Raw genomic sequence first — 122,452 nt, 5'->3', positions numbered from 1 at the left:
TCGAGATCCTTTGTGTAGTTCTTTTAACAAGGACAGTAAAGAAAGCACATGCATTTTTCAAGGCACATCCTCAGTCTGGTATATGAAATACATATCTGGTATATAAAATGGCTCCACCTCCATTTGCTTCTTCAGGTTCTCTAAAAATAAAGCGCAGTGTTAGATTATGTATTTTACCTGAATCAGTTTCTTACTCATTTTTAATTTATAAAGAGCTTTAAATATCAGCTGGCTCTTTGGCAGTTCATTATGACATTAAGTAATGTAATAATCTGAATTATTTTTGGCAATTATTTGGACTCTTTATTCTTTTTTTTATCTTAAAATTCAGTTGTAGGTTCATGTATCAAGGGTTTTACTAATAATTGAATGCAGTTATTTTACCTAGAGTTCATAATCCATTTTCAAATGGCTTAGACATAAGGCAAATTAACTTAGTATAGGTAAAAATACAATATACAATCTTCATTTTTCAATCATATTAATGTCTGTAGTCTAGATGCACTGTATCTTTAGTATCACATTTGACAAGTTCTTTCAAGTTACAACTTAGTTATACAATGCCACATCTCAGATGATCTACACCCTCTGAAAGAACTGATTGTTGAAAATAAGTTAGTATTAACATTTATAAAACCAGAAGCTGGAAATATGGGAGGATGGGTAAACTGAGATGCAGAGAGCAAACTGCGGAATCAGGGACGCTTTTCTGAGAGGGGAACTCTGAGCTAAATACCTCCTTTCACATGTATGCAACCCACATTAATGCCAAATGGCATCATTTTTCAAACATCAGGATTATATTCACGAAAAACAACTGTTAAATAGTATAGCCAAGAAGTCTCTGTAGTTCTTCATACCATTCCTGTGAGGTTTGTTGTGGTTCTTTAATCTTACACTCATGTAGATGGCAAAAATGGGAGAGTAATTGGTTTTTTTAACTCTCTACTAAAAAATTAGTAATCCAGAAAACTACTTGGATCTTCCACGAAAGCTGCTGAAAATATGCAATGGGAATGTCTGTTTTATTATACAGGACTCACTGTGTAGTTATGGCTATCAAAATATCGTTCCTTTCTGTCCACCCCCGTAACACCAGGAGAACAAAAGAACAGTTGTACTGGGACAAACAAAGAGTCTACCTAACCCAGTATTCTGCCCTTGGCAACCAGTATCTAGGGAAGAGGATAAGATTAAAGTACTATATATGATACTATTGCAAAGTATTCTCACAGGCTTCACTAACTTGCAGACCGCAGACTTCCAGAACAAGTGATATTGTCTTTGTATCTACTAATCCATTATGGATTTCTCTATCTAGAGAAACCTAGAAAGTTTGTCCAGTTTCCCATTCCTTCTAGCTTGACTGAATTCTATGCTTGTGCTTTCATCAAGACATATTTTTCATTTTTAACTCATCTCCTCTATTCTTACTCATCATTTTATGATAGTTTATGGAGTTCAAGAGAAAGTTCACTCCTAAGAAATTAATTTTATTGTGGAGAATTCCAGTGTGTCTTAAGAATGTAACTATTGATCTTGATCATCATCCCTATCAAAGAGGTTTTCTATATAACTGTACCTATGCTGCAGGATGCCTTAAAGTTCAGGTCTAAGATTTTGCATTTCGCTCGAATTTTTGTGGAAAGGCATTGTTGAAAACCTCAGGATGGGTTTGATATTTGTGTGATGGTAGATTGCTGCAGCACTGCAGCAGTTGCTTCACATCTTGATGTAGCAGTAGATAAGAGATTACTATATAGCTTTGAAAATGTGGAAGATGGGAACTTTTCTATGAAATGTAGAAGTGAACCCGACTCTCCTTCCATCATAGCATAGTACCTGTCCCTGTGAAAGCTACTTTTCTATCTTCTATGGAATAAAAAACCTTCAGCTCTGATCATGCAGCTTTTATCTCACTGTTTGCCCTGGTGTACATCCTTACAGATAGCAACGCACACTGCAAAAAGTGCTATGTTCATCTCTGTCTTCAGATCATAATGCAGACTGCTTACTTATATCAAGTAAACAGATGCATAAAAGTTTTTCTTAAATTTAGTCCTATAGCATGTTGTTAGTGTTTAGAATACAACTTTAGTAGAAGTACACGTGCTTACTACTATTACCAAAAGAGAGAGTCCAGATCTAACAGTCTTGGGACTTTTAAGAAATTTTGACTACGAAAGGGGTCCAGAAGTTTTCTCTGTCTTAGCTTTGACAACTTAGCAAACTTTGCATATACTGAAAGTTTGGGAGAAACTAGAAAGCAAGGAACTCCTGAACTTACCGTGGAGCTACACAGGAAGTGATAGACTAAAGCTACAGCCTGTTACCAATGACTGTAATACCAGTTCAGAATGATATTGTTCACATCTTCCATGAAAGTACCTTTGGTAAAGGTAGTTGAAATTTTGTGCTGCAGAATGAATCACACTGACTTACATTGATATGAGTAATACAGATTTGGCTGTCTTGTTTGCCCTAACTAGTATGTTTTTGCCTAATGAAATTCTATAGCTCTGTAAACTTCTGAACTACATTTTTCCTAACCGTTTGGCTTTCACGGAAGTCTTTGATCAGCATAAATTTGACGTAAGTTGGTGAATTCATCAGGCTCTTAGGGATGACTTGAATGTTCTGCTCTATGCCTTAACCTAGTATCTTAGAGAATGAAGGCCAAAGGACATCAGAATTAAGGTGGAGGCAGGTGAGATTTTCAAACCAGAACGGATAGAGTTTCCATGAGGGGGAAGGGAGGACCTTGAACACCCAGCATACAGTATCAGCTTCTTACTTTTTGTATCTTGGATAAAGTTTTGCGCTGACAAAACCATAGACAAGGTTTGGATAAAGCGCTTACCACATGTTTGCAAAGGACAACGAGCTGCAGCCCCTCACATCACTGCTTAGACCTGGCCCTCTATTTTTAGTCAATAATAAAAACTTAACTGCTGTCTTCAGCAACAAATCATCTCATTAAGGTAGAACAGGAACTCTTTGGGGTCCCAGAAAGAGCCCAGTGGTGCTGACTCTGCCATGAAGAATATATACTAAGTTAACGATTGGACTTGATGATCTTAAAGGTCTTTTCCAACCTAAACGATTCTATGACTGTATTAAGATACTCCCACTGCAAAGCAGCACGCCAGGTACAGACTGGGCACAGGCAGCACTTGAGTGGCTCTGTGTTCTGGTCCAGCAACCAGCATCACCCCCACTGGCTAATAATCTACATCAAGCAAATGAAGGGTCTGGAAACCCAGCTGTCACTGAAGAAGATGAAGGTTTGAAGTAAACAGTTTCTCCGGACTCTTTGGCTTTCGATGAAGCACATCATTTTTAGGAGCGTGCCACTGGAACCGTAAAATCCTGTGAGAGGAGGCAGTTGGGAGGGTAAGTGATGCTTTATCTGCAAAGTTCCCAGCAGGACTAGTCACCACCTGCTTTGAAGGATCTTGCCCTGCTTGGCTGGAATGACGCGTGGAAGCCACTTCAAACGCCATGAATCTCTTCCCCCTGCCTTGCAGCACTCGCTGTAGCCGTTCCCTAGCGCTTACTGAATACGTTTGAGGGGCTTTTACTCAAGATTTCTGAGTCTGCCCTCCGCAACTGCGGCTCTCCGCCCGGCGGGGTACGAGACAGGCGGGACAGGCCCGCGGCCGAGCCGGCCCGGCTGCGGCTGCGGCGGCGCCGGCTCTCCGCGCATGCCCCTCCAAGCTGGGGGCGGGGGGGGGGGGGGAAACGGGACGGACTACGCGCCTGCGCAGCAGCCGCGGCGGCAGGCGGTGTCTGGGCGCATGCGCGGGGCCGGGGGCGGTGGAGCTGTGTGGAAGGAGGCGGTTGCACCGTAACGGGAAAGGGCGGCGCGCCGCGGCGGCGCCCGTTTCCTCCGTCGCGTCTCGGCGGCTGAGGCGGCCGGGGCCGGGCTCACCGGCGGCCGTGGCGATGATGGCGTACTTCGTGGAGAGCTTCTGGGTAGGGAAGCGCCGCGGGCCGGTTCTGCGGCGCCGCGGGTGGAACGGGCAGGGCAGGGCACGGCACGGTGCAGCCCGGGTCCCCTCCGCGGGAGCAGCCTTTGCTCTTACGCCACCCCCGGGACTGGGCCGGGGCCTTGCCGCGGGGGGCGCGGCGGGGGGATGGTGGCCGCCGGCCCCTCCGCCCCGCGGCCGGCCCCTGCGCCCGCCGCCGCTCGCCTCGGCCGGGCTGGGCCGTGGCGGGTAGCGGGGTACCTGCCTGCGCCGCCGCTGCCCTCGCCCGGGCAGCTCGCGGCGGGGCGAGGGGACCACCGTCCCCTGCCCCCGCCTGGCCTTCCACCTCGCGCGGTTCTCGGGGGTCCGTGGGCGAGAGACGGCGGGGGAGAGGGAGTGCCGGTCGCCGGTGGGCCGCTGGGCCGAGGGATGCGCGGACACGAGCGGGAGAGCCTGTGCTGGGGGGTCTCGCTGTCGCAGGCACCGTGGTGCGTGGATGTGGCTGGGGCTGCAGCCCGATCTCTCTTCGTTAAGCCTCCCAAGCAGTGCAGCTGTTTGGGGAATAGCACCGACTGTAACAACTTAACAGTTGTATCACGCAAACGCAAAGCTGCGCCCCTCGGAGCTTTATGCTTTTGTACCGATAACTTGTGTCTGTCTGCATGTCAGAAGGTACAGCCTGAACGGCAGCCAGCTGGGGAAACAACAGGCTTCCCAGTCTGTTTTAGAAAATACAATTTGATATTCATCTCTGCGCAGATATATATGTTTTTAAGTGAGTAGGTAAATATGGAGGAAAAATTAAAATGTGGATTTGGATTATTAGTGAGCCTTGCATTGAAATGAAACTTGTTTTCATTGTGACCGTAGCTGGTCTGAAACATTAAAGTAAGTGCTCTTGTAATCGTTGGGCTGTTCAGAATGTTGCTACTTCTTTGCTGCATGTTTAATTTTCAATGTGCATCTCTACCAACTAGTAGGGGAAACATATAAATGATTATTTGTTGAGATTGAAACACACACAAAAAAAGAGAAAATATCTTTTAGATGTCTGCTTTTTCTGTGTAAGCACCAGTTACCCTTAATATTTATGGAAAACTAGTTTCATAAATACAATATACTATTCTTGAATATAAAGCATAGCTCGAGCCAGGTTTCATGTTTTGTTTGCAGCATTGTGTTTAATTTTGACTCTCTAAATTTTGCTTTCAACAGAATATTAAAATTCAATGAAACAAGATATTAGATTTGCTCTCTTGGCATACAAATTGCTTAATTTGAAGCCTCACTGTGGGAGATTGGTGTTAAACTAATATGTGGAAATTTTTTATCTTTCAACAAAAATAACATTATCTTATCACAAAAATAACGTTTAAATTAATATAATATGTCACATTTTCATTGAAAAAGTTACTATCTCCTCCTAAGAGTAAAGTAAAATTGAAGCTTTTTTTCCAGCTATCTCAACTGAAATCAAACACTTTTCTATTTAACTATGTTATGTACTATGGTATGTTCATTTAACTGTTCGCCTGATCAGTTGTATTTTATTTTGTTAGTAAGTCAATAATTTTGTTAAATCAGTGAAGGCAGTGGGCCATTCCCATACGTTCTGTTTCCCTGTGTCTTCACAAATGCTAGCAGCAAACATGAAGTAGTAGACATCTACCCGAACTTCCCATTCTCTCTTTCTCCTCTAGAAAGTCTCTGCCTTATAGCTCTGTGGGTCAGCAATGAATGCCAGAAGAAGGAGGTTTTCTTCTTTTGGTGCAGGTTTTTCTCCTATCTCCAAAAATGACACAAAGTAGGACAACAAGTGTATTCTTCTTGTTTGTCTTGCAGTGATGACAAAGACATTAGACAGGGCCTTAAACTTGCAAAACTTGACTGAGAAACCTTTGTAATACCATGGACAGGGTTTTATTTTGTGTAGAAGTAAAATAAAAAGGAACAGGAACTGCTCCTTCTTTGCTGTTGTGGGTAAATATCTTTCAAGATTAACTGTAGTGTCTAAACATGATGGATTTTTAAAGTCAGAAAGTGTTGAGTTTCTATATATCCCAAGAAGCAAGCATAATATAGGTTTGTGCATTTTGAATCATTAGGCTTCTCTGTTTCTACTAACTTTTCAGAATAGGTTATTGTTCAGAATTGTTACTGCAGTGCTTTGCAAGACTTGGGATACAATCTATATACGCTTTGAAATGTGGTCAGAAAGCCAAGTTGGAAATTAGAAGATTGCTGTTAAAATGCACTGAATGCATACTGACTAAAAATAATGAAGAGAAATCCATAAGTAGAAAGAAAGGTGGTATTGTGCAGAACTTTAGAAGAATTGTCTTCTGTTTCTTGCTTTTGCCTTGCCCTTCTAGGTAACACCAGGCAAAATGTTTTTGTCACCTATGGAATGGGATAACTATACTTAAAGCACTGATGTGAAAATGAATCCAAAACATAATTAACATTTAATTATTTGATGTACATGCTGTTATCAATTTGCAGCTGAAATTATGCATTGGAAATGGAAGTCTGGATCTTGAGCTGTAGGATGCTCTCTCCTGATTTGGTTATTTGCTGTAACTGATAGGAAAAGACATCAGAAACTTGAGGGACCTAACTGATTTCTTCAGAAAAGGGGAATAACATATAAGTGAATGTGTATCAATTTCTTACACACAATTTAGGCTGCTGTCTTTTAAGGACTTCCTAAAAGTGCTCATATAAACAAAACAAATCTTAGCTTCTTTATTGTAATAGTCTTGAAGCTTATCATGAGACTTTCATCTTCTACTGCTTTTAAAAGTGTTTGATTAGTTGCAGGGGGTTTTTTTGTTTGGTTGGTTTTTTTAGAGAATGTAAGAAAAATTGATGTTTTATGGGCCTGCCATCTGTTGACTGCTTCTAAGAGGTCATTAAGAGATAAACAAGACTATTTACAGGATGTATAAAGTTGAAGTACAGAGACCTGTGCTGTCACTTGAAAAATTCTACTATCACTTGAAAAATGTAGGGGTCCGCTAATAGAGCGCAGCACTCTAGAGCGGCAGTTTTCAAAGTCAGTAGGTTACAGTTAGTTTTTTGTGGTATCAAAAATTATGAACTAGTAGTATGGGCTATAAATGGCTTTGATTCTTATGACTGAGTTTCAGGCATTCAAGTCACGTGGCCAAACATTGCCAACTCCTAATTAGGACATTGTCATAAAACATAGGGTGCTTGCTGCTATGCATGTGCTACATCAAAACAATGATGTAATTTAAAGGGAACACTTTCATAAGTTATTATACATAGCTATGTTTTGTCACTTTGAGTACACTCATACTGGTACAGTAGAATAAAAAGTATTCGTTACCATTGACTTTCTGTTTTCTTAGCACTGCTTAGGAAGCGTTGCACATAAGCTTTGACATTGTATTTAAACTGACTGGTACAGGTGATACTTTTGTTAATTGTAAGTCTATTAAACTATGTCAAGTCAACAAAAATAAGCCACTTCTAAGTCAGTCAGTGTTTGTTTATTAATTGTTTTAAATTAATTTGATTAAACTGTTGGAAGTTCTATGTGTAGCTGAAACTGGTCTCTGTGTAACGCTGTGCTTGGTAACTCTGGAAGTTCTGGGATATAAAAATGTGTGTTAAAATAAAAGAAATTCGTCAACCCCAATTTAATCTTTTTAATCACTTGTGTTACTGTAGCTTTTGAGAATGGCTGTGAGGAGGATTCCTTTCTTTTCAAGAGCTCTTGTAACATGTAAGGGCTGGCAGTATCCAGGGTTGTTAATCTTAGCTTTGTGAAGAGGCTTGCTCTAGTAATAAGTGTAAGACGCATTGTCTTATGCACTTATGCGATATGAGTGACGCTGAGACTCGTCATGCTTCCATCTGGAGTTCCATTCATATGTTTACGCAGTGCTACTCTTCTGCTTGGCATACAGTTGGATGCTCAGTTTCAGGAGGACTGTTGTGCAATATTTGCTTAGTCTCCTCCCTCTGCGTGTGTACATCTAGCATGAATTGGCAACTTTCCATGTTTTTGTTCAAAAAATATTTTTAATTATCTAGATACAGAGGAAAGTATCTGTCCTTCCTCATAGGCGTAGACCTTCTCTGGAGCTGATCTTTATTTAATTTATTGAAGCTGGAAGAAGGAAATTGAAATTGCTGGGTTGCTTTTGTGTTCAAACTTCTCAGAACTTTCAGAACTGAAGAAGATACGTTGCCTGTGTAAACACCAGGTGACTGCTTTTTTCCATGTTTTGATGCTCTCAATTTTCTGTAGCTCTTTCAGACACAGAAATTAAAATTTACTGATAGATAGCTTTCAAAAATGTAACACCATAATGTTAATCACAGGAGTATTTTCATGTATACAGGGCCCATTAAATTAAATAATTGCCTAGGTGGAAAGGATGAAACACATGTTACTTATTTGAAACTGCAACAAGGAGTAACATTTTAAAGAAAATGACAACAATGTTTTTCAGAGCATCTAAAATGAGTTTACATATGCTGGGGTTAGGAGGGTTTCTATTGCTTTATTTCTTTGAAGTGCTACTCCTTTATGAGTGAATGAAAAGGAGTTGACAGTACAAATGGATAAACCATAATGAGTAGTATATGTTTTTCTAAGTTTGTGGGTAAAGAAAAGATTGGTTTTGATTAATATTTGGAACTTTCATTTTAGAATTACAGGAATGAACACCCAGTCTCTATTGTTCTGTTGCACTAAAATTTGTACATTAATTGTTAAAATAGGATATCTTTTAATCTGCATAAATCAAATCTTGTAGTTGCTGAACAGTTGTACCTAGTTTCAGCAAATACTGAATTTCACCCATATGAGGGAGTCGTGCTCTTCCATCCCCCCATTAATGGATTCTCTACAGTTATTACTTGGCGTATTGCTGCAACTCTGGAATTTTCCTGATACAAAATTTTTTTACCAGAAAGTCTTTGATGCCATTTGATTTATCTGTATTAGCATTCTTGCATGCATAATCTGTTGATCAGGGGTATGGTTTTTCCATACTCATATCTGACAGAGGAGCATGAGCAGTAATTTAAGTGTAAAACTAGCTGTAGGACAGCTTCTCTGGACCTGACCAAAACAAGAGGCAAAGGGTACAAATTTTTCTATTCTTGCCCCCAAAATTGAAGCGATTCTACTTCCCACATTCATTCTTTTCTAGGCTTTTCCTATTTAGCTTTATCTAACAAGGTGGGGGGATGTTGGTCATATTTCATTGATATATCATGTTTGCCAAAGGCAGTTGTAAGGTTTAACTAGGATTTGGAAACTTAATTTGGAGATTATCTAGTTTTCATTTTATGTCAATTTGAAGTAAATTAGGGACCTAAACTTTTTTATGGTTAAAAAGAAATCCTGTAATTAAGTTGGAGTACCACTTCCAAATATTGTCATTTCAATATTTTTCTGCCTGTTTCCTGGAGAATAAGTTGTGGGTTTGGTAGGCTATTTTTAAAAGAGTATTAGGCAGGTTATGACTTAAATAATTTATAATCAAAAGTACAGTTTTCTCAGTCTGTTCCATTTCTTCTTTGTAATATGGTGATGTGGTCATGTTTAAAGGGTTGGAGGGATGATCATGCATGCTTAACCACTGCTAATGCATGTTCTAAAAGCATAGTTTGAAATGACAGTAATTCACTTATTGTCAAATGTTTCTTTACTTGCTGAACTTAGTTAGAAAAAGTCAAACTTTGTCTGAATGTCTCTCATCAAGCTTCTAAAGTTTGACCAAAATCAAAATGTGTTTAAGAACTGCATGTGCCTTTTATTGTCTCATATGCTTAGTTTTGCTGTGAAAACAGTATTTACAGCTGTCCTTTTCTTGCTTCTTACACTAGCTAAACAAGTAGTACATATCTGACCAGTTGTAGGAACTTTAGAATCACCTTAATAATTGAGAAACACTTGTTTATACTGCGTAAAAAGACAGTGCTATGATTATCAAATCATAGAACAGCAGGTTGGAAGGGACCTCAAGGATCATCTGGTCCAACCTTTCTTGGCAAAAGCACGGTCTAGACAAGATGGCCCAGCACCCTGTCCAGCCGAACCTTAAAAGTGCCCAATGTTGGGGAATCCACCACTTCCCTGGGGAGATTATTCCAGTGGCTGATTGTTCTCATTGTGAAAAATTCTCCTCTTGTGTCCAATTGGAATCTCCCCAGAAGTAAGGTATAGCCATTACCCCTCATCTTTTCCACGCGACTCCTTGTAAAAAGGGAGTCTCCATCTTCTTTGTAGCCACCCTTTACATACTGGAACATGGTGATAAGGTCTCCCCTAAGTCTTCTTTTCTCAAGGCAGAACAAACCCAGTTCTCTCAGCCTTTCCTCATATGGCAGGCTTCCCAGTCCTTTGATCACCTTTGTGACCCTTCTCTGGACCCTGGAGCAGCCTGGACACATCTTTTTTGCATAGCGGGGACCAAAACTGAACACAGTATTCCAGGTGTGGCCTGACAGGCACTGAGTGGAGTGGGATAATGAACTTCTTTATCTCTGCTGGTGATGCCCTTGTTGATGCAACCCAGCACCCTGTTGGCTGGCTTTGCCGCAGCAGCACACCGTTCACTCATATTAAGCTTGTTGCCCACCCAGGTCCCTTTCCACAGAGCTGCTCCCCAGCCAGGTAGATCCCAGCCTGTGCTGCACTCCTGGATTATGTTTTCCCAGGTGCAAGACCTTACACTTGTCCTTATTGAGCTTCGTAAGGTTCTTGATAGCCCACTCTTTCAGCCTATCTTCTTGCAGGGTGGCTCTCCCTTCCAAAGTGTCCACTTCCCCACTCAGTTTGGTGTCATCGGCAAACTTCACCAGGGTACACTTGATCCCATCATCCAGATCACTTATGAAGATACTAAACGGCGTTGGGCCCAATATCAATCCCTGGGGGACCCCACTTGTGACAGGCTGCCAGTTTGAAAAGGAGCAATTTACCACCACCCTCTGGGTGCGGCCTGTCAGCCAGTTCCCCACCCACCGCACAGACCACTTGTCTAGACCATAACACATCAGTTTCTCTAGGAGGAGGCTGTGGGAAACGGTATCAAAAGCCTTGGAGAAACCCAGGTAGACAACGTCCACCACTCGCCCCACATCAACTGAGCAGGTTACTTTGTCGTAGAAGGCAATCAAGTTTGTCAAGCATGATTTGCCCTTGGTGAGTCCACGCTGGCTTTTCCCAATCACATGCTTCATTTGACTTGATAGCCCCCAGGAGGATTCGTTCCATAACTTTCCCAGGGACTGAAGTAAGACTGATGGGCCTGTAATTTCCTGGATCCTCCTTTAAGCCCTTCTTGTAGATGGGGGTGACGTTAGCCTTCTTCCAGTCTTCTGGGATGTCCCCCGATCTCCACAACTTCTCAAAGAGTATGGAGAGCAGCCTCGCAACGTTGTCAGCCAGCTCCCTTAACATCCTTGGGTGGATAATGTCAGGGCCCATCGATTTATAGGGGTCACGCTCCTGTAATAGTTCACATACCAACTCTTCCTTCACTGATGGTGGGTCTGTGTTTGCATCAACCTGGATTTTTGCTCCCAAGGCCTGGGGCCCAACAGTGCTGGTAGAGACAGAGGTGAAGGAAGTGTTGAGAACCTCTGCTTTTTCAGCGTTGTTGGTGACTAATTCACCTCTCCTGTTTAACAGTGGGCCAATATTTTCCTTCTGTTTCTACTTGTTGTTTACGTACCTGAAGAACCCTTTCTTGTAGTTTTTGACATCTCTGGCTAATTTCAATTTGAGCAGAGTAATAGAGAGTATTAACTTTGTACACTAATAGACATTAATGTTGAACAGTTTTAGTCCAAAGTAGACAGACTTTGCACTCATACAATTTGATTAGAAATGTAGGAAATAAATACTGCTGCAGATTGCCCAGAAATTTCTGGCTACTTTACCAAATGTAGGTTTTAAATTCAGAATCATCTTTATATGCAACAAGCTAACTTATTCTTAAAAATTTTCAAAGTCTATTAAGAAGTTCAGTAAAACAGAGTTCCTGTAATCTGTTTCCTGTTATGCACAAGTCATGGAAATGCTGAATTCTGACTTCACACTTGCTGACAGGGTTACTTTCATTTCCATGAGAAAATCATTGCAGTTAGTTCTTGATGAAGGGAAATGGAAGGGTTGTCTGCCCTAGCTTTCTGTGACTTAATTTATTTTGTATGCAAAGCTGGTCAGTAGTGCCTCATTGTAGGCTTAATGAGTGAACTGTTTACTTGTATTTGAAGTCTTGTTTCCTCTTATGGCTTGCTGTCAGGAGGTATCTATACTATATACACAAAAGAGCTCTCTTACAGTAGTGTAAAATGGGAAACCTCAACAAGAACACCAGCTTCTGAAGAGAGTTTTGTTAGCTCTAGGGAAGAAGGACAAAAGTGCTAATGAACTTCAAAGTAATTAAATGGAGCCTATATGGAGAGGGGACCACTTTTTTTTTTTTAATTCTCATACACAGTTTTACAGTTGTTTTCTGTTGAGTAATGACGGGATCAGCCTCAACAGATGGTGTTTTACCTGTGAAATGACATTCAGAATGGTCTTTCAAACTGATCTGGAAGTCTATTGCATAGAACCTGATGTTATATGGGACAACAGAGGTTCCTCTTTCTCCAAGATGCAACTTCTAGAAGAATCTACATCTGACTTCACTGTCTGTCATAGCAGTGGATGGTAATTGCTTCTGAAAGGGAGTGGAAGGTCTCATAAGTTCCCTCTGCTATGTGTTGCATTTATTTATTTTTAAGTGGGCCGGTACTGGGCTTTTAGTGATCCCAGCTATTACTGTTGCCACGAGGAAGGAGCAGGTAAAAACACTTAATGAAGAAAAATTGGCTAGACACGCAATTTCCATGTACAGAATTTTATATAATGTGTGTGGGGAGGGGCAGTGTTGAGGAAAAACAACCAAAACACAAACAAACAGTGTTGATGGCATATGTGCATGTAAGAGGATACATACTTTGTCAATTGAACTACTTTTCCTCTTAGCCACAGCATACATCTCTGTCTTTATCCTAAATACCAAGCCTTAACTCTGATATTCATTGTATGAATTATTTGAGCTACTCTTCATGAAAATAACTACTGAATGAAGGAGTTGTGGATAGGCCGTATGGCTTTTCCTAAGCAGAAAAACGTCTGCTCTCTGCACTGAGATACCATGCTTAATTTGACATAGGTACATGTCTCCAAACACGAGTAGAATATAACATAATTTATAGAATTTTCATCAGGTTAATCATCAGAACTCTTGATCATGTGAATTATTGAAAAATTTTGAAGTCTGGATGTTTGTGCTTATAGGTAGAGCCTGGTATTGGTAAGATAGGCTACACTTGGCATTATATTCACAAGTGAAAACATGTCTTTTAGTTGTGCCAAGCTTAAACCACATAGGCCCTCAAATGTGGGAGTCTGCTTTGGACTTGCTGCTTTGTTTAAACCTTTTCACACAGCCTCTTACCCTCTGATAACTCTTGATAATGTATAAAAGATGTGGCTTTCAGGAGGCTTTTAATTGAGGAAAGTATCTGCTCTGTTTCTCTGTTGTGCTTTCTGCTATTCAGTGTGAAGTCAGGAACAAGAGTAGGACTGATTAGAAAACTTCATTTAAGTGGAAAACTGAGTTCCTTTGCAGTAACCTTCAGTAACAGTTAGGGAACAAGATGGTGATGGGATTTGGTTGCTCTGGCTCATTCCATTCTCTAAAGGTTTGCAAAGTTACATTTCTGATAGATTATCACCCATCAGGAAGGCTGCAGCCAGGGGCTGGGTCATGGCTATGCTAGCCTTCCTGTATTTCTAAAGTGGCAGGAAATTTATGGAGCTCCAGTATAGAAAAGTCCCCGTTAAAGCTCCCATTATGAAAAGTTGCTTTTAAAAGTTCAGAAGCAGTCTGTGTTCCGCACATTTTGATCAATGTGTTGGTCTAGCTGGAAGAAACACCTTAAGGCAAAGGCAAAGAACATTTCATAAAGGAGAATTTTGTTAGTTTTTCTGGAAGAAATGCCTAACGCTTATTTGTTAAATGTTTATCTCCGAATTTGGGTACAGTAACAACTTTGGAGTAGTTAAATAAGAATTTTATTTTGTATTCTAATTGAAAATGTCGATGAGGTCTTAAACACCAGAATAACTCTATAATTATGTAATGCGGTGGCATTCAGGGTTTATATTGAGTAAACACAGAAAGCTAACAAGCTACCTATTAGTGCACCAGTAGTCAAAATTATTGTGGGCTTCAAACTACAAGGAAAAATGGCTAGATAGGAGTGAAAGGGGAGTGAAACTGTTTAGACTGGTACTTGAAAGAGTAAGACAACATTTAATTAAAAAAAAAAAAAATCACATTTCCTACTAATTGGTGTTCTTATCCTTCTCTTATTTTTCAAACTTATAAAAGCCTTGCTCTGTAGATAGTCCTTTTAGCGTTTGCTGTATTTTCATGTATCCAGTTTAGTTCTGCTTGTACTTTTTACAGACCTTTCTGTAATTGCACTTAGCTAAACTGATCTGCGTTTTGATGAATTTTTTCAGGTTACAACTTAGTGCAACTTTAGGAACTGTGATTTTATAGGTGTGTTTTCTTTTCATTTGTTTGGTTTTGTTTTCCCCAATGCTTGGAAGAAATAAAGCAAATAATCCTGGCTAGTAATCTGAATCAACTTGCCTTCAGTTGTTTGTTATTTGTAAATTTATGTGTCTGCGTGGTGTCCTTTAAGGCAACTTGCTATATTATTGATAAGACTGATGTATTATCTAGTGCAGTTAACACTTCACAGAAGTGGGCCTACTACCATGGCTGCTGCAAAGTTCTTCCATCCACCTGTGGCTGCTTCCATTTAAGCTGGCAGATCCCTGCCTGCCTTCTCCTCCTTGCTCCCACCTCTTCTGCTGAGCAATGCAGCTGTTTGTGTCCTCATAGTGATCTGGATCACTGATCTTTATTTTTATTTGCTGGTTTTATTTTTCAGCTGTATAATTTCCCCAATCAGGTGCGCCTTATGGCTGCACAAACAAATTTTTCCAGAACAAAAAGGACGGAAATGTTTGGAGGGGTGTATGACCAAATCCTCAGGCTCCTCTCACTGGAGATGTAGAGGTGCCATTGTGAAAAGTCCAGGATTCTGTTTCCCATCCTTCTTTCCCTTCCATTCTGAACACGCATGCAGTTTTCCTGAGGGCGTGCTTCTGTGTCTTTTGTAGCAGCAGCGTTATAGATCTGAAGCTTTTGGAAGGGAGGAGGGGAATGGATAGTTTGACAGGAAAACTTTTATAGTAGCAGCGCTATTATGCCGTGCCTTGCCTCCCCTTCCTTTCATTTCTATTGTTGCTTTCTGCTGCCCGGGGGAAGTTCACCATAGTGCCAGAGGTGATAAGCTGGCTGAGTTTATTAATCAGTGTTTAGGGCATTGTCTCAGTTTTAATGATGAGGTATGCCTTACTCACTGGAAAATGTTTTAAGTTTTAAAACTAAACTTAAGAATAGACAAAGGGAAGTTACCTGTGAGAAGGAAGAGATTAGTGATTTTTTTTCTTTTTTTTTACCAATTTTACAAAAAGCAGAGGAAGATACATGAAGTGTGAAGAACTGGGGAGGCAGGATATCCAGTGATCCCAAAGTGTGAATTTTAGTTCATGGAAAATAACAAAAGATATGAGAGAATGAAGAGAGAGTACAATATTAAGTATGTGTTTAATAAGATGGAAAGTGAAAGAATACAAGACCTGTAGAAATCTAGAGAAGAAATGGCTTTGAATATAACCTAGAAATATGCAATAGAAGAGTTGTCATTCGAAGGGTAGTAGGTGCTGAGGTGATTTTAGTTTGTTTTACATATAGGGGATTGAAGGGAACTAGCAGCAATTGGTAAAAAGCTGAACCATTAGAAATCATTCACTTCACGGAACTTCATCAGTTATTAAAATGCATTGGTTCTCTACTTTGTTCTGTAGTTGCTTTAGTGTGTTGTGTTTCATACTTCTACTTTCCTTTTAATAATATTCAGGGGGAAAGAAACAATGGCTTTGACGTCCTCTATCACAACATGAAACACGGACATTTGTCAACAAAAGACTTAGCAGACTTTATAAGAGAAAGGTAAGTATTCATCCTTGGTAATCCTGGCTCTTTAATATACTGTTTGTGGTTTTTATTTAAGGTTATTATTATGTTTAACAGTAACATGCAAAATATGTAAAAATCAACAAGCATTTAAAAATATCTCTTATATCCTACAAGAATATCTAGGTTTACTCCATTCACTTAGAACTGAATAGTGACTCTTAAGCATCAATAACAAGCTTCTAATTTTTCAAGTTTGAATTAAAAAATGAGTAAAAAGCTGGAAGTGTCACATTAGGTGTTCAGCAATTTATTTAAATTAATCCAAATTTTTCATCATGTTTGGAAGAAAGGCAATAATTTAAACTAGCAGAAATTATCAGTCTCACAAAGTTTTTCACCGTAGATGTACAATTAGGGTATTAGCAACTGCTAGTATATTAAAAAAATTATACTTTCAGATTAAGATGTTGAGAAACTAGGTTTGTTAAAGAAAAGGGAGTGATATGTACGGACAAGAAAATAATATGCAGAAAGTAACACAGGTTCTTTTCTATGGGATGGAAGGGACAGAACTGAAATCTGCAGATGTGACAACTTCCGAAACAGATGACCTAGTACTGTTTTTAGTTCTTCTTTGTGACAGAAGACTGCTGCTGCTATGTTGAACATAAGAATTTCCATTCTGGACAAAATGAATTATATGTCTGCTTTGGAATTTTGTTTTAATTCAGTTACTGACACCAGATGACGCACGGAAAAAACTTGCAAGAGACTTACTGAGGACCTGTTTCAGTGAAGGTTTCTTGCAGTAAAAGCTGTCCAAAAAACCAGCCTTTGTTTTCTGGAATTTTTCATCAAAATTTCAGTTTTGGCCTCAAATAGATCTCAACACAGAAATTTTTTTTTTTTAAATTTCCACAAAATGTAACCACCACAAATCCAGCAGGTACTCAGTTGCAGTGACGTTTGCATAGTTTCAAAGTGAATTGGAGAAAATGACAAAAGTCTTTCCACTAAGTAGAAACGGGTGAGTTCCAGAGTCCATGTGTGATAGGCAGTCTGGAAGGACTACAGAAACCAAGGCATCCTGTGTTTCAAGAATCCCTGATTCCAGAGAACACATTATGAAGCCAGGCAGGGTTCCAGTGAAATCCTGCTTTGGATTGAGTGGAGGGATATCACACTGTTCATGTTTAGCATGAAATGCTTAGGGCTTCACAAGCTTGCATTTTTAATATTGACCATTATAAATGCCTTGTATTATCTTTGTGAGTGCCTGGATCTTTCCTTTGAAACCTGCTTTAATTCTTGGAATCAGTCAGGTTTTATAGCAGTAAGTCATAGACCTAAGCTGGACACATTTAATTTTATTAGCTTTACATCAGCTGCATTTTGATTTACCTCCATGCTTAGATCAGAAGTTCTCTAGATCAGAAGCTCTCTCTCTCACTCTGCTTCTTACCTCCTTTATGTTGTATTCTTTGGGCATGCTCCATTTTATTCATCCTGGTCCTAAGGTGAAAGGTCTTATGCAAATGGGTAGAAATAACTTGATGCTATATCTGGCTTGGATTCTTTACTTTATTATAGTGACATAAATAAAACTTGACAGTTCATTCTACACAAAATTCCTAGTAAAAATAATGTGACATTCTAGGTTTTTTCACTCTATCACCGCCTTCAGATTAAACTTTAAATGACATGTGCCTTTGCAATCAATAAATGAAATATTTGGACATTTCTCCACATCTTAAAAATGTTTCAGCTGAAGTTTCTGCTAATTAATTCTAGTGATTTGTCAAGAAGGAGTCAATTATTTTTTTTCTCAGATAAGCAAGTTTAAATAACATTTAAGACTAAAGATTAATGACCATGTAGGAATACATGAGGATCCACATGGGCGCTTTATCTTCAATGAGAGATCAAGAAATGTATTTTCTCTTCTTATGCATGGATCTGGATGTGTCAAAGAGATATGAAGCTATCTTACAGCATTTTTGGTAAAATATGCGAAAAATTTCAGTTCTCATTAGCACACCGAGATTCACTAGAATCTTAGTGCTACGTTTTAATTTATTTGACAAGGCTTCAATATAGTTCATTGAGAGCAACTTGCCCTGGGATTGGCAAACATCTGTCAGTGATGCAGACCAGCAGCAGTAAGTTCAGTCCTTTCCAGTGACATTCTCCCATCACGATATTAAAGCTGGTATCCTATCTGTTCCATTGTGTTTTCTTCAGCTCTGCTTTATTGATGCACCTCAGTATGCCAGGCTGCCATTAAAAAAGGCAGTGGAATGCCCAAATAGGTGGTACTTTTTAAGTGAGGGGTGCATCACTGATCAATCTCAGTCTAAGCTAGCAGTAGTTTGTGGCATATAGTTTGTAGTTTCAAGGAAATAGATGGACCTTAAATATTTTGTGTCCTCACTTTAGTGAAAATGTTTACGAGTGTTCATATCTAGGCAGTGAAGCCCTTCACTACTGTTGTGAAGTTACTGTGGGATGTCAATCAATTTGCCAGGACATAAATATGGTTCAGTAGCACACATGTTATTCACATGGGTCAAATTCTTGATCTCAAAAGAAATTGGATTGGGCAGTACTTCAACAGTATTTTACAACAGTCCAATTGTCTTGACCATGTTCTATTCTGCATTTTTCTTTATTGCAAAGAAGAGATGTTGCACACAATTATCTGTTCCCCTCCTTCCTCCACAGAGTATAGTCTGAATATTGTTTTGCAGTACTGTTTTCTGCTAGAAATATGTGAGTGGATGAACATTTATTAGGAGCCTCCTAGATCTAGTGGTTTTATGCCCTGACTTTTATGTACCTGATTTTCTGAACTGTTCCCTATGAAAACTAAACTTACATACATCTGAACTTTATTCACGTCTGTCCTTCCATTCCTTTAGAACATATTGGCAGTTTTTTCAGAAGTGGAGACATAGGCGTGTGAAAACTGAAAACTGCTGGATAGATAGAGGAGACAGAACTGAGTTGGTGGTAATGCTTTTAACAAGTTAGAGGACTTAACCTTTATATGTGCTGTTTGACTGTAGTCACCTGGTCAGTCAGGAGTGCTGGAGTCTCCAGACGAGCTAGAAAATTTGATTTTTTTATGGAGTGATCTAAAAGAGAGAGGAAAGGTGGTTGAGTGTATTTGGATGTACACACTACTTAGGGCACAAAGGACACATGTTTGTATGAAGCCAGTCTCTGCTACTTGCACTGTTCAGAATAGTGTTTTGGTTGTGTGCAGCCTAATTGGGGAAGAGTCTATTGTTCCCTTTTCTCCAGCCTTAGAAATAGTAATGAAAAAAAGAAAAATTGTATAGGATGTGGGAAAATGGGGGGGGGGGGGGGTATTATAGTCAGCTTAAGGATTTTTTTTTAAGATTTTTCTTTCAAAACTTCTCTAGGAACCTTCTGAAATTACAAAGTTGTTTCCTCTGAAAAAAAAAAATGTTTGAAATGTGTTCATTTGTAATGATGATTTATTTCTATACTGTATCTGCTGTTCCAACTGGATATACCTAGAAGGAGCAGAAGGTTTCCTCCTTGGCTGTGTTCAGTTAGTCAATACCAATTCAATTTTCAACAGTGTTGTTTCACTTTTTCATTTTTGTTTTTGAGTATTTGTTAATGGTCAAGTACTAGAAGAACTGAGACAGAGTTGGATCTGTAGTTCAGAAATATGTCATCTGAAAGAGTAAATTTTGTGGCAGGCAATCTGCTCAGTGTTGGTAAATCTTGTGTGGGGCAGGTTAAAAGATAGATGTCTTTGTGCTGTTCTTGATAAAGCATGTAGAAATTTTGTTTTTAAAGAAGTGAAAACATAAGAAGGTTGGGCTGCCCCTGCAGTTTTTTTTCTTTAAGTACTGGGAAGATTTTGTAGGTAAACTGTCTTATGTTTGTGTGTATTTAATACCTAAACTGTTTACATGTAAGAAACCACTGTGCTCCCCTAGGAACTGAATAGGTATTGTGTTGGCTTTTCTCCGGAAAGATTGCTAAAGTAAAAAGTCCTCTGTTTTGAACCTTTAGAATGCATATTCATCTGTGTTCAAATATCTTCAGAATTTCGATTATGCTTTTGATGGCTTTCTTTGACAGGGCTACAATAGAGGAGGCCTATTCAAGGTCAATGACAAAACTAGCCAAATCAGCGAGCAATTATACACAACTTGGGTAAGTAAGTGTATGTAAGAGAGAAATAATTAACTACATACATGTTAAGAATCAAGTTTGATTCTGAATATTTTATTGATGATGTTGAAAGTAGCATAACTTTTCCTCCTTTAAAAATGATTGTTAGTTCTTCAACAACCATGCAAAATATCATGCAGCTATAACAAAAACAAAAGACAGTACAGTTCTTTATTCACGGTTTAAAAAAAAAACAAAACCCAAACACAGAGGAACTCTCTGTTCCTCTGTGTTTAAGGTTAAGTTCTTTTCAGACATAATAAAGAATGTGACTTTATTCTGTGCTCCCAAGCCTATGGTAATTATTCTGAAAAGAAAACATATGGTCAACAAATGTGGCAGTAAATTTATTTATTTCTATTATTTCAGCTTTCTGGAGTGTTATCTCTGTCCTCAGAGATGTTAAGAATGAGACTTTTCAATAGATTTATTCCGTAGTTTAATTAAAATTTTATACACGGGGTATGTTTTTAAAAATTTGAATGATTGATGGATGTTTTTTCATTAGAAAGATTATGCCAACAACTCAGGCTTCTTAGATGAGTCTAGATTTTTTCATTTGTAGTAATCACAGCTAGAAATGTGGGTAGCTTTCATCAGTGGATAATTTGATACCAGTTGTTCCTGCTCTTCAAAGGTTCTGTATCTGCATGTTAGTTTGGACATCAGTGCTTTCAAGGCTATGTATAGTATTGATTTTTTCAGCAGCATTAACCAGGAGATTGAGGTAGGAATGTTTCTTTAGAATAGCTGGAGAAGTCCATTCAGTATAGAAATCTGAATCTGAGGAATGACCTGTCCCTCACCTTCCTTTGCCATACAGTTAATCTCTGTTAATCAGTAAATCCCTTTTAGTGGCAGACCGTCTTTGCCAATATTTTTTCCTGCATCTTGTGGCTGTAATGATGTAAGACGACTAGAAGCTTAACTAACCAAGTAATTTCTGATTTGTTTGCGCTATTCAAGTATACACATAAAAATACTTCTACATGTTAAATTATTTTGAGCTGCTCTTGCATCATCTTTAGGAATATCACTTGTCATTATTGTGTGCTGATGGTAGAGAAGATTGTGAACTTTGCTGTGTTTTACTCGTTAGAGTCAATACAGGTAAAACATAAAACATGGAAAAATTAGTAGATAGGATTCCAAGTACATTTGAAACGTTTAACAAGAATTTATAGCAGTTGTTGGGGTTTTTGTTTATTTCAGTTTTAGGAACAGAACTGAACTTCTGTAAACTTATCAATTATACTTTAGCACTATTAAAAAGATATTATAGCCAACTAAAAGGAAAAAATCCAGATGAACGTTACATATTATTTTCCTCAATCTAGGACATTTGCTCCAGTTTGGGATGTTTTCAGAACCTCAACAGAAAAGCTAGCAAGCTGTCACTTGGATCTTGTGCGGAGATTACAAGAGCTAATAAAAGAAGTTCACAAGTATGGAGATGAACAAATCAAAGCTTACAAAAAGGTTATTAATTTTTTTCTTACGCATGTTCAATGACTTGTTAACATTAAAATTAAAATGGTTTGGTTTTGACAACTATGTGATATTTGGCAGACTAAAGAAGACGTTTCAGGAACATTGGAAGCAGTGCAAAATATTCAAAGTATCACTCAGGCCTTACAGAAATCAAAGGAAAACTACAATGCAAAGTGTGTCGAACAAGAACGTTTGAAAAAGGAAGGAGCAACACAGAGAGAAGTTGATAAGGTAGTTCTGTGACATCTTCCTTTAATTCATTGTGTTGTCAATCAGTAACACATTTGCCTTGTGTTAGTATTAGCTCAGAAAAGGCTAAAAGTAATTAAAAGTAGTAGTTGTGGCTATTTCATATTGTGCACGATATTTTTAATAACTAGTTATGTTTTGTTTACACTTACTTCCTTATCTGTTCTAACTGCACTGCAGTTCTAATTCTTTATTTTGTAAATACCTGCATCATATGATAATTTTGTTTACTGGCTTTTACAGAAATTGTGTGTAATTGTTTCAGCATCTACTATATTTTTGGATAAATTTCCTTAGGTAAATACGCAAACACTCAATGCCCTTGTTATTAAATTAAGGAGTAGGAGGTTTTGTGTTGTCCCTTCAATGAGACAAAGTAACCAATTACACGAGTATTTGAAGTCTGTTCCATTGAGAAGAAAAATATTACTTTCAGTGCTAATTTAAAAGGTCCAATTTCATGGACCAAAAACCCAAGGGATGAGTATCTTGATGTTGTATTTAGTACTGTCCTCGGGTCTTGGGGGAGTTTGATCCATTCATAGAATCACAAAATGGCTGAGGTTGGAAGGGACCTCTGGAGGTCATCCTGTCCAACCCTGTTGCTCAAGCAGGGCCACCTCAAGCCAGTTGCCCAGGACCATGTCCAGACAGCTTTTGAGTATCTCCAAGGATGGAGACTCCAAAAACTCTGGGCAACCTGTTCCATTGCTCAGCCACCCTCTCAGGAAAAAAGTGTTTCCTGATGTTGACAGGGAACCTCCTGTGTTTCTGTTCATGCCCATTGCCTCTGGTCCTGTCACTGGGCACCACTGGAAGGTGCCTGGCTCTGTCTTCTATGTACCCTCCCTTCAGGTATTTATATCTATTGATAAGATCCTCCCTGAGCCTTCTCCAAGCTGAACAGTACCAGCTCTCTCAGCCTTTCCTCATGGGAGAGATGCTGCAGTCCCTTCATCATCTTTGTGGCCCTTTACTGGACTCTCTCCAGTATGTCCATGCCTCTCTTGCAATGGACAACCCAGAACTGGACACTATTCCACGTGTGGCCTCACCAGTGCTGAGGAGAGGAGAAGGATCACCTCCCTTGACCTGCTGGCATCGCTTTAACTTTTTCCTGTTTTCAGGAAACTAAGTAGTAGAGGAAAGAGGTCATGTTTCCCTGACTCTAACTGTCACTTTCTAAATTTTGATACCTCTGCCTATTTCCATTTCAATTATCTGATCTGTGTAGGGGTCTGTTCTTGTTAGAATGGTCTTAGTGCCTTTTGTACTGCTGTCTTGATGGAGTAGATAGAGCTGGTTGTTGTCTTTTCACTGATGAAAGAACGTGGTCAACAGGATCACTTTGATTGTTTTATCTTTGATATAAAGCTAGCTTTTTTTTTATCATCTGTCTCAAGTGGCAGTCAGTGTTGGATTCTAGACATGAATCAGAATTATATGGGTTGACAGATGTTTTCCTGCCAGTCTATTCAAAGTATAATTTTTCTCAATTCTTGTAAATAGATTGAAACTTTTCAGTAGGAAAAGTTGACTTGATGGAAGGCTTGTTTTTAAGATGTTACGTTATCCTTGTTCAGTTGGAAACAAAAAAATATTGTCTGACTGATGTCTACATGAGAAGGGAGAAAGAGGAAGCACTATAGTATGAAGGCCATTTTTTACTGTTTTATGCATCTTCCCTAGATACTTCTGTTTGAACAATTAGGCCATAGCTGAATGTTCAGCAAGTACTTAAAAAATGTTTCCAGTGGGAGCAGGTGACCGTCACATCTCTTCAGTTATGTCTCTATTCAAATTTACACTTGTAATTCCAGAAACATGGTGACAAAGATTGTATTCATTTATTTTTCCTTTGGCAGAGAATAGGTTTATTACTTTTAGCACAACATGAAAAATGTTTTCTATCAAAATCACAGAGTAACTACTTTATCATAAAGTAGGGGATCTGCACCAATATGCTAAGAGCTTATCACAAAGCCAAATACTTGGAGAAATACTTTATTGAAGAATCTGAGGAGGTATCCGAGACCTTGCAATTTTCATTGCAGCTGAAATTTAGTGTTAACTTGTGTAATAATTTCCTGTTGTTCTCTGACATGTGAACTTCTCTATTTATAGTGACTTGACAAAAAATTCTTGACTGATCCTTATTCTTTGACTTACTGTAAATCTAGCAATTGCTGCACCTGAGAATAGACACATCCTGTTTTCAGAAGAGATTACTAGTTAATTATACAATGTTCATGTGTTTTGTCATTTTGTCTGTCCTGCTGAGTAGTTGAGTTTTGTAGATGCTCTTCAGCACATAACACTCAGATTCTCCTCATTGTTAAACATGATAACAAGAGACAGAGAATGTTTTGGGTTTGCCAAAATCCCATGCATATGGGGTTCAATTACATAATGCTTTACGAAAAAACTTATTTTTGAAGTCTTTTAACTTGGCATTTTCTTCCTTTTCAATGGTTAAGTTTGGAATCATCTTATTGCAAAGCAGTCTTAAATATTTTTAAAACCAAGTGTTCACAGAGCACCTTGTACTTTCAGCATAGTAAATGGCATTTGGGAAACAAGATAGGACTGTTTTCTTCTTGGTAATTCCCCTGTGTGAACGTGCAAGAATGAGAATCATGAAGTAAAATTCAGGACAAGTAAGTGATGGGTTTGATACAACCTGTCATGCTGTCCTTTTAACGCCTGAAGGATCCATATTCTTCATACCGTGAAGTATTTTGTTATGCTGGGTTTAGAAGACTACGTGACTAAGATCTGCTTAAGCTTTCTTTGTAACTGGAAAAATGGAACTGTAGCTTTGGTTCCTCTTCCTTTGAAGTCCTGATCGATGTTTCCCCAGGTGAATAAGTTCTAACACTATACTGTTACTCATGATTTTCAGTTATTTTTCTCTTGGAGACTGCAGAATATAACTCTCTCTTTCCAGAGGGCATCTTTGTATTAATTCATTTGAAAGTTATAGATAGTGGTCAGCTTTACAAGTCATTGCAAGTGAGAAATAGTTTCTGTTTTTACTGTGGGACAGATGAAACTAATTTGAAAGAGGGGAGGAGAGCTATTCATAACTAGAAAAAATAGTAAATACACAGCTGTCTTTACTGATGTCATTAACAATTCAGGAATATTTTTGAGTTACAACTGATGGGAAATTTCAATGAGAGAAAGTAGGCATGTTGAACAAAGAAGCTAGAAAAAAAGCTGGTGTTAAAGGCAATTTTTATTTTCATGGGCTTTTAACTTGGAAGTAGCAAGAATATCAAAGGTTTGAAAAACTGCATCTCGTGTGTCATGCTGTAAACTTTGAAAATAACTTTTTCTCTACCACAAACAGTCATTCAGTTTTGTTCTCCATGTAATATTGGGATTCTCCTGTATTTTGTTTTGTCTTTTTAAGAATATTAAACTCCCAGAAAGATGAGTTTGGTTTATTAGCAAGAAATAGTGAAAAACAAGAATCAATAAATTATAAAGCCAAAAAGGACTATTATAAACAACACTGAGCTGCATAAATCTGGCCATCAGTATGTTCTGCATTAACTTCACTTTCAAATATCTCTTAATCTTAAAAATTTCCATTGGTGTAACGCCTGTACTTTTGAATTTCTTCTTTCATTTCTAACACAGAACTGCACCTTCTTGGGTTTTTTTACCATTCACTCTTTCAAAATTGCACAAATAACTGTTTGCTTTGTATTCCAACCCTGCTTTCTTCCTGTTTTTCTGTTGCAGATCTAAATATTTGACAAGAGCTAATTAGTTAACTTCGGCAATACAAATTTGATTTCAAAATAAGTATATTATAAATTAGTCATTGCTGATAAGGGGAAGGGATTTAAATGAGGTAATTGCTGTGTTACCTTTTTGTGTGGTTTATGTATAGCTTTAAACAGAAATCTCTAATGGCTTGTATCTGAGTTATTTGGTGGTGAAATTTTGTTATGACACTTCACTATTTTGATATGCCCCAAATATATTTTTTTTTTAATAGATCACCCTAGGCTTTCTTTTAATAGTGACTTTAAAAACCTTGGATCAGGTTGTATGTTTGACATTTGACACTTTTTTGTATTGATCTACAGGCAGCAGTTAAATCAAAAAAAGCTACAGATACCTATAAACTATACGTGGAGAAATACGCTGCATTTAAAACTGATTTTGAACAGAAAATGACAGAAACTGCACAGGTAAGTGTTATATTAAAGGAGTTACCTTTAAAATAGATTAATATGTGCTATTCCATCTCTGAAGACATCTGAAATCAAAGCTTTTGAATAATTGGTTCAAGATAGAATGATCTCCTTTGGAAATTGATGTGAACAATGATGTCAGAAGTAGTATGTGTGAAGGGCAAACACTGACCACATAAGTTGTGATGGCACTGTCCTTGAATGACACAGTTGACATTTCTAGTACTCTAGAAAGACATTTCAAAGAAATTTTTAGGAAGGAAACAAAATGAACTTCTGGAAGTATTGTAGATGCATTGTGATGACGTGGGAAATCCTGTGAATTGCTGAACACCCAGAACTCATTCATAGGAGTTTTAATACTGGGTTCTATCATGGATTTTTCATTATCATTCTGGCAAAACACTTTAGTTACAGCTTGTTAAAGTGTCTTCCCAGGGTTTACTTGAGGTTGTGAAAAGCCCTTATATCTGTTTAAGTTTTTGGTTTTTTTTTAAAGACTTTTAATCTGTATTCCAGAGGATATCAAGTTCTCTGTATGATTGCATATGCTGCTTCTTGTTACGTTTTAAAGTTTCTTTTTCAAATCTGTTGACAGCAGACTTTTTTCCACTGCCCCAGATTTCAAAAAGCAAACTTCATCATTTCTGCTTTTAGTAGTAATAGTTAGTTGAGGACTGGTTGGCATATGTATTTGTATATGTTTCTTGGTTTGGTAAAGCTTTTACAAGATAAGAATTTTCTTTTTGGTTGAAAACTCTTTGCTCTTTTCATTAGTTTCAGAGATTAATTTTTAGGCATAGATGGAATTATTAGGGAGATTCAGTCATACTTGTATTTTTAACGCGTAAGTGGGAAAGTGTTAGGGTTTCCCTTAATTCCTTGGAAATTAAGATTTCACAGCAAGGGAATTGTGTAGGCTGACATGTAAAAAGCTGTCCTGTCCTAAACTGTAAACTGCTTTCCTACTTTGAGAAGTTCATTAGAATTTGATCTAGTTCGTCTCTGAATAGATACTCAACACAGCTGTTAGAGAAAGGATACCACATATATCACATACCAGAACTCTTCCCTCCCACCCCCCAGTTCACGCATTTGCAACAGTGCTCAGGCATGCTACTGCAAAATCCTGCTTTAACACAACTGTCACATTAGAAGTCTTGACAACCTTTCCTTGAAGAGTTTGCAGAAGGCATCTTTTTGTGCAGTATCCTGACTCGGTTCTGGTTGAAGGAGCTGTACTCCTTATGCTTTTCTTTTCAGTTTGAGTGAAATTAGGTTACGTACATTATTTTTCTCCCCTTTTAAAAAAATCTGTGACTTTTAAATGCTTTTTTTTTATTGTGGCGTGTAAAACAGTGATGATTGCAGTTACTCAGTGGTATAAAAAGGCTTTATTAAAAATAAAAGATCAACAAGAAAATTCACGGGTGCTGTGGTTTAGGCCATAAGGCCTGTTGTACTCATGTCTTATCTCCGATGTGTGACGCTGTGTTTTCAATGTTTTAAGCTAGTATTGCTGTCAAAAGTAGCAGTTGTTCTATTTCCATGCTTCTTCCTTTGTCAAGTATTTATGCAAGGAACTACCTTGTAGAACTAATCCAGCTAAAACTAATGAAGGAAGGTTGGCTTTAACCCAGAAGAGACCTGCAGTCTGCTTCATTAAGAGATCACACAAACATTTGTCCTGGCACAAAGGCAGAGGCAATGTGGTACCAAGGGTAGAGAATTGCATCTTTAAGCTGGTTTAACGTGTGACACAGGCCTGGACTCACTTGCATATGTGTCCACCTTACTTACACATTTACATCTGTTTCCTTAGCAGTGTGTTTCTCTCACTGTAACTTAAAGTATTTGCATATCAGTTATGCCTAGGCAATTTGACTGGGGTTAGGATTGGAATTGGCATGTGTGATTACAATCACTTGAGAATTTTGGGACTAGGCAACCGTTTTAAACTTAACTAATATGTATCTTAAAACAATTCTTGGAAACAAGTATAATATAATAGCAACAAAAGAGTCATTGAAGTGTATCGTTCCTCCTGGAGAGTTTCCAGAAATAAGAGTAGGTGGAATCAAACTGACGTGTGAACACATACTGCTGCTACCCAAAATGGTAACTTTTTTGTAGTGTTTCTGTTAATGTAACTATTGTATTTGCTCAGTAAGCATTCCAGTAACTCCATCATTGTGTGGTTTGTATAAAGTGTAGTGCAGCCTGACTTTTGCTGCAGACCCTGCCTTTTGCTACAAAGAAATCAAGTAATACCAGAAAAAATACTGAACTGTTCCATTTATTTGTCTCAAGTCATATACAAGTGTGGCTCTTCTGAATCAAGAAGTTCCTGCTCTGTTTGTTATTCACCTTGCTCTGGAAGTTACTGAACCCCCACTGAAATAGATCCTGTGAATGCTTCTGATCCACTGCAGAGCATGTTCAATCAGGTTGCTTTAAACCTTTATTTAGTGTCATAAAAGCTGTCTGCTGTCTATTCCTTACCTTACAAAAAAGAGACTGTGTTTATAGCAGTTGACTTACTGCTCTCTGAAACAATAAGAAAAAAATTAATAAATATAACTTTAATAAGCTGGCCTTGCTAAATTGCGTTACAAACTTGTCTCCAGTGAGCAAGAAAGCTGTGAGTAATGAAAAGGAGTTCTTGTCTGGTACTGACAGAAGATAAACATGAAGAGTATTTGAAATGGATTTTATTGTCGGTGAATTAGTGAAGGAAAATGTAGGGCCTTTCAGCAAGCAAACTAGCTGGGCTTTTCATTATGTACTAAAAAAAAAAAAATCTATTTGAACAATCCACTACAACAAAAGAATGAGAAAAGTAACAGCTTATTTTGTATCTAGAGACAGAATATGAAGGTGCTCTTTGTTCAGCTTTCTTATTTGTGTTATTAGGTAGGTATTACATATTTAAACCAGGCTGAGATGTAGAGAGAGAAAAAAAATCTTTTTACTATATCGGATATTATAGCTGGGAAAACCTGACCATGCTTTTGGGCTGCTTTGTTTTTGGTAGTTTGTTGGGTTTGGGGGGGGCTTTTTGAGGGGGGAGGGGGGAGCGGGCAGGGAGAGACAGGATCTTTTTGGTTCGGGTTGGGTTTTTTTCCAATAGAAAAATGGTACCAAGTTACCTCTTACTACAAACCACACTCATCTAAATGTCCTTAGTTCCTTAACTGCAACAACCCTTTCACTTAAAATTTAAATTTTCACTTAGCGTGATAATGGCCACCTGGAAACTTTCCACACCTGTCCACACTGGAAATGAAAATTGCCATTCTGCCAGTATAAGTCCTATCTGCGGAATTTGTTTTAAGTATAATGGTGTAGCTGCATCTACAGTTTGGTTGCAGGAGGACTACTTTAAAGATGATGCGATAGGAAAAATAACAACACCCATGAATATGTGGAAGCCCACTTCTATATGAAACACGCCCTAAATTATCTTAATTTAGAGTACATTTCACTTGAAATATACTAGTTCTGAAAACAAAATCAACAAGGAGTGTGAGCATTCTCAGCTATTTTAGTGCAAAATCAGTTGGCTTAGCTTAAATCTGTCTTATACAGTTCACATACTATTTTTCTGAGGACAAACGTCTTGAATTGCTGTGGCGTTGTTCTAGGTAATCGTGTAGTGATGTTCTCACTTAACTGTCCTCTTAAGATAAACTCCACTGATCTTGTTGCATAAATTTTACATATTTTTCCTTTTTTGTTATTTACTATCTTACTTGCAGTTATCAAAGTGAAGTGACTCGTAATATGTCATTTTGAGAGGTTGAATTTTGAAACATACGATCTTCCTAATCTTGAATTGCAAGTTATATTTTTTTCTGTGATTAAACATGGAAGGTTTTATTGTGACTAAAGAAGTAGGGAAATATAGTTCTCTGTTGTTTAGAAATTGGATTTGACAGAAATTCCTCATGTTGAAAGATTTTTCTGAGTAAAGCTATAGTTGTATTCTGCAATTGCTATGCAGTTGCTAAGAAAACATGATGTCCTATTTGCCAGGTTTTCTACCTTGCTAGAAGCTTTTTTTAAAATCACATAGCACAGCCAATTATTGGAAAGGATCAAATAGCTGAAAGTGCTAAATTATTCTTTAAAAGTCTTCTGTCTTATCTAGAACTGAGTAGAGTTGAGTTTGGATGATTTTGCTGTTGAGCAGTCTGCATATAAATAAAGTTCAAGAATGAGTAATAATTCATTTTTAAAAAACATCGTAAAACTTACAGGAAAACATACAGGTTTATAACAAGGAATAATGCTTACTTAAATTGTGTACACTGAGTTGGACAGCTAAAGATCCTGTTGATGATGATTTTTCATTTGTATTGTAGCTTAAAACACTGAGAAGTGGCTTGCATTTGTTGGATCATTAACATTACAGATTCATTTCAGTACATCTTTTTAAAATGGACTGATCTTTCAAAAGTGAAAGTAAACAATTTGGTTAATGATTATATCTGTGATATGAATGGTGTGGTTGTATTATGGTACCTAGCTTTATTCTTTGGTCAGAACCTCTTTGTATTATGTACTGTACAGGGCCAAGATGGCTCTACTTCAAAGACTTTAAGCCTTAAGTATAAAACAATAAACAAGAAATAAGGAAACAGTTGGGGGAGGGGGATGCTTTCCACTGACATAAGAGACAAAAAATTTCTGAATGGCCAACTGTTTTGATACGCATTATAGAGAAGAGTTTAAAGGAGACTGGTACCTCTGTTTTGCAGAGTCTTATGGGGAGCTCAAACCAAACATGAAGGAAGCATCATTGGCGTAATCTCAAAAGTTGACTTTGTGTTTAGGTTAAAATTAGGTAGTGGAAACAGGCACACATTGGAAGGACACATTGTGTACATGTGTTGACACCCTGATAATAACTGAGAGCAGATATTATAGAGGTGGACCATAGATAGTTCTGAAAGCAAAATAATATAGTTTATATAATAAGGCAATCAGTAAAAGAAGTAACACCATAGAGTAGGCTACACAGAATGACCATATCCTCTGTAATTAAGAGGAAGGCTGCTGGAGAAAAAAAATAATTTTAATCTGCTTGATTGACGGCTAGAGAGATACATAAGTATGGCAAAAGAAAGATTGAGAGTTTAGGAGTTACAGATATTTGACTTGTCTGTATGGAGTTGTGTTTGTGAATCAGAGTAGCAGGAGGTGTGACATGCAGAGAGATGGTCTTCAGAGAACCCTGTACAAATTGGAGAGAGGATTAAGTGGTACTCCAAAGTTTGGACACACTTGAAAGGGCAGTTACAGAAATAGGAAGAGAACTAGGCCAGAGCAGGAGTAAACAAAGATTTCAAGACAATTATGGTTGACTGTTGGGGAGGATGAGGACATTTTTAGTTCTGATCTTGGGCTAGGAAGGGGTCATTGAAAACATTGGAAATGATTTTAAAATGGCTGTCAGCTGGAAGTCTGGGTAAAATGGAATTAACTGCAAAGATTATATACGGTGAGTTTAAAGATCAAACAAATGAATTGTATTTGAAGAGGCAAAGGATATAGATTTAACTAGAAAAAGGGAAAGCATGTGTATATTGTGAGCAGGAGGAGAAGGGCGCTAAGAAGGAAGTGTAAAACAGATCCAGAAATAAGATTTCTGGGTTTAGAAGAAAACAAGACTCTTCAGTAATGGAGAAAATAGATTTTTTTTTTTTTTTTTAAAACACTCTCTAACCCTATTTTCTTTTGGTAGAAATAGGTCAGATTTTTTGGAGGGGAAAAAAAAAAAAGATAGATGGAAGTTTAAAGAGTAAGTAAAAAAATTGGATAATGGTTCTAAAAGGGTATATCATATTTTAAAGTACATTATTTCATAACTATGAATTCTGCACCTTCCTTTCTTAAACATTGTAATTACCATGATCAAGATCTAAAAAAAATTATTTTTTTTTTCATTTACTGTAATTATTAAAATTTAAGGTATAGTATTTCAAGAAATATTTTCATTATGATTAATTGCTTGTATTGGTTTACAGAAATTTCAAGACATTGAAGAAACACACCTTCTTCGTATGAAAGAGATTATAGAATCATTGTCAAATACCATAAAAGAAATTCATTTACAAATAGGAGAGGTAATTTTTATATTATCATTTGTTTGTTTGGATTATGCTGCGTATTTTTCTTAACTATTAAATGGAACTTTTCTTACCATGTTTGTGGTAATTACAAGATGACATCTTTCAAATGATGGTAAATTCAACAAAAGCTCAAATTTTTGTGGCTTCCTGTTGCATTTATAAGTTCAGTATCACAGATTTTACAGAATAAGTGAATAGATTTTGTCTTAACAGAAAACAAAATGTTTTGAAAATTTGAAGAATTTTTAGTGTATTTCAAAGTTCTGTTCCCTAGATTTTAAATTTGCACTCATTTCACACGTAATCGGGATACTTGTGCTTTTCTTTGACTAAAACTCTGAAAAGTTTCCAAATTTTTTATACACTTTGGGTTTTATGAGCAAATGATCTTCAGTAACAGAAGCTTTTATAGTATCTTTTCTTTAGATGTAAGTTGGTTTAATTAATAATCTTTATACTTAGTCCTTGATTTTTAGAAGTTTTGAAGTGTAGTTTTATTTGTATACACTTGAGTTGCTGTTTTCCTAAGTTTTGAGGTTTTCTGCTAATGAATGATGATCACAAAGGTTATGCTATTTATTTCTAAAGCATATACATACTGCCTTGTTGGAAAAACTTACTAACAACATGTGGTTGTTCCTTTGTCAGACCAAAAACATTACAACAGTAATGCTTTTACTCAAGCAGGTGGGAGCTGTGATAATACAGTATAATACAGATAATACAGTTCACACCCTTAACTGGTGCTGGCTTAAGAGCCTGCTTGTCTTCCTGACATTGTAGTGAGACATGTTGCTGACAAATTCAGAAAATTATATATACAGAAGTCGTTTAGATGGAAGAAATGGAAGTAAATCCTAGACCTGTCATCAAGCTGTATTCTTTCATTCCTAATTTGTATGTGTATTGTACACATACTTGCTACTACTAAAGCAAAGAAGGGATTTCCTTGATAAAATGCCTGTTGAATTCTGGAAGCCCTGTAATATATTTTAAAGGGAAGTATTTTGAACCTTAACTTTAGAGAAAGCCACTTTAAAAAGTTAATTACATTCTTTCAATTACTGGTTTTTAAATTCCTTTTGTGTGGTGTGTTTTTTTTGAAGGTGCACGAAGAGTTTATTAATAACATGACAAATACTACAGTTGAGAGTTTAATACAGAAATTTGCTGAGTCAAAAGGAACTGGCAAGGAAAGACCTGGTAAGAGATTAAAAATAAGAGTAGGAAATGTTAACTTTAAAACTGTAGATTTCCACTCCTAATAAAAGGTCAAACCCCTGTTTGTTAATGTGTTATATTTTTAATGTACTTTCAATTTCAAATTCTCAGAATTCATTAGCTTTGATGTTAAATGATTCATAGAAATTGATTAACACACAATTTATTATGTACATGTGGTATTTGTGTTTATAAAGCATGGCAATTTATAGCTCTGAGTCCCTCTATGTAGACCGTCAAGGAAGCTTTTAAACTATACTGTTCCTTGGTACATTAGTGAAATTTGTCAAGAAACTGAAGTTCCTTGCGCAAACTGTGTTGTCTGCTGTGTGTTTCTGCATAAATTATATTTTAAAACTTTATTTAATATAAATTTATGGATATATTCAGAACAGATGCTTATGGAACTGTTGGAACAGTTGCATCAGTTTATTTGGTTAGCTTATAGAATTATGCATTTTAATACATTGTATGTAAATTGTTCTTTACTAAGCAGCAAATTGAATAGTACTTTCTGAAAGTACTGCTTGTTGGGTGGGGTATATAAGACTTTCCTGGGCTGGCATAAAAAGACAGTCTCACAGTACTGTGTATCTAGCATTATAGGAAAAATAAAGAGTTCACTTTAATATTTGGGCATGAATGCACAGTCACTAGGTGTGTGAGTACAGGAATTCAGTAGTACTGTTTTCTATTTTCTTCAGCATTGGGAGTCCTGACTAGCATCTCTGTCCTCTAGTGTAGAAGCACAAAGGTTTTTTTCAGAGCAAAGATGTACGTAACAGAGTAGATCTTGAGAATTTATATTAAATTGTTAAATGTTTACTAGGTATCTTACAATGCCTCTGTGAGGTGTGTTTAACATTGTTTCATATTCTTTCTGTGATCCTCTAATGCTGATATCCAAGTGGGCTGAGGTAACATTGTATATGGTACAATTTTCAAATGTTTCCTGTGTATTTTGCAATTTTTCAGGAAAGATTAAGAAAAGAAGAAGTATGAACTCCAGGGGTTCAAGTTCAGTTGATCTGAAATCAGGACAGACACGTGAATATTCAGTTTGCAGACCTCTTTGACTAGCTATTGCCGAGATGTCATGGCTAGGGATCTCCATCTTGCATTTAGGATTCTGACTCCCTGGGTTACAAAGACCCTTGCTAATGTATCCTAGAGCACTGTGCACTTCAAGTCATCCATGTTATTAGTGTGGGTTTTTGCTAGACAAGATAGTAAGTGTAAGAAAGGTAACACTTCACTCTTTAATTTAGTGGGAGAAGTTATGCACACTCTGTACTTACTTGCTGCTTTACAGAGTTCTTCAGATCCCATTTGTATTCTCTGTGGCCAAATAAAAGCTTTTGCCATAGCAAATTTCATTTCTTCAACTCTTTTAATAGCAAAGTATTCTACGGAAAGATAATGTGTTTAGTGTGGAAATGTATGCACCCTGAATTTTCTTTTACAGTGTTAAATTATTTTATTGATACTAACTTTGTAGAGCAGTCATGTTGCAGAGGGAAAGAAAGCACAGGCAAATTCAGCAGTAAAAGAATACAAATTCACAAGAAGTTGTGAAGTGTCAAATATAGGAGACTAGAAACACAGACCGCCAGTGATGTTGGTTATGGTTGCTGCTTCTATTATATTCATTTCATTAACTTAGAAGCATATAGCTTTGACAATTACAAAGTTTTGGAAAGCAAAGTAAGGTATCAGCCTTCTAGGAATGAAATGGAAACATCCAGTGTGGTAAGGACTGCTTTTTCTTCATTAAAAAAGTACTTCCCTGCATTTGAGAACTGTGCTTAATAGAAGGGTATTTTAACGCATGGAGCAAATGTTGGAAGTCTTTTTCTGTATGATGTATTTATTAATTAGGCTGGAGAAGGAGTTGTCTCCTCAGATAAATCTAAATATTCAATGTAAAAATGATACTGACTTGGCGTACAAAACAGATGTAGAGAAAATGTCTTATGGCTGTCACTGTTGCTTAAGATTCCAGTCCTAAATCTGTTTGAAGGAAATACTTTCAAATCCCCCAGGACTATGTAGGCCTTCTCCCTTCCATATTATTTGTGGGCTAGTATACTAAGTTAGATAGTGGGACGCTTTCTGAAATACTGAATTTTGAAAACAAAATGAACTAAAAAGGTAATGCATAACAAAGTATTTTAGTTTATTTCAGTATATTCTAACTAAAGTTATAGTTCTTTATAGCAGAGTTCACTTGCTTTTATTTATATCTGTAAAATTAAGAATCTGAAATGAAGTACTGAGGAGGGCTGTTTTATTGCATGGGCTATAAGCAATTTACAGTGACGTTTTCTAGATATAGGCAATTATTTTCTTAAACTCTCATCTGCATATCTGAAATTTCTCTTTGTACAGTGATGTCCTTTGTACGAGATTATATAGGCTCCCCCTGGTGGCTAATTTCTGTCACCTGATGTAATAATATACAGGGGCTTCTAGAGTTTTAACACTTTTTCTAGTACAAATAACGTTTCTTTCAAGCAGTAGTGCTTTGTGAGTTTTCTTAATTTTATTTCTGGACTTCTTTACAATGGCTCTTTTTTTAACTGCTACCTAAATTACTTATCTAGTCAGGTTTATCACCTACTTCTTACTGAATTTACTATAAATATTTTTTTTTTATTTTAGTTTAGTTTTTTAGTTTACAATTTTTAGTAATACAGTATTTGAAGAAGTTGTATTCATTATTTGTTTTCTTACTTCCATTCAGTGTAAAAAAAAAAAAAAAAAAAGTTGCCACATACATCCAGTTGCACATCTTTTAATTTTAGCTGAAAAAAAAAAAATCACTTAAATGTAAAACATGGACAAACAGAAAGAGAGCTGGCAGGGCCTGCAATAAGCAGTAAGGCTTCAGGTCAGAATTTAATGTGTTCTCGGAACTGTTTCTAACATCCAGAGGGACCTGAACAAGCTCAAGAAGTGAGCCCGTGCGAACCTCACGAGGTTCAACAAGGCCAAGTGCAAGGTCCTGCACCTGGGTCGGGGCAACCCCTGTTATCAATACAGGCTGGGGGATGAAGGGATTGAGAAGCAGCCCTGTGGAGAAGGACTTGAGGGTACCGGTGGATGAAAAGCTGGATGTGAGCCAGCAATGTGCGCTCGCAGCCCAGGCGGCCAACCGTGTCCTGGGCTGCATCAAAAGAAGTGTGGCCAGCAGGGCAAGGGAGGGGATTCTGCCCCTCTCCTCTGCTCTGGTGAGACCCCACCTGCAGTACTGCGTCCAGCTCTGGAGCCCTCAGCATAAGAAAGACACGGACCTGTTGGAGCGGGTCCAGAGGAGGGCCACAAAAATGATCAGGGGGATGGAACACCTCTCCTACGAAGAAAGGCTGAGAGAGTTGGGGTTGTTCAGCCTAGAGGAGAGAAGGCTTTGGGGAGACCTTATTGCAGCCTATCAGTACTTAAAGGGGGCTTATAAAAAAGATAGCGGCAAACTTTTTAGCAGGGCCTGTTGCGACAGGACAAGGGGGAATGGCTTTAAACTAAAGGGGGGTAGATTTAGACTAGATATAAGGAAGAAATTTTTTATGCTGCGGGTGGTGAAACACTGGCACAGGTTGCCCAGAGAGGTGGTGGATGCCCCATCCCTGGACACATTCAAGGTCAGGTTGGACGGGGCTCTGAGCAACCTGATCTAGTTGAAGATGTCCCTGCCCACGGCAGGGGGTTGGACTAGATGACAGTTGAATGTCCTTTCCAACCCAAACTATTCTATGATATGTTCCTGCTGTTGGGTCTAATAGCAGGTTTGATACCATTGGTTGGAAGATGCTTTTGTCACTCACATGGTCCTGCAGCGTTCATCAAAACTTGTTGGCCACTTCTGATGAATCAGTTTTCTGTTTGTGATAGGCTGTTGCTCCATGTTCCTTGGAAAATTCATTTATTGCATGGCAGAAAATGTCTGCTTTTCTTCCACCCAAAGTATACGTGAAATCAGTAACAGAGATGATGTCTGTTCCAGATTAATGACATATCAATGAGTTCTAGCTTTATTTACTTAATCTTCTAATAATCTATTAAAAAATTGGTTTGTTCCAGTATGAAAAGTTGATGCCGTGTGAAATAGAAATTGCTAGGAAGTACAAGCTCATGTTCTTCCTAGATCTTATGTCTGAAATTCGCAGGATAATATCTAATGTGTTTGAAGAGATTAGTGAATGCCTATATAGCTGTAGTTAGTCATGAATGATTTTTAATATTTAGCTACTGAATTACTGTGCCCTCTTCTCATATGTGGGGAACTAACCGTGTGTGTTTGTCCCTGTATTAGTTTTTGCCCACAGCACAGTTTACCCAGCAGGTACCTTGAAGGCCAAATGAGAAGACTCAGCTGTGCTGCGTTGTCCAAAAAAACAGGAACAAAAGCCAAATCTAGATGATTTGTTTTCATTAATTTGTTCTGGTAATGTTGTTAGTGGCTGTTGGTGATCTATGAAGTTGTTCCTCTTATTTTTGCATTTTTTTCTTTAAAAAAGAGGAAACCAAAATTTTTATTGTAATACAGACAAAAATGGAAAGCCAAAATCCTTTCTGGCTCCTTAGGGATTAAAGATGCATCTTTCACAATCTGAATAAGCCAGAACATGATTTGCAACTGCAACACACAAGTAGGCAGAGAAGATCTGGCAAAGAGGAATAGTCACATGCAAGCGTACCAGTAAAAGCATCTAGAATTTGGGCTGTGGAAAACACAAGCCCATAAAAATACCTCTTGTCTCCTTTCATCATCCATCCAATAAATTTGAACTTTATGGAGGGGCTAGAAGTTTGCATTTTTAAAACATTGTAAAATTAGTGCCTGCAATCCATCAGTGCTTTGGATTAAATGGTAACAAAAGTACTTTACAGTGTTTTTTATCCATGATTGCTGTTGATCAGCTATCACTGGCTCTTGCACATATAGTAAAGCATTTGACTTTTGTCACCCTTGTCCTTTTAGATATTAGGATTAATAGTGTAAGTCCTTTTAATCAAATGGTGCTTCCACAGATAACAAGATTGAGAAGAGGACAGATGTAAAATATCTACTCCATTTCCTCCCTCCACCAAATCTAGAAATTGGCAGTTTGGTCAGAAATTGTTCAGTAATGCTGGTTAAAAAAAATGTTTGGTCTGTTGCTTTTTGGAGCTGCTGAAATCTATTTTGCTTTATTTGCCCATGCAGAAAAAAATGTCTCAAGGCTCCTGGTAATTCTATGGGAAAGTTTAAGATCGTGGATGTCAAATGGAGACATTAATTCAGGATTATTTTTTTTGTTACCGTTTTGAAATTCTTTCTGGGAAGGCTATCAAGTAGTCTAGAGTTGAGAAATTTAGCAGTGACTTAGGACAGCTATAATGTCAAAATCTCCACTGCCTCACAAGGTAGTGCATATCAGAAAAAATATCCTGGCATCCTTGTCAATGTGCTGGTGATCCTTGTCTATTCTGAGGGAACGCATTTGAGAGCTCTGTTTCTGGAGAGCTAACACATTTTGTATTTTGAAGTCTTAAAAAATAATGGCTTATTTAGGTTGGCATTCCTGCTGAAAGCAATGTGGACTTTTCACAGGCTGCAAAACTGTTGATAAACCAAAATGTTTACTATTTGGATGGCAAGCAAAGCAGTTTAATCTGGATTCCTTACAAGTTCATTAATGCTTCCAGCATTGCCTGTTACCAGAATCATAAAGCATTAAAGCTTCAATTTAGTAAACATTTAAAAACCAAATTTTACCTAGGCTTTAATTCAACTGATTCTGATTCAGTGAATTCAACTGAATTATTGATCATTTGAATAGAATAATGTTTTATGTGGCTGGCTGGTGGGGGGGGGGGGGGGGGGGTAGTGCAAAGTTTGGTGTGAATTTATGATGTGCTATCAGGTCTCTTCTAATTGCTTATGTGGACATTTTAGTCCTAAATGCCTATGGAGCATACTCCTTATGTGTTCTTTCCAAAGTGAATGCAAGAGCTTTAAAGTGAGCTGCAGCACAAGTGGGAAGCTAGTGCAAATAGCTAGTGCAAATACTGTAAATGCACAGTTGTGCTCACTCCATGTTAATGTTCCTATTTAGTATGTTGTGTTAAACTACATGTTTTCTATCTAATGAAGAAATGTACGAGATGAACAGGGTAAAGTAGAAAAAAAGGATTAAGAATAACTGTATTACTCCTAAGAAATTTTAGAAACAAGTTAGTCCTTTCCCAGAGATTGAGAGGCAAAACAAGGGCCATGGAGTATTAAAGCTTGTTTTGATTAAAGCTACTAGCTTTTCATGTGCTTGAATAATGAACTCTGCTTTGAGAGAAGGACTTGAAACAGTGCTGGGTGTGGCATTTATTTTTTCCATGGGTTTGTTTGATAACATAATAGTTTATAGCATTTATAAAAATGCTTTTCTAGGACACCAAACAGCAACAAAGTAGATAGAAATAAACACTGAAAATGGTTAATACTAATTTTTGAACAGCTCTGCATGACATCTTTGAGCTTCTTTTCCACAAGGAAGTGTAACAAAGCAAGTATTTATTTTATGTTCTTATAAATTATTTTCTTTATATTTTCTGCAAATACTGTGAATATTTTAATGCTGCCAACACTTGTGTTTAGGTGCATAAATAGCCTGAAGTGTCACAGTTTCTCAAAGCCTGTGCCCACACATAATTCTATACAGAAGACCGACTGAGGAATGAGTTTAATTTATCAACACTGACAGTATCAAAGGGTTTCAGAAAAGTATTCTTTGTAAAGGAAGGCAGGACAACTGCTGTATTTCAGAAGTTAATGGAAGAAATTAAGTGTGGATATCTTTGAGGATTTTTATGAGAAGATGGGCTTGAGGCAGATAAAGACGTATTTAAGGGTCCTGTGCTGTAGAGCTCTGTTTTCGATGAGGAGCTGCAAGCTCAAGAGCTGTACCAACAAATGTGTCTTAATTCTTGTCCTAGATGTCTATTTTATTTTACCTGCAAAAATTGGGTCCCTTCATAAACAACAAACCTGCAAAAGCTGATGTGGACTTTAGGAAGTCTCATCTGCCAGCATAGATTTTTAATAATTACATATATCCAAGTTGCAAACTTGTTTTAGATTGTGATGTATTTATTTTTAATGGTCTGGAGAGTTTTGCTCAAAAAGTCTCTTAATGTAAGTGGAAGACTAGTAGCATTGGTGAAAATACCTTAGACAACATCTGTAGATACAGCAGGGCAAAAGCTGGGGTTTGAATCATCTTGGGACACTCAGTAAGACGAAGCACTATTGGGTCCTCTTCAATTTTCTTGCTACAAACAATAACAGTTGCAGCCTGAGGCAAATAATTTTTCAGGGCTGTGGGAGCAAAGCAATGTGCATTTCAGTAACTTGAGTAGGAAAAAGATAATAATTAGGTGATAGTCATCAGAAAATGCAGTAGTATGCAGGATAGGTTCTACTATGATAATTAAAAAAATATTGAAGAGCTTTTAAACATCTGAGAATAGAAGTAACATACTGAGATGTGTTTTATGCTAATAAAGTAAATAAGACCTGTACCTTAATTACGTGAAGTAGCATTACCTTATATGGAATGAATATTGAGGGAAAAGTTAGGGGGTTTTAATTTATTTATTAGAGGCATATTTTTGTTTTAAGATAGGAAATGTTCTTTGGACAGAATTAACTAGGCCATTAACTAAATGGCCTTTTCAAACATGGAGTTTTCACAGGAAGCATGCTTAACAAAATTAGAATGAAGAAGTGTATTCTTTTCTCTGTTTTTTTTCTATCAGAAGATAAAGCTTACAAGAAATGAAACTTTCTGAAATCTGTAAAGATTTGGAAACCTATTTATAAACATCTGTACATAGTTCATTCTTAGTAGACCACAGCGTTCAAGAAGAGCAATGGCTTGAGTCTTGTAACAAGCTTTTTGAGGAAAAATGTCTTTTTTTAAACTAGGGAAGCAAACACAGGAAGCTAAGGTTGGACTTGAAACCAAACTCAAAACCACCTAACTTGTCTAATAGTCTACCTTTCTAATAAAATTGAAATAAATTCTAAACTCTGCATATAATAGTCTATTTACTATTAGTGGTCACTAAGTTGTGTTGTGCAGGGTCCCACTTCTAATTAACTCATAATTTCATTGACAGTAATACTGCAATGTGGTAGTAAGTTATAGCAGGACAAACTACCACCGGACAATTTCTGCATGGAATTGACTGTCTAGTCAACTAGGTCTGTATGTCACACTCTTTCTTGAACACAAATATTTATTCTGGCATTTGAAAATTAATTCTCACTTGACTTGTATTTGACCTTGTGTGTCCGTAGTGGTTCTCAGGAAGTGCAGGATCTTTTCTGCTTTGTCTTCATTATTTTTTTATTGTTGTCTTAATTGTTACAGAACATCTGGGTGGCCTTCTGTGTCCATAATTCCATTTAAAATGATGGATATTGATTTGTCTGCTTTTTGGCAATGTAAGGTACAGCGGGGTACCCCTTGACCTGTTGCCTGAATAGTATGAGGGTAGGAAAAAGGAAAATGTCTAAACAGTAGCTAATCAAGCTAGCTGTACAGACCTAAGCCCAGGTTTAACCCTAACAATAAAATTTCAAATTCCTATCTTTTATTAATAGTTTTTGTAATTTAAATTCTTTATTTAATGTTGAAATGGATTTGTTTTGAGGAGTTTTCTGTATTGGTTGCTTTTTTCGGGGGAAAGGGGATATCTAGAAAAACAGTGTAAGAAATGCTATTACTATCATTAAACTTCTTCCTAAGCCTTGGGAATTTAGTTTCACAGAGTCCCCCTCTGTTTTACTGTCATAGCTGATACAGCCCTTCAGAGGATTGTGTAGTTCTGTATCAATTTTATAGCCTGGTTCAGGAAGAACAGACAGGAGTGGAAAATCGGGGTCTTGTCACATGCATTCATCCTCTTTGCAACCACTGACTTGGATATTATTATGGGTAATATTGCATAATAGTATGCATATTTTGTGTCTTTAAATGCTGAGACATATTTCAAGGTCAAACCTATACTGTCTTGGGCTCCAAGTAGCTCTTTGGGCATAAATGTGGGGAAGGGACATTTTGTGGTGTTCCTTAATAACATGTCTCTCAATGTTATTCCTGTGGTTTCAACTTTGTCCCCCCACAAAGAAGTGTCTCATACTCACCATAAGCTGCAGAAAAAGCACACCAGGAAGAATTTCACATTGACTTTCTTTGCTTATTGATGGCACACGTGTGGAAACTGCCATATGCTAATTAATACTTCCCATTTTACAGTTTGGGTGGAAAGGTGGTTAAGCATGTATACTTTTCTTCCTTCCCCCACAAAATGAATCTTCTATACAGGTAAATAAGAAAACACCTTCAGAGCACTACAAAGCAGGAAAGTGTTCCCATGGAGAGGATTTTGTCTAACTGAAAAAGGATTTTTCTGTCTGAAAAATTCTGGGTACTATAAAGTGTGTTATCTTCTTTTTTCTCTTTAGGAAACAGGTCCCATTAAATGTCTTAACCTCTGACAATTTCATGGGTTTAAGTTCAGAACTTCAGTAAGAAACCATACCCCTCTTGGTTTACAGGGACAATGTGTGGCTGTTACAAAGACATGATTCTTTGAAACAGACTTTAAAGATAAGGGCTGTAATTTAGCATATTTACAATGTCTAGTGTTCCAAAATCTTAGCTGACTCTTCTATAAGAAGAAAACTGCTTGAATGTGTCTGTACATTTCTTTCATCACTGCATACTTGCATGGTCTGCCTTCAACAGGTGAATCATGCACCATGCAGTCAGGCAGAACCATTTGGTACAGATGCTTATATTTATAGACTAGGCTTATGCAGTTCTGCTGCTTCTTAGTATTTTTCCCCACACACCCATATAGCTTTCACAAGACTTTGCTACTTTCAACCCAATTTGATGGAAAAGTAGGGGTTTCAAAGACTTTATAAAAATGAGGAGTCTGGTAGAGAAGAAGGACCCAAACTAGTCGTGCCATGTAAGGGAAAGGCAGTTATAATGATCTAAGTTACTCATTTGGAGAGTCAGCAGACAGCTGAGTGTGTGCTTGTATGTATGTGTGTATGGTGGCCAGCCACTTAGCCTGTGGATAGTTCAAAACCAGCCACATCTCACATCCTGTTGTTTATGCAGCCAGAAAGGAAATATGGGTGAAGTTGAAGTATAAAGCAGGAGAAGAGTAGAAAAGGATGGGAAAAGGGGCTTGGAGTGGTGTGGAGGACAGGACTCGGGGAATGTAGCATTCTGTGGATTGGTCTCTTAGCTGACGTTAATTTTGCTGCTCATAGACCTCATGCTTTCATAAATTGCAGCTGAAACTTCCGGTGTTTGTTGTCATATTCAGGTGTTGCAGGCTAGTTGGATCTCTAACTTGAACCATTGCCTTGGGTATGTGTTTAATGTCTCTTGTTGAAAATTCTTGTGTTATCTGAGCAATAAAAAATATTTTCTTTGTAACTGGAGATGTTTGCCACCTTTTTAGTTTAGAGGGAAAAAACCCGTCTCTCTCCTTGCTGCTGTTAAATATCTTAATTGATAATAATTATTTTAAAGCTACTCAGATTATGATCCTTTTCTGCTTTGTTTTTGCTCTGTAAGCCGCATCGAAATACTGCCCCTTGAGGGTAGTGTGCTTGCTGTATTCACAGAGCTTGTACCCACAGTACCCGAAGAGCCTAAGATGAATAATGTTTCCTTTGATCCGGTGAACTGAGTGTAGGGCTGGAAGCCTAGTAACAGAATCAGGGTTAGAATTGATTGCTCGTTTAGTAGATGCTCTCCTTGTATGATCATTTCTTCATCTAAAAAAAGACTTTCCTTGCAGTGCTACATATGTTGCTCCTGATAATTGTAGTTATTTATGCTGCCACTATCACCTCAATCTTTTCTTTTTCAAAAGGAGTACTATTACCATGCTATAGTTCTCTTTTTTCAACAGGAATTTTAAAAAAAAGGAGGATTCAGTCAAGTCTTAAGCATCTCTGGAGGCTATATATCAGCTAGGCTGATATATAATCCTGAGGAAGTAACAAAAAGTAGTCAGAAATTCAGTGATTATTGTGGTGGAACTGTGTATTTGTAGAATTAGATTAAAGGATACAGTTTTACCAGTATTATTTCAATATTTCCCCCCAGACTGGCCTGTTAACAGGCCAGTTGTATTTTCTGTCCCCTGTCCTCTTCTTGGCAAAGTAGAGCTGACTGAATCCACAAACTAATGTTTGCTTGTGGCAGTCTGGTACTAGCACGATAAATATATCACAAATATGTTATTTACCTCAAAGATGGTAACAACCACTCATCTTTAGTCTGCATGCCTACAAATAAGCTATGCTTGAATTTGGTTTTGTTTCTTCTTTTTTTAAATCTAGAATAAGAAGTCCTTTTCCAGGGAAAAATAAAATTCTCCTTATTTTTTTATAAAATCATTTCTCTTTTTTGGACAGGCAGTAAAAATGAGAAGTTAGTGTTAGAAACAGTAATGTTGAGAAAATATATTTTCACTTCCTGGCTTCTAAATTTGAAAGCTTGACATTTCTTGATAAACATGTCACAGGATCAGATGATAGCAAGAAAAAGATTGCTTATATGTTTGTGTACATACAAAATTGACCTTTGTGATGCAGCTTAACATCTAAACGCTAAAAGCAGTCATTTGTTTTGACAGCAGAATTAATTGAGGCTAAAACAGTTGAAATTCCACTTGTATCAAGCTGTTCATTAGGAATTGCTGTCTGGCTTTAGTGCTGTCAGAAAAATAACCTGTTCTGTTGTGATTAAATAGCAGAATGATGGTCGGTCCACTGAATTTGAGAGAGAGGTTGAATAAACTTTCTACTGCGGAAACAATTCAGAAGTGACACGCTGCAAGGGGGGTCAGAATGTGCATTGATATCCAGCTGAGCTGTCAACTGGCACTGAGCCAGGCACGCAAAGCTTTGCCATTTGAAGCAGCATGTGAAGCATATGCAGTTTAAAAAAAAAAAAAGTCCTCCTTTCATGCATGATTTACACTCAAAGAGACAAACTTTTGTTTTTATTGAAAACAAGAATATGGTTTGTTATCATATTTGTAACTACAGGTACAGATTTATGAGTTTTTTTAAAAGCTTTTGCTTGAAACAGATATGTTAATGTTTGTATGTGTGCATGCGTGTGTGTAAACTGATTCCTCAGGATGGGGGGAAGGGAAGATTTTTTCTTTTGACTGTCTGAGTGTTTCCAGTTATTGAAAATTAAATGTAGATAATATAATCTTGGGTAAGATAACATTTCCTTCTGTCATGCATACCCCCCTTAAACTAGAAAGGAGACAGTTTCCAAAAGCAGAGGCAAATGTAAAGCAGTTTTTAGTTGATTTGTTGACTTCTTGATTTGTTTATCTTTTTAGCTCCGCAGGATTTTCCAGTTCATCGATGTATTTACTGGGGGCTCTTTTTCAGGGTATAACATAATGTTATGTTTTCATTCCTAGTAATAGTAGTTGGTTTTTGTATTTGTCTCGTTTGTTTAAGAATCCAAACAGTAAAACTTTTTTCCCCCCTCTATTGAGGAAAATGCAAATTATTTTATTGTTTTGACCTTAGCAAAACATTCTCCCAGTGTCTCCCTCACAGAGGTTTTGTGTAAGAGGTATACATGTAGGTTAGAAAACCTGTCTCTATGGTTTTGTGGAGATAGGTTTTGTAACTCTTTTCAAGGTGGTTCACAGCAAATATGACTGTCTTCAAGATAATTAGTGTCACTTTGTAGATAAATTAAGTAGCAGGTGTAAGGTTGTTATTTATAAACTCTCTTCTGTAGTTGCCTTGTGTATACTCTGCAAATACTGTTCCCATAGATGTGGGCTAAATATGTAGTAGATACTGTAATATAATTTACAGTGCAATTACATTTTCTTCATTCACCTTTGAATAAGATCAGTATCTCCTTACTGCTAGCCATCCACTTTGCCTCTTAGTGTCATAAAAGCGGACATAGTCACATGCATCTTATTACAAGAAAAACAGTACATGTATTTTCTGAGCAGTCTAGGGGATGCATCCCAAGCTGCAGACTCACTGGTGCTTAATTTATGCCAGTGTCACTTATTGTAAGTCATTAGATTAATTAAAATAGAAATTTTTTATTTATTCAAATTACCTTTTGACTTTTCTGTTCTAGCAAACCAAAGCTTCCTCCTTTTCAAGAGCCTGAGAACTGACCCACTCCTGATTTATTTGCTTCAGTCTCTTGTCAAATAGCAGCCGTCTGCTTCCATGCGTCTGTAAAACAGTCATCCATTTGCCTTTTCTTCATGTCCATATCTGCCCCGGCTGGTAGAAAACTGTGAGCTGCAGCAGCTTGCCTTGGAAAATGCTTTAGGATGATGCTTTGTGGGAATGTTTACGTACAATTAGAGGAGCTTACTGATTTTTGACACCTGCTCCCTTTGTAGAATACTAAATTCTCATTATCATCCTGATAGCTAGGTATGTATCCTTAAGTGACTGAAATCCCACTAGATACTCATATCTTTCTGTTACAAAGGCTAACCTTCATTTATGCACTGTATTATTTTTTTTCCTGTTCTGTGTGTGTACAGGAACAAATACTTTCCAGTCTATGTACAAGTATTTGAGATGCTTAAGCCATAGTTACCATTCTGTGGATCAATGCAACAACAGGCAGACCAGACTGTAAAAAAGTTATCTTGAGCCTGAAACTATCCATGCTTAACCCAACAGAACACTAATTCAGAGACTTTTGCAAGGGTCAGACTAGATCTCAGCTATAGCTTTTTACTTACTCTGATAAGTGTCTAAAAATGTGTTTTTGATGTTTACAGTGCTGCTGTAGTTCTAGTATATGCTCTTATTTTGTGTTCATATGAATGCTTGTGAATAGGCTTCCTTCTCAATTCACATTGTTGTCTTGTTATGAGAAAAAGAACAAAGGAAATCTCAATGCTTTGACTGTAGTACTGCAGAATATCATTATCATCATTGTTGCTATCATTGTTGCTGCATCATTATTGCAGTATTGACAACATCTAGATGGTCCTTTTCAGTGCTTTGGGCTACCATGTGGCAGGGACTTTAAAGCCTGCTTCAGGGAATGACTTCAGTCCCCAGCAGCAGCAGTACTTCTTAAATGTGGAACAACTGCTTTTCTTTCTTTGGATGTTGCAACGGACAGTGAATCTGTGTACTTGCTTCAGAAATTTTGGCCATTATTATCTTCCAGATTTTGAGCTGAAATCCTTGTTGGTGTTAAGCCTTTGTCTACACTTCAATCATTGGGCACAAGTCTGTTAAGAAAACTTCTGCCTCATAGAGAAGAGGTAGTGCATCCACCTTAAAATCTTTGTGTAGCTGTTACAAAAGTTATTGTGATACCAGCACATGAGTTTGCGTGCTTTGACTTGCATCTGTGTATTATGTGTGTCTGGCAGTCTCCATTAACGCCAACCCACTGGGAGTTTTTGACTATACCGTCTAATGATTAAGGAATCAAGAATGAGAAAGATAGGTGTTATGGTGGTTCAGAGAAGAAAGCTTTTTGAGGGTTTTTTTGCAGTGACCATGCAGATGGTTTTGTTTCCATATGCACAAGTACAGTGGACAATGCAAGGGAACTTCTTAAGCAAGCATCCGAATTCCTTATTGACGCTGTGCTCCCATAGCAGTATGCATGCCTAAGGCCTTTTGGCTGTCTAGGAGACTGCAGCTGGTTCTAGCAGGAGACGATGTGGTCACAGTACACGCTTCTGGCTGGGCTACAGTATTACTACCTCTTTGGGCAAAAAGACATCTGCCCACAGGAGACTCCAGCTGTTACGTGGGCTACCAAAAGCTCATCACAGCTATCCTGTTTCCTAAATTGGTTCACCATAGAGCGCCACAGAAAATGTCTATTTCTGTAATGTTATTTTGGTTTAAAAATACTACTCCCCAGGCAAAACATGGTACTCTTTACAGCAGGCATATAGGAAGCAGAACTGTTGGGAGATCTGAAGTTACAGAACAAAACTCTAAGAAAATTAAAAACTGCCACAAATTTCACTCTACTCTGCTCAAAAGGGCAAAATGTATGAATTTGCCTTTGCTGCAAGCAAATAATGCAACATGTGTTATATTGGTGGGGGTGGGTTAAATAAAAATTTTACAAAACCAGAAAACATCTCTGGGCATTGGAGGAAAATGCTGAACTTAATTTTGTAATGTTTGTGGATTCATTAGGGACAGCCACTGGCGTCTTGAACTTCGGAGATTCCAAAGGATGAAGGGCGCTGTAGAAATTTGAGTTAAGTAGGAAAAGTAAGTTAGGATCAAAAGATGCTTTTGAATTGTAACTGATTCACACAATTTGTTGTAAGAAAATGCTGTTTTCATGATTGTTATTTATCTTTCCTGCAGTAAAGCAGCTGGTAGATACAGGGGAAGGAAAGAGAGCACATGTGGGGAGAAGGGACTTCTATAACTGCTGATTTTGGTGAAGCATAAAATAAGCTAAGAAGAAAGTGTATTTAAAATTTCCAAGTTAACTTCATAGACCTTAGTGAAAAGTGGGACCTGCTTACTAAAATTTTTTGTGCAGCTTCCATCTCATTACTATCTCAGGCAATTCTTCTGTAACTGAGATTTTTTCAGATTGCGGTTTATAGTCTTCCCTATGAGATAAGAAAGTTTATCAAGCTGTAAAAAACCCACCTTCAAAAACAAGTTAGGCAAGTGTAATGGACAAAATACAGGAACTTGGATGTTTTGTTGAAGAAAATCTTTGCTTTCTGCTTGTGTTAGAAGTGAAAGTTAAAGATACTGGTCTGAAATAAGGATGCGTTTTACTTGAGCGTTGAATATTTATTTTAATCATTAGTGTAAAAGTCTTAAAAGTCTGGGGATCAGTCTTAGTAGCTGGAAAGGGTAAAGAAAAAAATGATATTCTGAAAAAGCTTGAGTATTGTTTTTCTCTAAAAATATGTTTAAGTCTCTGTTTATGTTTTTTTTTTGTTCTGTTTTTGTTTTGGGGATGAGTGTTTGTGGTTGGTTTGGCTTTTGGGTATTTTTCCTGGCCAAGTGGGAATATGTATAGCAGCAAGAAACAGAAGTAGTTGAATCCTTCGCGAAGTGATGAAAAAATGTATTGTCTGAAGTGTAGCGCTGAAGAAGTAATGGATTTGTTCTTCAGCTTCTATGTTTTATGGTATTTTTCTGAATTTCTTGCTCAATAGATTTTGAACAATAGAGTTTAATTTCCTAAAATAAAATGTTGATGAAATCAGTGTGGGGATGTAGACATCTACAGTTCTCTAAATCTGTTTTTCTGGAATTTTTTTGCTGGTTTTTGTTTTGCAAGATACCCAGATTTGCTGATTTGTGGAGCATGCTGACATTGGTTTACTGTGAATTTAGTGGAGAGCAAAGGAGAAGGGATTGGAAGACCAGCTTAAAATGCTCATGTATTTACAATATTTAGTAGAATGAGCGCGCTGTTAGGAATTTGGATTTTGTCTTGTCATAGTGAATAATTAGCCTTGCATTTGAAATTATTTAATAATTGAAACTTAAAGGGCACTTAAGACTGCCGTTTGAGATTGGTCTTTTGATATTCTGCTCTCCAGAGCTTCATTTGGAGGCCAAACAATTACATTATGATAAATGGGATATTTATGGGTTCTAGTCCCAGATTCTCATCCTGCTGCTAGTTTTACAAGCACACAGATCTTTTTTACTGGCAGGGAAGATTTTGAAGGCTCAGTCTTAATTACAAGAAATACAAGTCATTACTTTGAGCACACCTTTTTTAAAAAAAAATAAAAATCATTAGTCTGCAAAATTTAAAATCTACCATTTTATTTGATCTAGTATTTCTAAAATAATTCAATTTGCTTAACATCGGTGAGTATTGAGTTACATCATCAGCTTCTCAATTGTCTTTCTATTTGTTTGACATAAGCGTAATTTTTTTCCATTTGCAGTTTTGAGAAATGCTATCAAAATGTAGCGTTTATACTGAGTTGAACACAATTTTGCACTGCAAGAGTTAAATATACATACTGGGAGTTACATTACAAATAGAACTATTTGAGGTACTTAACTGCATGAATCAAATACAAATGAATCCCAGTTGTGTGATTTACAATGCTAATTCACAGCTAAATTATTTTTTACTTTCATTGTGGCATCTGCAATTGCAGCACAATTATTTGCTATGGTGTACTATTTAAAATCAAACTGAAGCTTGTAGTCTCCATGTTTCTTGTATTTGAGATCTGTTTATATGAGCTATTTATTTTAAGATGTTCATTTTGAAAAGAGCACAAGTGAAAATCCTGGAAAATGCTTTCAAGTACGCCTTTTATTTTATTTTATGTGAAAACACCCTGACAATTGCACAGCTCTTGGTTTTAGGGTGGATGCTCACAAATAATCATAACTTTGTAATAAAGGTAAATAAATCAGCACACATACTAGCAGGTGTGTTTTGGGGCAGGAGTGGAAGTAGTTTCTGTTTTTGAGGTTTCCACAATCTCTTTGCTTCCAGTTGGTTTTAAATGAAATTTTCAAGATTTTAAACTCTCACTTGAAATAGTTGCGCGGGGGGGGGGGCGGGCGGGCATTTTCGCTCCCTTTGAGTATAGAATTGGGAACGGGTTTTTTTTCCCCTCTATCTTATCTGTAATGTGCCTATATATAAACTTGTGTGCACTCCTTCAAAATTATTACAGAAAGATAAATAACAACCCCTGTGTTACAGTGCTGGCATGCTAAACTTTGTTTTTGCTTCTGTGGATACAATTGCAAGCTACCGTTTCAAACAGGGGACAAAGGGCTCATTCTTAGTATGGCCTGAAAGCAATGGTGCCTGCCTGCGTGTGCTCTCTCTTTTCTTTGCACTTGCACAAGTGCTGGTGTGATTCTGCCATTCCCTGAAAAAGGTCCTATGGAAAATCACTGGGTTTTCTGCACATTTGCTCCCTAAAATGGCTCATAGTGGGGTTAAATAAATTCTAGACCTGGCCAGATTGAAGGAATGAGAGTTAGGACTTCACTTTGCAATGACAATTGACTGTTACTTTGTGTCAACTCTGATGGAAAGCCATAATAATGAACTTACTTAGATACAGCACTTAACTAGTGTTCTCTGCTTTTTTTTTGTCCTGTTTAGTCTTAATGATTTTTTTTAAAGTTTTTTGTTGTCTTTATTGCTATGTTTAAGAAACTGCATGCCGCTTTCAACTGTCTAGGTAATTGACTATGAAGAGGAAACAGAAGAAATAACAATACAGAGTTAGCAAAAGTGTGGATCTCAAAATTAGGGCTATAGCTGTGCTTTTTTCCTTTTTGATTTTTCTTTATATAGCTTTTCTTCATTAAAATAAATTGAAAACTACACTGATACTATATTATAGGTGCAATTTTGAATGAGGACACCAATTAGAGATGTTTCATGTGGTTGTAGTAACATATGCAATTGAATTGTATTTAGTGTGCAGTAGTATTTTAATTTTTCAGTATGAAAGAGTGAAAATATTTAATGATTTGCTGTACATGTATGATTTTGCAATCTGTTTGACCATTGGCAGGGTAATTCTGCTTTTCAGTTACCACCTAAATTTATAATTAGATTATCTAGTATTTTCAGGAAATATTAATAGTCGTTAAAATATCTTAGATTAAATTTGACCCAATGTTTATCTTCATTGTCATTTCTTTAAGGCCTTATTGAATTTGAAGAATGTAACACATCCAGTGCAGTTGAAGGTGAGTTGTTGTAGCGTAGTTATTTACATAAGAATGCTGTGGATAAGGACCTGAAACTGTGGAGTGAAGGGTATTCAGTGTGTGAATCTGTATAACTTTAAAGTACTCCAGTAGACTAAACAGCCGATTTCCTTTTGAGAAACAAATTTCAGTAAAAATAAGACCTATGATACTTTATAAGACTAATGCACAAAGGTCAGAGAATTTTAATGTTTCCTATAAATATACTTTGGCTAAGACCCTGTCCTTGCTGAGGTTTGGATTTGGTTCATTTATGACTGTGTTGTAACTTAATTTACAAGCGTCAAAATATGGCCCAGGCTCTTTCCATTGTTACCATGTTAGTTATACCAAGCCTAATGCAGTGTTGTGGTCGCAAAGCCTTTCTTTGTTGGCGTCGCTTATTTTGCTTAGGGGATTGTTTTAAGTGGTTAAGAACTGCTTTATTTGCATAAGCTATGTATTTACTTTTGGGACAGAGGAGTTGACAGTATAGCTATAGCAGCCGACAAATTTTAAGTTGCCAAGATTGCAGCTGAGACTTAAAATCTTTTTTGACTGAACCATGTTCATGTTCAGAAACTACTCTCATACTCCATTTGTCATTGTTTTGGGCTGCATAAGTCACAGAAAGAAGATAAAGCCCAGACTAGCATTTAAAAATAATTTTGGAGCAAATTCTGTCTCTATTAATATATAAGATATGGCTGAGTTTACAGCTACCTGATTTGAGAAGTTTTGAGATATTTAACCCTGAAAATTTCTAAGAGTGGAGAGATTCCTTATGTGCTGTGTAATGTATTTCTGTAAAGGGGAATATAATGTTTTTTTTTTTTAATGATGTGCTTGAATTGTCAGTTGTTAAATTTTGGAAACCAAATTATTTCCACCATTTTGCTCAAAAGCATGCTGTCAGTAGTATCATACATCAAAACAAAATTGTAGACTAGTTGGATCAGATGCTTGCACTTAGTCATTTTGTTTGGCAGTCTGCTTCAGCAAAAATTGGGAGAGAAGCAGACGTGACAGCAAGTCTGATGAATATTTAAATGTATTTTAATTTTAGTACATTAAATGGGTATGAAAGCAAACTTTTTTCTGTGCTGTAACTATACGTATCCAGTGCTAAAAACAGGGAAGAAACGACAGAGGGGAGGCATGGTTCCAGACTCAGTGAGAGCCAGCCTTAAAGCTGGCTACAGCACTGGGAAATCATGAACTCAGTGTCAGCTGGAAAGCCAGGAGATGTTCTGGTTTTTTTACAGGACCAAGACGCTACTTCTTAGGAGAGGCAGGGGCTTGCAGCTACTGGGAACATGCAGGGAAATAACAGGGTGTTGAACTGCAGTAGCTGGGAGAGGCAGGGTTCAGTTTCTGATCCAAGTGCATTGGCTATTCAGGATTGTCCGGAGCAATAGCTCCTGTTGAGTTTCTGTGAGCAGAGTCCCTTTCCTCAAAACTGGCCATACGCCCATTTTCTATTAAAAAAAGTGACAGTCTGCATACCCAACTTGGAGAGTTGGATGTACAATGCAAATCAGTTTTATAAGGACTTATGTTATTAATGTGTTGAACCATATTTTAATTTAATTTTTTGATTGGCATGTTACTTAATAACAATTTGGAATAATGTTCCCTTAGTTTGGCTCCATACTTATCTCTGCTGTTAGATTTTTGTATCACTTGTGGCAGCATTTAAAATGTATTGGCATTGGTATGCACCTGTGTTTGACATTGATAAATACGTAGTTATCTCTTTGATCTTCAGACGAAAAATGTTTCTTCCATAGGGATAAAACCACGGAAGAGGAAGCCTTTTGGTTTATCAGGAATAATGAAAAAAGAAAAAGATACTGAATCTGTGTAAGTATATTTCCATCTTGAAGCCTTGTCTTGTATGAAAACTAGTAAAAGTATGGGGATAAACATTAGCTGATGTTTAACAAAAAAATGGGTTTATAAGAGAAGTTTAGAGGAATGCTATGAATATGGAAACATCACAGCTATTTAAGATTTTTGTAACTAAGGATTTTAAGGAAATAACATAAATGTATTCGTAGTAGTCTACTCATGTTTCATTCTTTCCTGTGCACAGGTAAGTAGTTCTCCCTTGTTCTACATTTGAACATTGTAGATAATGTGATTCTCATGTGTACTCCTAATGAAATAATAGCTCTGTACGTGGAAAAAGTACTGGATGCTTGTGTTTGCAGAATTGAAGCTTCAGTTATTCTTTCATTAGAAAAACTTTTGTGTACAGTATCAAAGGACAGGAAAATCTTTGAATGTTTTTTCAGTACATCATGTGCACGCTCATTTCTGAAAGACCATCATTCTAATTGATGGCTGATGTCCCAGCTATACCTTTTGCCATATTCATTGCATGTGCTCTGTCTCCAAGGAGTTAAAACTCTCCAGAAAGTGAGTCTGAATAGAAGTTCTTAGGTGGGTTTGGTCACAGTCTACGTATTAGTAGTTATGATCACTATATTCCAACATATTTTATTTTCATAATTTCTAGATGTGTTTTCTCAATAGAAGTATTTGATTTAACAGAAAATACTTACAATTTGACAAACTTAACAATATAGAAATATTCTCAGAGGCAACATCTGCATACATACTTTTTAAAATCACTTTTAAAAAAATATTTTACCAGCCTTAGTTTTTAATATAATGCTGAAAAATTAATGACCTAAGAACTGCAGGTGCTAATTATTTGCACATACAAAGTGCCTTATAGCTATTTTTCTTTTGGTGTTTAATTTTAATAGTGATACACTTCTAAACCATGCTTTTTCTTCTCTCTTTTATGATGCCTTTAGGGCTCCAAGGTTTTTGGTGGTTTTAAGTCATTCCTCTGTATTTCTGTTCTTTCTGTGATTTAGTCTTTCCCTCACACTCTCCCCTGTACTTTACTAAGCTGGTGAAAGAAGTGTTGTATATAGTGTGATTTTGGTCAGCAGTAATCTGAGAATACTATTTTGTTACAAAGAATTATTTTTTCTGATGAAGGTTTAGTTTAAAATAATTAAATTTTTATAAATATGATATTCATGTTTTAAACAGCTTTAGTGCCTGTTTTAAAAGTAATCCATTCTCTCTGGAAAGTTGTTCACTACACTTTTTTTTTTGTGATGCAAAACTGTTGCAGTATCAAATAGCAGCAAAAAAGTATGTTCGATCATTTGCCTTTTGTCTTGCATTTACTTAATTGCAAAGTAGTGATTTTGATAGTATTGAGTACTGTTGTATGTTGAATGCTGTAGCTGTCAGCTTTTCTTGTCCAATAAAATAATTGTTTTGCCACCATGTGGGTTATTACTCAAGCTAATCTCATGTCGTGTATGTTATAAACCTCCTTGCAAACCAGGCATCTCCTTCCCTCCATTCTTTGGCAGATGATGAAATCTAATCTGGCCCCAGCAAAGATTTAGGGCTCTTAACAGTAGTTTTCTGGAGCCACTAAAGGCCTGGAAGCTCCAGATTAACTCCTCTCAGGTATATGACTCAATGTATCCTTACTCAGAGATCATGGTTTTCTTTGACCTGTAGCAGAAAGAAAATTTTCTTAGGCACTGAGGGCTGAAAACGGGCTTCTACACTATGTGAAACACTTACTACAATGGATAAGCATACAAAGGTAGAATCTGAATAGTTTTCTAAAAGCTGTTTTTTCCTGAAGACATTTTATTTAACATTGAATGATAATATTAGTGTCTCTTTCTAGAAAAAAATTTGTTTTTCATGGCACAATGATGTCATCAGAAAATATAAATCGGTTCAGCTACTCTCAACTGGGAAAAGAATTTGCCTCGCTTTCAACAAGTTGGACTGAAATTCGATTTATATTATTTTATTTGTTTCTATTTTTACACACAATACAAAAACGAATAGATTCTGGGGTCAGGAAGAAAGAAGTATGATGGCATGGTATTGACCTCCGATGTTACACATGCCATGGGCTTTTACAGCGATTCTTGCATTAATCCATAACTTCTAAATGAACTAGAACATCACAAATAAACAACAGAGGATTCATTATGTGCTTAAGTAAAATATTCTAATAGTTATTTATGATCTCTTAAAAAAATTTATTGCTAGTCTAAATTTTGTCTGATTTCATCTTCAGCTGATGATCCTGTTGTAGGCTGTACATGATAAAACTCTGTATCATCAGAAACCTCTCTGCACATAGAGGTCAAGTCATTTCTTAATCTCTTGTTAAATTAGGCTGTAAGCTTGTTTAGTTTGTGTAGGGCAGGCTTTCCACATCTAGAAAAAAACTCATGGTTTGTAGGCTTTTCTGTTTATCAATACAGTTTTTAAAGTGTTGACACCTAAACTGGATGTTGTGTCTAGTAATGGTTTTACACAGGGAAATACCATACTATGACATACTGCTATACAGGTTAATCAAGGATTTCACTTCTTTTTCTAACCACTGCTTTGCATGATTTGGTTGGTTTAGTTTTTATCTGCAATCCTTAAATTCCCTTACAGAATCACCATTTCCTGAAATATTACCTTATACTAGAAGCACGACCTAGTTCTTTAATCTTAAAAGAAAGATCATGCATCTAGTGATGTAAAAGCACATCTGTCTGAAACCTGATGTCCTCGTTTACCACTTCACCAACATTTGCGAACTATTGAGTTTTCCTTTGTATCTTGAGAATGGATCCTGGGAGGTGCTATTGGTGCTCCTCTGAATGATACTAGATCTGCCGTTACTTTTTGAGATCTATTAGCTCAGTAATTTTGAAAATCTTCATTATGGGCTGAATTACCTTCATTGTAGTTTGCCTGACATCCTTCACATTTCTTAACTTTTATGAACTTCAGGCTGTCTTGTTTGAGTACAGATACTTTTAAAAACCACATGTGAGAAAATCTGTAGATTTTCTGTAAAGCTTTAGAGAAAAGCTCTAAAATAGCTTTTAAAATAGGTCTTTCTATTGCTATGAATTCAGTTTAGCCAGCAGAGGGAGATAAGATGTAAGTCAATTAGAAACTTGGTCACATATATTTTCTTTTGTGAGGCCTTTCAGAGGAGACGGGATCCTTCATCTCACTGTCAATTCCTTAACAAGCTGTACTGAATTTCATATTAATGCTTCCATGTTAACAAGTTTTTTACCTGTTTTTAAAGACACTCCAGTTTTTACATTTAACACATTTAGCCTTTCAGAGAAGATAACTTAGATTGCAATAAATTTGACTTTTTTTCCTCATTTTTCTGTAAGTGCATGTTTAGGATGTTCAGTTTGATTATATAAAAACACTGTTGTTCAGTTACACTGGCACTTACAGCTTTGTCAGGATGCAAATTAGAGAGGACTTGTATGCCTCTCAAGTATTCCCACATTCTGTAAATGTAATTGCTTCTGCTTTTTGCAGACATCAGAGAGAATCAGTGTCATTCTTTTTTTTTTAAATACTACTGCTTAAATCAAAGTTATAGTGGAAAAATATAACACTTGTGAATAATGTGCTTGCAATCACTGCCTTTCTGCTGACGATTTTTTTTTTTTTTAAGTGCTTGTTAGGAGGGTACTCTGTTATTTTTTCCGGCATCTTCTAGTGCTTGACTGCAACTGTGCTTGACAAACACAAACTAAGAATGAAATTCCAAAAGAGAGAAGCTCTGAATTCCTCTAAGAATAGTCTTAATTTCTTTGGGAACTGGTTATTGTCCAAAATGTTTTGCAATTGCATGTGGACTATTTCATTAGGATTGGTGACTTCTACTTGTTGTGCACATCGACCACAGAGACCTGAGTCTTAAAGTATATTCATCCAGAATATAGTGTGGTACTCCTGGCTTTCCTTGATTTCCTGCCCCCACCCCGTGATGTGAGTTTGCTTTTTCAGCATTTATTTTGAGATTTTCTTCTGCGGTGTTTTGAGCATAAGCTTTCAGCTTTTATTTAAATCTCACTCAGTTGAATGTGGATTATTTATAGTGAAAATTTTAACTGAGTCTGAGAGACAAAAGGGTTAAATGCAATGTTTCAAATTAATTGAAAATATTAAAGGAATTACCAGAGCTGTATGAATAAAATAATTTGTGCAATTTATAACTGTATATTTTCTTTCTTTTTTTAATAGGGAGTGTCCAGATGCAGACTCAGTTGTAAGTAGACTTATTTCCAAAACAAATGCATATGCTAATATTGTCAAGCACTACAATGTGATGAAGCTTAACTTACATACAGTCCCTGCAATGCATTATTTATCTGATAGAGGATTTAGTATTTTGATAACATAGTTGAAGTGTTAATTTTGCTCAGTACATAATCTTTAGCAGTATATACAAATATGTGTCAGTGATACATTTATATTTCCTAACAATTTTAGGTTTTAAACAAGATGTTTTTACTGCAAGTATTTGCTACTTTATTTTTCAAGTTAATAGTTTAAATTGCTTAGCTAATAGATTCGAAGTAAGAAAAAGATTCAGTTTATTGTGAACCCAATTTTGCATCACCATATTCCTCTGCTTACTACTGTTTCCTCTGAGAAAGCCTTCTAATATCAATGGGGTTCTGCTTTATCACTGGCAACGGAGTGTAGGAATATACTTTTTAAAATATGGCTTTAAATGCAATATCTCTAGATGCACTTTATTAATGACCTGTTTTTCATTGCTGTCAGTTTGACCTGTGATACGTCTTACAATTTTATTTATTAAATTTAAATAATATAGTTGCAAATTGAATTGGTATGTTAATGCTTTTTTTTATTTCATTAGTTGAATTTTTTTATTTCATTAATTGAGCCTTTTCTTTTTATCTAAACATGTTTATAGTCTTGAATTATATGTAACAGAGATTGCAGCTCCCTATAGCTATAGTAGGGAATAATTTACAGAATAATTTAAGTGATTTTCTGTAGACGGATTTGTTTTTCTGTTCATTTATTTAGACGTCAATTATATTAAACAATTTAAGTTTCCAAGTTAATCTGTTTTGTGGATTTTCTTTTTTGTGTTTAATATCTGGGAGTTTTAGTACCTAATATTAAAACTTCTTTTGAGAAACTTGGTTTAAAAAATCTAGTAGAACCATTATTCTAAATAAGAAAAAGTAACTTTTGCCACATAATAGAACTATATGTGAAAGAACAGCCTTGTAAGCATCATCAAGACAGTTATTTTATTCTGTGCAAAGTCATCTTGATTTAGAGCAAATTTCTTTTCTTGGGTACATTTAAAGTTACTTTAGAATTATCCCTATAATTATCAGGCTTTCCATGGAAATAATATCTTTTGACACTTCAGGTTGAGTCACTGGGGTGAACCACAACGGGGTTTGACTTGCAATGTTTATTTTCTTCTTTGCTTATTTTGGTCTCTACATTTTTTTAAAATAATTAGTTCAAAATATTAAACTGTAAATGTGTCTGACATTCTTTCTGGCTGCATGAGGCACACCATATGATCATCTAAGTTAATTGTTCTGTCTAGATGCAATTTATATTTGGTTAAAAAAAAAGACCTGACTTTCATAGTGTCTAACAACAAAACTGATATTTTTGTTGCATTCTCTTTTTTTTTTTTTTTAATGCCCAACATTTTATGACTGCAGTGGAATTTAAAATTTGGTCTGTCATTTCTTCTTGCTTTTTACAAGCAACAGTATTTTTCTGAATGGTAGAATACTTTAATAGCAGAAGCCATTGCTGTCACTGTCATGAAAAATGATGCAGCATACCATAGATGAGATTCATTTCACCCCTTACAAACAAGCACCCCAGAGTGTTTTTACATTTTAAGGTTGGTGTCCTCTTCTGGAGGGTCCCATTTCAAATGTTTTTCATTTTTCTTGTCTTTTAACTTAAAGATTTCCATTCTGTTTAATTTTTCAAACTTGATCTAAATAGTTATAGCCATCTATATTGTTATCTCTATTTGGATTTGGTTTGTATGGGTCTTTGCAATAAATTACACATTTCAAGAAATTGAACTTGGAAAAGTATTATTGCAAAAAAAAAAAAAGAATTGAAAGCAATTATCATTTGTGTTTTGATTGCTAGAAAATACTGAGGACCAAGCTCAGAAAATTCAGCTTATTTGAGGTGTCCCAATTATGATTTTGGTCAGCTTTAGTCACTCACAGAAAATCTGTCTGGCTTTTGTATTATTAACATGATCTTTCTTTAAAAGGTGGCTTTTGTTTATTTGTCAAGAATTATAATTGTGTGAAAGGAATGTAAGAGATAATCACTCTATAATTATTTATAACTATAAGCACTGAGGTAAATATATTGAAATTTTAGGAGTTAAGGGTCCAGTAAGAACTGACTTCAATACTTCATCTACCAGTTCTACGTGATATTGTGGATCTTTGAACATACAGTTGTGTAGTCAATACCATTAGGGCCTTCTCTCTAGTCCAAAACGTATAATGCAGTGTGTTAGAACTTGTATTCTGTTTCCAGAAAACAAAACAGTGAGGTGGTCCTAAAAAATGTCTTTTGTACCAAAATGGAAGCTCTGAAATTTATCTGTGGCAAGCCATCTGCTTATGCTCATCCTTTTTGTAGCTGCCAGATTATATATATTGGAAAATGTGGTGCATTTGAATAAATTGTTAATTCCTATCAATAATTTTTTGTAACTGCTATAAGAGGTTTTTATGTGCTCATGAGTAGGAAGGCAGCTGTGAATTGAGAACTGGTATTTGTTAAAAAGGTTGACCACTTCAGTAAGCAGCCTCTGTTTGAATACAGATGTCATGAGATTTAAAATTCCTGTGTTGTTATACGTCAATCTACACATGTAACTGCCATTAGGCTAAGCCTTGATAATTAAGAAAAGTAGGAATTTAACTGTGTGTACGCTAGAAAGAAATAGCAACTGAAGTCTGGCTCTGTATGTATTTATTACCTATAAAGTTTTTCTAAAGGCAGAACTAATTGTCTTGTTTCCCATGGGTTTGCCATGTCTCTAGGGATGGTCTATAGGAAGATATGAGCTCTAGTAGAAACTTTTCTTTTGGGGAAGCATTTACAAGGTTCCACTTGTGTCCAGTAAGATCTGGATTTGGATTGCAACCCTTCCGTTGGTTGGGATACTTGCAGATCTCCTTCTTCTACTTGACTGCCTATTTTCATGAAGACTGTAGTAACGTAATTATCTTTGAGTCCTCTGTTCTGTCTGTCAAATCCATTTGAAATTGTCCAGTAAGTTCAAAAGTAATTAAGAAGGGAGCCACAGATGCACAGAACATAATGCTGAAACTTTTTTTCATAGGAAACTGGAATGCAAACAAATATATCGAGGCATCCAAAACTTTTCATTAACCTCTTTATATTTGAGTGTAGCATAATTAGGGTTGTATAGATTGAATTTGGAACCATCAGACTCTAATTAGTGGAACACAAATGTAACCTTATATTTAGTGAAATTCAAATGTTTTTCTTTATTTGCATTTTGTAATGTTTAGTTCTGGCGTATTTTGAATAGCTGCCATTGATACAGGGTATGAGGCTTTGTAGCCACAGCACAAGACGGGGGCACCTTGAATACCCTGTTTTTCTTTCTTTCTGCATCTCTGGCAATGGAAGAAACTGACTGGCTACTGTCTTCTTCCATGTCTTTTGGGTTAATAGGCACCCTAAGGAGACAAGGCTGATAATATGTAATAACTGTGTCTTAACCTAAGGATATACCTGAGTCAAATTTACATCTCAAATACGTCAAAAGTGGAGAGGCTCTCTTTTCTCTTGTTCCAGGCTATGAGCTTCAGCTACTTACTTTGACTTCGCTGCGGTCCTCATCTGGATTGCAGGAGTCAGTCCAGTTCAGTAAAATGGTAGAAAGTTCATCTGGCAGAAAAAGAAAGAGTGAGCTGTTCAGCTGTGCTGCATCTTGAAGCATACCCGGAGGAAAACTTGATAAGGAGCTCTCATAACCACTGTAGATATCCCAGGAGAAGAGAAAATAGAAATCAAGCTGAAATGTAATGAAGGTTCCTTTGCTTCTTGATCGATGACCGACCTGTAAGCAGTGCTAACGTTGCTGAGGAAGGGCCAAATGAAGTAGCTAGACTGCAACATGCTCCACATGTTCCTCTCTTGTCCTTTGCATGTAGCCCAGAGGAGCTAATGACATGGTAATGGTATGGCATCTTCCATTTGCTTTTGGATGACAGATGGAACAGAGCAAGGAAACTGAGACAAAGTATTCACCAAAACTCAAACAATAAGTTTTGGCAATAGAATGCTTAGTGCTCATGCTTTTTGTATAGGCAGTTTTACTTTGTTATTTATTATGTCCTTATGTTTTATTTCTTTAAAAAATTATTCACCCCAGAAAGTCGTAGAACATACTAACGCAAAGACAGAGTTTTAAGCCCTAAATTTTTAATGTATATTTAAAACTATATAATACCTTAATTAGTAATGTGTTATATTACATCTGCAAACACAGGGAAAACTTTCTGGTTTTTATAGCTATATGTTTAATTGCTTAAGAGAACCTCTGAAAATGTGAAACTTCCTTCCAAGGAAGTCCACCTTTCCAGTTACTTCTGCAGAGTTCAATTCACATCCATATTGAGCCTTTTTTTTACTGCAAAGACTACAAATAACGTGTTTGGGTACGGGGGCTAGACCAGACCTTCATCCCCACCGTATTAATAACTACTTCTTACAGAAACCCAAAGTTTGCAAAGATCATCTTCCTCTGTGTTGAAGTTCAAAAATAACACATTTACATGAAGGTTGTGGTTTTTTCCTCTGATAAGCATGGTAGGCAAATCAGGTCTTGTCTGTATTCTGTGCCTGATACTTAAAAGACGCACTGTTATCCATGACATAACATACAGTTCTGTAACTGTAGGACTGTTGAGAACGGAGTAAGAATCAGTCAAGTAAATGTAAATGCCTTCATTAACATCAGATTCATGAATATGTATCTCTCAAAATGCTGTGTCCTCTACCACTGTTACAAAATTTAGATTAGTAAATAAAATTCTGATGTTTCAGAAAGCAGAACCGTTCAGCTGTTCAAAATATTGAAAACATTTTGAAATTACTACTTAACTTGTAAGATTTTGAGGTACCGTTTTGCTTGTATGTGACACAATTTGTCTTTGTCAATACAAAGATACATTAAGTATCTCTTCCACCCTTTTCTTCTATTGGTTTACACAAAAATATAAATTCAGTACCTCATTGATGAAAGTAGAAGGTGTTTTAAGAATGATCATAAATTGGTACAAGATCAATCTGAATCATTGTATTTCCAGCTTTGTCAAAGTGGATGATTTCTGACTGTATACACTGTGTAAAATCAGATGTTTTAAATTATATGTATTTAAATTTTACAAATAGGGGAAAAAAAGTACAAAGTAAGTGTTCTGCGTGGTGTTAGAAAAAAGTGGTAAAGTAGGCCTGCTGAAAAAGAAGCAAGGAATTTTTCAGTTCCTGTGTTCAGAACTCAAGCTGTAAAGCATCCATCTCTGTTATGTACGCCTTAACTTTGACTTTTTGTCTGAAGTTATGAATACAGACTACATGGTAAAGTGCCATTGCTGAGGAATAGATGATTCAAGTATCTTTGTAAGATCAGAAATAATTAACGTGAAAATATTAAGAAAGAAATTTAATATGCTAAGAACTTTAAGATCTTAGTGCTTTCTAAGGATTTACTTTATCCTAGAGATTATTCAGTAAATTAAAAATAATGCAATGAAAATAACTTCTGAAAACTAAGTTCTTTCACAATTTTATATCAAAACAGTGAGATTTGCTAGGTATTTTGTGCATGTTGTGTGTGCCCAGTAATAATATCCTTTACATATATGACCCAGCTGGAAGAAAAACTAAATGTTGTATATTTAAAGATTTTTGTTCATTTTCAATTCATCTTAACCATGAATGATCCTGATCTATTGAAAATTGCCTAGTATGACAACTAAAATAATTTCAGAATTCAGAAGTTGTAGTATTGTAGGAAAATGTACCTACCCTCTCGCTATATGTTTTTGTTCTGTTTACTTTGATGTCAAGTTTCATTAGTGTTTTTTGGTATATAAACAAGGTCAGCCTGAGGTCAAGCGTAGCTAAGAACCCTGATTTGAGCAAGTAGAGCTAAGGTACTGGACCGTGTGATCCTACTCTTATTACTCTTTTTTGTTCAGTTCTTTTTCTTCCCCCCCCCCTTTTTTTTTTAAACCAAATAGCAGTGAAGTCCAGATGTTACAAGTATTTCAAGAAATTGCATCTATATGTTCCATATTTTAAAGTTTGAGCTTAAAGATTATTTTTTGGCCTTAGTTTGATGCGCTTTTTAATTTGGTACAGTATTACATCTCCTATACAGGATTATATTTCTTACTCTTTTTAGCAGAAAGTTTGATCTATGTTTAAATTCATTCCATTTAATTTAGAAGTGCTAGATTTAGAAAGCTGTACAGAGGAGAATCTTTCTTAGTAAAATATCAGTCATCCCACTTGTGGTATCTGTAAAAGGAATAGAGAGGCAACTACCTTTTTATGTTCATCTTCCTCTGTAATTCAAAAGCTATTCAAAGTGAATATTTCTTTAAATTTGGCTTCAAATTTTAGGTGAAGTCAAGTGGTTCCTTGCTAGTCCACTTGAAGTCTCCACTGTAAGTCATTTTGTTATATCTTGTGACTTATAACAGCAAGGTATATTTTGGCCATACTGTATATATCTCTATTAGTCAAACTGCCTGCCGGTACCTACTTTCTGGTAGAATAAACTGATTGGTACATTAGAATAAATCACTTTTCTATATGAATCTTGTCATTTTTATAAGAAATTTATAACTGGTGAAATCACTACATTTTGAAGGCATTTGGGTTGTGGTTTTTTGTAATAAACTTAGTGAGGTATCTGAGCAGTTCACATCGACTAACTATGCATACAAAGTCATGAGGGGGCTTTTCTGTTCTGAATGGGGAAAGTATCTGTGTATCCAAGTTTACCCCTTTTTATATAATATAAACGAGTGTGGTTTTTTGCACGTTTTTTAAATTTAGATTATTATATTAGAGATTTGTTTCTGCCCCAAAACTTTTTTTATGAAACTAAGTGCTTAGCTAAGTGTTCTAAATGATTTTAACATATTTCTCTTCAATTTATATTTAACTGCCTGCAAGAACTGAAAAATGAAACTAGTCTGAAGTTCCCAGATGCTTTGAAAATCCAGGGTGGTGCTGGAGATGTGTAAAGGAAAACTTTGGAACCCGATTTTGAGAGTTGTATTTGTTTCATCCATGCCTTTTAATTAATGTGGATGTTCTTCACTAAAGCAACAGTACAGGCTTGCTGCCTTTTCAAGGGGGGAGAGGAAGTTGCAACCTGTGTAACCTGGAACGTGTTTACTCACATATTAAAGCATTGACTAGGAAGGGTTTTGCTCCTGCACCATCAGAGCCTCCAGTGACTTAGCTGAGAGAATTAGAAGTAGAAATTGGGAAAATATTTGGGACCAAGAGAATTGTAGGCTTATTTAACACTCAATAGCAAAGCTAAAATGCTTCTGTTGGTTTCTGACCTTTTTGATAGAGTACCAGTGAAAGCAGATGCATCCAAACTTGCCAGTTTTCATAGGAAATTTGGAGGTTGTTTTGTTGTGTTCTGTTCCTGAGGTATCTTGTCACGCTAGTTCTGAACTACAGATCATAACTTGAGATAACTGTAATAATTAATGGTGAATAACAATGACTTTCATGAGCTGTCATAATCAATTTTTAATTTGTCAATGATATAAAATTCAGTCTGATGTAAGAACAACATGGTTTTTTAGTTATTTGTCAATATCGTAATTTTTGTTGTTGTTTTTAGAACATTCCTGATGTAGATGATGAAGGATACAGCATTAAACCAGAAGCAACACAGGATATCCTTTTTACTATTATTGTGCCAAGTTATTTGATGTTATTACAATTCTTTGGAGAGTGGAAGTACTGATTAAAGTAAAGGAAGATGAATGACATTCATGCTTATGTTGCAACCTTGTATTCTTATGTTCATAGCTTTTGCAAAATGTACAAAATTTTGTCTATCTTAGATTTTGTGTGTGTGTGAATGTTAAAGATTAGATCAGATGTCTTGGGAACTTTAAGAGGATGGGTTTTCTCTGACAGTAAAAAACCAACATAAAACAAAAAAAACTGAACAAAAGGTTTAAGGTGACCATGCAGATCTTTCTCCTTGAAAAGCTCTCAGAGAGTTTGTAAAGTAAAGTTTGTAAACTTTTTTAAGCATACGGAGTGGTTATCTGTACTATACCTGCACCCTCCCACTTTTTTATAACACCATTAAAAGGATTGGGAGCTCCAGCAGTCTAGAAATAGAATTTCTGTTGCTTAATGAAGTTATTACACCACATGCTGTTTCTAATTGGTGCTTCTAGCTTTTATTGTCTTTTTTAATAATAGCTTTGCTATACAGAATAGATTTTTGTTATGAGTCATTTTTTATGGAGGCTCGTGATTTTTCTCTGCTCTTCCTTTGAAGGAAAAAATTCTTGTCCTCTTTTTTCCTCCCATCAGAAACAGAAGGAAGCTTTACTTAAGAGCTGGGAATAATTGCTGTAGATCTAAGCAAGCCTACTATGTTAGCAAGATAGCTCATTTTTGGAAATGTGTTCACTGAGTTCTCTGGGTACTGCAGATAAAAGGTAAACTTACGCTTTGCAGTTACCTTAAATTGTGAAAACTTTTAAGCCATTAACAGCACCTTGAAGTGGGCCAGTCCATCATCATAGCTTCTCTGTTTTCATTAACTTTGCAGAATATGCCTCTGTTGCCCCCAGTGAAGATTCCTGTACCGATAAAAGCAGTTCATGTTAGCTCCTATTTACAAAATTGATATAAAAGTGAAAGACTTTAATCCAGTTCTGAGAGGGGCATTATTTCATTATTTGCATATATTTATGAAAGGGAGAGAAAAGTGAAAAACATTCATGCTTTGTAAATGATTCATCTGAGCATCCTTTTCTACATTATCCTTTTCGTTGTGAAACAATAGGGAAGGCCATACATTCAGTGAAAAATCTCTGTGATTTACAATCCCTGTCAGCCAGGTAGTACTTCAGCTTCTGAAAATCTTGACCAGATTCAGGAATTCATCAGTTCCCTTCCTCTTTTCCTCCCTTAGCCTCCAAGAGTGGGTATTTATTCTGTTGAGGGGAACTCTTGAGGTGATTTGTTGGAGGACGTTATTTTACCATAATGTCAGTCAGTCTTAGTAAGTCCACTCTTAAATGTTGGAAAAAACACTACAAGAGCCGCCTGATTCATAGGAAATGAATCTCAAAACTCAGTGATAACTTTCAAGGCGAGATCTTTTGGTGAAATGAAAAATTACTTGTCTTTGAAACTTTCTTTTCTAGATATGATCCGTTTTGGGGGACAGATACGCTGTAAGATGAAGACATGGTGACTTTTTCCTCACCACGACTCAGGGATTCTTGCAGTTGAAATGGATTTGGAATGTCTTTAGGGTTCAGGTTTTAATCTTTGTCAGGGAATAGTTTGAAAAGATTTAATTCAAATGGCTGGCACATTTCCAAGTGAAAATAACAGAAGCAAGGTATAGAATATGTATGCTCCCCCTGGGTGATATGAAACTTTTGTGTTTAAGTAGAGGAAAATTTTCAAATTCTTTCTTGTCAAAACAAATGCATCTTTTAAGACTTAGCATAGGCCTTTCAGAGCTTTTGTTCAGTGCAGCTCCTGTGCTTATAAAGAATGAAGGCTAAATTCATCTGTATATTTTGCTTATTTTGAGGGCTGAGTTGTCGTTGTGGTTCTTTTTTTGCCAAGGATGACGGTGCTTTAAGCAGCTGACATTGTTCACTTTGCTGGGCAGCCTTCTGTGTAACTGGCATCCTTTCTTGCAAAATTTTCAGTGCCACCCTACAAAAGGGGCAAGTAATAGCGGCTGCCGCTGCTGCTGCTTCCTCTACTGTTAATGCTTGGTACAGATACCATGGACATTTCACTGCTAATTAAAAAGGCTAGGGCTTTCCTTCACTTGGTTTAAAAGGATTTCTACATTTTTCATACATGTGTTAGAATCCTTGGTTGAGTCTTACAAATCATAAATTTAACATGCAGAAGTGTTGCTACTGTAGAATCTATAATTTATCCTGATGCCTTCAAATACACAGTTCAGTTATACGACAGATATTGCAGTTGTTATACGTATGTTATATGATATAATGCCCTTCAGAACAGAATACTGTTATGAAGATGAATGGAATATAAAAACTAAATTTTAACTCCCGAGTTGTGAATTTTGGACAATGGATATATTTGAAGTGTCTGTATAAACGCACAAAGAGGTTAGGCAGCATTGTTTATCTGTGGTGTTCACTTAATATGAGCATTTTGTAGACCATAACTATGAATGGATTAAGCAGGTGAATTTGAAGTACTTCCACCTTAACTGAGAAAAACATACCAAAGAGAACCATTTCTATTCATCCAGTGATTCTGACTCTGAAGATGATGAACCCAGGAGGTTCCATGTAGAAATAAAACCTGTCCAGCCAAATAATAGCTCTCAGTATACCATGCCTTCCTTGGATGAATTAAAAGTATCTATAGGGAACATCACTCTTTCTCCAGCAATATCTGTAAGTTATTTTGTTCCTTGTATTTTTAATGCGTAGAAGAGAAAAGTGGTAAAGAATCTGTAGTGTAAACATATATTTTACTGTTCAGAATTTATTCTAGGTTCAAGTTCAAGGATTCTTTTTTTTTTCTTGTGCACTAGGTCATCTTTGGTACACTTTATTGTAGTGTAACATTAAGTAATTCTCCCTTCGCAGATTTTAACTTTTCTTTGAGTCTTGAGAATGCTCAGTCCTTGTCTTTCTGCTGTTGCCACCACAAGACATTTGAATACATTGTGGAGTTAGCTGAGCATGGCTTTTAACATAGTTTACTAATTAGTATTCAATAATATACAAACCTTTAAAACAGGTCATATAATGTGGTTACATGTAACATTTACAGTGCAGCTTTATTGATGTATTCTGCCAATCCACAAAATTATCCTTTATACCATGGGATGGTATTACAAATAAATAGTATTAAAGTATGCTAGGACAACATTCAGATCAGAATAAGAATGGCTCTGATTTTATAGAAAATATTGTGCATAACATATTAAAATAATAATGATGATTGTTCTCTTCCTCTCCCCCCCCCCCCCTTTGAAAGCAGAGACACAGTCCTGTAAGTACAGAATGGCTTTTTATTCAAATTTTTAGATTAAATCCAAGTAAGTGTAGTATGTGAGGGAAGTTATTGGGAATTAGGAATGTTTCTTTTCATATATACCATGTGATATATAAGCTGTTTAATTTTACTGCCCAGCCTGTAAAGGCATTTAGTAATACTGCTCCCTTTGTCAGCTCTACAGTGTTTGTTCCTGCCTTTTCTTACTCGTTCCTGCCTTTTCTTACTGGTGTGGCGGGTGTGCACTGGTTGCTCTGTCCTGGCTCATGTTCTGGTCTTCTGCAAGCTCAGAATGTTTTGTCTATCACTGAAAGCAAAGTATCGCATAGAAAGTTGAGTGGAAATAAGAACACTGGGACTATTAAGCATTTTATTTAACAGTTGGTAAAAGAACTTATTCCTTTTTTTTTTTTTTTTCCCCGTTTCAGGCACAAATGAATCGAAATTCATCCAGTAAGTGTGAATCTTTAACTTTTAGTCTATTCATCTTAGTTGTTTAACATAGCGTGAAAGTAGATTTTTTTTTTCAATTGTTGAAGAAATAAACTTCTTAAGTATCTGTATTTTAAATAGAAACAAATATTTCTTGTGTCAGTTCTAGATACCTCTTCTTTTTCTATATACTCGGCTGTTCCCTATGCTGGGAAACAGATAAGGCTGTCTGTGACAGTAATGAGGAACACATCCAAGAGCCAAAGGGGGGACCCCATGGAAAAGACTCCTGTGCAAGTTCTTAAAACCCTTCCACCCACTCAAGTTTAGTATGATCCACAAACCAAAAAAGCACACTCTTTCTGTTTTATAGCCAAACACATAAAAGGTGGCCATGGAGATAGAGGACAGAGCGTTAATCTCTATCCTGTAGGGTTTTTTTCCAGTGGGAAACCAAGCCAGATTTGCTGAAGAATAATATTGATGTAAACAGTATAATTTAAGGAAGAAATTTCAAGTGAACAACACTTTCTTCCGAAATGCATTGCTCTATGTAGTCCTTTCCTATTAGAAGGTATTTCAGGAGTATCTGAATTTATATTATCAGAAATAATGCATTTTCTCTTTTCCGTTTTAATAACTCATAATTAGTTCTGAACTGCAACTGTTAATATTTACTATATTTTTATAATGAAGCTGCAATTTTTATTTTAGACTGTCACAGCTTTGGTGATAATACTGTGTCTTTTGCTTAGGTGAAGAGTTAACAAAATCAAAGCTTTCTGCTCCAACTAATGAGTAAGTTCAAATTTAAAATTCTGTCAAATGCAGTTTTGTGGGAATTTGGTCTTATTTTGATCTAAAACTCAGAAACTCACTGGAAATACCAGCTGACTGCTATTTTAAGGCAGGCATCTATTGCATCATAAGAGTTAAGGATTACTTATGTAACAATGGAGATTTCATTTGTTTTCCCCTTCTAATGCATTTGCTTCATTGTGATCTGTCTCAATTGATATTTAGAATCATAGAATCATAGAATAGTTTGGGTTGGAAGGGACCTCTAAAGGTCATCTAGTCCAACCCCCTGCCATGGGCAGGGACATCTTCAACCAGATCGGGTTGCTCAGAGCCCCGTCCAACCTGACCTTGAATGTGTCCAGGGATGGGGCATCCACCACCTCTCTGGGCAACCTGTGCCAGTGTTTCACCACTCTCAGCATAAAAAATTTCTTCCATATATCTAGTCTGAATCTACCCTCTTTCAGTTTAAAGCCATTCCCCCTTGTCCTGTCGCAACAGGCCCTGCTAAAAAGTTTGCCGCTATCTTTTTTATAAGCCCCCTTTAAGTACTGATAGGCTGCAATAAGGTCTCCCCAAAGCCTTCTCTTCTCTAGGCTGAACAACCCCAACTCTCTCAGCCTTTCTTCATAGGAGAGGTGTTCCATCCCCCTGATCATTTTCGTGGCCCTCCTCTGGACCCGCTCCAACAGGTCCTTGTCTTTCTTATGCTGAGGGCTCCAGAGCTGGACGCAGTACTGCAGGTGGGGTCCCACCAGAGCAGAGGAGAGGGGCAGAATCACCTCCCTCGACCTGCTGGCCACACTTCTTTTGATGCAGCCCAGGATACGATTGGCCTTCTGGGCTGTGAGCGCACACTGCCGACTCATGTCCAGCTTTTCATACACCAGTACCCCCAAGTCCTTCTCGGCAGGGCTGCTCTCAATCCTTTCACCCCCCAGCCTGTGTTGATATCAGGGGTTGCCCCGACCCAGGTGCAGGACCTTGCACTTGGCCTTGTTGAGCCTCATGATGCTCACACGGGCCCACTTCTCGAGCTTGTCCAGGTCCCTCTGGATGGCATCCCATCCCTCAGGCGTGTCGACCGCACCACTCAGCTTGGTGTCATCTGCAAACTTGCTGAGGGTGCACTCGATCCCACTGTCTATGTCATTGATGAAGATATTAAACAGTACCGGTCCCAATACGGACCCCTGTGGGACGCCACTCATCACCAATCTCCATCTGGACATTGAGCTGTTGACCACTACCCTCTGGATGTGACCATCTAACCAATTCCTCACCCACCGGACAGTCCACCCATCAAATCCATACCTCTCCAGTTTACAGAGAAGGATGTTATGGGGGACTGTGTCAAAGGCCTGACAGAGGTCCAGATAGATGACATTTGTAGCCCTTCCCGTGTCCACTGATGTAGTCACTCCATCATAGAAGGCCACTAGGTTAGTCAGGCAGGACTTGCCCTTGGTGAAGCCATGCTGGCTGTCTCGAATCACCTCCCTGTCCTCCATGTGCCTTAGCATAGCTTCCAGGAGGATCTGTTCCATGACCTTCCCAGGCACAGAGGTGAGACTGACTGGCCTGTAGTTCCCCGGGTCTTCCTTTTTTCCCTTTTTAAAAATGTGGGTTATGTTTCCCCTTTTCCAGTCAGTGGGAACTTCACCGGACTGCCACAACTTCTCAAGTTGTTATTTATTTATTATTTATAATTATTTATAATTACATGATTGCAAAATACTGGTTTTTATTAAAATCTCAGGTTTTACATAAGACAGGTTTAGTTTCTATCCTTTAGTGTTCCATGGTAAAGTGTTTAAGATTACAAGCCCCAACTTTGGGCAGGTCTGTATACATTGCTTGTATATGTATATACTGAAACAAATGGATTTGAAGATGTATGTCTCCTTGAAAATGACAATAAGTTGTAGTTTGATTTTTATGAGTATATACATCTTTCATTTATATTCCAATTGTAACCCTTAATATAGAAAGGGGAACAGTGACCTCCTGGCATGGGATCCACTCTTCAGCAGTTCTCTTGAATCTTCTTCTTCAGCTTCCTTGGCATCCTCATCCTCCTCAGGTAAAATATTTGATAGTAGGAAATGTTTTCTCTATGTACTTCAGGATGTTCTGTTGTTGCTTTTTTAGTTATTGCAAGGGGACATGCTTTGACTGTTGAAATGAAAGAATTTTGTAAAGCAGTGTACTATCTTATAAGTAATACACAACTGAGGGTGCACTATAGGGAGCAAGGGGGAAGAAGGAACACTAAAAACCTTAGGAAAATTCTATCTTGCTTCTGCCTTTTTTTATCACCTTCTCTCACTTTCCAAAAACATGATCACTATCTAGAATATAATCCTATTTTTTCAGCTGGTAGGGCTGCGAGATTAAATGGAGGTTGTTGCATCAACTGTGAGACAAGCTGAGCTTGCACTCTGAATAGGGATGGGTTTGTTCTTTCCAGGAAAGTCCATTGAGCTATGTAGTACAAAGGCACCGTGGAGCTTTGCGGAACTTGTTTACTGTAGGAAACCATGATTCTGTTAGGAGATGTGCGGGCATAATCCAAGGGCAGCCAGATAAAAACAGCAGGACTGAGACTAGAATTAAGGGGGGAGTTCCTGGCACCACCTGAGAGCAGGGGTATTGGGAGGAAAAGGGTGGGCTGAGGAGTATGGGAGGGGGAGGGGGAGGGCAGGTGTTGCACAGGAATTTTGGGGTACAGGTTTCTGGAGGATATTAGTGTGGGCACGACACTGGCAGGCTTTCCTGAAACCTGGTCTTTGGGGAAGAGGGGGAAGAAGTCACAAAAATAATCAATATTGATTGTTACATTGAAAAGGCAATGAAGAGGAGGGAAGCAAAATAGTGTATGAGTGGCTATGTGTGTTGAAGAGGCTGAGAGCAGGAGATGTTGAGAAACTAGTTCAGAAAAAGGAAGGAGAGTCCGAAACAAAAACAGATATTATGGCTATGTTAGGACCTGCTTACTGAAAGTATTTATTTAAATTATTTATGTTGATTATCTCAGATTTAAAGCAGAATCTACTATTTACTAACAGTAGCAGATATGCTGTTTCCGTAGTTCTTTTCAGTCTACCTACTGCGTATCTATTTTCCAACCCCTGCTGTCCTTAATGTACAGACTCTTCTCCCCCCACATGCCTGAGAAAGGAAGCGTTCACTGTTTCTTTTAGCTAGGTATTCATATTCTAAAAATTATAATAGACATCACTTCTTTGTTCCAAGTCATGGCTTTCTAGCTGTTTTCCTCTGTGCTTGATCATACAGATTGAAGAACAGTAAGGGTAGAGTACATGTATCAATAGGGGAATTCTGCACAACTAGTGTAATTCTTCTTGGCCTCACTAATGTCCTTTTAGCAGCAACCAGCATTGCTATGTAACCCTTCGGGTTTTAAGTGGAATTTATTCTTTCACTACAAATTCGTGTTTCTTAAAAGTTACAGTTTTTAACAAATCTAGCTTATGGAAATCATTAGATTGTCTCTTCCTCACTTAGGTAACTAGTCAAGATTATTGGCTAGTGGATCCAATTTTTAACATATTTAAGGATACATTATATATAGATATATATTACTGGAATATGCTAAAAAGAAGTGGTGCTTTCTCAAAATAATCTGTGTTGCTAGATTTGGTCTGGTGTTGGAGTCTGTAGAGGAAGGCAGAGGATACTTAGTTTGTTGTGCTGGTGGTTGTTACCATATCCAGTTGTTTATTGCTCTGTCTGGATGGGAAGTCAAAGCAGGTTGGGAAATGCTCATACAGTCCCTCCTGGCAGCAGAACAGTGGAGAAAGTAGTCTCTGGCTGATAAGTAGTGACAGGTAATTGGGATCCGTAACATCCTCTGTAGCCATATCTGGGGGTGAGTCATCTACCCAAGCCCTCATACCCAAAAGAAGCTTATGCACAGACCCCTATATTTCATTGAAATTGGTGGAATATAGTGTCCTGTGGACATAAGTTGATTTTAGATAGAAGACATCTGTGCCTTGGCAAACTTTGTTTGCTAAATAATTAAAGGATTGTTGTTCTAGGAGTTAACTAAGATATTTACACTTGTGAAATGATCCATGGAGTTAAGTAGAAAGTGAGTGTTCTAAAGTATAACAAATTACTAATACACTTGGAAAAAAAAAATACACTGGATCGATGTGGGCCATATTGTTGTTGAAATCGAGTTCTGATGCTCACTAACCTGCAGCTTAGTTCTAAATACTTTAAAAAATATACAACTTTGATCTGATTGTATTTTCCTTGAAATCAGTGTTTTATCTTCAACTTGAAGGTTAATATAGATAAGCTGATGCTTAAATTTTTTGAAAATCTTAATCCAAAACTTAAATTACATAAATTATTGTTTTGTATACAGCATGTCTGCATATCATGCTGTAGCATGTCCCACAGATCACTTTTTTTTCTTTTTACTGTTAAAACATTTCTTTAGATATTGTGTCGTAACTGTGTTAATCATTGAACACTTAAACTACCATGGTATTTGAGCAGACAGTGGTTTATGCAGCACAGAAGTAAACTTTGGTCATCCATGAATAATCCTGCTTTATTAGAAGTTTAAACTAACTTTGTTATCTTGAACAAACACAACAGACATTTTTTAGCCAGCTATTGATATTGTAAAAATGCTTCTTTTTATTTATCTTCCTCATTTTCATCCATATGTATTTTTAAAATAGTTTTGAACATTTCCACATTGCTTTTTGAATAAGATCTATAGTAGTAGTATTTTAAAGCCTTTGAATGATATTTAAAATATCTGTTAGAAAGGGAAAGCTGTGTTAAAACTCTGTTAATGGGGGCTTAGAGAATGTACTTGTTCATGGCAAAAGGACCACTGTAGAGAGGACCACCTGTACTTTTGATCTGAACTTTTAAACATGTTGCTCTTTTTTGACTCTGTATGTCACTCTGCTGTTGCTCCTAGCTTTGCCAATCTGCAAGATGTTGTGAATTGACTAACCTTGCATTTTCTGCTTCTGTTGTCATCTGCTGCAACAGCCAAGCTCAGGGAATACTTCTGGAAAACTCCTGTTTTCCAGCAGCCTGAAAACTATAGGATGAGAGAGAATGTAAACTGGGGTGGATAATGCCTCGTACATACAGTTACTCACTAGATATGGGTTGATACAGACAGAATAATATCAAACAGGATCTCATGACTGCTTGTCTTCATTCATTCACTGGACAGCCATTCATGTTGGGCCTTCCCATTACAAATGTTAAGGGTAAGAGGATAAAAATGTTTGGAACGAACAGGATAGGATAGTTTTGATTAAATAACTTTGAAAGAAACAAAAAGCAGAAAGCTATGGAGAGGAAACAAAAATTGAGTAGGACACAAGAAGAAAAAGACAAAGATGAGAGGAAGTTAAACCACAACAGGGAGGAAGTTAGAGGAATAAGGAGAGTCATGAGAAGTAGGGCCTTAAGTGGAGAGAAACACAAAAAATTACTTTTTGGCTTACTTAAAAAATGGAAAGTGACATGGTTGGCAGTATGAATGAAGTACATGTGATATGTGGCTGGGTTGTTGGGTTTTTTCATTTGTAAGTGGTGGGATTTTTAGCCTAGTAGAGCAGTTATTTTTCATGCTGGCTAGTAATCCTCATGCAGTGGATATTGAATACTTTTTTGAATATTGAAATTTTTATCTTTTCAGTGTTGGTCCTAGTTTCAATTCTTCCCTTTTCCTTCAGCTACACTAAAAGAGCACAATAGGAGCTCCTCCTCATCTACCACTGATTTGCCTGGGTGTAGAGTATCTCAGTCTTTGCTTGGACACCAGACAGATTCTGGGTCTACAAGCCCATCCTCACCAGACTTTACCATTAGCACTTTGTGCAAATCTGGTGCTACAGCAGCGCCATCAGGGAGTACCAGTACTTTATCCTGTGTTTCACGGTCTCAGAGTCAGTGGATTTCCTTTGCTGATGAACTTCTTACAATTAGACACACAAGTGCAGACAAGAAGGAGCCCCAAAGATTGCATTTTAAAACTGAAAATGCCTGCCTTGCCTCTTCTGCTTTGCTTGGGAATTCTTCCAACAGCTGTGCTTCTGAGGATCAAAGTGACCTTCTCAATAATACTATATGCCATGAACAATTATTCATTGAAGAAACTGTCACTGCTGCTGAAATGTCTTCCGCATCATCTTCAGCACTACTGGACTATAGTTTAGTGTCTTCTTGTGCTCATACAAATAAGGGTATGGCAAGCATGCATTGTGTACTGCTCTTTGCTAATAACTGACCCCAAAAAGCAACACTTGGACTCATTTTTCTTTTTGTTATTATCACTCACCTGATGTTAAAATTAACTCATCTTCTTACTTAGAATGTACTAAACTGCTTGTTAGCACCAACTTCCTTGAAAGTTAGGACAATGAAGTAAATATTCAGTTTGAAATAAGAAGAATAATTCAAATTACTCAATTAAAGGCATTGCTTTCTCTTAACTATGCAGAGTTTTGTTTTTTCTAGAAATAGGAATGTATTTTGTGGAATGTCAGGCTGCAGCAAGATCTCAAAGATTAAGTGATTGAATTTGTAAAAACAATTCCATTCCTAAATGGCTTTGTATAGATATTTTCAGATTAAATAAAGTTAAATAAATTGGATTTAAAACTGTTCCTATTTAACACCCAGTATTTTGAAGCATGGATGATATCACAGTAATGTTACATACTAAAAGGGCAAAGGAAAAGTGGATTTGGGCAAGTGTGCCATGGCTCACTTGAATACCTGTGGTACTGCAGCAGACTACTCAGTGTTTAGCATGCACTGTCGTCTTGGGGCATGATAAGAATTTTAAAGGAATGACTGATATTTTAGAAGTTAATTTATCTGGGAACATTTGAGTTTGCAACTCTTAAGGTGGATGTGGTCAGTATCAGCCTAATTTCTTTCTTCTCACGTCAGTGATGAAACTCCCGTACTTAAACAACAGCAGAATTACGCTGAATGCCTGAGAAAACTCCATACTTAAAAGTTGCATTTTAAATAACATTAACTGATTAAATTAAAAAAGAACCACGCAGAATAATTTGAGGGAGGTAATAGGATGTGCTGCAACAACATAGTCATATATTAGGATTTCAATCTATTTTGAAGTTAATTTTAGATCTGGCGTACTCATTGGATGGCATCTAACATTTATTTTGAAATACAGTTCTATTCGTTCTGTTCAGAAAAGTGACTTTGTAAAAGTGGCATCTTTGTACTGCTGCCACCATCTGTTAATTGTTTCTGTTAGGTTTAGAAGGACACGGGAGCAGTATTTTTTTTTAACTGCTTTTTACTTCTGATAGCTCAGCTAAGCAATAATAAGTAGTGTGTTCTTACAATCAACAGAGTAATTTATCTGTTACATTGGTGTATAGTTATTGAAGTCAATGGAATTTCAGTGGGCAAAATTTGGTCTAAACAGAGTTATGCCATTGTCAGCCAGGACCAAATATGAATTTCCACTGAATTTTCCATTTGTGGTGAGACATGAAAGACTCTCCTATATTCTGAATCCATATAGATTATACACAGAAGGAAACTTGGGTAAAAACATCTTTTTATCTACTAACCTCCAAGAATAGTTGGTATAAAATCATTTGAGAGGAATGAGAAAGCCCATGATGCCATTTTTAGAGTCACTTTTCAGTGTATCACATGGCCCTATTTTAAAAGCATTTATGATTAGTGGTAAATCTTACCAAATGGAGCTTGTAAAATAGGAACTTTTAATAGAAATATAACTTCCAGTTATTTTATTCAAGTGAGTACGTATTTATGTTCAGAGTGACCTTTCTAATATTTATTTCCTTAAATTTGCTTTCTTTCAGCAAGGCCCACAACTCCTCTTTCTGTAGGCACCATTGTACCACCTCCAAGGCCTGCTTCAAGACCAAAGCTGTCTACTGGGAAACTTAGTGGGATTAATGAAATAGTATGTATTGATTTTTTTTTTTTTTAAATTCTCCATTGTAACTTGATTTCAGATATACCATTCATTTACGCTGTTACAGTGGAGTTACTTTCCAGACAATGTTCAAGGAATCACATAAGCAGATTTTCACCATTGCCAGACAGGCATGGAAGTTGTTCATGATAACTATATTACTATAACAAAATAATTCTTCACAGAACTACAAAGGTCCAAAACATAATTTTTGCATCAGCTGAATGTTTTTCCTTGAACAAATCAATTTGATAATTAAAGGATAGCATGTGTATGAAATTGAAGTTTTCAAAACGTGAAATACTAGTGAAGTTATTAACAAAGCTCCATTGATTTAGGGATATCACCAAAGCTTTGGGGAATGAATGGTATTAAGTAGACCTTTGTCAGTCATGTGTTGACACAAGTAGCCCTGCTGTGACTTCTCCCTGCCCTTGGTGCTGGTCGGTGGAGAAGGGAGGTGGCAGATTGCAGCAGCTGCCCATCAGGATAGTGAGAGGTTGCACGCTGCCTGCATCTCTGCTCACTGCCTGCAGTGCAGGTCCACCTGCCGATAAGGAATGTGGCAAAGAATGCAAATACACAGACAACATATCAGACCAAGCCATGCTTAATCTCCTCTGTGAACATTAGGATTCTTTGGGTGTCATTTGACTTACTGACTTGGAAAAATGTTACCATGGTAAGATCCTCTTACTGTCTTTCAAAGTAGCAAGATATTTTCACCATATTCTTGTTATGGACAAAATTCTGGTCTTATGCTTTGACAAAACTGAAACATTTTTGAACTGTTTTGCATTTCTGTAGGGTCAGAATAGGGTTTATTTTGAGATTCTTTTCTCATTCCGATATAAAATTGTAGTAATTGCTCTTAGACCAAGGTATCTGTTATTCATGTCATCATAATTAGAGAGAAGTTAGGTGGTACTGTTCTGCTATAAAGTATGATGCTGCACAAAGCTCCATTCATTTTATACAGTTGTTTTAGAAATTGGCTATTATCTGGGTACAAGTGGAAGATTGTCAATCGTCTTCATTATATATCAACTCCTTTTACGATTCCCATAGTCTGTATAAAAGCCAAATGCCCAACAACAAGTGTGATAGAACCAAAATAAAATAAAATAAAATAAAAAAAGTTACCCACTCAAAATAGATGCTTCAGGGGTTCCAGTACCTTTTAAAGAGGTTAATCCCCAAATTATTAGTTAGTTTGTTACCTTAACAGTGAAGTGAATCATAAAACCATCCAGAGATTTAGGATGGAAGGGACTTTTGAAGATCTCTAGGCCAACCTCCTGTTCAAAGAAGGGCCGACTTCAAAATTGCATCAGGTTGCTCAGGGACGTGCTGAGTTTTGAAAATCTCCAGAGAGGGAGATCTTACAATCTGTTTGGGCAACCTGTCCCAGGGTTTAACCACGAGGTTACAAGAAGGAATGTTTTCCTTAAGTTCAGCTGAAATTTCCTTTGCTGTAGCTCTTCTTGAATCTGTGAGAAGAGCCTGACTTTGCCTTCTTTGTGCCCCCTTTTAGCTAGTAAAAGGCTGCTAGTAGATCCCTCCTTAGGCTTCTGTTCTCCAGTCATTCAGCCTGTCCCTCTCTCTCCTGTACTCCAGTCCCAACTATTTTAGTTGCCCTCTGCTGGACTCACTTCCAGTTTGTTAGTAGCTCTGTAAATCCACATTTGCTGCATACATACACAGGGCTGTAGGCTTAAGTTCTGCTACTGTGTTATAGCACAATTATTGACAGGCTGCTTGCTACATAATCAAATATATTAGACTTAACCACCGAGGCAAAAAATTAATAATGATAATCTATGAAATAATGGAATTGATTCCAATGGAAAATGTGGATTCTCTGTTTTACACTGAAAGCTAGGGTAGATAAAGCATTAAAGGAACTATGTTGAGACACACTGTGAAATTGATTGGGACATGAAGTGAAGAACTCTTCTATTTATGGGGGTTTTTTTTCATCTCTTTGAAACCATGTTGTGTAATACTCTTGTAATCTCTTTTGTTCAGCCTAGGCCATTCAGCCCTCCATTGACCTCTAACTCAAGTCCACCTCCTGCAGCTCCCTTGGCACGTGCAGAGAGCATTTCCTCAATATCCTCATCTGCTTCCCTCAGTGCAGCAAACACACCTACAGTTGGTAAGTTAAAGTAACCTTTTTAACTTATTTTAAAAATAGCATAATTCTGCCACTAGGTTCCACCTGTTAGGAAGACCATTCGTTGGAGTTAGTTGTTCCATATGTGAGTCCAGTCTAGGTACCCCAAGCATCCTTTGCAATACCTGCTTCTAAATGACACTGAGAGACAGGACAGTGGATTTAATTAGGTTAGACCATAGATCCAATTATGGCATGTTCTTTAGGGAAATATTTTTCAAAATTAATATTCCAAGAATTCTTACTTGGTATGCTTGTATATCCATTCATCAAGCACAACATATTATCATCTATTTGTTCAGAAGATGTTACTGTATAGGTGCAGAAATATTTTGGGATACTGATAAATTTGAATGAATATAAATGTTCACAAAATTGAGTTCTTTTATGTCCTTTTTATTTTGTTTGTTATCCTGTAATTGAGTTTCCAAGAAAATTAAATTAATGCATCTTTTTCTTCAAGTTAGTGAAGTATATAAGCTAAACAGAGGTGTTTAGTAAAAGCAAAACAAACAACCAAACAAAAAAGATGAAGACAAAAAGCAAATTAGTCTCCATGTGTTGCCACTAATTTCAGAAGGTTTTTTCATGTTTCTAAAGGACAGTCCTTCCATTTTGATATTTGGTTATAACAAATGAAAAGGAGACTTACTGGGGGGGGGGGGTGTTTGCTTTTTTTTTTAATAGACATTTTAACTTTTCTTTAGCAGAATTGAAGTATTTCATTCCTGAACACTATTACCACTTTAGTCCCAAGTTAAATCAGATTCTTGAGTTAACACTCAGTTAGCTGTGAATGTTACTGATGACAAGGATTCCTCACCCAGGCTCAGCAGCTCAGGAGAGCATCTGCACAGCTTCTAGTGGGAGTTCTGCACTGAAAGCAGTGCAGCTGTTTCCACCCTGTGCAGGACCAAAGCTGGTAAGGTCTTCCCAGCCTTAGCTGCTACAGTTCAGTGTCCACCAGTTTCCCAAATGCTGAGAAGCATCACAAAAAGATAACTGATATTTTGGTTGCCAAAGTCCATCTAGGCTCACATCCTCGGGCCTCAGCACTGGTGCCAAGGAACCAAAAGTTGGTGGCAGCAGCATCAATAGCCCCAGCTCTGAGTGTGTGTGTTGTTGGAGACAGTGACAGAGTGAAATCGTGAGGTGAGGGAGGAGGTAAGGAGGTGTGTGCTGACACCAAGGTTTGACATGGTTATTAACCTGGCCTAGCAAAAATAAACAAGGCCAGTTCCATCTGCACTGACCGTATGAATTAAGTAGTCCTGGAGAGCTGGGAAGGACAGTGCAAATGGCTGAATGGCTTTGGGGCATGAGGATATACTCTGCACTACTGTCTGTATTCTTTTGACTTTTGCACAATCTGGTGTTTCCCTTACCCCATTTGTTTTGATTAATGGAGAGTCGACTCTAATTATCTTTTTCCAAAGAAACTTTAAGGCATGCATAATTGAATGTTTCTTTTATGCTTCAGCCTTATTTTAATTTGCAAACTATTTTTATATATATATTCATTTTTTTAACATCTATTTTTGCTTGAAATATTTTGTTTTCTTGCAATGTTTTGTTTCATTTAAATGTAATAGAGGATGATCTTTTGATTGGAAATCTTCCTACAATTGAAAAGCTTTGTGAGACACCACCAGGTATTGTACTCAAAGCAGATTTACATGTTAACTAATCGTCCTAATACACTACACCTAATAAAATTGTATTTCTTTTTAAATAAGTTTCTCCAGCTATTTCTGATATCTGGCAGATACAAGTAGCTTGAAAGTTCAACTACTTAAGTTATATGTTGCTGAAATCAACAAAACTTGATATAACTGCTTTTATATAACATAACCTTCTGTCTGTCCTCCCCCCACCCCCCCAAACAAGCTGAAACTTGGTCTTGCTTCTTCGGTTTGTCATTACTACTTTCTTCCAAGTAAAGTGAATATGTTTTTACTTCAACAATCCTTATTCTCATAAGACAAGTAGGTAAAAACGTTTCTGTATTTATATATAATATAAATCTTTGAAGATACACATAATAAAAGTAATCTTTTTTTAAATAAATTTTATTTTCATGACAGCTGTTTAGCCAATATTAAAATTGTCTGAATCTTTGTTCCATTTGATCAGGTTTATTTATTTGCACTTTTTAAGACCAGTGATGCAGTCTTTTATTCTGCAGTTTGGCAACCTCCTTGGGTGTGTCAGTGGAACTGTTTGCACGGTTGTGTCACTAGCTCTTGCGTCAGCACAGGTCAGGGGCTGTTAATGGTGGTCGGGGCTGAGGCAGGTGGCAGGGCATCAAAGCCAGCTTTGCTGTCACTGCCGAAGGTGCTGGAACTGGAGCCTTGAGCTGGGCTGCAGCCTGAGATGCGGTGAGGCTGCCTTGGCACAGCTCTGTGAAGTCCCATCCTTCTGAGAGCTCGCAGCAGGCGTAGAAGGCCCTGAAGCTGGATATCACTGCATTGCATTGTATTTTCGGCAGCAAGGCAACAAAATGACGACTTCCAGAGTTAGGTTAAGCAGTTATGTTTATTTCAGTTTCTTGGGTTTTAGTAGAATGCATAGATTTTTATGAATCAAAGGGTGACAAACAGTGGGGGCAGAGCAAATAAGAAAGAGGCTATCTCATCTGTAGTCCCTCAAATCCATCTCAGAAAAAAGTATATACATATATATATTTGCTTTGGTGTTCCCAAAAACCAGTAGAAATAGTGTTGTTATTCGTAATAAATTTCACTCTTCAGTCAAGAAGTGTCTTTTACCATTAGGAATATCGTTTATATATTTGCATTACTTTCCATGATTTTCAAATATCAATATAAAAATATACACAATGCCATTATAAGTTAAAGATTTAAAAGTAATTTATACATCTGTAAATAATCTGGCATAATTAATATAGGGTAATCACCTCCTATCTGCTCTGCAATTGTTTGTTGTTCCTTAGTAAATTGGGGGAAAAAGACAGTAAAACACCCCGGCAACCGTAGTGCCACATCCATTGAGTGCATATTTTCGCTTTGGTGGAGAATACTTCTGGAGTTCAGTATTTCACCAAACAAAATTTCTGGTTGTTGTTAACTCATTATTTTATTGCACATTTGCTTCTTGAAATCATGATTTCTGTGTTCCTGAGACTACTGAAATCACAGCTTTTATTGGTAGTTTTCAGGGAGAGAAAGAAAACTTTGGAAACATGACCCATGTATTGTCCGAAAGAATAAATAAAAACAACCTACTGTTCATATTGAAAAAATAAATAAATCAGTGTTTTGTAGCCAGGATCATAATATTTCATTCATCTAAGAATTTTTGGTTTTGAACACTTGTGACTAGAGTATCACTTTCGATCTAAGGAGGCCTAAATGTTGCACTAAGAATTTTTTTCATGGTGCTGATAATATTCTGAACATCTTACTACCCTACGCAAGAAATCATGATGGAGAGTGAGGTATGAGGTAGCAGAATTAGACCAACTCCTGTCTTTTACTCTCTTGTTGTTACTACTTCTTTCACTTATAGAATCATAGAATAGTTTGGGTTGGAAGGGACCATTAAAGCTCATCTCGTCCAACCCCCCTGCCATGGGCAGGGACATCTTCAACTAGATCAGGTTGCTCAGAGCCCCGTCCAACCTGACCTTGAATGTTTCCAGGGATGGGGCATCCACCACCTCTCTGGGCAACCTGTGCCAGAGTTTCACCACCCGCAGCATAAAAAATTTCTTCCTTACATCTAGTCTAAATCTACCCCCCTTTAGTTTAAAGCCATTCCCCCTTGTCCTGTCGCAACAGGCCCTGCTAAAAAGTTTGCTGCCATCTTTTTTATAAGCCCCCTTTAAGTACTGAGAGGCTGCCATTAGGTCTCCCCGAAGCCTTCTCTTCTCTAGGCTGAACAACCCCAACTCTCTCAGCCTTTCTTCATAGGAGAGGTGTTCCATCCCCTGATCATTTTTGTGACCCTCCTCTGGACCCGCTCCAACAGGTCCGTGTCTTTCTTATGCTGAGGGCTCCAGAGCTGGATGCAGTACTGCAGGTGGGGTCTCCCCAGAGCAGAGGAGAGGGGCAGAATCACCTTCCTCGACCTGCTGGCCACGCTTCTTTTGACGCAGCCCAGGATACGATTGGCCTTCTGGGCTGTGAGCGCACACTGCCGGCTCATGTCCAGCTTTTCATCCACCAGTACCCCCAAGTCCTTCTCGGCAGGGCTGCTCTCAATCCTTTCACCCCCCAGCCTGTGTTGATATCAGGGGTTGCCCCGACCCAGGTACAGGACCTTGCACTTGGCCTTGTTGAGCCTCATGATGCTCACACGGGCCCACTTCTCGAGCTTGTCCAGGTCCCTCTGGATGGCATCCCATCCCTCAGGCGTGTCGACCGCACCACTCAGCTTGGTGTCATCTGCAAACTTGCTGAGGGTGCACTCGATCCCACTGTCTATGTCATTGATGAAGATACTAAACAGTACTGGTCCCAGTACGGACCCCTGTGGGACGCCACTCGTCACCAATCTCCATCTGGACATTGAGCCGTTGACCACTACCCTCTGGATGTGACCATCTAACCAATTCCTCACCCATTTATCTCTGAATTTAATTAATTCTTCTGTGAAGAGCAAGGTCCCAACTTCCTTTTTGCTTCTGAAAGAGGTCAGAAGGCACAGCCACTGTTTTAGAATAATTAGGATTAGTTCGCCATGAGCAATATTATACGGAAGCATTTTGTTTCTACTTTATGATATGAAAGAAAAATTTCTCATTTTGCTCATGAAACGAGAAAGACTGTGCCTCCTTTGTGATAGATAGTAGTATGTGATACAGGCCATTTCATCAGTGATACAAAAAATCAGTAAGATGCTCCCCACTATGCCGCTGCACTAATAAAAAGACAGAACCTCCAGTATTGTCTTTTATATTCAGTACACATATTAAAAATTGGTGAAAAGTAAAATCCCATGACAGCTGGTTTCGTCAATTGTACACATGAATTTCAGAAAGCCTTAGCATGAGGTCTGAGTTGATTTTTACAGCTTTGCATTGGATCTGTGTTGTGTTGGCACAGGCATCTGTGAAGGCTTCTCCAACAATTTCTGCTTGGGAATTGTAGTATTTGTTGGCTGAAATAGTTAAAAGAATGTTCAACAGTTCACTTATGTGGGGTAATATTAATGTATTTACATTTAAGTTCATGCATACTGTAAGTGAATTCTTTGCATTTCCATGACAATTTTATCATACATTTTTTCATACAACAAGCATACAGTAGGGACTTTTTTTTAAAGTATTCTAGTCAATGTCTAATTTCCTTTGGATCTGTTGACTTCATCAGTAGCCATTTTAACGCAGTGTTCCTCTGTCTCATATGTATTTCCTTGTGCCAGTCCATTTACATAATGTCATACTGATAGTCCTGTTTTCTTAGGCTGCTAAGCAGTGTTCTGATGGTGCGATCGTACTGTACTATGTTCATATTTTTCTACACACTTTTCAAGTAATACTTCAGATACTACTGTGACCTTGATTGTGGTAACCTCTTGTGAAAATGACAGATGTAGTCAACCGTTCTGAAATCTATTGCTAAGCTTTTTGAAAATTAAACCTATACACTGTATGTATTCTAGGTGTTTCACGTGGCCCCAGCCCTGTCAGCCTTGGAAACCAGGACACCTTGCCTGTTGCAGTAGCCCTTACTGAATCTGTTAACGCCTACTTTAAAGGAGCAGATCCCACGAAGTTAGTTAAATAGTGAATTGTTTTGAATGTAATAAGTTACAATAAGAAAACACACTGGATTTACTTCTAGTATTTTGGGGAAAAATGTGTATATGTTAGAAGGGGGATTCAAAGGGGTTTTTTTCCCTGGTATAAGTGACGATAGTGGCTTATTGCTCTGTATTGGCCTGCATCCCTCTAGGAGTTCATATATCCCCGCTTTACAAAAATGTGTTCAATGAGAACACTGAAAATGAGAAGGTTTTTTGTCGTAGTCAGGTAGGTGCTACATGTAAATTTGTGCAGCTAAAAGCACCTCATTCCCTCTGTCACATCCCTTGCTATGCTACTTAGGCCTTGCCTAAGCATAGTTGTGCCATGTTTTCAAAGCCTGAAAAATATCCACCAAGACTACTGTATGCTTAACCAGCTAAACGTTTTTCTATACTTATTTCATCTGACTTCCAAGCTGAAAGTGATAGTACATTGTCACAGTGCCACATTACCCTCATTTGAAATTGATTTTCTGTTTTTAATTCAGTTCATCAGATTGTGAAAGTACAGTGATTGCTTTAAAAGTAGTATTAAAACTAGGCAGTTAATGAGTTGCAATGAAACTGATGTTTTCATTCTCTTCTAGATGTATTGTGAAGATTACTGGTGATATGACGGTATCGTTCCCAAGTGGGATTATTAAAGTCTTCACCAGCAACCCATCTCCAGCTGTGCTCTGCTTCAGGGTAAAAAACACAAGCAAACTAGAGCAGATTCTTCCAAATGCACAACTTGTATACAGGTTTTGTATTTTTTTTTAATATAATAGTAAACTACATGATTTGTAAAATGTGAGGAGTTGTATATGTAAATCAGAATTATCTACAGTGTTGTTGATTTTCTTATACATAATTTAATTTCCTGAATTAATCTTGTTCAGGTCAGCTCTCTCCACTGTCACTATTAAAAATCTCAGTGATTACTGGACTTGAAACTTGTGCTGAGTATAACAGGAGCCTATAAAAACAGTTTGTAAATGTAGCTGGTTTTACATGCATTTTATAAATTATTTCTTTATACAGTAGTAACAATGGTAAGATTAAAATGATGAAACAGAAGCCTTAAATGGAAAACAATTAGTAGGAGCTACACCTTATCTCATTTGTCACTTACTAGTGTATTTTTAAGCTGTATCATTTCTACAGTAGATCAGATCCATTACATAACTGTATCTCTCAGGTGTGTAGCAGCATGCTTGGGAGAATTCTTAAGAAAAAAGGCTGCTGATTGAGGAGAATAATTATTGAAATCACAGCACTTGGAGATCTTTAAAAAAAAAACTATAAAAGCTGTAAATATTTAGCAGAGATCTGTTTCAGCTGAGCAGTTTCTATTTCATTTATTGGAGAAATTATTTGAAAACGAGTTAAATGTTTTTAGATGCTACATTTTTTAAATTACTGAAATAAAGAATCAAACCATATGCATCCATTCTTTTGTATTTAATTTCATTTTGATCATTCATACTTAATGTAATTAATGATTCATACAAAATTAAATTTAATCATTTTTTGACATGACAGTTTATAACTGAAATGCTAGCAGAGCTGTGTCTGACAGAGTGAATTATACTGAAAAAGTATATTTTGCAAAAAAAGTGAAAATGTCTAGTATTCTCATCTGAGTGCTGTAACACTTCACCTCTAATTAGAAAGGATGCATGTAATGGATATTTACGAAGTTAAACCTGTATGGTAATAATTTGACTTTTCATCATATACTGCAAAGGGTGTCATTTGCTTGGTATTTATAGAGATTAAAGTTTTTAATGAGAGTGATATTTGTGGTGATGTCAGAATTTCTGATTTGAATTGCACTTGGTTGTGGAGCAGCAGAAAGATTTTATTACTGGTTTCATTTATTTAAATTGTGGAAGGCCTCTGTGGTGATAAGTAAGTGTTTGTTTATATATTTTACTGAAAATGGAAATTTCATGACTCACAACAGTGTATTGAGAACCAAATTCTAAGTAAATTGGACAGACTGCTGGTACGCAAGTCACTGTTCTAGGACATTCAACCCACTGTGGTCATATTTACTGTGTTCCAGGTGCTCATTGTCGACTTTCACTCTGCGGGCACACTCTGCATTCCTCCTCAGGGATGGATGCAGTTCCTCACTGTATCCACAGGCATTAAGTGATTTGAATTTTGTTTTTTAATCACTTTTCTTAGAAGCTTCATCCTTATTCAAAATAAACCTGATGCAACCAGAGCTGAAAATATTCTTGATCTGCAGAACACCATTCTCTAGTAGCTCCCAAACAGAATTTTGCTTCTGCAGTCATATGTGCTCTTACCTACATATAGAAGTGATATAATAAATTGTTACTAAGATTGAATTGCAACTATAAGTATCTGAGAAAATTGTTTATAATAATTTGAAAATCACTTTTAATTGAAAACATTTGAAAGCTTACACTATAAATATATGAAAATACAGTAACACATACAGCACCAATCTTAATTCAGTGCATTAGTGAAGCTGTGTCATAACCAAAGCTAATTATGATTTTAGGATTTATTCCAAATTGGATAACATTCCTTTTCAAATGCCACTTTCATCCCCACCTCCCACACATCCTCACAGCACCTAATTGCCCTAAAATTGTGTTTTATTAAATGTAAAATCCAAATTCAGCATTAACTCCATCTTGTGATGCAGATCATCAGTGGAGGAAACTCACTGCTCCACAACCTAGAAGGAGATTTTTTGCCAGATACAACAAGCAGTTGTTTGTCTTAATATTTAGGAAGGTACAATTATGTGTTATAAAGCATTAGAACAAATTCTTGCTTGAAATAGTGAAGAAGGGGAAAGATCTAATCTTAATTTTTAGACATCCAAAATAATAAAACTCAGTGTTGCCTTCTGACTCCTACCTTTCTTTTTCTTCCTAGTGATCAGTCACAAAGTGACTCCAGTACTAAGGATTTTTGGATGAACATGCAAGCTATAACTGTCTACCTCAAGAAATTATCAGAGCAGAATCCATCTGCATCCTATTACAATGTGGATGTTTTAAAGTATCAGGTAAACACTTCTTTTCCCTTTGGAATTTTTTAAGTAACTCTGGCAGATTGAATATCTACACAGAAATTAAAAGAATTGTTCTTTGCCTGCTAGCATGCAGATGAACTGTCATCCCTCACCTAGACCAGTTTTGGGTATGTCGCTGTTTACAATGCATAGGCTCTGCTCAGGCTTAGTGCACTCCTACTATGCTTCATGTCATTCCCTTGGATTCATGACCTGTTTCAGCTTGCTCACACTTCACTCTAATTCATGTGTGCAAGCTTCAAACACTGCTTCTTTAGGTATTTGATAGCAAAGCCAAATTTTCCTTGAATTTAGGGGGTTTGGTGGGGGTTTGTTTGAGTTTGTAGTTCTACTGTCTTTGATGTTGTAATTGCATAAGTTTGGGATGCTGTAGCTGATAAATAGTGATATATGAGAACGTATGAAGTTCTCACATCTCACAATATAATGGAACATCTCATCCTGGAAACCATTTACAGGCACACAAAGGACAAAGAAGGTCATGAGGAGTAGTCAGCATGGATTTACCAATGGAAAGTCATGCTTGACCAACTTTATAAACTTCTGTGATGAAATGACTGGCCTGGTGGATGGTGGGAGATCTTACCAATGTATACAAATACCTGAAGGGAGAGTATAAAGAGGACAGAGCCAGGCTGTTTCCAGTGGTGCCCAGTGACAGGACCAGAGGCAATGGGCACAAACTGAAACACAGGAGGTTCCCTCTCAACATCAGGAAACACTTTTTTCCTGTGAGCGTGACTGAGTAGTGGAACAGGCTGCCCAGAGAGGTTGTGGAGCCTCCATCCTTGGAGATATTCAAAAGCCATCTGGACATGGTCCTGGGCAGCTGGCTCGAGGTGGCTCTGCTTGAGCAGAGGAGTGGGACCAGACAATCTCCAGAGGTCCCTTCCAACTCAACTATTCTGTGAATCTGTGGAAGATGTTCTGGCTGTCAATAAAAAATCTTCATGAAAATTCAAGACAGACAGACTCACCTCAAAGGGAGAACAGGGATTTGCTAGGCCTGCATTGAAATGGTTGAACATCTGAGACAACTGTCTACATCAAAAAAACAAAAGAACCTGTCAGTCCAGCTATTAATACCATTGTAGTTTCCACATCCTCCCAATATAGTTTAAAATCTTGGCATACTGAATCTGTAAAAAGCATGTTAGGTACACAGATTTCCTGAGAAAGATGGAAGGAACAAAACATCTCTTTGGATTGCAGAAATGAGTACTGTGGAAGAATGATAATCTATTTAAGATCTTTACTGTTGGGGAAAAATGCGGCATAGGCATGCGGAAGCCCTGGCAGATAGAAAAGGTTCTGGGCTGCCAAGGAAAGGCAAGGAGGGCACACCAGGACATAGAAGGTTCCTCAAGTAGACTAGGAAGGTGGTAGAGATGCAGCAGGGCAGTAGCACAAGCTCAGCTACAGAAACAGCAGCATCCAGCCCTCCTGCAGCAGGAAAATAATGCTTTGAATAGGTAGGAACTGTTTTGCTGGCTGCCTGTCCCATAATCACAGGTATTCACTTCATCACTAAGGATGAAGTCATTTTGCCGCAAGCATGCTTCTTGTGTGAGGCAGAACACAAGACTAAAACAAAACTATTTTGACTTACGAAAGCCAGAACAGGAAGAAGCCTTGTGGGCCAGAGAGAGTTTAAAGCTTTTCTTTAATTATTTTAATTTAAAATTAAAAGAACTGAAATTACTTTAGGCTGCAACAGTCTTCAGAATTCTGCGATTAAGGACTCAGAGTTCAGTTGTTCTCTTGATCTTTTGTCAGGATTTATATTCGTTACCATCATTCCCTAATTCTGCCCAAAAGGGGAATATTTTGATTAAGCCACTTTCAATGGTTTATTCATTTACAGGTATCTTCAAATGGCATCCAGTCCACTCCCTTGAATCTTGCAACTTACTGGAAATGTAATGCTAGCACTACTGATGTGAGAGTGGATTATAAGTACAATCCAGAGTCTATGAATGTGCCTAGTATGCTGTCTAATGTCCAGGTTGTGGTACCAGTAGATGGAGGAGTAACAAACATGCAATCGCTTCCACCTGCAAAATGGTAATATTAATGCTTTTCTTTTTATTATTTCAGATTCATGTCAGTGTATTCATTAGTGTCACAGACAGTCTGAAAAATTTCACTGAAAGAAACAGCTATTTTTTTTTTTGTCTTGATAAAATGCATAGTATCAGATGTTTAGGACATTTTCTGGTCTGAAACAGATCATGTGCAGCCAATCCACATAAACTAAAATGAGACAATATGCACCCACTCCAACTGTGTAATAATACAAGCCTTTATGAAATTTCCAATGTTTGCTTTCTTTTGGCCAATAGGCAGGATAGACATTTTTGATACAGTAATGTGAAAACAAAATATCTTAATGGTTAAAAAACATTTTTTGTGTGTGTATAAATATATCCATATATATGGATTATATAGAGAGTAGAAGAAATGCAGTTCTTAAAAAAACTTCTTGATCGTTCTAGCTTAAAAATTAGCTTCTAATTGAAATGGTTTTAAAACAAACCTCAGTAACTGAGGAGCTCTTCATAAGCCAGGTAGCATTGTTTCTCACTTCAAGCATCAAGCAGATTATTATCTGACTAACAGCTACCTGCCACCACCTTCTAAGCCTGCATTTACAGTAGCACTTGAAAGTGAGACACAGATCTTAGGTAATTATGTTTCTACAAGTTTGTGAAAACAAGCAGAGGGTAGTGGGACTAGGCAGAGCACTACATCCCTGGAGCAAAAGGTGAGCAGAATTCAGCGACCACAACCAACTATGTGCTGGGCAGCACACAGGTACTTGCCCAGCTGTAATGTAATTCCTGGACTGTTTATTTCCAAGAGAGTCTTTTTAATGTGAAGAGGGCAAAGAATACCAAGTTGAAGGAAGTCAGGCTTTGTTAACCTTGTTGCTTACAGATCAGTTTACCTTATAAAGCAAGGTTCAGAAGATAAATAAACCTGATGCATTTATCACATAGGTTCTGAAGCTTTTGGAGGCAATACATTTAAATGTGTTAATTGGACAAAGTGTTAATACAGTATCATTTTAGGTAGAAGAAATCCTGGCAAGACTGAATCTTTCTTGACCTGGTATTTCAAGGGAGCAATACTTTTAACCAAGTCACCTGAAGCTTATTCTGAGCAAGGGCAGGTTCAGCATCCTGCCTGAACAACATGACTAGAACATCTGGTGAAGCCAGTCTCCCGGCCCAGGCTTCTTCCACAAACCCCTATGTAATGAAGCCTGAGTGAGAGGAGGAGCACCCACCCTGAACTAGCTAGGAAGACTCAAATCTTAGTGACAGTTTCATTACAGATTCATCGGATTAAGGCAGATGAGCCCAGATTCTCTCTCTTTCACCCAGGCAACTACCCAAGGCCAGAATTTTGAGCCTGGAAAGCTGAAAAAAGCCCCAAAAGAAAACCAGTCATGTCCCAGGCAGCTCTGGTATTTGTGTTGTGCTACCTGTTTGGTCTAGTGGATTGGGTGGTGGATTTTTGTTTTTTTAAAAATAAATGTTTTATAACTTGACCTCCTGCAAGTAACCGCTACTATCTGTGCTACTTGTGTAAGCATTTCACTCCTGCTACACCAATGCCAAAAGCAATTTCAAACCTCTCAGCACTTCATGCTGCTTACAGCTTTAAGTTGTTGACTCTCCTTTGGTGGAACTGCTGCAAGGTGCTCTAGGAGTTAAAATGCCCTATCAGCTTAGAGACTCTGGTGCTTGGTGCCCTTTTCTGCCCCTTTACAGCATCAGAAGTTAGCTTATGCCCCTGTCACTTACACCAACTAGTTTTACTAGAATGGAAATGGAATAAAATTCATGCTCCCGGGAGTCTCACGTAGGGGAGAACAATCAACATTGCTCCTCCTCATACCATCATCATGAAGCATAAAGACATAGCTTTCAAACTGCTTCCAGGGCGTTTGGCCTGTCCTTACCCTTTGAGACCACAAAGGGGTTTGAGTTGTGGAGGCATAGCCGGGGCATAGGACAGTGTTACCTGTATAAAAAGATTGTGTGTGTACTTCTGAGCTCTGCGGCTCTGGGGCAATGCAGACACACCCTTCTCTTTTCCTGTTTGCTTTGTATAGTCTTCCACAAACTTACCTTAAAATGATCGAGTGTTTTTATAAACCTCCATTTAGAGATGTCTGTAACATACTGGTGTAAAACTAAGGAAATAATATGCGAAAACTGGTGCTTAGAACTAACCTACCATTCTCTTACAGGAATGCAGACCAGATGAAAGCATATTGGAAAATATCTAGCATTTCGGAGAAGTCTGAGAATGGAGGCAAGTTGCACTCTTTTCTTTTGTTTTCTTGTACAGAAAATTATAACAGTAAAAAGGTAATAATTTAAGCCTCTACGCCCTCATGCCTGTTTACACATCTTCTCGTGCTGTATCCTGTTTACGAGTTCACCTTCTTCTCAATTAGTTTCCTCCTGATCCCATTAACAGTGAGATGACAAAATATAAATTTATTAGTTAGCTATAAAAGGAAAAATAGTGAAGCCCCCTGAAAGCAGTTAGTAGCTCTAAAATAGAGTTTAGACTGGGTAGGAAATTATTACATCAATGCTATTTGGAAATGAGCAGTTATTCAAAGGAAAACATGTTTAATATCTGTGTCTTTCCACGCACTGACAATTGAAATAAAGGAGAAAAAGGTAAGTGGAAGAATTGGGGGGAAGAAAAAAAAATGAAGATCCAAAAGTCCTGTGCTGAGATAGACTCAACAATAGATGATTCTTGACCAACATTTTGAGGGTCTTTGTTTGACCATATACAACTCCAGGGGAAAAAATGAATCTACTTACATCTGCTCAGAGTGGTAATTTATATAAGGTACCAACAGTTGTCCTCTGCCCAACTGCTTTTTCCAGTTGATGTCAGCCCTTGCAGCCTCTGCAGGTGCAATGTTTTTCTGAAGCAGGAAAACAGGAGCCAAAGAGATGCATCTCATCCTCAAAGCCTTTGTGGAGAAATGAACTCATGGCATAAAGGCAAGGCCTTTAGCCCTGTTAAGAGTTTGGTGAAGGGCATTATGAAAGCACAGATTTGCTTGTAAATACGACTGGTTTCCTATAGAAACCACAAGCCTGGAAAGGGAAGACCTGTTCTATTCCTGCAAAGGCTGCAAAGTTGTGGTCATTCAAACAAAACCAGAGTTCTATCTGAGAGAGGTTGTTGCTGTAGTCTGGTGTACTTTGTCATTCACTGACCTCACAGTTCTTTGCCATCTGTCTTCCATTATGATTACGTAGGGATAGCCCTCTCTTCCCCCCCCCCCCCCCCCCCTTTTCCAAACTGTGGAGCTTCTTTTAAAAGAAAAAAATCATACTAAAACACAAATGCAGCCAGATAAAGAGCTACTGTACCCCTGCAGAGCAGCATAAAATGGGCTGCCGGTGATGCGGATTACATCTTGCGTGTGGTCAGTAGACTTGCACATATCCCGCTGCTGCTGTATTCCCTTCTCTTCCCACCATCTGTCTTCCCCTTTTCTTTGAGTATAAACACATAGTACTCACAATTCAGTGTTTAAGAGGAAATTATAGTATGCTGGTCTTACACTTACAGAAACAAAGGGAGAAGTTGCACAAACACTGTTAATATTAGGACAGATGTCTTGAAGTCTTTTTTATTCTGGTGTACAGGATGGTAAAATGTTTTTTTTTCAATAACAGAGTATTGGAAAAAAGAGACTTGTACTCTCATCTCTTTTGAAAATTGATGTAGGACTGCTGCTAGGAATAGATCTCAAAGGTCACCATGCTAGTTTCACTTCTTACTACTAAAAATTTTGGGAGATCATCTTGTTCTTGCAAAACAACCAGCTTTTCAATTTTGTTATTTTTATAGGTTCTGGATCCCTCAGGGCAAAATTTGAACTTTCAGAAGGACCCAGTAAACCAGCAACACTTGCAGTGCAATTCATTAGTGAAGGAAGTACCCTTTCAGGAGTAGATGTGGAGCTCGTAGGCACTGGCTATCGGCTTTCCCTCCTTAAGAAGAGATTTGCCACTGGTAAGGCACTGACATACTTACATATTCAAATTAATATTATATATTCTATAGTGTTAAATTATAAAATAGGAAACTGTTAAATAAGTGATGCATAAATAATTACTTTTCATTAAAACATGGCTGAAAACTGTTTCACAGTTTTTTTGTTTTTCCATAGTTACTCAAACTGACAAAATCTGTTTTATCTACTGACTGCAAAAAAACCTACCTTTATTTTTCAGGACGGTATATGGCAGACTGCTGATGTACCTGTGAAAGTCATTGCATCAAAGGAGTGCAAGAAGTTCACTCTGCCCTCTCTACTTTTCAAACACTATTTTAACATGCATTAATTTTTTCAAAATGTTGACCTACTTTGAAGCTGAACTACAGAACAGAAAATGCACTTTTTAAAGTCATTTTGCAAACTTTTTATTACTTTATAATAGCACTGAAGCTAACTTCAACACTGTAAATGATCAACTGCAATATTTGGGAAAATTTGTTGAAATTTTAGTAAATTTATATAGAAGTCAAAATAGTAATCCATAGTTGCAATGAAAGTATGAAATTGTATGTTATACTGTAAACATTAAACCTAAAAATGTAGGAGAGCGAGTAAGGAATATTTGAGCTTTCCATAAGTAATATTCATTTTTCAGATTCTTTAATTGCCAGTTTTTAAAGAAAGCAGAGGCAAAGTCTCACGTAGTTCTATCCACTCATGCCACAAAACCAGCTGAGTTAGAGATGTATAAAAGCAATGTAACTTGATGCCCGTGTATCATATATTATTAACATGTAAGTTGTTTTACATAGGGGTTTTTTCCTAAGTGCAATGTGTTACAAAATTGCAAAAGACAGCAGAGATTTACTTCTGCAGTTAGTAAATTTTATGGGTGTTGTGATTGTTTGAATTAATGCTGTAGATTTAATTTATTTTTATATGAATTGCATAACGTTTGTGCCTTTAAAAAAAGCCTGTGCCTATCCAATTTGTTATTCACGTGCCTCACTTCCTTTTTCAAAGTTTGGCTCTTCTTCATCAAGAAAGCACGGTGTTTGTATAATACACACAACTTTTATAAAAATTCCTTTGACTGGGATTTATTTAGAAGGCAGATTTGCAAAAACTGGATATTGTTTTAAAAGAGGTTTAAAATACTGGATTACTTCCTCATGGGGTAATTGCAATAAATGAGGCTGTAGTAAAGGGAGATGCATCATGCAGGACTTTGAGACAGTAACTTTAATGTCACCAAAGAATGAGAATCCTGAAAAACCACCGAAGATGGTAAAAGCAAACTTTTAAAAGCAAACAGCATTTCCCTTCACTTTGACTGCAAGTCTTCAGACTTTGAGTGCTTTTGGGGTTGTGTGATGTGAATGTAAACATAGTACTTTGGGAGGAATAGCATTGTAGAAGGGTATTTTATGGCAGCAGGATATGTACTGCCATTTCTATTAGTTTAATTTTTTTCTATAACCACCAATTTTAATATTTGTATTGTCATCTAATCTGCTTGCCACAGCCTAAGCACAGGGAAGTGACACAATAGTAATGTTTTTTAAAAGCAAATCACTAATTTAGATAATATTCTATGTATTTGTATTATCAAGTGTTTTTTCAATGCCAAAATTAAAAGTATTGGGGCAAAATAATTCAATAACCTGCACGTGGGAACTTCATATGACCATTTTGACTACTAATATCTCTTTCAAATTCTCTATTAAAACAATAAAACATGCTTGAACTAATTCATGCAAAACCAGTAATGAATTGACTGCTGAAGCTTTACAAGAAATTAAGCTTTGTAGAGGCTACATAAATTCTAATGTATACCACACACTTCTGCAGACGAGAGTTCCATTGTTAGCACTAAGCACATACTGTACTGTACATTTGATTGGAAGAGTATATTTGGCTCTTAATTTGCTAATCTTATTGAATGGTAAATTTCTGACTCATAAAATGGTACAGTCTTTTTACTGGAATCTTAATTGTAATCTGCTTTGCAATCAAACTGTGTTTAACATGACAATATTTTATTAATGAAAACCCAAAACTGTATTGCTATTTTTGATCAAGTATTACTTTCATTTCTAAGTTAAATGAAGTAGTTATGTTTCAGCACTTTTAAACTAGCCTTCGTTCAGGTATACATATGTATACATACATTTGCATTGGGTGCAGGTTACAATTTTGAAGCCATACAAGTTTATATAGACTTTTTGTAAAGAAATTCAAAAACCATGTAAAAAATACATGTAGCTATCTGATTTAAAAAAAAAAAACGTATGTAGCAAGCTGGTTCTTGCTTGTGTATACAGCAATATCCGTTGTAGCTGCCTCCTAAGAAAATTAATTTGTAAACACAACTCTAAAGGATCTGAATTTTTATGAATTGTTACTACGTCAGACTGTAAATTAGAGCATACAAGTTTATCTTACAAAAATTGTAAATACTTCTGATTTTTCATAAAATGTAAATTTTAAAAAAATTTGCACCCATAATAAACATGTAATATATAATTTAAATACTGATTTATATTGCCTATACTTTTGCAGTTAGTCCCACAGAGCTTCTAAGCAATAAGATAATAGAACAAAATTATGCCTGTATTGAACATTCTAAGTGTTAATTGATTTTTAAGTGATAAGGGGTAGAGATAATATACGAAGTCTTTTATATAGTTAAAAAACACCACAGAGAAGGTAGGTGGAAAGATGACTTCTGCGAAGAGTTGCATCTTTACTAAACAGGAATGCCTGAGATGTCTACAATGGCTTATGCCTTTACTGAATTGATATGCTTAACTAGTAACTTAGATTAGGCAAAATTTGCAGATATGTTTATCAGAAAAATCTTGACTTTGTAGACGTGAGTTGCTCTCTGTAAATAGTGCTATCAAACGCTGCACATTCCCTAACTTCCTTAGTAAGCCTGTATTTCGTTGAGTGCACAGGAGAAAAATCAGTGGCAAGATTAAAGTAATTCTTTCTGACTTCCTATGTTCCACCAGTCCAAAAAAGTAGACGATTTAAGTACTACTCTAGCAGTCTGAGAACAGTCCTTCTAAGCTGCGAGCACAGAAACAGAAGCTGAAACTGAACAAATGCATTTCAATCTGTTTCTTTCCTACTAATCCCACAGCCTGTGCAAGTTTAGTGAGTAATGACTTATTAAATTGACTTTCTCAGCTGGCTGGATATCATTGCAGTAAGTACCATTCTTGTCATGCTGGAAACCAATAGTCCAAGGGCTTGATTCTTATCTTCTGCTGGAAGGCAGGAGTGAAGAATGCAAGTGCCCGACGGTCAGACCGAATGGTCCATCTAGCCCAGTAGTCTGTCTTCAACAATGGCCAAAGAGCAGACTGTGGCACGGAGAGCTCACAAGCCATTTCCTTTCTACTCCCCCAGCATCCTCAGTTACTGGTTAGGGATGCAAAAGGGTACAACGAATCTTCTAGTATTCATGGAACTTAAAGTGTCGGAGATCACTGCTCTGGCACTTCTGTTAACGTTTGACTTTTGTTATTGTAAGCCAGTGCCCACGTACTACTCACAACTACTATAAACTGGATTTATACTGCTCAAGCAGGTTTGTGGTTATCTTAGTACATGATCAGGTAGTTTTTCAGGGATAACTGACTACCTCTACCGCTGCCAAATAACATTTATGTAGGGTATTTGAAGGAGCTAAGATATTTGATTATCAACTGGATCAGCGTGGGAGTTACAAGTGTGGTGGGTTTTGCTATCTAACTAGAAAGGAGGGTCTTGCATCATGCCAAAAAGGATTACATTTCAAGTCTTGTGTGTTTGAGAAGCTTAAGATAGGCATCTTAATATCTGTGTACCTTTTGTTTTCTTGGAATTGCTAGATAATTGGTTTCCATTTCAGTTGTCATGAAAGGGCAATTTTACTTTAGAGCATGCAAGAAAAAACTCAGGAATTCCTCCAAGGATAGAGTAAGCTAAAAACAGTTCAAGGTACTAAAGCAGCAAATAACATATTTACTGTGTGGTGCCCTTGATTGGACTGATTACCAGGCCTCTTAATTGAAAACCTAATGTTTATCTTCAGCTCTGCATATTATTACACTACTGAGTATTCCTTCTCAACTCAGTTTGACCTCCATGTTTACCGATATGTTGATTTTTAAGTTCTCCCTTAGTTCATTCAATAACCAGTAGAAAGCATACAGTCTTGGAAGAATAAAATAATCTTAGAAACACAAGAAGCCTCTTCTGGATTACTTATTAAGCATTTAATACTCAAATTCTGCATTTTCTGTAGCTGCTTTCACTTCCTTTGGAATCCATTCTTTCTGTTTTTAAATCTGGGATGGCTACATTAATTATTGTAACCTAAAATACGATTTTGTTTGCCATTGTCCCAGGTGTGTTTCTTTTAAAAAGCCTTGTTCTGTAACTTAGCTTTTTTTTTCCATTATTAAAACTCAGCTGTTTATTTTTTAAATAGGTTAATAATTACAAGCCATAAATCACACCAACTTCACCATTCTGATTACAATTCAACTTTTCCTCTTAGCATCACCCAGTCTGCCTTCTTGAAGTTCTCATTTTCTAAATCATGTTTTCTGCTCCAGAAAGTTAGCAGTGGTAATGTGTTCAGCGATGACTCAATTCTTTCTTCATTGTGCTTAAATGAAGCAGCCCGTTTTTACAACAATTGCCGATTCTCCCCTCCAGATGTCCCCTCCTGCTTTGTAATTAGATAAACTCCCTATATAATATCCACAGCCTTCCCTTCCACTTCCCACTACTGTCACGGGTAGGTTTTATGAATAGTCATCACTAATACGGAAATATTAAAGCTGTCCCAGTGTTAGTACTGATAAGACATTGCATCCAGGCAAGATGCACCAGTAAAACTTGGGAAGGAAAAAAACCACAAACCACAACAACCCAAGCTCAAAAACTGCTATTTACCTTCCGCTTGCGTTGCACTCCATTCCTCTGGAGCCTTGTAGGACTGTGTATTTTGACAGAGAACCAAAGTCCAAACAGACACAACTTTCAGCACCTGACCTCATTCTTGAATGCAACTTTCTCCTCCACATGTCAGAATCCCTCAGCCTCTGTGTACGAGTCCCTTCTCACTTCCGAGCAGTTCATAGATTGACAACACACACTAAGTACTTGAGTATGTGAGCACAGGAGGACTGTCGCAGTCTGTGATCTGCCCCCGCTGCAGCTGACATCTCTCCGAAGTCTCACCAGTCTATTCCCAAGTACGGGCCAAATGCTGCTGCAGCTTTTCTCCTGCTGAAATCACATTTCCATGTTCTGAGTTACTTGGTAACAAACAGTAGGCTGGATGTCCGCTTCTAGTGAGAAGACAGAATAAATTTAGTTTTATTTAAGGTCTAAAATGCGGAAGATTGCTCAATTTAAGAATTGCACTTTGTACATCTAGGACAAGAAACTCGGCCTCAGCTGAACACACTGTTACTCTGGCATAACTTCTCTAGGTAATATAGAGCAAACACTACACTCACAGGAGACAGATAAGGAAATTACATGGAAAAACAAATGTGGGCTCCAGTGTTCCCTTTAGATTAAGGAGGAGAATATGTATTTGACACAACTTTCCCATAAAGGAGTTGAAAAATAAGAAAAAGTCAAGGTGATGGGCCACTACAGCTATTTTCTTGACGTTTTGCAAGATATTTGAGGAGACCCTCAACCTCCTCAAAACTGAAGTTGTATCTTTAATACTGTGGGAGAGCATGCAGGATGTCTTCCCTCGCAAGAAGTGCTGCCCTGTCCATGTAGCTATGAGCTAGAACTTGGCATTACTGCACTCAGTGCTGACTGAGCGTGCGGAGCACAGTTCACCTAAGCATCTGCCTTTGCTTCCAGGCAACAATAAGTTTCCTAGAGGGAGAAGTGGGGAACCTGTACCCCCATTTCCCTGAGCTAGGACCTTTCCAGACTGCTCAAGGTGGCAGCACTTTTGCCAGCTGATCCCCAAGAGATGCCACAAAAACACACATTAGAATTCAGAGATTTTTGGCAAATAGCATCTTCTAGCCTTTCCTCCAAGGGATCATCCAGCTTAAAACAGTCCTACAATAACCTGGTTTTGGTCAAAAAGAGTAAAACCATAATCTGTGTTTCAGGAAGCAGTTCGTCCCCTGTGTAAGCAGCAACAGTGCAGTCTCCTGCTTTTCATGCTACCAATGGTTAGGAAAAGGCAACAGTTGTCACAAGTTGAAAAGAATCTTTCGAAAAATGTTGCCTCTTTCTTAAAGTGGTGACTGTTACCTCGACATCAGTTTTTAAGCAAAAGTTGTGCTGAGTTTTACCCTTAAAGAGTCATTCCCAGCACAGGGGAACATAGACTCAGCTGTACCTGCTATTCAGGTCACCAGTAAAGGTATGTGTGTGTTTGTACTAACACACAGCAGGAGCAGTAGTATCCAGAAGATACGTTCACTATTTCAACTACTCACAACAGTCCACAAGCCATTATTTTAGCAGCTGGAGCGAACCTTAAGACCTTGCTCCTGTGTCCAGCAGCACCAGTAGCCTGCTATGTCCCCTTCACGGAAGCTGTAAGTATTCACAGCGCACTGTGCCGTATACAGCACAGTCTGAACACAAGATTTCTACATCAACCCTGTAAAAGTTAACTGGTAACATTTGGAATCTCCTGCTACTATATTCGAACCCCGTGATCTCTTCTATTGTTTTATTCTGGAATTAAGAAAACAGTAGAATATTTTTAAGAACTTGGTTAGTGTTCATAGTGAACAACAATATCTGCCATCACCCATCTGTCCAGTCCAAAGATGGGTTATCCCACTGCATTAAAATTCTTGGCAAGTCTCTTCTGGACACTTTCCTTGAGTTAAAGGGTCTTCTATTCTCTTAGACTTTTTAAAACATCATGTACTTGCCTCTGTATCTCCACCATGAACATTTAGCAAAGCCTTCTTCACCTCTCTCCCAGCAAGGTAGGGTTTTTTTATTATTATTGCTGCCACTAGCTATACGTAAAGACACACAGGAATTGTATGTTTACAATAGATACACAACCAGATCTAACCAGACATTTGCAAATAATGATTCAAATGAATTTTTGACCACATCAGGTACGTCTTTCAGTGTTCTCCCCAGGCTTCACTGGCTCTACAGAAAACACTTTCAGCATCTTGTACGCACTCCACTGTCATCTCTGTAACCCAGCTATGGTAACTGTAGCAATTGAGTCAAGGCGAGGAATACGTTCAATGTGAGAGTATTTCTGTAGTGAATAAACTGGTGCCATCCTTCCACAATAAAGCACACTGCACCGAGATTCAAGAGACCTCCTTGCTGTAGTCAAGATGTACTTTTAAATCGGAAACACATGGGGCTGCTGGTAAGGACCACATTGGAACTACTTACAGTCCGCTCACACCTTGACTTAGAGAGATACTGTTAGCATTCGAGTGATCTGCTGTCAGCCATATCTAATCTTGGAGACTCCCTTTGGCCTGTCACTTTCCTGAGTTAAGAAATTCTGTGCTCTGATAATTTTGTACAGCAGCTGCTTTCCTCTAGGAGGGTCCTAAACTCTGCGGAAGCTCCCACGCTTGCTGGCTGTGAGCAGATTATGGGCAATTCATTTATAGTGCCCCAAACTGAGCTCAAAAATGGAGGTTGGAGCACAGAGGTTGTGGAAAGAAATAAACATAAATTAAACACTCTCTGATGCAGTTGCCAAACAAAGAATCATAAATTATACCTCATCTTAAGCCGCCTGGCTGGACTGCACAACCAAATGTTAGTGACAACCAAGTCACCATTACGTGATTGCATTTGTTGTTTATAATCCAATTCAAATAGTATGGGCAGGTGGTACTTCAAAAGGTCAACTCTTAGATTTCCTAGATGCTCATAAAGCAATAATCCCATGATTGAGATGCCTACACTAATTAAAACCAACCAAACTGGCTTAGGCTACAGCTTCATGATGAGCCAGTTGAACAGTTCAACACTGCCAAAAGACATAGGCCAGGCTCTCCATCTTCACCCACCGCACCTCGTACCAGCTCTGGTGTGCATCGTATCTGTTTATGAATCAGCTTAACTCACCAACCAGAAATACATCTAACCCAGGGGAAAAAAAAAACAAAAAAAAGAAGAAAATATTTATGCTAAGTTAAGGCAACTGAACCAGCTTGCAGCATGGTCTGGCAAACACGGGGCACAGGAATTCCCAACCTAAGAGCAGAGAAGGGGTGGAGAATGAGATCTCCCCCTTTTGGCAGCAACACATCATCAGCCCAGCTCACCTGTTCACTAAACCACAGCCAGAGAGGGGAACTAAAAGCAGATGGCTCCAATGACATAATGGAGGACTTCTCTTAATAGTGGCTATAAACCCTGAAGTCATAAACTGTAAGAGATTGATAAGAAAAGCAAATAAACACAGGGGGTAGGAAAGTCCATGTAGATAGTTTTAACTGAGGGTGACAGAATGGAGTTTGTTCCAAAAAACAACAACAAAAATGTTTAACTTCCACTGTGTTACTGGGCTCATACTAGCTGGAAATGTCAGAATCAGTAAGAACACAAAACAGGGAGAAAGAAAAGCATTCAATAAATATTTTGCCACATTTCTTAAAGGATATCTAGATTATGTAGTCACATGGTGAAAATACTTTGCAATCCAACAGTATCTAAAGAGAGATGTTAACACATCATTTACTAAAGCTAAATATTTTTAAACCAGCAGATCAGATAAACAACATCCAAGAATTTAGAAAGTTGAATAAGCCATATCATAGACCATTAATTTTTATTTCAGTGAGTCTTAAAATGCTGGAAAGTATTAGAACATTAGAAGAAAGCTAACACTGCACCATTACAAAAAAAGAAAAAAGGTGACAATCCAAATAACTGTGATATAGAACTTAATAAGAAAACTAAAATACAGTTAAGATAATTAGTATCAGTCATGGATGTACCGAATAGAGGTCTTAAACTAATTTAGGATTAGGTTGAAAATCTGGATCATAAGAGTAATAGGGTCAAAGGAAAAAAAGATTTATATAAGATACCTGATTTAGCAGTATGCAACGTTTTGGTTTATAACTAGACCAATGCAAGAACATGATAAATTAAAAAATGAGTCTTAAGACATAACAAAACAGGGAATTAACTTTAAGCACATTTCTGGTGGATTCCTGCAGACTTCATAATATTTAATATTTCTCCAGTTACCTAATGTTAAAAAACCTGAAGTTTTGCAGATGACAAAAGACTGGAGGAGAAAAAAAATAAGCTAGATCTCATATATAAACAGTTTTTACCACATAATCATCACACAAAATGGCAGGAAGAGACTTTAGGATCAAATAAGGACAAAATAACATACCACTTTGGGATAACTAAGGATTTTTTTGAACTATTCTTAAAAGACACCCAGGGCTGGAACTGCTGACAACAAATCTACAGATCTTCATGGGATCACAGAAGAGCTGAGGCTAGAACGGAACTCTGGAGATCATCTAGCTATTTCGCCTGCTCAAAGCAGGGGCAAAGACCTGAAGCATTACCAAACTAATTACCCCTCCCTACATCCTGTCCTAAATCTTGTTCATCCACAACAGAAGCAACACTCTCTACGCTACATACTAACATGCTTAGATTTTCTTTATTTGGACAGAATACATTTCTGTTATTGCTTTCTCCAAGGATCTTTCCGCAATCTCCACCCATCTTTTCCCAGTGTCCATGTCAGACCCTACCAGGCCCTTAAAGACCATTAAGCTGTCTGATATGATTCAAGCACATATGATGGGACCAAGTCAAACATTCTTATCCCTTAAATAAGAGGTCTACCCACAAAGCTGATCTAAATTCTATACACTATAGCATAGTCAGGTACCGTGCAGAGAAGACACAAACCTTGGTCAAGCAGTCTCCTAGTTACTTTCTTCTTACATTTCTGGAATCTTTATCCAGATAATCCAAGGCTTATCAGTGACTCCCTGCTTGGAGTCACTCATGGTATAAAAAGGCCTATAGATCCTATGTCAGAAAAAAGATATGATCAATATTCAGAAATTATTCTTTGTGGCACATAACCCAACCCTCTCCCTTTCTCTCTATCTCAAGGCTTTCAGAAATTACCTCTGGCTACAATTTTCTGAATAAGTAAGAGAAATCTGAGTTTGAGAGAATCCAACAACCTGCGGTGCCGCACAGCCATTAAAATCACTTTTCACACTGGGAGACAAGTAGCTTAGGTGTGTGGCAGTAGCATGCCATAGGTACCGTTAGTTAGAGAAAGGCTTTCAGCTCCAGCACCTGGATACCTCCATGCACAGCCATGCACTTACGACACTCAGAAGAATCAGTAACCTGCCTTTCTTCTGTGATGATGAATTCCACGATATAGGAGAACAAACTTTGAGATTGCACAGAAACAAATTCTCATCATCTATAATGGCAAAATAAGTTGATAAAGCAAGCAAAACATTATAAAAAAAATCAGCCTGGGCAAGGTCCCTCTACAAAAAAAAAAACCAACTACTGCATTTACATTCATATGTGAAAGTACTGGCCATGATTAAGCTAACACTTCTTGTTTCTTGGTTTTTTTATTTTTAAACAAGATGCACTAAAATGTAAAATGCAGAGGTAGAGACATTAAAAATAATATTATTCCTTTTAACTTACTTTAAAGCCAATATGGAGACTATTACAAAAAAAAGCCATGGGACTTGTAACATGAGTGGAACAGGACACCAATGACTTGAGTCTATTTTATACTATCAAAGTCTAAGGAGTGACTTCATCACAGCTGATATGAACATAGGTGGAAAAACAGCACTACATGTATGGCAACAGCACTGTAAGGGAAAGGTTAACTGAACTTGGGTATGAATAACAGGGCATATGCTAGATTCTTTAGCTACGTGATTTTAAAACAAGACTGTGTAACTTTTTAAGACCCATGCTCTAATTTAAGGAGGAGATGATATAGAAATGTTCCATGGCTTGCACTTTACAGGCTGTACTAGAAAATTGCAGTGCTTTATAAGCTGTAAGTTTGAACAACAACTCTTGGGAACCACCTTAAATGCAATTCCAATAAACAATCCTTCCAGGTCTATAACTTCTTTGTTGAAGGACCAGAAAAATAATACCTGTAGGTTTTTTCTTTTTTTTTTTTTTTTTTTTAACTTGTGGATCCATCAGAATGCAGTTCATCCTTATTTTGAAACTGAAGATGCATACCCTTTAAATATTACCCCAAAAAGAGAACTTGTAAGCTGTCATAAGCAGTATTAGAAAGCATCATCCTAAGTTTGGATCAATCACCTACACAACAGAAACACCTTACGCTCTATGCACGTGTCTGCTTTAGATAAAATTAATCAAGAAAAAATATTGAAGAGAAGGATATAGTGTATCAAAATTGCATTACTAAGGGACAGTAAACACTACTTTACTCACAGAATTCTTACTTTTCCTTCAGCTCTCTATATGTCTAATTAAAGGCATCATTAAACTTCCTCAGGGACATGCTCTACATGAAAGCGTGCCCAGTGTGATGAAGCCTTCATTTGATGTGTGGCCTGGTGATATCACCAGGCAAACTGAACTTTATATAGCTCATTTTATTTACCCACAAAAATCAGTTAATCTTGCTCAGTGAAACACAGTAAAATCTGAATTTCACTACAAAAGTCCTCCTCTCTAAATACTAAGTAGGCTTGTTAAAAAGAAATTTCTGTTGTTTGAGAGCAACCCACCTCCATACATCACTTACTTAACTGTTTGGTTAGTTCATGAAGCAGTGAATTCCACACAAAAGCCCGTGCTCTCAGGAACTTCATAAATATGAACAGCTGGAAGCAAGAAGACCTCCGCAATCATAACCTGCACTGACATGCCTCCAACATATTCTGTATGTTCTACTTAAAAGTGTCTCTCTGAATACTCAGGATTAGATTAAAAAAGGAGTAGTCCAGTGAAGAACTGGAGAAAAAACTGTTCATAAGTCAAAAGACAGCATCTCCTTCAAGTCCCACTCACATGCAATACGTCTGGCAGCATCGACATCTTTTCTTTGAATTACCTGGCTGTTATGATTGCTAGGCACCTAAATGGCGGCCACCTCAGCTACGGGGAGAGGGCAGGGGGACACAACTTCAACAGCAACAACAACCCAACTACCTCGCCCAACCTCAGTTCACTGTTAGCCAGGTTTACCTTTTCAAATCTGTCCAAGTCCCAGTCTTCAAGAGAAGTGGAACCAATTTCAAAGAGGATTTTCCCCTGTATGAGTGAAACTATCAAAACAAAGCTAAATATCACCTAGGATGCTCAGAACGTGAAAGTTGCTTAGAAAGTGAAAGAACTGATTAGACACCAAAATAGTGAGTATCTAGATGGAAAATGCACAGGCAGCTATGGTAAAAGTAGTAAAAGCTGATGATCTAAGAGCCTGGTAACTTCTGTCTAAAAAGAAATGAGATTTCATTACAAGTATTAAGAAAAAATACAAAAAAAGGCTGCTGAACTAATCACAGTTCATTAAGACTTGTTATTCCCCTCCCCCAGGAAAAAAAATTCACACTCCAGGAAGTTTGTCCTTCCTCAAGTTGCAGTATCACATCATCAAATTAATGCTCTAAGTTTTTGTGCCTATAGATGATTTAGTCTTAGCTAAGAAACGCATCAGATGCACAGAAAGCCTCCAATACATTATAAACAGTAAATCCTGCACTTTTCATGCAACACAAAATTTTACCTTTGCAAATGGTTTTCCAGCCAAAAAGCTGTACAGGTATATGTTACAGAGATAAATTTATCTAGTCAAAAGGTTAATAATAATTTCAATGCTCTACTGACAGAAGAAGACACAAAGTACAATATGACCAGCTATGCACCACCACTTGAACATTTGAATGCAAAAAGTATTTTCCAAAACTGTACTCAGAAGGTAATTTTGATTAATATTAACCAAGGAAGATTGATTAAAGGAGTGCTCAAAATATTTATCATGCCAATAACATGTGGCACACAACCTGGTAAGGTTTTGCTCTATAACCTTAAAAGAGATATTATTTCCCATTCAACATGTGTCAATCCAAAAGGGCTAAGTATAGCATCCTTAGCTCTGATATCACACACTGATGATACAGTGTCACCATCTCTCTCATATAAGTATTGATCCTTTCACTAAGGTAGATGTAAAACAGCACATTTTGACCACTCAAGCACTTGCGGTAGTGTGAACCTCAAAATGGCAGATCTCATTGTATACTTCCAAACAGATCCTCACCTGCAAATAACTTCCCAGCTGGGACCTGCCCTCAGTCTGAGAAGTTCAAGGTTTCTCCTCTATGCAAACTCCGCTGTAATTTCAGCAAGCACAAAACCGGCACCTACAGCTCTAGAAAATATAATAGAATGGGAGGACAAAAACACCTGGATGCAATCTCTGGCAAACCAAAATACAAGATTCCCAGGTCACAGAAATTAAGCAGCCTGACCTTGTCGCCTACAAATGAACGCTCAGCCCTTGGAGTCCTTTCTCCTGCACTGGGGCCCCTTACTCATTTACATTTAAAAGTTAATTGAACTCAGTCAATGACACACCATCAACGTGCATTTTCTCCTGATTAAGTGTATACACAACCTACTGGCCTTGTGTTCCTTTTAAATAAGGGCACTGATGATGAACTCTTAAACAGAAAATTGCAGGTCTTTTAAGACTGCTTTAGACATGTGCAGCTTACACAGGGAAAGGCTTCCTCAAGTCCAGACTGGGTCTCTGTGTGCACTGGATGAGAAGAAATGGAAGAGCTTTGCATCCCGCTTTGCATCCCGCTTTGCTTCCTTCCCCAGCACAACCAAGCTGCCCATCTCCAAGCTTCAATTTCTGACCATGGAAGGCAGCACAGCCTTCAACCAGGGAAGGGGTGTCTGCCACAGACCCCTATACTGACAGGTGCAGCACACAGGAGCACTCACAGGGCTTACCCTCATTTCCTGATCCCAGTGCAGTGCAACAGGTTAAGGGTTACCAGCGCCACCAGCTGAAGTATCTGTCATGCCTTTCTCTTAAAAATCAAATGCAAGCATGATAAGCAAACCCAACAAATTAAGATGCAGATGTGAGATACGAGTCTACCTCTCCTGGCCAAAACAAAGCTATTTGATTTTTATTAGGGTTAATGCATAACCTCTTTGAATTTAATTAATTTTTAATCACTTCTCTCTAAACATCTTAATTTCTATTCAATACTTGACAGGGGCTTATAAGAAAGATGGGGACAGACTTTTTAGTAGGTCCTGTTGCAATAGGACAAGGGGTAATGGTTTTAAACTAAAAGAGGGTAGATTCAGACTAGATATATGGAAGAAATTTTTTTCAATGAGGGTGGTAAAGCACTGGAACAGGTTGCCCAGAGAGGTGGTGGATGCCCCATCCCTGGAAACATTCAAGGTCAGGCTGGACGGGGCTCTGAGCAACCCGATCTGGTTGAAGATGTCCCTGCCCACGGCAGGGGGTTGGACTAGATGACCTTTAGAGGTCCCTTCCAACCCAAACCATTCTATGATTCTGTGATTTACTAACAGAAGTATTTAACATGACTGTTGCATTCACACACTTTTTAGAGGGACAGAGGGGAAGGGTGGGAAAGAAGATTTATGAAGAGGAGGCAGTGACCACCAGCCAAGTCATGAACACTCCTGGCATGCCCAGGCCCTGAAGAGAGCAGTCATCTTGGTTTTGTTACTGGGTCTTTCTCAGTTCCTCCTGGAGGAGGGATCTTCACAGGTCACTAGGGTACACTGCATGAGCGCAACGCCACCAGACCCAGTCAGCTGCTGTTTTGGGGGGAGGGTGTCAATGCCTACTTCACCCTCCCTTCCAGTATAGCCATCATGATACTCTTTTTTCTGTGGTTCTTTTGTAGCTATCTGCCAAACTGCAAAGAACTATTTCGGGGTTAATTAAGTTTGGTTCAAAAGCTTACTGAATGTTGGCAGCAATGCTTTTGTCATTTCTGAGCCTATGAATTGACAATTATAATAAACCAAACATTTTTATATCCCCATATTTCTAAGTATAGCTCTTTTGAGTCTACCAGAAGTTAAATAAACCAAAACACACAGATCTTAGCTATTCAGCTGAGCTTTGTAGTTTCTATGCACAGCGAGTGCTTGCTGTGAACTACTGGCTGTACAGAACTTAATGGGAGTTGGAGAACTGGGTCACTCTTGACTTCTGCACCATCATCTCATTTGGTCCACACCATCACAGCAAGCAAGTTGCAATTTATAAAGTAAAATTTACTACGCGTTACCTCCATGCGTTCTTCAGCAGCTCTTACTTCAAAGTATACTAATAAAAGGTCAGCTCTCACTGAAACAAAGCAAGTAGCACCAGCCTTGACTCAAGGATCTTGTACAATTTCAGAAAAACAGAACGGAAAAGCTTCCAAGTGTGCTATGAATTATAAACACTAGATATTTCTCTAGTGGTTACATTCTCATCAGGACAGTTTAGGACAGCCTGGATTGCCTCACTGTATTTTCAAACATCTGAACAGGTTCTGCAGATCATATTTAATGTTTTGAACTGAAGCACAATCTTAGCACATCCAGTATTTTTCATGTCTAGTCTCAAAAGAGAAAAATTACTCTAACAGCTGTGATTTTATTGACCAGTCTCATATTGCTCACAACCAGTTAACATCTCTTCTGCACAGTGAAACTTTATTCTAGAAGTGACCAGCATTTAGTCTTACCTACTGCACTTGTCATTTCTAGAGACCACCATCATTAGGCAAACAATCCAAACCACATAAATGGATTTGCCATTTATAAGCGTGTTTGCTAATTAAAAAAGAAAAAAAAGAGGAATGCAAAGTTAGTAATTTTCATTTATATTTCATCACATTATTGCCATAAGCATTGGCTTCCATCAAAATAGCCTTGACTAATTCCCAACCAATAAATTATCAACAACTATATTTCTCTGCTCATCACCCCAAAAGGTAATCTTCTTGTCAGTGTCTTCACAAGTGTTACTGACTGTGACCCCAGAAATAACTTCAAAAGCAATGACTTTCTGGTAGTTCCGGGTTCCCTGTCATGCTCAGGCGTGAATGCACTGTAGCCTTCCATAGCTCTAGGATTGCTTTCTATGCTGGTCCAAATAACTTTATTTTCTCTATTAACATCAACATCCAAAAAACACTGTCATACAACTATGTCCAGACTTAACACAAACAACTCTCTCAGTACTTTCCTGTATGGCAAAAAACACTTTAGCTCCATTTTTGCCAAATATTACCACTTAGGGTCTAGAATTAAAATATGCATTACTCATAGCTAAACAGTTACTATGTTAAAAGTAAAAAACCCCCATTAGTTAGAAAAATAATTATCTTAAATCACAAGATATGGCTCAAGATTACAGTTTTTTGACCATAGTCATACGACAGGAATCAACATTCACTTAATCCACCGAAAACTCACACTAGGCTGAGTCAGAATCTCACAAACTAGAGAATGATATTCCTGAAGTCCCTTCTTCCATCATCAGTGTCAAATCCTGAAGCCCAACACTACAAGAAACCCAAGTGGTGGATGGAGGGGAAAAGCTGATGACAAGCTTTAGAGAAAGAAATCATTTGCGTGTAGATGCTAGCCAACAAGCTTATTAACTTTTGCCAAGACTGACTCATTTATTTATTTATTTATAATTCTTAAGACATGTTAGGTTTGGTACAAGAAGTATTTACACAAAAGGAAAAAAAGCATTTACATAACAGGAAAAGAGAGAGAACATATACCACAGCAGTGGTCCAATCATTTAATGGCATCAGACAACTGAACAAAGTTTAGCCTGACAAAATACTTCATACAGAAATGAGCACTACAGAAATGGGGTTCTTTTAATTATTAAAGCTCTATGTTGGAAGAACAACAGAACCAGAATCAGATATTAGAAAACTGCCCTATAAACATAATTAAATCTCCTTGTGTCACTGTTGTCACACATTATAAAATAGTCTGATTATACATTTCGATGCTCTTTCACTCTTTGCAAGACTTCAGCTTCAGCTTGTGTTCATAACAAACAGTGCTCATCTTTTGTTCTCTTCAGGCTTTTTTTTAATTCCCTGCTTTTTTTCTTCACTGAAATACTTCACTCTTCACAGAATATGGGAATCATTACTTCCCAGTCTCTCCTTACCGTAAGACTCTTCAAGCAGTATCCCAGTGTTTCACAACTGAAGCCACCTTCCAGCCAGTGATAGCCAAGTTGGGACATAAAACAGTCGAGGCAGCAAAGGGTCACTAGCATCCAGGAATCTACAACTCTGGAAAGCTTGAAGCCTTCTATCCCATCACAAGCTCCTTCCTACACCCCACATGTATTTTCATACACTCTTTGGTTCTTCATTCAATTCCCAGTTTTCCCTAGTTCTGTACCCAAATCCAGATCCCCTCCAAAAACCTACACATCCCATTTTCCCCCAATCTCATCGTCCCACCCAAACTATCTCCCTGTCAAACAAGACTTTAATCCACTCTCTTTTCCTCCTGCCGTCTATTTCCTGGGCATCACTCCACCTTTCACCCCTGTTCTGGCTCCTCTCATTTTGCCTTACATAAACCCAAATTGTTTCTCTCACACCTCACCAGCTACCAGGCTGCGCCTAACCAGTGGGGCAGCTTTAGTCCTGTTGTCATTCAGGTCCCACCACTGCTACACCCACTTATGAGTGGCACATCCCGACCTTCCTCCCCTGGCTCCTCGTCCTCTCACACTGCTGCTTCTTGCAGTCCACGGCTCTCTCGTCTCTGCTACCAAAGTCAGCTTCCTCCTCCACACTGCCTGCACCTAGCAAGCAAGACAGAAAGCATCTTCTCCCATTTCCAGTCACATCTGGCCAAGACATTGGCCTGTCTTTAATGCCTAGCAAGTTCCCAAGTGTGCAGAAGTAAGGCTAACCTTGGTAAGGCTAAAGTGACTAGAACAACAAGAAGGGCTCCTGAGATGGGAGATGAGGCACAGCTTCCCTAAGAGGGATGCTCACCTGCCTCACCTCGAAGCCACTGGTATTGCAGGGGCACACTAGACCTTGGCCACGTACACACACCTCCAGAGACGCCTGCGACAGCCCTGCCCAGCGAGCTGCGCCCGCACTCCACCTCATCAGCTTGGAAATCTCCCAGCCAGGCGGCAAACACACCCGCACCGCCGCGGAGCCGGCTTACAACCAGCCGGGAGGATCTCCTCGGCCCGGCCTTCAGCGCCCGGGGCGGCGGGTTACCTCAGCGCCTCGAGGGGGGTAACTACCATGACGTCGCCTCGCACCTCCTCCTCCTCACCCGCCAAGGCAGCGGGCAGGGCCCCAGCGCGGAGCCGGCCGCCGGCACAGCCCCCCGAAGCGGGTCAGGCCTGTGGGCAAAAGGCGACGGAGCCGCCCCGGCAGCGGCCGCCCCCTCCCTGAGGGCCGCAGGAGGGCGGGATGCGCCCTGGCTGCGGCGGGGCGGGGCGGCTGAGGGACGACGCCGGCCGGCCGAGGCCGCCGCCGGGCGGGGCGATCAGCACCGGAGAAGGCGGTTCCGCAGCAAGCTGCTGCCGTGCCCATAAGTCCCCCGGGGCGGGGCGGCTCGGCTCGGCTCAGCCCTGCCCCGCGCCGCCACCGCCCAGGTGCGCGCTGCCTGGCGCAGGTGCTTAAATAGCGGCGCCGGCTGTGCCGCGGCAGTCCTTCGCGCCGCGGCCAGGTAAGGGGTGGGCGCTAAGAGCCCTTCATCGCTGACCGTTTCCCGCACCTGCTCCGCTCTGCGCACCCCCCGGGACGGCCGCTGGCCTGCCCGGGCCCCGAGGCCGTGCTGTGGTGCTTCCCTTGGCCGCTGGGGCCGGCACAGCTCCCGCTGCGGGTTGAAGAAAGTGGCTGGGCGGGCGCGAAAATGGCGGGCCGCTCCTTCGGGGGTGTGAGGGGAGGCAGGGCGCGATGGGGAGAGGGGGACACCTCCGGCGGGCAGGCTTTCTGTTGGGAGGCGGGCGCTGCTGGAGGGCGGCTCGTCCTCCGGCTGCTCCCCGTGAGTGGGCCGCGGCGGGTGGGTGGTCTTGTGCCGTGTCTCCCAACGGCCGCTGTCATTGCCGCGTTTTTCACTCCGCTCAAGGATGGAGGCTAGGGCTGTGCCCCTGCGTGTCGCTTATCCACCCTGGGGTAGGAAAAGCCTCTTTTTCTCCTCCCTGGAGAGCTCACTGCTCCCCACACTGCTTCCCTGCAGTGACCTTTATGCCATCCCTGTGAGAGGATGGGATGTCTCAGGAGGGGCCTCTACAAGTTACTCTGCTGACATATGGTCCAGTTGCTGCTGGTGGCATACGGCTGGGATGGCACTGGTGAGGAGGCTCTCGCTGGGGTGATGGGCTGGCCCCATGTGGGCCAGGTGCTGCTCCCTCACAGGGAGGTAGTGGACAGGCTGCCCTGCCCCGCTGCTTGCTCCAGCACAATGCATGGAAGCTGTGCTTTTGGTGCACGGTCCATCCTGTTGAAGACCTTAGGGTGACTTAGAAGAGAGCATGCCTGACGGGCTGGTGCATGAGGAGGGGTATGCCATGGGATGCTGCTTTTCTCAGGTGGAGTAGAGCTTAACTGCTTGTCCGCGAGTTGGCTGTGTTCAATGCCCCAGGCCAGCCTCAAGAAACTGGGACAGGAAGGCTTTGGGCAGCTTTCGGAGTCCTACATCTTCTTGATGGTCACAGTTGTAGCCTCTCAAAGATCTGTAGGTCTCTTTGCCTATGCCTTTTGCTGCTTTGAGGTACGTCAGCCCCATGGGACAGACCTTCCCAGAACTTGCCAGAAATTGCTTGTCTTGTGTTACCTGTTTGAAGAAAGTCAGTTCTGGCTTCAACTGTGTCTGTCTACCTTCTCCTCAGTCTCCCTGCAGGTACTCCAGAAAATAGGAGCTGCTTTGTCCCAGCTCTTGTGTGCCACCAGTGTGTTGTGTAAAAAGCATCCCACCCACATGCATGGGACCCTTTGGAGCCCATTGTTGAACCTAGGTGCTGTCCTAGTTGCCTGCATGGCATCCAACCAGTGGGTTACCAAACATTGCTTTGCAAGCTCCTCTCTGTGTCCAGACACTCTTTTGGGTTCCTTGCATCCAATCATGGCACGAGGATTCTCTTTGCTGCCAGAGTGGGGAATATTTGGGGACTAGCTTTTACTCTAGCTGTTTTTCTTCTGTAGCCCACAGGGATAGTAGTTGGCAGCTTCTTCATGGAAGCACAGTTCTGTCTGGCACAGGTCAGAATCCCTGACTCTGCTGGTTTGCAGTGAGAAGGATCCCTGGTGCACGTGTGTCTAGAGACTGGCAGGATTCATCCCACTTTCTGGAAATTCCTACTGCAGCTGCTTTCCAGCACTTCTCCAGACATTGACTCGTGCCCCACCTGCAATGATCGTAAATAACAGCGTAGCGTTACCCTTCTTATACTGTGAGCTGACACAATCATTTTGTCAACCCATATGGGTAGAGTTTGTTTCTGTGGCATCCACTCCCTGCTTAGGGATCTTTTCGCACAGCGTCTAAATCTTGGAAATCCTCCTCCTGGGATATCAGAGTTGTGTGCTCCATGAGATGAGCGCACTGTCAGGTACCAATTAGAGACTGCATACATAAGAGGTCAGACTGGATATATTTGGCATCTCAAAACTTAGTTAATGCATGTAGTCTTAATGTTGCTTGAAAGTAGAAAACTGAAGTATATCGGTTGGGCATTTCCCCCAAGCTTTTCATATAAGTGATTAAAAACACCATGGGGAGGGAACAGTGTGGGGATGAAGGTGGCAAATTCCAATTTACTTTAGTTTAAGCAGCTGTGCTCATGGGTGGGTGCTTCTGCTGAATGTCAAGAGTGCAGTCCAGGGGGAAAACTGTGATATGATAAAGAACAGAAAATGCCATGGGTACAGAGGCAGATGTGAATGGAGGAGGAAATTAGATATAGGGAGTGAGAAGAAGTGGAGAGCCATTCGTGTTTTGATATAGAAGTTAAACTGAATGAAGTTGAGAGGACTTTCCTTCCAGGTAGCTTGTCCTACAAGGAGTCATGGTTTAATCTGAAACCTGGGAAGAAAAAAAATTAAAAAAAAAAAATCACACAATGGCAGTGGCAACTTCCCAGTAGCAGTTCAAAAATTGCAAGTATGAGCAAAAACACTTAAATGGAAAACTCTTGAAAAGGATGGCTTGTGACTTCTAATGGGGTTTCCATTGTGGACTACAGCTGACAGGGTACTGTAGTTCTTGAAATAACAACACAGACTAGATCTGATCCTTCTGCATGAAATGATTTGGGCGCTTTTGCAAGCGAAAGAGCAGGAACGTGGCCTACTCTGGGAAACATAAAACAGAGGGACAGCAGTGTTTTAATTCTTCCAATGCTTTTTTCTTTTAATCCTCCATTCCTGAATTCATATGACTGCGTGAGGCTATCAAATTTCATATGAGTAAGGGGGACTAAATTTATAGCCCTGGTGTTTGCAGTGGAAATCTTGGACAACATGAACTCTGAAGGTTCAAACAGAAAGCAAAAAGTCCCAGTTTTATCATTAAACTTGTATTTTAAAATCCTTGGAGTTGTCCATAATGTGAAAGTTGTAATGCAAGTGTTACACAGAAAAATGACAAGAAATTGTGATTTTATTTCCTGTTCTATATACCTGATATGGGCCAGACTTACAAAAGGGTAAAGCACTGTATCATTTAAGTTAAGCTCATAACCAGACTTCCTTTATAAGCTATGTTTCCAATTCCCTCTTCCCTCATACTTAACTGCCTCCACACTACTGGATTTTGTTCTAGCAGTTTCTGACCTGGTATTTCCATGTCTGCTCTCAGACTTGGGGTCAATATGAAGGGAAAATTCCCTTATGTCAATATGCCTGCAGAGATATCAGATCTAATGGAAGTATTTCAAGCACATAGGTCAATATAAGGCTTGTTTCTTTCTTAAAATGCTTTTTCCTGAAACACAAGAAATAAAGCTTAATTTTGCATTGGGTTTTCTATTAAAATTTGGTGGTAGCATAAATGAAAATTAGTCCTCCCTTGGATTTTGCAGCATAAAATATGTGGCTTTCGTCTTCAAAGCCACAACAGACTGTTCTGAATGTTCTTTCTTTTGTGGCCTGAAAGAATTAATAAAATATGCACGTGCTTCATTTCTAATATGTGTTTTAACTTAATCTCATAACAAGAAGATTGGTGGAAGAGAAGCAGGCACTGTGTTGGAGTGATGAGAACAAATCTCTAGATTTTTCTTTTTAAGTGCTAAATGTTTGGATTTATGTCTTTTCTTTCACATTATTTCCTTTTGTCCTAATTTACTTGTACTTATGTCCATGTTTTCTTCCCTAGAGGGAACTGTGAAGAAAGGATTCAGAGTTCTCTCTAATTCTAGTGTATTGCTGTTATAATGATTAATGTGCCTCAGCAGAAAAATATCTCAAGACAGTTGTGTCTGAAACTGGGCTTTGCTGTTTGGTTGGTTTTTTTAATTTCAGAGGCCCTTTACTCAGTTTTGTGCATTTGTTGGTGGGTCAGTAAGTCTGAGCCATCTCAGATCAATTATGAAAATGGAGACAATTTCTAGACATGAAGGAGCATATGCAGTTATGAGAAACAATTTTATTAACTTAGGAAAGGCCAGTGAAATCGAGGAAGGAGGAGTGACCAACCTAATCTATTTTCTCTGCTCAGAAGTAAAGCCTTTAAACTGACTCCAGCTCATGCAGTATTAAAAGTGTGCTTGGCTAAAGGTCTTCAGTTTGAAATCTATCAGAATTTCTTTCATTTCTTTTTCGTGAGATACTGTCCTTTCTTTAGTGCTCTTATAACCCTTTTTTTCCCCCAGAGTGAAGCTGTGACTCTTCTACCAAGGAAACCTTAGTTAGCAGTTTTTCAAACCAATAATAGTAGAGGGATAGACTGAATTCAGAACAGTGAAGAAACACTTAGCAGACATAGTTTACGAATTAACTGACCACAGTAATGAGATGCTTTAAGGGAGGTCCTTCACTTTTGCTATTTGAGATGGCCAGCTGGGAGACTTTGTTGCTTCCCCAGCAGTGGCCTTCTTGCTGTGTGGTGCAGCCTGTTTCCTTGCCTGTCCAGTCTCGTGCTTATTGTGCCTTTTATCTGCGTGCTGCTGGGGGTCTGGTTTGATGTTCAACAGTAAAACATCTAGTAACTTCATTGTTCGTGTATCTGCTCAGCCGATTCTTTAATTGGCTAAGTAAAGTGACTTGATAGATTGCCTTGCACTGCAGACAGATAATTATGTATTTCAGTGACTAGTGAGTTTTATTGTTGTGATTTGTTTTCATCCCAGTGAGGCACTGCAGTTACTGGGGAGTGATGCGAAGCTTGTTGTGGCTGACACATGTTCAACAGTTTGCTTCCAGAAATCACGTAACACTTTGTTTTTCTTGTGGAATAATTGTTGTTGAGGCATATGTAAGGAGGAGTCAATCTAACTTGACTTTTAGCTTCCCGTCATATGAATTAGTAGCAGGGCAGTGGAAGCTGGAACAGGAAAGGCTGAAGGTTAACTAACAAACAGCAGTAACTAAGCCAATTCCCTGCTTCCATCTGTGACAAACTCCTCCGGTTCCTATATATCCTTCCTGATATATCCAAGTCATAGATGAAGTTGTCTGTCATGGGAGACTGCTGGTGAGGGGAAGAGGGCAGTGTTAAAATGCTGCAATAGGAGCGCGCTTAAGCACCTTCTACACTTGGTAGGGGACAGCTTTCTCATGGTCCATCCAGACTTGTTATTTTCCATTGTCTGAAATTCCCCTGGGTTTCAGGTTGGCTTTTGATGGGTGTTAACCACTTGGACTGAGATCTCTGTGGTTGCTAGTCACCGTGGTATGGAGTACAGGTATCCATCTGAGCCCTGTAGGCCAGAGTGTCAGAGCAGCACAAACTTCCTTGTGGGTAATGGCAGAAATATTTTTTTTTCTAGAGCTCACTGAATGGCACTCTGTCCTAAGGTTCAGTCAGGCTTTCCCTGCCCCAGTTTGTCCACATCCAGCAGATTTGTCATCCATACTACCATATGGACTGTTATTGGCCTCAGTACTAGTTTCTGTTTTCTTCTGTTTTACTTCTGAATCTAGACTCCTGTGGGCTCAGAAGCCTTCTGGGAGCCACCTTTGTTATATTTCTTTTTAAAGCTTTCTTGGAGCACAGACAAAGGATTCAGGTGTAGGGGAGGTGGAAAGGAAGCGTGGGAGCAGTATGCTTACCAACTCTAACTATGGAATCAGTGAGACTTGAAGTACACGGTCTTTAGTATGGCTTTTTTCTTTTCTTTTTTTTTTGTCTTCTCAGAACGGAACCAAAAATCTTCTGTCTACTTGCTCTTGCAGCTGTATAGGACAGGAAGCTTATTTAAGGAGAGAAACAGAAAAGTCTTTATTGCCTGTGGAAGGAGAAGCAGGATTTATATGCTTTGAAAAGGTATGTATTAGAAGATTTACTTGGTAAAAAGTCCAATAGTCACCAATACTCATTTGCATTAAGGTTCTTTCTCTCAAGAGCTGTCCCTTCCTGTCATTCCCTACAGAAACTTCCCCGAGCTTTCTGTTTTCAAGGGAAAAGCTAGCCTGTCCTTGTTCCCAAGATTCAGCCTTTGAAAATAATGTCCCCTTAATCATAAGACTGTGTATCTAAAGAAACAATTCATTTAGCTGTGCAACAGAAATTACAGTTGTTTTCAACCTAACTGTAAAGCAAGTTCTGTCTTTTCATCAGCATTCAATGGCAACAAACTTGATTAGGCCCTTTAATCCATAATGCAGGTACTACAAAACAGCAAATACACCGAGAGTATACAATACAGGCTGAGTAGCAAATACAGAAGTAAATATTATAATGTAGCTAGTCCCACTGTTTTTTTTCTTCTTTTGATTCATGTATTTTCATGTTCACAGATCTGTAGTTTTCTGCCACTTAATACTAACAGAAAAAAAAAAAGCCAAAAAAAAAGCAACTCATCTGCTTGAGGACATTCTGTTGTAATGTATCCAGTGGCTGTTCCTGCACCTGGAGGTGAAGGAAATAATGGACAACATGGGAAACTTATTTTTTTCCTTTTTGTTTTTGGAGCTGTGTTGCTCTGCGCTGGATTCCTGCTTTCAGTCTTTATTCTCCAGTCGTGCCCATCTGGAACCTTCAGTGACTGTAACGAGGTCCTTAAGGCTGCTGGGCCTGTGCTGGCTGTGACTGGACTGGTTTGTGTTTTACTGGCACGATCAAGGGCCAGGCTGTATATAAGACAAAGACAATTGCAAAATGAGCAGGTGTACAGCCTTGTTTTTTGTCGTGGGAGCTGTCAGTTTGCCCAGTTTCTCATATTTGGATTCCTGTTTTTAACTAGTGGAATGCTAATTAGCATCCTGGGCATTTGGGTTCCTGGCTGCAGCCCCAGCTGGCACAGCATACAGCTCAACCACACCGGCAGTTCTGATGTGGACCTCCAGGGCTGTGGATTCCTGTCACTTCAAATCATGGGACCTTTGATTGTGCTCACTGGGTTGTGTTTCTTCGTGATAGCTCATGTTAAAAAGAAACAAAACTTAAATCTCAACCAAGAATCTTGCGAAAGTGAAGAACATCCTCAGAGCCCTGAATCTTTTCAGGTTACAGTAGGTGGGTAAATAATGTGTGAACTTTACATTTGAGACTTAGTAGGGCTTTTTTCCCAGTAGTGATTTACCTCTGAATATTACTCACTTGAGCTCTAAGCATGTCAATTCTGGCATGTCAAACCAGCCAAAACAGAAAAATGTTGCTTTGTCTCATATGTTTTCTGTATGGTCAGTTCAGTTACCTTTCTCCCAAAGACAAAACCTCTCCTTTGGCATAAGAAGAAAGGTCTGACTGTCTGTGCAAAAGAAGCCATGTAACCTGACACAAATGAGTCCAATCCCACTTCCTTTCCCCAAGGGTGTAGCTGACACTGCAAATCACAGATCTAGTGACTTCTGTGACTGTATTTAAGGTCTATCTGAGCTTTGAGCTCTGATCCCTTAAACAGGAGAATCTGACTCATAAGCAGTGTATTGTATTTTTTTTAATCATGGCCACATCTTCCATTAGTCAGAGATGTAATTGCAAGATGCTTCTGTTAATTGCACAGTATTTGAGTAAATACAGTATGTTAGCAGGGAATGCTCCCCTGCATATAGCACTGCTTTTAATACCCCATGAATACATTCTACGCATAGATTATTTGGATAACTTTCTAGCTCTCAGAAAGGATTAATGAGTCAATCATAGTATTGCTTGACTGTCATCTGACTGACTGGACTTGAAATCCATTATGCAAAACTTTTTTCCTTCTTCCTGTCAAACCAATGTACAGACCTATAACCTGGTGACCCTCAGGAAACGTGAGAGTTTAAAGTCAGTTTTCCAGCGACCAGGATAAATCAAAAGCTTGTAGAAAGGAATTCAGATTGTCTTTAAAGGTGAGAAAGCAAAATTAGT

General features: G+C 38.1%; 2 protein-coding genes across 5 annotated transcripts in view; both read left to right on the top strand.

Annotated features, from left to right (window-relative positions):
• Positions 1-3,871: 3,871 nt before the first annotated feature.
• FCHO2 (FCH and mu domain containing endocytic adaptor 2) lies at positions 3,872-98,410 on the top strand. Of its 4 annotated transcripts, XM_076363026.1 has the most exons (27): positions 3,872-3,975; positions 16,014-16,105; positions 20,192-20,266; positions 21,622-21,763; positions 21,854-22,006; positions 26,125-26,229; positions 32,262-32,360; positions 33,473-33,569; positions 52,327-52,371; positions 54,162-54,234; positions 58,483-58,507; positions 66,194-66,251; positions 68,818-68,993; positions 69,583-69,597; positions 70,029-70,053; positions 70,788-70,830; positions 72,822-72,916; positions 76,575-77,084; positions 78,711-78,814; positions 80,855-80,984; positions 86,628-86,739; positions 87,359-87,514; positions 89,673-89,805; positions 91,697-91,896; positions 94,091-94,155; positions 95,728-95,892; positions 96,114-98,410. In XM_076363026.1, the coding sequence occupies exons 1-27, from the start codon at positions 3,946-3,948 to the stop codon at positions 96,134-96,136; spliced, it is 2,946 nt and encodes a 981-aa protein (XP_076219141.1). In that variant the 5' UTR covers positions 3,872-3,945; the 3' UTR covers positions 96,137-98,410. The 4 variants fall into 4 exon arrangements, with proteins under 4 accessions (XP_076219141.1, XP_076219142.1, XP_076219144.1 ...); XM_076363027.1 differs by lacking the exon at positions 69,583-69,597; XM_076363028.1 differs by lacking the exon at positions 76,575-77,084 and having other exon boundaries at positions 3,875-3,975.
• A 21,860-nt stretch (positions 98,411-120,270) lies between these two features.
• The window catches only part of TMEM171 (transmembrane protein 171), an 8,305-nt gene continuing 6,123 nt past the window's right edge, over positions 120,271-122,452 (top strand). Inside the window, exons 1-2 of the mRNA XM_076362735.1 lie at positions 120,271-120,421; positions 120,895-121,612. Of these exons, the coding sequence (XP_076218850.1) occupies positions 120,982-121,612 (631 nt within the window). The 5' untranslated portion in view covers positions 120,271-120,421; positions 120,895-120,981. The remainder of the gene's footprint in view (positions 120,422-120,894; positions 121,613-122,452) is intronic.

Source organism: Aptenodytes patagonicus, chromosome Z (assembly GCF_965638725.1).
Source record: "Aptenodytes patagonicus chromosome Z, bAptPat1.pri.cur, whole genome shotgun sequence".
NCBI classification, from domain to species: Eukaryota; Metazoa; Chordata; class Aves; order Sphenisciformes; family Spheniscidae; genus Aptenodytes; species Aptenodytes patagonicus.
The sequence above is the reverse complement of the archived record's forward strand: the minus strand, read 5'-3'. Positions and strand labels throughout refer to the sequence as shown.

Coding starts and splice junctions, on each gene's coding strand:
- FCHO2 (XM_076363026.1), top strand. CDS start 3,946: ATGATGGCGTACTTCGTGGAGAGCTTCTGG. Junction 70,054..70,787: donor AATGAATCGAAATTCATCCA/GTAAGTGTGAAT, acceptor TCTTTTGCTTAG/GTGAAGAGTTAACAAAATCA. Junction 87,515..89,672: donor AATGCACAACTTGTATACAG/GTTTTGTATTTT, acceptor TTTTCTTCCTAG/TGATCAGTCACAAAGTGACT.